The sequence below is a fragment of the Trachurus trachurus genome, assembly GCF_905171665.1.
Source record: "Trachurus trachurus genome assembly, chromosome: 1".
Taxonomy (NCBI): domain Eukaryota; kingdom Metazoa; phylum Chordata; class Actinopteri; order Carangiformes; family Carangidae; genus Trachurus; species Trachurus trachurus.
In genome coordinates, this window is record NC_139891.1 from 10537834 (window position 1) to 10681077 (window position 143244).

A 143244-nucleotide genomic window follows, 5' to 3' on the forward strand; every position below is an offset into this window, starting at 1 on the left:
TATCATTCTCGTGATGGATTACGGTAGATCTAACACACCGTGTAACCTCTGTGTGCAGTGTTGATCATGCTGAGGAGGAGGAGGTGGAGGAGGAGGAGGTCCCCTGCTCCTCTGAAGCACCCTGTGCCCCAGATGGAGGCAGAGGAAGAGGAAAGAGACGAGCCTCAGCACAGAGAGGTTGCAGAGGGAGAGGAAGGAGTCACACTCCAGCAAGAGGCCGCAGCAGTCACTCCAGTTCAGAGACTGATGGAGCTGGCTGGAAAACAGAAGAGGAGCCTGATAGTCTGCCACATCCCCCACCGCATTTCATCCCTAAAAGAAATCCGGGTGTGCAGCCACCTCTGGCATGTGACAGTCCATCTCCATCTGACCTGTTTAGGTTGTACTTTGACCGGGCTGCCATCAAAACACTGTGTGCCAACACAAATAAAAATGCGGCAAAAAATATTGCTGCCGGCAAGAAGTTTAAATGGACTGAGCTCACACAACCAGAGCTGTATCAGTACATTGGGCTGACCCTGTACATGGGGATTGTGAAGCTACCAAAGCTCAGGGATTTTTGGCGGACCACCTCAATTTTCAATGTGCCCTATCCTCAGAGAGTCATGTCCAGAGACCGGTTTCTCGCAATCACTTGGAACATTCATATGAGTGACCCTGCCGAAGATGTCTCCAATGACAGGAGAAAAGGCACAGATGAGTATGACTGCCTACACAGAGTACGCCCCCTGTATGACAGTTTACGTGTAGCCTGCAAAGCTGTGTACCACCCCCAGCAAAACCTCTCCGTGGATGAGCGCATGGTAGCCACCAAAGCCCGGATTGCCCTGAAGCAATACATCAAGAACAAACCCACAAGATGGGGGATCAAACTTTTTGTGTTGTCTGACAACACAGGCTACACTGTGGATTTTAACATCTACACAGGGAGGTCCACTCTGCAGAATGGGAAGGGGCTGTCATTCGACGCTGTGATGTTACTCATCAACAAGAGCTTCCTGGGATCTGGTTATATCACATTTATTGTGATAATTTCTACACCAGCCCAGCACTCTTCCACCACCTTCACCTTCACCACAATGCTCTGTGTGATTGTAGACAGGAACTGTCACCAGTCCTACCACAGCTCCACAGGTGCTATTGAGCAGTAGGCTAATGCTGGAATTGCACCTTTGTAAATAATGTATAACGTATGTAGTGTATAAACGATTGTATTTCAATATATATATTATATATAAAAAAAAGATCATTCATCTGTTCTTATGTTGCCTTTTTGCATATTGTTTATTTCTCTATATATTTTTGCCTGATTGTATAGATAATTTGATATAAAAATGTGTTCATCTGTTCTGAAATGTGTTCATCTGTTCTGAAGTTTCAGCACAGGAAAAAAACGATTTTAATTTTTTTTTATTTGCACTTTTTATAGATGAATGTGGTTCTTATACAAAGATCTTTTATATGCTGAAAAGTATCTGGCACACATAGAGATTTGAATCCAGTATTGTAAATTATTTATTTAGATTTTTATCCTGTCTTTTTGCCAATTGTCCACAATGTGCATTTTATTTTCGTTTTTATAATATTGTATAAAAAGGAGTGTATCTCAAAAAGTTGGTTATGTACACACTCAAAATAAATTTTCTATGGTTTGAAATGATTTTGTTCAACTTTTTTACATTTACAATTTTGAGGGATAGAACTATGATATTTCTGTATTTTGAAAAAAATGGGGAAAAAAAAAAACGATTTTCCTTTTCTTATGGTCTATTTCACTTTTTTAGCAATGATAATAAAATGTATGGACCTAAATACATAAATATTATTAAAATTTGGGATGTAAGGGTTGTGATGATGTATTGCAAATTAAAATACTCCATAAAATGGCACTACAGCATATGAAAATGTAAAGATATGCTCTGGCGGCTATGTTCTATGGTAGGTCTTAAAGGGTTAATGTGTGTCTGAGCAAGAGAAGAGCCGAGAAAGAGGTGTGGAGCTGCTGCTGAGAGAGAGACGGGTCAGACTTTTCAGATTGAAAAATGGGACATTTTTAGCTCTTTAAGACTGTGTGCAGGCGGGTGTGTTTAGTTTGGATGTGTGAAAGAAAGTATTTGATAATGTTAATTTTTGACTAATTAACATATGGAATACAGTTGCTGTTGGTCCTCATGCATTCCTTTAATATTTATAAATGTGTGGAAAATTTTGTGTAAATTCATGATCTTATTGTTTTAAATAGTTGGAAATAAAAAACTGTGTTATATAAACATTATTTGGTGGAGGGTGTGATCCAGACGACCTTTCAGTGGACTGTTTGTTTTCAGCATGTGTGGTCTCACTGGGAACTGACTGTGGCTGTGGGGGGAGATCTCTCCCAGTCTTTACGTATGTGCCGTGTGCTGGGACAGACAGCAGTGCAATATTAACCAAAACACTAAAATGCTATCCACCGTCAGATATCTCAAGATGTCTGTATAAATACTGAGCTGATCATGTGAGTGTGGGAAATGCTGTAATAGTTGGTAAAGTGGAAAAATGCCTCTCTTTTTTTTGCTGTTAAATGTTGCTTCAACCGAGACAGGGACCTCAGATGACCTCATTTGTTTCCAGTTCCCTTCCACTTCATTTAGTACCAAGTTTGATAGACTGGAGTTAACAAAAAAATAGAAAAGGATTACCACTGCTCCTGTGTCAAGTGGACATGAGGTCTCGGGGGTTTAAAGCCACCATGTGTAGACTTTGAAAATGTCTTTCCCCAAGTCAAATCTTTATTTCTAATCTGTATGTAGAACTCACCAAGTCTTAATTTCAATTGGAAAATCCAATGTAGTCATTTTGGCACTAATCAGTCAATCAAGTAAACTTTATTTGTAGAACACTTTTCATACAAGAAGCAGCCCAAAGTACTTTACATGATAATAAATAGAAAGGACACTTACACACATTTACATACAGACACATGCATTCACAAAAAATGAAAACATTGAGAAAATCTTACACTCAAGAATTTGCACAGTGGGCAAAAACACTGAGACTAAAACCACTAGAAAGTGGATAGAACATGAGTAAATTGAATAGAATAAAATAAAAATAGATTAAATAAAAAAAGATAGATAGATATATATGAATAATATAGGAATGAACATGGAGATACTGCATTAAGTTTAGATCTAATAAAACAAAAACTATTTAAAAAAAAAAAAGATATCAAGGTACTTGGAAACCAAACAATTGGTTTGATTCCTCGAGCAGCCCCTTGCTGCATGTCATTCCCTCTCTTTGTCTCCCCATTTCTTCTCTAGCTCAACTGCCATATCAATCAAAGGCAAAAGAAGCCCCCAAAAATACTTCAATATTTTTGAGATGTTGCCTTTCTTATGATTACACAATAGAGAGAGGGATGGGTGGGTCCGGGGAGAACATGCAGCAAAGGGCCACAGGTTGGACTTGAACCCGTGGTTAAAGAGAATTTGCAACTACAGTTTCTATTATGTGATACCTTTCCAAGAGAAACTGAATATGCTTTTGCAAATTTAAACATTTTTACCATTTGACATCTAAATGCACAACTAGAACCCATGACATTGCTCAACCAGTAGTACCACCTCCGCCGTAACACTGTGTCCAAACAGACAAAGCATCACAGCAGTCATGCAATGGTCTTGTGCAGAGCAATGTGGGCGATGGTAACTAAGTATATCACATGTGTTGTAACTTTGTGTGTAATCGATGATTCAGAGGTCGTCACATGATGGAGGCAAACTTCTGCTCAGCGGAGGTATGTGCAACCGAGTGGGTGGGACCGTGCACATGCAAGTGTCACACTGGTGCGACATTCACCAACCCAGTGGTGGATGAAGTTCTCTACACTCGGAGAGGATTACCAGTGGAGGAGGACCGACATTTTTTTTTTTACTACATTGTAGTATATAATATTACAGTATATTTGCCACCACAATTATTTTGAATCATTAAGTGAAATCATCAGCTCCAGTGTTTCCAACATTTATGTGAAGAAGTGATTTCTACCGCAACCAATTACTTTAAGGGGTATTCCCCAGAATTTGCACATTAAGGACAGTTTACCAGTCTTTCAGGTAACTTCTGTGAAAACAATGATGTGGTTTGTTTTTCTGGCAAAGAGATGTTGTCATTTGTGACACCCTCCACATGGTGGTGGCCAGGTGGGGGGGGGGGGGGGGGGGGGGCATATACAGTTTGAAAGATATAATTGTTTGTAAGGCAGGGAGGTACTAATGAAAACTCACATACTAAATTAGTTGCATCATGGGAAATGTAGGATGCAACTGTTTTTCAGTTTCATTCAAACTTGGGACTGAAAGTCAGATTCTAAACATATTAAGGCCGACCACTCATAACACTGAAGCATGAAATGAGACTATTTTGCTTTTTAAGAAAGAAATTGTCACGTTCCATGTGTTCCCCTGTTTAGTTTAGTTCCTGTTTTATTTTGAAGGTTTGTTCTCCTGTGTGTTGGGGTCTTTGTCCTAGTTTAGTTCCTGTTTTATTTTGAAGTCCTTGTCCTGTCTTCCTGTGTGCTCCCTGCTCGTGATTACCTAATGTGTCTCACCTGTGTTAATTGCACCACCTGTGTCTCGTTCCCTCATGTATTTAACCTCAGTGTCTCCCTTTGTCCTTGTTGGTTCGTTGTCATTATCTCCTGCGTTTATGTCCTGTCTTCCTTGCGCCTGTGTTTCCTGTGGATTGTGAGTACAATAAATCCCTTTTTGTCACAAAAACTCAAAAGAGTTGAATTCATTAGTGTCAAAACACATTTTTTCACAGTTAGGCATAATCTTGAAGAGCAGGCATATTGTATCTATAGTTAACAATATCATCATTGTAACACACAACAAAACGGGGGGGGGGGGGGGGACAGGAAGAGAAGTACATATATTTATTTATTTATACCATGGTCTGGGTGAATACTCGATTCTGATTGGCTGCTGGGTGTCCATTAAAAAGTGATAATACTGTTCCGGTCAAATTGCCTAATAACTAATGGACACCACCTTCCCCTTACTCAAAACATGAAATCCGTACAGTAGAACCAACATCCCTACATATTTTCCATTTATACGCATTCTTAAACATTTTACATAGTCATTAGGCCATAATATTATATATTTTTTTAAATAACAAAAAAGAATACACATAAATGTCTTAATGTTATTTTAAATCCCTCCGTTGTGACTGAATTTTATTTAAGAAAAATAGTGATAGTGACTGTAACAAAATGCAATGCTAACCACACATCATTTATTGGCGTGCAGTCTGTAGGTTTTGATTTTGTTTTTCTACTTCAATAAAGGTAGACATTTGTACGAGGTCATTCTGATGTTTTATCTACAGCCCTTCTTATTAGCACCGGCCAGGGGATGTCCATTGCGTCTATTGAGCTTCCAAACAATGTCATGTATTCACTATTCACTATGCTAGAAAGATTAGGCATGTATCATCTGTGAGGTGTTTATGGGTTTAATATTGATGACAAGAGCTTGAATACACATTTAATCTGTTTGCCTTTCATGTTTTTGCATTCAGTCATATTTCTGGAAATGTTTAGTCTAATTTTATCAACAACAACAAAAAAAGGTGGTTAAATGATCATTCTTTCTTTTTTTGAGAGTGCACTATGTAGGCCCACAATAGCTCTCTGGCACAGTGTGTATTATGCAACCACAGTTCACTGTCTCTTGCCAGGCAACCAAATGAGACTGTAATCCACTTTGAACCAGTGTGAGGGATGTCTGATCCTCCTCACAGCCACAGCAGAGACAACACAACGCCATCCCATAATGTACTGTGTAGACTGATTCCTATTAATGATTTGTAGCCGGTACTTAAACACCCATTTTAAAAAACGGCAAAACTGTTATTTTCAACTGATCACACTGCTTCAAAATGGTCTAAATACCAGTATCGAGATGTTACTAAATAACTGATTCTGTTACAACCACCCACAGTAGTTTCACACTCTGACAGAGCAGGCCTCTCTCTGGAAACTGTTTCCAATAGTTTTGGCTTCACATGTCATTTGGCCTCATGGCCTGTAGGTGTCGCGCTGGGGAGCGGATCTTTTTCTGAGGAGGAGGTGTCTTGTGCATCAACTGAGCGCCTCTCTCTTCGTACATCTTCAAAAACCTGCTGGAAACACGCACAGAAACACACACCGGTGGAACCTGCCGCACATAACCGAGCGAAGATGTTCTGCAGACGGGCATGGCAGAGAGTGGGGCCGCTGGCACGGACAGCGTTCAAACCCCTACCCCGAAACGGTGAGTCGGGTTGTTTTTATAGTTAAACCGTTCGTTTCTTCCATTTTAAGTATGTGAATTTATTTTGAGTTTTAAAACCACCGCATGCACGTCTATTTTAGCAGCTTGATTTGAAATGAATGGATTTTATAGAAGCTGTTTCTCTCTTATTATTCAAATGAGGGTAGGACTTTCTGTCCTTAGGCTACTTGCAAAGCCAGTTCTTTCAAATGCATTTTAAAGTGATAGTCTAATGTGTGCAGCAGTGATTCACTTTAATCATTAAATGTTATTGTTGTAAGTGAAAGTGTGTAGTTAATGGTCATATAAACTGTTGCGTAAATGGGGTTTCCATTGTGCAGAGTGGAGCTGCAGCAGAGCAGCAGTCAGTCACACAGGAGGAGGTGTGTCCTGCTGTCGGGAACAGACAGTTCTCACTCTGCTTATGAAAAAGTGCTTCACAAAAAGAAAAAACTAAAACAGTCTTTGTGATTTTAGGTATGTTTAGGCTACAGAAAGTGCAGCTACTTTATTATAGTAGCTCAGACTTTCATATTTATAATTCTTAAAAAAAAAAAAAAAAAAAGTCCACATGTCCATAGGAGAGTCAGAGTAACATGCTGTCCTGGCACTTTTTTTTGTAAGGAGCAAGGCCAAATGGAGATCAGCTCCTCTCTGCACATGTTGGTGAGAGTGAGGCTAATATTAACAACGCCACATGCATTTTATTAAAATTTTGCAGCCTCTCTTACACTCTCTTTACATTAACGTGTATGATTCAAGCCTCATTTTTGGAGAGTTTGCACGTGAGCAGAGGGGGATTTGAGATTCGATCACTTGTATTTTCAGGACGCTTTATCTTTTTCACGCGTTCCTGCCCAGATCATCCCTCACTTTGTGGTCTGAGCACATGGAATTCAGCCTGAGGGCAAACTGCTCTTTCAATTTCCTGTTTTAAAAACTTACAGCCGAGTCCTGACTGATGCTGCAAAATCCAAATAGGATATGGAAAGGCCACAGATGGCCAAGTGTTTTTTTTGTTTTGTTTTTTTCAGCAAAGTAGATCAGGATAACTGTTTGTAACTTTGCAGCCAATGGAGTGAGCGTATGAGGAGGCAGATCTGAACGCTGCAAGCCACTGTCCTCTAATTACACAGCACACAAAGGCATTTAAATGCAGCACGGCAGCCATGACGGTTCCCCTCATGGCTGTCATGTTAAGTCAGCCTACTGTCCTCTGTTGCTCTGTCTCACTAAGCACATGGAACCAGACAGACAGAGAGGCAGGAGAGAGAGAGAGTGCACGTTCAGCCAACGTGAATGTTCACGTGTGTCACCCCATCTTTGTTGTTGCCTGACATGCGTGTCCATTTTTACAGGCTTGAACCTCACTGCAGGGATTAACTGATTACCTGTATAAATAACCTGTACTTGGCCTTGTCCCTGCATGGCGCTGCTGTGTCATGGGTATTAAGAGGAGGAGGGAGAAAGGACTTAGATTGGCTCAGCATCCATGATGGGAAAATGTTCAGCTCTGCTCTGAGTTTTGGTTGTTCGCTCGAGTAGCCAGCTGTTAGCTTAGCTTAGTAGAGAGACTGGAAATATTGGGACTTTTTTCTTCTTCTTGAAGTAAATGAAAGCAAATACATTTCCCCAAAGTTTTCACTGACAGTGGAGACAAGCAGTGCCTGTTTACATACAGCAGTTACCTAGCAACACCATCATTCATATCAAGTAGGGCTGCTGCATAGTTAAAGCAGAAGTGATATATTTGTGTTAATATAAGTCTTAAATAGTTATATCTTCCGACAGCAATCACTTAGAGTGTTTGGACCGAAACACGGGTCTGTCAGTCACTCTGCTCTGCGCCGAGGAGAAAACATTTCTCGTATCCTACAGTTTTTATCCAATGAGGAGAGAGAACGGCATGCAGGGCTGTGTGTGCAGCCAAGGGACGCTGTGAATGTGGTGACGTAGGGACGAGGACTGTTATGGTGCGTTCAAGGCAACTCGTAACTCGTGTTTTTCTGACCTGTGAAGTCGTACCAGTTCGATCTGGTACGAGTTCACGGGTCGGAAGTTACGAGTGGCCGTTATAGTGACTTTCACAGGTAAAACAGGTCGGAAAAACACGAGTGGGTTGCCTGAAACGCTACAAAGTTGTGACTTGAAGCTGTAATTTACGGTTTCAAAAGCCTGCCTGGAACGCAGCATTAGCCAAAACGACCGGATCGCTTACTTCTGCTTTAAGTGTAGTTGAAATCAGAATATTTGCAATGTCCATATCACAGGAGCTTTTTTTTTTGATAAATGTAAAATGTGTCACAACATTGTTGTGCATTGTTAGCACAAGTTTTGTGTTGCTATAGAGACGCCTTGGTCAGCAAATGATATTATCAAGACATTCATACAAGACCCAGCAAAAATTACATCATCAACTTTGTATTTTTAGGTAAAAATTAAAGTCCAATCCAACTGAAATTGCGATACTGCCGTCACTATCGCAATTGCAATTTCTGCCTATGTAATGACAGCTGTCAGTTGAAGTTGTGTTTCTGGCCACCTGGCACATATAGGCTATAGTAACTCACTGTTTTATAGCAGTGTTTGTGGTTTCCGTCCACTCCCAGCTGCTAAATTCTCCATTATGTTGTTCAGCCAGTCACTAACAGTGTGTGTCTGCTGTTTGGTGCTGAGCTGGTGGTGTACAGTAAACGGCTCTTTCTGAGAAACAATACATTTGGGAATCGGATGGCTGAACAATATAAAATCACTGGAGCTATAATAGATCGTTGCACGTTCATCATGGGTGACCTTTAATTACACTGTCACAATAAAGTGCTCATCAAGGTCCTCTGACTCAGTATTGCTTCTTGTGTTCAACCAGGACCAGTTTAAATGCTCTGTGACTGGTTAAAAGTATTGTGAATGCAGCTGTCAGTCAAGTATTTGTGTTCACAAAAGTTGGCAGTGGAGAAGTTGCAAGGTGAGTTGTGATTTACCTGAACACATAGAAGAACTGTGGCAAGTACAAAAAGGGGCGGGGTCTGCCCGTACATTTTGTTCCCTCACCGCTGCAGCTGGCCTGCTCAGCTTACTGAGTTAACCATGTGCACACACACGGAGGGTGTAAGTCATGCTAAGGATATCATATGCGCTGTTCATGTCTGTGCTCTTTCATGTGTGTGTGTGAAAGAGAGGTCTAGGTAGGAAGAGATTAAACTAAGGCAGTGTTTAGGATGCCGGGTGGATTTATTTATGGCGTCCTCTGCATGCACCACTGGCAATCCTTTAAACACCAGTAAATCTTTTTACAGGACGTACAAGCAGCTCTCCAATCCACCACAACAACAATAGCCTATTAAGAAGCCTGTAACAGATGCCCCATTAGTCCTGACCTATGTGTTTAGGACTAGTTCACATGAATTCAAGTCCACTGGATACTGTTGAAAGAGTTTGTTCTGATGCAGATCTAGGATTGTCGAGCAGGAAGTGTTTGTGTGTTTGTCTGTTTGCGTGTATGCTGCCAGGAATTTAATTTAAGGGAGAATTTGGTGTTTAGCTTGGCTACAGCTAAATCTTTCCATCTCCTCTACTACCACTGAGCAGAGCTTCGTTGTGTAACTGGATTAACAGACATGTTGACTATGTCAGAGCGCCCTGATCTTCGAAACGGTGCAATATTATCAAATGAAAATTCAGTTTTCTTAATGGCACTTTTTGATTTAGCATGTATAACCTGTGTTCAATCAGTTCAATTATTTGCAAATGACTAATGAAGCTTTGTATGAATGTATGATGTACCATGCTAACCCTGAGGCTCTGCTCCCCCTTCTCAGTGGTTCCGGTGCGACACATGGCCTTCGGGGTTCCTGGTGGCTCCACAAACATGACATACTTCGTTTTGTGTGGAGGAGGTCTCACTGCTGCAGTCGTCTACGTAAGCATCTATCTTTTTTTTTCTTTTTCTTTTTTACATGATTACATACTTTCTGGAGCTCTAGCAACAACGGTTCGGTGAGCCAATCAGAAGTGAGAAGGCTTTGAGCCTCCCTTCTGATTGGCTGACAGTTTTCTGAGCGATCAAATGAAATTCAGGAAAAACGCTAATCCTGTGAAGATGGATGGTGGGTCTCTGGTGGGTGTGGTTTAGTGTATGGCAGAATAGGTGACTGCCCTGTTGTGACATCACAAAGTTACAGAAGTCCTGACAGCTTGTTTTAATGCTCGGTTTCTGAATACAGGCTAAGCACTTTGATATTTTCATTCACAGAGTTGAGAATGAATTAATTAATTAATTAATGAATTAATGAAAATTTGTTTATTTTGGTCAGGTCATTCAAAATTAAAAGTCCAACAGAAAAAACACCAGTTCAACTAGAAAAGAGCCAAACAGAAAAGGAATAGGCTGAAGCTATCGCTTATTTTCGCCTACCCTTCTTACATGATCAACTTATTCAGATCACATCATTCAAAACATCAAACAGAAATCATATCGTTTTGCACAAAATCCCAAACATAATTCCATAATAGTGTCAGCTACATCAACCACATCTCACTCTCATATTTTTCAAATACCTTATTCTTAAACAAACGTTTGAATTTGAAGACCTGCTATGTATTAAAAAAAGACATCTCACTATAAAATATAGGACCTTTAAGACAATGCATGTCATCCCTTGGTGCTTATTCCAAAAAAATTAAATGGAAACGTGAGCAATGCTCTGTGGTTGAGTGGTTAAGAGCATGTCCCATGTTGGCATTACCCGAGGCAGTGATGGCTGGATCGATGACTGTGCCGATCTTTACTGCATGTCATTCGCAGAGTCTCTTTCCACTATCCTGTCAATTAAAGGCAAAAATATCTTTAAAAAAAAAAGGAAACATGAGAATATGATGTTTGGCCCATTTAACTTGCAAGCATCCTGCTGTAGGTTTATATATTATACTATGAGGGGTTTACTGTTGTAAACATGCAGCCTCAGGACAGACTGCTCAGTGTGGAGCAGACATCGCCACGGCACAGAGAATGTTCTGTGTGCTTTTAGACAAACTCTGCCACATGCAGTCATTGTCTGAACAGACTTGTTCCCTGTTTACTCTCAGACTATTGGCAAATCACAAGTGTGTCTTAGTTGTGCTGGTTCATGATTGCCAGAATGTCAGTGTTGAGTGGTATTTTGCAATACGCTAACCATTTAACACTGTTATCATTTGGTGTGTGAAGGGGTGTGTGAAGGAATGTAACAAGTGTGTATTTTGCCCTCCTTCTCTCAGGCTTACAAGACGGTCAATGGTGACAGTGAGCGCTATGAAGACAGATTGGCCAGTGTGGCTTCCCCAGCAAAGGGTCAGTTGCTCACACACATGCACACACAGATTTAATCTCCAGAGCATGTTACACTACAAGAAACATCAAGCTGTGTGGTTGCATTTCAGACCGTCATGTCTACAGAATGTTGAGACTTTTACAAGATTATGACTATGAGTCTACAACTATATCCCAATGTTAAGCAGGTATATTTTACAATAATTAGTAACGGATCGATTAGTCTCAATACAGAATTTAGTCATGTGGCTATTTTGTTCTAAAGGAAAGTGCTGGGAGCCACCACAATTTAATGTTTTTACCAATTATTTATCTTCATGACTTTGTGGATTCAAGTGGCAGACTGCTGTAGTAGCTCGGATGTGGCAGAAAGTAAATTCTAAATACATTTTCATGAAAAAAAATACTTTATACTATTCATGACACTTAAATCTCTTTTTCCCCGATCACATAGGCTAATGACATTGAATCTGACTGTGTCAAAACACAGATAACCAGATAATGACAGTTTTGCCCCCTGACTTTTTTTCTTTTCTTTTTTTTTTTTTTTGCCTTTGTAGCTGTTTCATCTCAGACAGACGAAACAGAAAAGCTGTATTTCTGGTTTGGTTCTGGTTTTACCACTCAAATATCAAACACGGTTGACTGATCACTCTGAATAGCTTTATCTGCTTGTCTGTTTTGATTTCTGTCTGCAAATTATTTTGTCCATTCAGCTAGTTTGAGCCTGGAGAGGTTGTGGCTCTGAGCCCAGAGCAGCTAACTAGCCTGTAATGGGGATGAGCAGCTACTGGCACTGGTTCAGTTGTGTGCACTTTCAATAGAGTCTGAAGCTCTAGTCCCAACATTATGTCCTAGTCATATTATGTAACTGAGCAAAAAAAAAAAAAGAAGAGTCACAGACACATCTGCAGCACAGCACACTGTACTGTAATAGTGATTCAAGTGATTTTGATCGAGGTTCAGATTTCCTGATGAATTATCTGAGGACTCACTGGGTGTCATTACAGTGCAATTTAGTCTCCTTTAGGTGACAATGAGGTGAGTCGTTGGATTTGTGTGGCTACTTGGTCACTTCAGTGTCCTGTTTGATGTGGTTACTGACAACTTAACTTCCATTTCCATATGAAATAAAAGAAAACATGTGATCATAATGAGTCTGAATGGATGCTAAGCTTCAGTGTAATAAATAAACAGCATTAAAGCCAAAGCTCACTAATGTAAACAAGGTTGTGATCATGACTATTACTGTCAGGTTAAAGGTTTAGTCACATTTCACTATATGTACTATTCTGTAGTTTCTAATTTAAGCCTGCTGTTACACAACATATTTGTGTCAAATTAAATACATCTGAACTACAGTTTATATTGAAAGCCATTCGCTCACTATACTACAGATTACATCACTCTCTAATCCACAGTTGTTTCTCGGCTGCAACACATCCGTCATGTTGATGATAATGATCTGTGATCAGTGCTGCTGTGACCACATTATCATTTCAAAAGCACGACTCTGGTGGGACTCGAACCCACAACCTTTGAATCTCTTCCCCAGAGCTTAGCTAGAAGTCCAATGCGCTATCCATTGCGCCACAGAGCCATGTGGTGGACAGCTGTCTGAGGCAGCACATGGACTCTCACAGGCACTGACGGCTCAGATTCACTGCTACACTGACTTTTCTTGTCTCACTGTTGCAGTTAAACAGTGATTGCACTGTTTAATCCATGAACACAGAAAACATATCAATCATTGTTTTGTTTTTTGAGGGTTTTCTCTGTCTGTATAAACCAAAAGTGAATTTTCCTTTAGCAGGAGACCAACCAGCTGGTGGCAACAGTGACGCTGTCAGCAGTTATTTCTGTCCCACAGATGACATGTTAGGATTTAGGATTATCCTTCTCTTTACTCATATTATGTTGACAGTTTTAAGAGCAGCAGAATGGCCTCTTAGACCTTTAAGGCTTAAGCTCTTTACCTCCTTGACTTGCAGGTGTACATTACAAGCCCATTTTGTTGGACTTACATTGCCATGATGTTCCCGAGTTTATCTGGGGGTAGCAGAGATAGTTGAGGCATTCAGAAGAACAGTTTGACCTCTTCACTTAGAGCTCATCATGGACGTGTTTGTCTCAATTCCTCATCATTCCTCATTCATTTGTGCCCAAACGCTGTTCTGCATGAAACAGCATGTACTACCAGTCAAAAGTTTGGACACACCTTCTCCATGGTTTTGATGTCTTCAGTTTGAATCTTCTCTCTATTATTTTTATTACTTTCTACATTGTAAACACTGAAGAAGGAACACATATGGAATTATGTAGTAAACAAAAGTGTTAAAGGGATAGTTCAAAATTTTGGCAAATTGGACCGTTGACATAATCCCTATAGTTTTAGGAGTAGGTTTGTTACCTTTAATTGTCCTGCCCCAACAGGAACGCACATCAGCGTTTTGCATGAATTTACCTCTAAAACAACTCGTATTTGATGAGATTGATGAGGGATACCAAGAAATCCCATTAGCCTCTGTAGCATAGCTCTGAGCAGCTCATGGCTCTGCTCCGCCATTCTAAAAAATAGCTTGCACCGGCAATTAAAGATAACAAACCTACTCCTAAAACTATAGGGATTATGGCAATGGGCTAAACTATCCCTTTAAACAAAGCAGAATGTTTATATGTTAGATTTTTCTAAGTAGCCACCTTTTGCTTTGATGACACACTTTTGACCTTCTGTCGTCGGCTTCATGAGGTCGTCACCTTTTCCAACAGCCTTGAAGTAGTTCCCAGAGATGCTGAGCTCTTGTTGGCCGTTGTGCCTTCACTCTGTGGTCCAACTCATCCCAAACCATCTTAATTGGGTTTAGATTAAGTGACAAAGTAACACTTTTGTTTTAATTAACACTTTTGTGTTTACTATAAAATTCCATATGTGCTCCTTCATAGTTTTGATGTCTCCTGTATATGAATATACAATGTATAAAGTAATAAAAACCAAGAAGAAGGTGTGTGTCCAAACTTTTGACTGGTGGTGTATGCTGACTAGGTCCATATCTGTCATGCATTCATGCAGTTCTGTTTATCACCTCTCTCTCTCTTTCTCCACAGTCTCTACAGCAGAGGTGGCACCAGAGGCAGCCGAGCCCGCCCCAGTGGAGGAAGCAGAGCCAGTTGTCGAGGTCAGCACCGAGTTGGTGGCGGCAGAGACGGCAGCAGAGACGGCCGCCGAGCCCGTTGCAGAGCTCGTCGCCGAGGCCGCGTCTGAAGAAGCCTCCGAGGCGGTCGTCACTGAGGTGGCGGTGGTCGCAGAGGAAGCTGCTCCTCCTGCAGCAGAGGAGGAAGCTGCTCCTGTCGCCGCTGCAGAGGAGACGCCAGCAGAGGCCCCAGCAGAGGCAGAGAGTGCTGGTATGGCGGCAGCAGTAGATGAAGTCCCTCCTGCTCCTCCTGCTGAGGCCGAGGCCGAAGCCGAGGCCGAGGCTGCCCCTGCTGCTGCTGCAGAGGCGGCTGCCGCGTAAAGCTGTGATGGTGCAATGTAGCTCCACCAGAAAGGAGGGCGAGGAGTTAGATGTGCTGTGTCCCACCTCTCTGGGCCCAAGAAAAAAGGACTGATGAACCCCTTATTAGTAAAGGAAAGGGAAAACGTTTAATTTTCACTTCCACTTGGTTAGTGAGGACCAGTGAGAGGGGGGTTCATCAGTCCGCTTTTCAAGTGCCTCTCTTCCCCCTTACCTCACCCCCAACCTTCAGAGCCAAACCATAAGATTTGGTATTAGGCTGTCGGAACAGATTTGGTTTGGAAAATGCAGTTTCCACTGAAATGATCTTCACCAGAGCAGAGCTAATCCAAACCATGGTTTGGCTGATGTACAGTTAATAGAGGAGTGTTGCAGTAGATGATACAAGGGGTAGAATAGAGCTGATAACTAATGTTCTCTGTAAAATAATATTTGAAGTGCCCTTAAACACAAGACACAGTCCTGCACCATGTTCCTTTACCCTATCTATCTAAAGATGTCAACAGGATGGATGCAGTCCATTTAAGAAACTCTCCTGTTTCTTTTGTCATCCTTTGCACTTGGTCTTCCTCCGCAAATTGTTACTTCCAGCTATGTCCCATGAATCTTTGCTTAGGTTAGGATTATAATGCAAACACTAGGGAGATCAGCCTACTTGTCACCAAAAACCAGCAAACGTGTTGTTTAAAATCCTATGAAATCTTCTTTTTTTTCTCAGAATGAGTCTGAGTCTGATTTTCTCTCTCCCTCATTGTCTTCATTTTCCATTTTGTTTTTGGCTCACTGCATTCAGATACTTATATTTCCATTATTACCTATAAGTAATCTCTCTGCAGCTACACCAGCCAGCCACCAACCACCGAATAAACTCACCCATGTATCTGCATCATCACAAATTTTTTTTCCAGTCTTTTCTCAGAAAGCCATTTTTGTCAGACACTTCTCTATATATTGTCTTTTTAACTGTGAAACTAAATTTTCAGGGAACACTACGGTAAAGACAATTGATAACTTTTATGTCTGAACATTGAGAGTTGTCATTATGATTAAAAGAGTTACTGGATGAAGATTGAAGTGTTTCAATAAAGACAAAGTTACTCTTTTATGGTTCTTTATTGTATTTTGTGGTGAATGCATGTATAATTCAAGCTATTGAATATTGTTTGCATTTATCTAATTTCTGGGATTCTTCTTTACAAAACTGGATCGTAATCAATATCTAATCTGTGCAGGGATACATAGTAGCATAGTAACTTTTGCTTTGTGAAGACTGTGACACAGGAAATGTTGTAATAATTGTAGATTAGATCTAGAAAACACCCTGTTCTGTAGAAATGCTTCCCCACCTCAAGAATCCCTGTGCCACATTCATGCTCCTGCAAAGCAATCTCAGAATAATACTTTTATATCCAACAAAATGCAATGTACAATGCACCTGCCCTCAGGCCCCAGGCTCTGCTCAGTGAGCTTTAACAACTACACTCTAACACTCTGCACCGTTTCCATTGTTGAATCCTGGATGTGTATCAGCCTTTTATTTACAATGACTGGTGACTAGTGCAGTTTAAAGCTGCCTCGCAGACAGGATAAGCCTAATCCGAGATTACAGTGCTCATTTTTAGGGTGTCCTAGTGATTGGCCAGGGTGACAGGACATCATAGGACACTGTGTTGGCAAACAACACCTTTTACTATTTGGGAACAATCGTTTACCAACACATAAATAACGGTACTCTATTTCCTCAGGTCATTACACACTTTTACTTTTAACTATTTTTTCCACTTCATAGTATTTTGATATATTTATACTTATGGTATTTATTCTTATATTTACACTTTTAATTCTGAGCTGATTCATTCATTCATTCAGTTAGACTTCTGAATGACGATAAAAGTCTAAATGCCATGTAACAAAAAATCTGTGAATGCTGCATGGAGATCCGAATCCCTCCATGGTTACTCCATGTTTGTGAAAAGCCATTCAATGTTCTTAAAAAAACACTTATTCATCCAAAGTGCTCACCAGGTCTACTTTCTGTGTCAGGACACTTTCTAAAAGGAGAAAAGGGGCATGAACTGGGCAGGTAGATCTCCTGTAGAGCCCTTCCTGAGCTTGTCGTGGCTGCGACCCTTGCAGTGGTTAGACATGTGGTCGATGTAAGTATACAGTCATTCATACAAAAAAGAACATCACAAAGAAAATAATGGACTGTTTATCTGACAGAAATTGATTCATGGTGCAGGATGGCTTCCGTTCACATAGATACAACTTTTAATGACAGCACAGGGATTATGAAAATACAACACCATTGCATACATGTTTACATGATATAGTGTTTCTCTCAGCCATTACTTCCTGTCCTCCTTCCCCCCACTTCAGAGTCTATGCCAGATCTGCTCACTGCTGTGAAGATCTTGGCCGGCTCCACGGTCGAGATCGCAGCAGCTTCAGTCGGTGAGACGAGCCTGGTGGAGGCCGTCCGACAAATAGAGGAAGATGGGAACGGTCTGGAGGTGGCAGAAGCAGAAATCCTGGAGGTGGCAGCAGATAAGGAAGCAGCTGTTGTACCGAATGAGGAGGAGCTGAAATCTGAAGAGGTTGCTGCTGCTGTTGAGGAAGTGGCTGATGCAGAAGTTGTAGAAGCTCCATCTGGTGAAGAGGTGGCCGCAGAGGAGGAATCTGCTCCAGCTGAGAAAGTGGAAGAAGAGGAGGAAGCAGCAGCAGCAGCAGCAGCAGCAGCATCTCCTCCAGAGGAAGCTGCAGCTTCAACACCCACAGCGGAGAAGGTGGGAGAGGCTGCGGCTGAGGACCAGGCCCCAGACTCTTTGACAGAGGCCTCACCCGAGGAGAGTGTGGAGGAGGTCACACCTACTGAGGAGGACACCACCGCTGAAGCTGCTCCAGAGGCCGAGAAGTCGCCAGATGAGACGACACCTGCTGAAGCGGAGGAAACCTCAGCAGAGGAGGCAGCAGCTGAACTCGTGTCGACTCACAGTGAAGATTCGGTTATGGAGGCCGGTCAGCTGGCAGCAGCCTCCACCGAATCACAGCTGGAGGTTCTCACAGCTGCTGAACCAGAGTCCACATCAGAGGCCCCATCAGCACACGAGGCGAAGCACTGCCACTCCTGCCACTCGGCCTCCTCAGCTGGAGAGGACGTGGTGCCACCTGCTGCTGCTGCTTTGGAAGAGGAGTCCGTCAGCGAGGGAGAGCAGGATTTAACACACGAGGCCAGGGAGGCGGTGTCACTGATGGAGGGACAAAGTAAGATCACACTGGCTCCCAGACAACAACTTCTATTTTAGCATCAACTGATAATTGTATAGGTCAGGACAATCAGCCACAACAATAAAACAGGTGACTGTTTTTATTCTTGTGGCTGTTTGGCATATATCCATGGCCTGTTGTGAATCATGAGCACTTTGATTTAAAACCAATTTGTATTTTGAATTTGTTTCCAAGGATTAATGGCTTGCCTAAAAAAAAAAAAAAAAACAACAACATTAAAACCAGTGTTAGCACAAACAAGTTTATCAAATTACACCATTGCAGGTGTAATTTTAATGGCTCACAGATTGATTATCCCTCTGTTACCGTACCAACTTAAATAATTAACTAAGGGTTGGATGTGGAGAGCTTTTCTCCTTATGGATAACATGGGACTTTAAATTCCCATATTTGGCATTCATAAGGAGCATATAAGCATTGATAGTTTATAACATTATTAAATAGGTAGTTCTATATACATATATTTTATATTTTAAATGTATGTAACTGTAAGTGTACGTTTTCAAGAGCTGAAAAGAAGTCCAGTTGCTTCCAGTTTTATCACTTAGGTACTGGGACCTGGATAACCGAGAACCTACACAGACAAACAACTGTAATTCACAGTCAAAACAGTGACAATATAGTAAAATATAGTTGTAATTTAAAATATGCCTTCATAGGAAAAATTTATAGTGTATTACATTGTAATTACATGGGGAACTTATAAATGCTAAATAGGGGAACTAGATTTTCATATTCTTTGCTAGGAAGACTTCAGGGTCTCAGCCACTGGATGGCAGCACAGTCAATGTTTGTTACAACAGCCACTTACCTGTGACTGACAGGTGTATGGTGTAGGCTAACTAATGACAGTAATTACTTCAGTGAGGTAATAACACATCGATTCACAAAGATGATCAGCCCTAGTTCTTAATTAGCCTTCAAATAAAGGTGAGAGGGATTTGATAGACCTGAGGATCCCGAAGAGATTAATGAAAGGCAGGTGCAGTGAACACAGCACCATGTTAGACCTAACCAGCCACAGAAACATAAAGTAAATCAACATGTTTTGTTTACATTTAAGTCTCAAATGCATACTATGTTGATAACCACTTAACTACCGAAATCTTAATTCATAAAAATCAGAGTCTGCTCTGTATTTGACTCTGACCAGATGAATCTCTGCCTGTATCCACAGAGCCAATGGTGTCTGTCTGGACTGTAAAAAGCTGTTCATTGATGTAATAGTACAGTTAAGAAGGTAAACAAGATGAGCAGCACAATCATGAACACGGAACTAGAAGTAGTGGAATGGATAATGGATCCAGGATAAGTGTTATTCTCAGATTTCTCACATTAAAATGCACCAAATTTGTTACAGTAAGTGTTTCATAAATGCACAGTTTTATTTGACAAGTGTCCATTTTACTTTGGGTATTTAAATCAAGGATACATATAGCTTGCAAAAATAATCTAGTCTGTTTAATGTATCTAGTGAATATCTGCTGTACAGATGTACTGATGCTGTTTCTCTTTTTTTTGGTGCAGCCACAGAGACGATGGTGGTGGTGACAGCCCAGTCGTGACATGACAGTGTGCCTTCCACAACACTCGCCTCTCTGTCAAGCAAGCTGGGATGACCCATGGAGACAACACAAACAGAACTAGCCCCAGGTTTAACTGATGTGTCCTTTTCTGAGATGGTATCACGGAGTTTCTTGTATGTTTGTTCAATCTGTATTAGCATTTGTGAAATGATTCCTATTGTGTCTCTCGTCCTCTAGGTGCCACTATTGCAAAGCTTTTCATGACCAGCTGAATAGTAGCCTATGTGCTAGAAGTGTTATAGGCAGTGGAAGTGGTTTGTTGATATAAATGGTGTAATAGCCCAGCAATAATTTCAAGTTATACTGGGATTTTTAAGTGGGAGTGCACACAGCTCAAATGATACCATACAGATTTGCATTCCCCCACTTATGTCATTGTACAAATAAAGGATTATAATTTTTCTGAAACACTATTAAGTGTTGCTTCCCTATAAGAAAGCAACACAAAAACACAGACATACTAATGAACTAATTAAAAATATTGCACCAATGATGATAGCTACTGGATATCAACCGATTCCACCAGTGTTCATATTTTGGTGCACATAGCCTATTTATATTTTTATGTTGATGTTGTCCATACTTTACCTCCTGTAGGCTAATGAGGTCGATAAATAGGCCTACAGAACAATCCAAGCCGATTTTAACTTACATAAATTTTACCTTTCACAAGATGATCATATTGAACAATAGCAAGCCTCCATGTCTCTTAAAGTTGCAGATGGATCATTTGGTGTATTTGTAGCTATGTAGCCTGTTACTACATGGGCCTCTCATATATCAACTACATAGTAGCCGACATCAATATATAGCCAATCCGTTTGTTTGTTTGGGTTTAGTGCAACATCACTGTCATAAAAACTTGTTCACATAGACACACTAAATAAAGTCATCTTTAAACATTAACTTAGTTTTGCTGTGATTGAAGTGCTGTTTTCCTTCCTGGCTAATTGACAACTGTGCTCATGTGAATGTTAGTTTACCTTTAGCTTTAAGGAGCTTATTTGAAGGACTTCTGACTTTCAAGAAGAAATAAATAAAGAAAACAGATACTTAGACTAGACAATGACATTTGTAGAAAGTTAAACTCTTTATAAAGTGACATGTTTTGTCTGGTAACTGTTTTTTAATTGCACCTTGTGACGTCAAGGGTGTAATTTGCAAGGGCGGAGTAAACTGACAGTGAACCAGTGAGTTGGTTAGTTCCAGATAAACTGGAGTGAATAATGGTTAGGGGGTTAGGGGGAGAGTCCAAGTGATTTGACAAATTTGAGCATTTTATAAAAATAAATAAAAATAAACATCAGGTAACGCAGTAGTTATTAGTTACTTTTATAATGCAGTAGGCTAATTGAGTTACTAACTAAGTTACTTTTTGGATAAGTAACTATAACTAATTACTCTTTTTCTTTTTTTTAACCAACGTGCCCACATTATAGAGAGACACAGAGAGTAAGTTAGCAGCCACGCAGCAGCGCCTCTATCCATGTCTCATCCCACATGAAGCACCGGGAGCACCGGGGTGGTCACGCTGGTCCGGCCGCAGGCTGCGGGGCTGCTGGTGGGAGCACAGGCGGCTAACGGCGGCAGTTAGCCGGCGGTGCCGTAGTTAGCAGCGGGACTCCTCCGGCTGACAGCTACTGCAGGGCAGAGCCGTCCGGAGGGGAGGAGGAGAGGTTACTGGATGTCACACATACACACACACACTCACTCTCTCTCACACACAGATACACAGACACACGCACAGAGCAAACTCCCTTTAGCCAGCGGGCTAACGTCAGGCTGCTCCAGTAAACTAAGTTGGTGACCAACAAGAAGCAGAAAGAAGGAGCTCCCTCACTCACGGTAAGACAGTCGACCTGATTAGCATTAGCCACATGGTTTATCTGGTTTCAGTCCTGACGGCATGTTTTTATCACTGCGCTAACTCGGCTAGCTAATGTTAGCTAAGTTAATGTCAATATTCAGTTTTCTTCCCGTTCAACCGTACTTTATTTATTTGCGACGTGTTCTCACTGTTACTTTCCCGCGGAGCGGAGCCTGAGCCAGATAATGTTACTGCCAGCTTTTTATACTATCGTCTAATACGTGTTTGTAAATAAAGGACGCGCAGGCTACTAGTTCATTGATAAGGTTAGCTCCGGTGGACAGCAAGTGTTAACATCGCAGTAGCGGGCAGTTTCTGACAGCGGCTGGGCATTGCCGACCTCTCTGTTGTGTTTTATAATCTTTATTTGTAAGTGAGACAAACAGGCGGGGAGCCAGCCGTGTGATGTGTTCACGGTCTTGTAATTGTTACGAACTTTGCTCTCTGGTCTGACCGCGTACAGTGGCACTGTTTCATGTATCCGAGGTTTTTTTTTTTTTTTTTTTTTTTACCACAAGCAAACCAGAACAGTGTCAACAATACTGAAACTAGCGTGTGAGTGCATGGTTTCGTTGGCCTGCCCGTGCCCATGATGTAGTAACAGGTGTATTGTATGTAGCTAAGCCATTGATGCTGGTGGCTACTGTCAGCATGGTAAAACCTTGTTAGTAGCTTTTGCCATTTTCTCATTGCTTGTTGAAAATAGCCTGTATAAAAGTGTAGCCTAACGATGTAGTGCCACTTTTTGATATTTACTGTATGTAATGTAGTTTGTATGGATCAAACTAACCTTAAATGCTGTAGCCACTAAGGCTGTGTTGTCTTGAAAGTGAAGCTTCATACAGTAGAGTTGTTTTGGCACTACTAAATTATTGACTACATTTTTAATAAATAATCTATCACAAAATCAAACACTTTTTAGTGTCTATAGGTCCTCCAATTTTCTTTTAATCTTTATCTTGACCACTTTCCTGTTGATACTATTTTTGAAGTGTTTATTAATGGGCATCATGTAACCACTTAGTGTAGTGCAGTTTTCTTTTCTAAGTTACACATCCTCAGGCTGCTGAAAGTTACAGATTTGTGTGGTGAAGTACTAGTGTTACTTAATGCATGGAGTCCCGAGGCCTGGGCCTCCAGTGGGAGGTGTGGTGGAGTTTCTGTGCTGTATACTGGTAAATGATTCACCAAACCGCATTTTGCCTGGCCGTTACATCCTGACCTGCACTGTGAGCCGACAGATGAGGTTTCTGCTGGCCGGGTGGCTGTGTTGGAGCAGAATCATGAAATTAGAAAGATCAGATACATTGGTGCAATAGAGTGTGCCTTTCCACTCCCAAATCTGATACTTGATATCTTGTGTTGGCTGATAGCACTGATCAGATACCATTGTCACAGAAAAAAAAAACCCAGCTGTAAAGTAAACGCATGATTGTGTGGCATGGCTCATGTTAGATTAAAAAAAAAAAAACAACAGGGACGTTAATGCTGCAGGAACTTATTAATATATTTTCAAACTTTTACCGTTAATCATATAAAAATAATATCACATTGATGTGATGTTTACCATGGAAACATTTCCTTTACTTGTTAATGCATAATGCATTATGGGGTCATCCAAATAATATGTTACCACTGAAATACTAGATGCTCTAATTTGCAAGCATTTCAGAAGAAGAGTAACACAGTTTGAGGACATAACAGTAGCAAGCACATTACAGTGAAATGTGTCCATATGATTGGATATCAAATAAATCTTGCTATGCATTTGCTCGCCGTGTCATCAGTGTGTGTGTGTGTGCGTGTGTGTGTGTTGGTGGAGGGCAGGGCAGGGCACAAGGCAGGGCGTTGTATCTTTACCAGCAGCCCCAGTTACTGGGAACAAAAGCTCTGTTGTTGAAAGATCATGTGACTGTGTGTGTGTGTGTGTGTGTGTGTGTGTTCATGTTCCACCCTTGTCATGTGATCTGTGCTCAGGGCTGGGTCTGAGAAATGCTGAGTCGCTCTCAGAGTCGGTTCCTTCCACTCAGGGAACAGGCAGGCAGGGAGAGGAGATGGATGGTCGGCTGGATGGATGGATGGATGGATGGATAGAAGTCGGATGGATAGAAGTCAGACGGACAGAGAGAGAGAAAAAAGTTTCATGGCTTCCTCTTACCTTGGAAAGGAAACTCGACCCATGCTTGAATTCTCCTCATTTTCTCTGTGTGGATTTTTAAGCAGCAGACATGTAAAGATGCCGGTCTGTGTTATGAGTCACGCCAACTTTTCCGTGACAAGGCAAGTTTGTACTTTCTACCTATTAATTATAATGTGTTCAGTCAGTCGGATGCCTTATAGAGGGAAAGTTGCCCTGTCAGGATGACTATGCTAATGACTCACTATGGGCCGGGAAAATATTATAATCAAGTCCTGCTGTTTGTCACATTGGTAATGAAGTTAAATGTGAACACATTTCTTTCTAAGACATGTAAGTCCATCTCTTATGCAGGATGACTTAAATTGTCGCAATATTACTCCTACTATTCCTAGAGTGCCAGCATGATTAGTGGCCAACTGTAAGGAGTGGGAGGGCACATCGATGGACTGCTTTTCACCCGTGAAATAATGAATATCCTTGTTGGATCAAGACAAGTAAATGCTGCTAGATTCCAAATGAAATAGTTTATTGACATGGTAATAATGGAAGAACTCGACTTATTTACTTTTGAGTTTAGAAGTGGTCTGGCAGCCACGTGTTTGCAGTCGCTCTGCAAGTCTTGTAATACTTGTTTGAATCAAGGCAACCTGTTGGTCCTGAACTGCAAACATATCCAATGTGTTTGCTTTGTGTGCTCAATGTGATCAACCCATCTCAGAAGTCATTCATACTCCATGTGACGGTGGTGACAATGAACGCATGCATTGTGCAGTTGTTGGAGAAACTGCATTTATTCACTCAAACTAAGTTCTCTGTCTGAGATCTACACTGTGATTTAATACCGAGTCATTGTGTGTTGACCGAGGGGAAAATTACATTACAAGGCATCACACACAGGACTTTGCACTTCGGCACACCCTCTGCCTCTGACCGGCGTCCTAATGAGAAGAGTTACATCGGCTGGAGATAGACTACAAAAACCCAGTGTGTCACAATCTCCAGCTTCTCCATGAACTTGCATAATAACGTCTGACAGGTTAGCAATAAAATAACAGCACATAGTGAAACACATACAGGTTTCTGTGCTCAGCTTTACATGGAAACAATCGGTGAAGCATGAAATATGCAAAATGAGTTTGAACGGGAGTTTTTTTTTATTTTTTAAATCTCTCTGTGGTCTCTACAGTTGAACATCAGAAAAGAAACTGCATGAAGTTTCAGCCTGTTCGGTCCTGATTTACAGGGTCTCATGACGTCCTTCCATAAACAGTATGTAAAAGTCTGTAGATGAATGCCTGCTGTATGTATTTGAATAATTGAACAGAGGCTTTCTATCTAAGCTAAGAGCATGCTAGTCTCAGTGACGGAGGGAACACTGGCACAGCACGGTTCATCCATTATACAGCAGTTAGAGCAACTGAGCATGTGCTCATACACACCATGTAAGAGGACGTTGTGTACGGTCAGGCTGCTTCAAGAGATTTGTGCACATTTCAAAATGCCCTGCATGCATGAATTTTAGGTCTTTTGTTTTGAAATCATCATGCTTTTATTTTGAAAAATGTTCAGAAATTGATGTGTCAGTGAGACAGAGTCGTTCTTAATTCTTGTCTTTGTGCATACAGAAGAATTTAAAGAATTTGTGTGTAGGATTATCCTTAAGCAGAGGGTGGGCACCCTGGGCTGTTTAAGTTGATATGTGTTGTGGTGGAAAAGGAGAGTAGCATTCTCTCTATCTTGAAATCTTGTTTATGTCAAAAATTAAGAGCCCGCCTGCTTCAGATGAACTAGTTTAAACAAGTGTTATCTGAGCAGGGAGCACATCTACAAGTGTTTGTAGCTGTGTTGAAACCAGAGAGAGGGCAGAGATGTGGGGACTCAGGAGTGATGAGGCCTTTATAGTCTGTCAGTTCTTGCATGGTTCATATGCAGTTTGCAATGCAAATAGGAGTATCCTATTGTTACCTCTCAAAATTTACACAACAATCAGTCCCTGACTTCAAACATCCAGCTTTTGCAAGCTTAAATGAAAACTGTCTTTCGCCGTTTGATTTTATCAGTTGAAGCTATGGTATATGAGTTTGTTTAAAGAAAACTTTGCCTCTGGCTGGCTAACTTGTATGCTCCTGACGGCTGCAGACATGATATGTTATAGACTGAGGCTGAAGCTCCATATCCTAGGTGAAAAAATGCACCCTAAGAAAGGATTCGAAGAGGAATAAAGAAGTGGCATTGTTTATTTACTATAGCGCAAAGAACGCTATAAGTACAACACGGAACAATGTAAGATCATTTAGGATCCAACATGACCCTGTTTGGCTTAGATAGGATACTTGGACAGACAAGGCAGGTAGATTCCTGCTTTATAATATGTGTATTTTCAAAACAGTATGTTTCATTTTTGATGCCACATGTAAAGGGCTTTTATGGTGTTTTTTGGTAAACTTGATGCTTCTTAGAGTTAGAGTTTTACTGAGATTTTTGGAAACTTCTTCAAAATCAATAACGACAAAACCACTAAGATTACCCCAAACTGATATACAGTGCCTATAGAAAATCATAATACCCCTTTGAAATAGCAAGATTATTGCAGGCTGAAATCAAACCCCAGGTTTATGTAATTAATTCACCCTTATAAGATCAAACGAATTAATAAAACGATGAGAGTTCTGAAAATTAATCAAATTAAAGAAATAGAATAAAAGAGTTGGAAAAGTCGTCCGACCCAGTTCTTTTGGCAACCTGTTTAGGATTGTTGTGATATTGGAAGATGAATGAGCTGCTCATCCCAGCTGTCTAGCAGAGGGACGCAGGTTTTCCTCAAAGGTTTGGGTGTACTAACTCTGCAGCATCCATTTCCCCTTCAATCCTGACAAACTGCCCTGAAACATCCCCACAACACAATGCTGCTACCACCACGCTTCACAGTAGGTATGGTGTGATGTGTTAGAAAAACAAAAAGTTCAATCTTAGTCTCATCTGACCATAAGATATCTTCCATGTGGCAACAGAACGACCCAGGTGTTTTTTTTGAATCACTAAAGCTAAAGACTGATTGTGGCACTTGACTTTTTCAGGAAAGGCTTCTGTCTTTCTTGCCACGCTGCTATAGCCTACAGGCCAGCTTTGTGTGAAGCTTGTGAGCTTGTTGTCACGGGGACAGACTTGTAATACCTTTTACAGTTGCCGTTGGCCTCTTGTATTGGTAGCTTCTCTGATCAATGTCCCAGCTGGCTCAGTCATCCGGTTTGGATGGACGGCCTGATCTAGGAAGAATGCTGGTTTCCACTTATTAATTATACTCTAAAGTAAATAATCAAATTTATTCCAATGTGAATCGATTCTCTTCTTCTTTCCTTTCTTTTTCTTTCTCTTATCTCTTTCTTTCAGAATCACATATAACAACAACAATAACACATAAGACAAAATCGAAATACACAAAGTATTCCCTCTTTTCCCTTACAAATCCACCTGTCAGGTAAGTATAATTTGTGGTGCTCAGAACAGATAGCTAAAGCCTTTGAAGTCTTTTTGTAGCCTTTTGAAAACACTTTTCCAACAATGTCACATTTTTTGCACTAATTGAATCCTCAAAAACAGCTGGTTTTATTCTGAAGTCACCATAATGAGTTGATGTCAGGTGGGGGGCAGTAGCCTGGTGTCTGACGTGAAAGTTGATTGAGAAGGTTTATAATGGTTTATTCTAATGGGCTGTAACCAGGTATTTCTTCTTTTTTTTAATGTTTTAAAATGTTATTTTCAATTTGATGAGGAGGGAGATATTGTGTATAGACATTAGATCGAATACTTTCTCATTTCTGGGGTATAATGTGACAAAAGGTCCAGGTTTTGGCAGGGTAGGATGACTTTCTATACTCTAGGTAGGCACTGTAGTTGTATGAAGCATCAGCCCCTGCAAAAAAAAGTGATCTTGGGAATAGTGCTGGGTAAGGCTGCCTGCTACTATAGTAAGATGCTCGTATTTGTTGGGTGTTTGAGCAGACAAAGACATCTCTGCTGTTGTGTATTTGAGAACAGACACACCACCCTCTATTCTCTTCATATGTGGATCATCTGTACCTCTGCAGTAATACAACCTCACGCTGTGTCATTTCTGATGTTGCAAAGACGAGGGTGCAGGGGCGTTCTGAACTTCAGACACTTGTTTGAGGATTCAAAGAGTCGCACTTGTTGAGCAAAGTCAGAGTAGGAGGAGCAGCAGGTGACAGCGTGGTGCTGTCTGTGTTTATCTGCCTGTCTCTCTTTTATGCCCCAGATCTCCCTTTGTCTGATATCCTGTTGTCACCACGCACAGCACTACACAACAGGAACTGGAGGCCCATGGTTCCTAGCAACTGTTGCCATGGGTCCAGTCAGCCCTGCCTTAGCCGTCCACTGGAGAGAGTGTATGTTTGTGTGTGTGCGTGTTTTTGAGGGAATAACTTGGCTTCCTGTCAGTGCATTTCTTCCTGTAATAGCAGACAGGCACTTCCTGCAGGCCAAAATCAGAGGGGAAGACATGAAAGAGATGCAAGAGATCTTTGGCCCTTAATACGGCCTTGGATTAGAGCTGGGAGGGACAGAGGCTCTGCAGGTTTTGAAGCAGGAGCAGTCTACATTCACAAACTCCTTTTTTCTACTGTGTAGTATATAGACAGTACTTTAAAGGAATAGTTTAGCATTTGGGGGAATACACTTGTTTATTTTCTTGCCAAGATTGGGATGAGAAGGAAGGTTTGGAAGTTGTACACGAGCAAATTTCCCAAAATGTTGATATATTTCTTGAGCCCGACAGCATAATTTTCCTCATGAGAGGATGTAAACGTAATGTCAGCTAGACAGCTAGCAACTCTGATAGTGCTACCTAGGCATTCACTGTTTTGATGATGGTGTGATGTGGACAACAAAGAAAGAATTCATTGTCAGGCAAACGTGTTTCCTACTATGCAAATGACAAGAAACACTCCTGAATCTTGGATCTTAAATGTTGGTTAACAGGAAAATGTGTCATCATCAGTTCACCTCACTCTCACTTTTGGTAAACATTAGGGGTGGGAATCTTTGGATGTCTCACGATTTGATTCGATTCCAATTCTAAGGGTCACAATTCGATAAAAAATCGATTCTCAATTTTTTTTGCGATTTTTAGTTTGCTTTTTGAACACCCAACCTTGTGAAAAAGTTGAATGATGATGATCTACAGACTATTATATCAGGGGCCATATTTCCCCCCCAAAAATGTACATTACACGTTGCAGATTTATTCAGGAGCAATATATTGGAACCATTTTAAACATGTACATAAACATAAACATGTTTAAAAACACATAAACATTAAACATGTTGTAAAAGTCTACTTGCTTACCAGGACATCTATGGATAGACACAGCTTTTCAGAACAACAGCTCTTGTTTATTTTCTGTTAACTTAAGCATTCAAGAGACTCCCACACTGGAGACAATAAATGAGTAAGATTCTCTGCTCTGAGGTGAATTGTACAGCAAGCATGAGCAAATAGATGACACATTATTTCTTAATAGTGTTAACAAAGTGCTTCATACACGTTCTGCAAAACATGCACACAGTAGTGCAGGGTTTTCCCTGTGTTTTTTTGAGACCAAGGTTGCACATCCTGACAGCTGAGATTATAACTCTAGGTATTGTCCCTCCTCTATTAAATATGACAGGAGGCTGTCTGTTCTGTCCTGAAATGTGTGTTTCTCTTCTATAATAGAATTGGGAATGCGCACCGTTACAGCATCAACCCAAAACAATGTGTGGAGCACAGTTGTGGCTCTGCGGTGCACAGCTCAGACCTACTCCTCCCGCTGTGTCCCGGTTCCTCCTCGGGCTGTGTCTCTACTGTTTCACACGGAGCTCTGTATGATGACGCGCCGCCGCATTGATGGGTCATATTTGCTCCATGCCAGACGATGTTGTGTTACTGTTTGTGGGAGATCACGTGGCCACCACGTGACTGAATCCTGGCAACTGACTTTCAGGCATGAATCTGGCGAGCACAGTTAGCGTCATGGCTTGCTGCAGCGCTGCGTACGGAAGTGAGTGCACGTATTCGGACGGAGGAAACGTGAATAAATAATCGATTTTCTGAAGATTATGAATCGATTTAGAATCGTAGAGGATAAGAATCGCGATTCTTACATGAATCGATTTTTTCTCCCACCCCTAGTAAACATACAGCTCTGAAAAAAGGAAAATCCAAATCATATGTATCTGATGAGAGATCTGGAGTTGGTCCCCGGATGCAGCACCGTGGCTGTCCACTGCTCCTCAGGGAAAGAATCTCACTGTACAAGTTGTATATGTGACAAATAAAGTAGCTTTACCTTTACCCTTAAACTGATCATTTTGAAGTGGTCTCTTAATTTTTTCTAGAGATGTTTATTTTTATTTTTTTTAATGGAGTTCTGCTCGTCTCTCCAGGGGCTGCTGCTCGTCACACAAGTGGAGGCCACCGGACGGGAGCTGTGTTAACCCCCCGAGGAGCATGAGTGATGACCTCGGTGGTGTTGGTCGACACTGGTGGGACAGTGGTGGAGTACGTCACAGCGGAAGAGGACCCCCAGCAGGTGAGTTGAACATAGAGTGGTCATTACTACATTTAGTCCTCAGTAGTTACTCTGAAAGTTTTATTATTACATCTTACACAGTTGTGGGCAAAAGCACACTGATAAAAAAATCTGTCCACATAGTTAAATCTACCTATGTGATTGACTTCTACCATGATTTCACACATAGGCATACTCACAGACTTACATCAGTGCCTGTTTTCTCATCTCTAGACTATCAATCAATCAATATCAATATAAACTTTATTATCCCCGCAGGGAAGTTTGTCATGGACAGTCATGTGCCACAAGTTGCTGCATTACATAAATACACAAAACAGATAAAAAACCAGTACATTCGACATTCCTCAGTTCCCGCATACACACAATTCTCACATTCGCACAGATAAAAATAAATAAAAAATACTGATGAGAAACTATTAAAAACTCAAATAAAGTGCAGGAGTGTCTAGTGCAATAAAAGGATTAGAAAAAAGTACAATTTCAAGAGATGAAAAATAGGGATAACAACCCAATTAAGATTTAGCAGGTTTATTTAAGAGGGAAATGGATGTAGGGAGGAAACTGAGTTTGTATCGGTTACTTTTGCATCGGCTTACTCTATACCTTCTCCCACTCCACTACTTTGTTTCTGATGAAGGTTTGCAGTGGACTTTGATTGTGTTGCTCTTTTTTTTGTCTTTGTCTGCCTCCTCCCAGCATGAGGGAGAGTGTGAGGTGGATCTAGAGCTGGAGGGAGAGGTAGAAGGCGAGTGTGAAGCTGAAGAGGCCTATGAAGAGGTGCAGGTCAGAGAGGAGGCCGAAGACTACCCAGCAGTTATAGTGGAGGAGGTGCCCGGTGCCAGCCTGACCGAGGAGCAGAGTTACTCCGCCCAGGTGTTGGTGTACGATGACGGGGCGTACCTGATGCAGGAAGTGGGCGACGAGCAGGAGGTGGAAACAGAAGGTGAGGTATAAAATATGTCTGTATTTATCAGAGACTGGATTTCATGAGTAACTTTTAAAATCTTCACTCTGCTGCTGCACTACATAACAGTCTCTGTTACAAGGTTACACACCCCACTACCCAGAATGCTCAGTAGGTTCGTTACCTTTAATTGTTGGTGCAAGCTATTTTTAGAACGGCGGAGCAGAGCCGCGAGCTGCTCAGAGCTACGCTACGGAGGCTCATGGGATTTCTTGGTTTCCCTCATCAAACTCATCAAATACACAATCCAACAACTCCAAAACACTCTGGTGGACAAGTTGTGAGCGTTTTGGAGTTGTTGGGTTGTATATTTGATGAGATTGATGAGGGAAACCAAGAAATCCCATGAGCCTCCGTAGCGTAGCTCTGAGCAGCTCGCGGCTCTGCTCCGCCATTCTAAAAATAGCTTGCACCGACAATTAAAGGTAAAGAACCTACTGCTATGACTATAGGGATTATGGCAATGGGCCAATTTGCCAAAATGTTGAACTATCCCTTTAATGCATTGGTAGCAGAATAGTTGTATTACATGTTTAAAGATCTGTTTTTGTGTGTGTCTGTGTCTGTGATCTTTATTTCCAGTGTTGATAATATGTTACCTTGGCTTTGTTCACTCTTCTCCTGTATTTCATTTATGCATCTTTTCTTTCTCCGTATCCTCACCACTGACCTCAGACCTGCTTGGGCTTAAAAGCTGAAAAACAATTGCAGTCTATTTTAGCGGTTTGGGGATGCATTCAACATTTAGTGAGTTCAGAGGAATATAAAGCCAATGTATATGTGTTTGATTCCTTTACTCAAACTTAGAAAGTGTTGCTTTTGTTTGTTGTGGTTGAGCTGAAATTGCCACTAGTGATGCAATCTGGTTAGGTTGGCTGTGAGGGCTGCTGCAGACCTCTGTGTCCATGTGCTGCCACCTGGTGGTTGTTTTTGCACACAGACACCTCTTCATAAACAGAGAAGGTGTATTAGTTCAGTAATCAGCTCAGTCATTAATCCCTTCTTAATGGTGAGTAATGTCTGTGCCCCTGCAGTGTTCGTAAGTATAGGACAGTCAGACAGACACTATATCATTTTGAAATGTACACTGTATTCACACTTGCACTAATTAAATCACATTTTGCACACAATATAATTTCAAAGTATCTTCAAGGATGAAGAACGTGTGATAATTATGTTTTTACACCACTACATAGTCTTCACCATTTTGCTTATTGTGTGCTTGGATGTCTGATCTTTTGACAAAAAAGGTCTAACATACAAAATGTGCTGTTTCTAGCATGAGGATAAAGTGATTTCATATGTTGGAGTAAAACTGGAAATGTGATGGTACCAGGCTCCCATCATCAGGCAATGTGACCATTATGACCCACTGAAATACATTACTTTACATCTGTAAAGGCTCATAGGCAGAAAGAGAGTTACATTGAACGACAGAAGAGGTGCAGATAAAGCATCCCATCGCACTGTACTGCATATTCATGGCAAACAAGACTATGTGATACTAAAATGGGGTCATGTTTATAACATTTAGTATTCTGTGTGGGTGGCACACATATATTGCCTTGTGAATTATTAATGTTTTACACTTTCCACATTCAAATTAGGTAGACATTAGTTAGTGTTGACTGGTATTGTTTATGCTTGACCTTTCACTTGTTCCTATTGAACAAGAAGAAATGTGAATTACAGAAGTGACATACACTGTCAGCAAACACACATTGGTAAATTCATTAACTTCTAGGTTAGTATTTTTTATTTTTTTATTTTTTTGCATTAAACCACTGTTACATTATGTTACAAGGTATTAAAATACATGCTGTGAAATAATCCCAAAGGTAATCATAGTTACAGTTAAACACAAAACATTTGTGTTCTGATTGTTTTAACAAGAAGCCATGCACAGTCGTTTTTTGTACAAACAGTGGCTTTGTTGCATTAAACTTAGAAGAATTTGCCCAGTGCTTTTACAACAACAGTGATCCTCCTGGTCCCGGCTTTACTTGACGTACTCACTACGCAAGCGAGGGGAGGGCGAAGGAAGGATTTCCTGTGTCGGCGGCGGAGGGATACATCTCGCTCGCCGTGATGCGTCGCGTTGAAATCGAGATTTCCCATTTAGCGGCGGAGTGATCCGCGCTAGTAGCTTCCCATACAATTCAGTGAGAAGTCAATGTGAATCTGCAGCAAGGGGAAAACATGGCGACTTCACAGCATGGGGGGCACGCAAACCAGCTCGATCTACTCATCAGAGCCGGTAACGTAACTTTATATAGTTATAGCCGTGATACGGGAGCTTACTTTAACGGGCGGCGTGTGTTTTTGACTTGGGCTGCTGAGCCTCAGCCCGCTGAGGAGTGCGCTGAAGTAATGGAGGGCAATCAGGAAGTGATCACCTTGGTAGCAACCTGCATGGCGATGCTACACGGTTTATCAAACCCGGTTTAAGAGGGGAAAAACTTCCGCAGGGCCCGTCAGTCTGCATTGTCGGACACATGTCTGCACGAAGTGTGTTTTGCATGTAGCAGCAGATGTGTCGCACGGCGGCGGGATGTTGAATAACGGTCTGCAGATCGGCTCTGCACAACCAGGAAGTGTAAAGATGTTGTCTTTCCTACGTCTTTGCCACGCTGTCTGAGTCGGAAGGACATGTGGGTTTATTTTTACTAGCACAAACCCGGCACACACCGTCACATATCACCTTTCGCTGCTTTTTGTGATTGACGTGAGTTTTAGTATTTGACCGTAGCGGACTTTAGTTTGTTCCGTTTGTTGGAATAATCTGAATAATAGTCATCTCCCTCAATAACAAGCCTTTAGTCCCAAAATGATAATTGTGTAATATTATATTTCGCGGTTTGAAGCTTTGATGAGCTGATAGGTCACATTCCCCGTGTCAAATGTTGGGATATATCTGTTGGATGTTTTTCCGTGATCGTGTTGTGCTCTGTGTGACTGAAGCGTGGGACGGCCTGGTTCACTCGCTTTCTTCCTTGTACTTGTTCCGAGTGCGGCTTCAGCCCGGGACTATGTTGACCTACAGAAACACACTTTATGTGATTTAATGTATGTGTTAACCGTTTGTGTGAACGTACATTGCGTCGTGAAAAAAACTGCCCCTTTCCCACGTATGTTTAATCGTAACATTTAAAGTATTTTGTCCCGTTTCGATGGCGGAAGCATTGTTTATGTGAGGGGTGGGGTGTGGCTCAGATTGACTTTCTCCGCTGCCCAATAGCGCGCGGGGTGCTTTAAAACGTCAGCAGGAACGAGCCAATCAGAGGCGAGGAGCTCATTGAGTGACAAGGGGATTTGTGAGCTTCTTCGAAGAGAACTGGAGGGAAAGGACGAGGAGTGTAAACACGGAAGTCATCGGGAGGCAGCACTACTTTTTGTCGGACTTGCTGCTATTCTTGGCGCCTTTACATTGTAGTTTATGTTCATAATAGACATTTTCTCAACTAAAACTATTCTGACGCTTTTACCCGCTCATATTATAGTTATTATTTCATTTATTACCAAATGACCTTTGTGAATTTTAATATTGTTAAATAATACATTATAAATCACACTCAACAAGTAATCCAGCCTTGAAATGGCCATAGCTCCTATATGTACTTATTTAGGTCAAGCCCAGCTGCAGCTCTGTGACCTCACAGCTTTTGCTGGTCTTATTACAGCAGGGCTGCCTGGTTGCAGAGGCAGCTCAGCAGGCTATAGGGTCTCTGCTGGGATGGCCACCAGTATGCCCTGTTTGTTTGTAAGGGGGACTGAATGAGTGGGACACTCTAAAGATAGCCCACTCCTCTCTCCTGTGCAGTACCCAATGCCTGGTTGAGATAGCCAAACATGGACAGGGCAAGATGGAACAGGATCTCATGTTTCCCACCAGTGATTGACAACAGCAACAGGTGGCCTGTGTTCCCCCTCAGAGTCGTGCGTAGCACTTCTTTTACAACAGGCTGAATTCCACTTTTGAATCTAGACAGCGTTTGTCTTTTCGCACCTTGTCTCGCCATGTGTGAGGGGTCAACAGGGACTACATGTAGGGCTCGAACTGCGTGCTCGCTGGTATGGGAGAGCAGCTGTAGGTGTCGCTGATTTTACTTCACCTATGAAAACATTTCCCCTGGAAGTCTTAATCATTTTAAACCAATTGTGTATCCCAAAATCAACTGGGGGGGGGTCTCTTGGGGGCACCATATGTGACAAGTTGTTTACAGCATGTTGAGTAGTATGTGAAACAACTGACAAATAATTATTAGTCACTAGTCATTAAACAGTTAGAAAATTTGTTAGGTGCCTTATATGGAAAATTGTTTAGATGAGCATCTTCACATAAATTGTGTTCTTTTAATACAGGTGTAATGAGGGCTTAACTCGGCTCCTAGTAGTAAGATTATTTTCTGAATTGTTCTGTGTGTGTGTTTCAGTGGAGGCTTCTGTCCATGGCACCAGTGTCCACTGCTCTGATAAGACCATCGAGGCAGCAGAGGCTTTACTACGCATGGACTCACCATCCAGCATCAGAGAGGACCGGAGTCCAGGTAATACACACAAGCTAATAAAACAGCAAGCATTTATACAATTTTTCAGAACATTTTACACTCGTAAATAAAATAATCCAGTTTTATTTATCTTCATGGTCAATTTTGATAAAATATTTAGATATGTTTTGCCATGGTTTGAGAAATGTATTGTATTTCCCCTTAAATTAGCTCCAATATATAGAGTTGAGGAGGTTTTCCAGCCTCCAAAAATATGAGTCAGTTTTCTTAAACTGAACTTAACATTGATTAATTATCCTAAACAATAATAATTAGTTCATCAGTTTGATTTTTATTGGTGTAGTACAACTGGTGAACTTTTTCTTTCCAACAGAGAGCTTTAATCCTGAACTACTAACAAAACGTAATAGTGAACAACAGTCACTCTTACCAACTTAACTGTTACCAAAACATTATAATGCTGACAAGATTGTTATTATTCTCTTTTCAACCCTGCAGAAGCTTTTATTCCAGCCTGTGTAGCAACACCTGACTTCCTCCACGCTGCCATGCGTCCCGACATGATCACAGGAACAGAGGTGGAGATATCGACGGAGGACTGCTGCGAGGAGGAAGACGAGGAAATGATCACCCTGCTTGAAGATCCAGAACCAGAACGTGACCACGAGCCTGTCAGGAAAAGGAAAGGTAGACAAACATACTCACAACTGATGTAGTAAGAGAGTCTACATCACTCCAAAACTGTGAAAAAGCCGGTGAAACTTTAAGTTGGTGCAGCCGTTGAGCCGCTCTCAGCACCATGTTGTGAGCAGAAAGGGGATAAAGCTGTGGAAAAAGGGAAAAACTGCGTTATTTTAAGTGAATTTGAATGTTTTTTAAAACCAAGTTGTATAGAAAACATCTGCTTCTTTTTAATCTTTTATGATTAACCGTGCCTCACAAAGCAGACTAGAGACCTCAAACCACAACCACAAGTTAGACTGTTTATTACACTAAGCGACTTTATCTAAGAGCACCACCTAGTGGTCAGTTTTTTACTGTCTTCGATCAACGACAGCAGTGTCGCCTGCACTAAAACAAATAAGTTCTCTGAATCATGTTTGTGTTTGCAGCTGGGCGGAAGCCAAAGACACATCAGTCGGCTCTGTCCAACGGTTCACCAGACCTCGGCATCAAGAAGAAAGCAAGAGAAGGAAAAGGTATCTCACTGTCCTCGTGTAACTGTTAATCACATCCAGCTCTCGTCTTTATTGTGTTTTGAACCATGCGTTACATTTGTTTGATTTCCAGCCGGGAGCACCACTTACCTGTGGGAGTTCCTGCTGGACCTCCTCCAGGACAAGAACACCTGTCCCAGGTACATCAAGTGGACGCAGAGGGAGAAGGGCATCTTCAAACTGGTGGACTCGAAGGCCGTGTCCAAGCTGTGGGGCAAACACAAGAACAAGCCGGACATGAACTACGAGACCATGGGACGGGCGCTCAGGTGAGGAGACAGTGTGTCAGTATTGGTGACTGAGTGAGTGATCAAGTTGGTGATCCAGCACAATCAGGCAGTGTTGCCAACTTCTCGTTAGATTGACTTTGTTTCCAGATTCCTTCAGCCATTTTGTTTATCAAAAAAGTACTTGGACAAACTCTGCTATATATTGGACAAACTTTGTTTCTTTGCCATAGCAGCCAGCAGCCCAGACAGAGGCCCTGCTCGGTGTTAGAGAGCGTGTTGCATTTAACTTTCTCCCAGTCGCTTCACTGGGATTTTCCTTGCAAACAGAAATGCAAACAGCTTTAATAGGGATTACGCTGTAGGAAGATGCTGTGTGTGTGAACACAGAGAGGACGAAGGGAGCAAACAAAGGGTTGAAACCAGCTCATATTGGGCAGATTGGAAACACACACCAGTTGTTTACGTCGGTCCCGCCGGCCGTTCACCCTCTAACTCCGATGACCCTTTCCCCTCAGATATTACTACCAGCGCGGCATCCTCGCCAAAGTAGAGGGCCAGCGGCTGGTTTACCAGTTCAAAGAGATGCCCAAAAACATCGTCATCATCGACGACGACAAGGCGGACATGGCCACCGCTGACGATCTGATGGGCTCGGACACGGCGGTGTCCTACGAGCGCGTGGCTCCGCCGGCGGACATGCTGCTCCACGCCACCGAGCTGTCGTCCCCCAAGAAGCCCAACATCCTGCGGGGCGGGAACAGAGCCAGCGTGGTCCAAGCTCCCATCGCCACCGGGAGCAAGATGGCGGCGGGAGGCGGCGCGGCGGTAATCCCGCGGATAGTGACGGTTTCCGCGGCGCCGGACGAGAGTCGGACCCCGCATTCTCACACCGCCATCATTCCCACCGCCACCGGGCCGAGGTTAGAAACGACCGTCAAAGCTCGTCTCGTACGAGGAGAGCTGACGCAAATGCTGGTATTTCTCCCCCGCTCAGTGTGCTGACCTCTGACTCTGTGACGTCTCACCTCTTCTCCCGTGCAGGACGGTGCGGGTGGCTATGCAGGTGCCTGTAGTCATGACAACATCGTTGGGTCAGAAGATTTCTACAGTTGCAATGCAGCAGGCGGCAGGAACGACGGGGGCCGCCGGCCACACCACCCTCCTCACCAACGCTCCCACCGCCAACTCCAACTCCCAACAGAAGGTTTGTACATGAGGGCAGTTCATTCGCTTCTATGTTTTTTTACACATTTGTCAACGGCATCTACATTTTAGCCAGCTACAGGTCCACGTTTCATTTGATTAATTCTATCTTAATCTCTCTGACCTTATCATTCCTGCTAGTTTTGCATCTCACTTTTTAATATTTTTTGGAAGGTATGAGCCCAAATTGTACTAAATTGCTTTCAAAAACCCAAACTCTGTACAAGTGTATTGGTCATTTTAAAGGGATAGTTCAACATTTTGGCAAATTGGCCTATTGTCATAATCCCTATAGTCATAGGGGTAGGTACATTATCTTTAATTATCGGTGCATGTTGTTTTGAGATCTCCGGGGCAGAGACGTGAGCTGCTGAGCGAACACAATGGAGGTGAATGGCACAGGTCCCCTGTCCCTCATCAAACTCATCGAATACGCATGTCTCTGCCTGGCGAATCTCAAAACAACACGCACCGATAATTAATTAAATTAACCTACCCCTATGACTATAGGGATTATGGTAATAAGCCAATTTGCCAAAATGTTGAACTATCCCTTTAACAAGTTGGTCTTGCATCATCTTCGATTTCAGGTCTTTCTTTGTTAACCTTTATGAACTTGTTTTTCAGGTTGTGATTCAAACCATCCCCACGATGGTCCCTGCCACCGCTGAGAACGGCGACAAGATCACCGTCCAGCTGGCCAAGATCATCACGATTCCAGCCCACCAGTTGGCTCAGTGTCAGCTCCAGACCTCCACAGGCACAAACAAGTCCAGCGTCGGAGCATCGGGCATCAGCCTCCTCGGGAGCCCCCTGACCGTCCGGGCGCTGGCTCCCGTCAGCGTCGCCCCGGGAACGCAAGTGATGAGACTGACCGTCCCGACGCAGGCCCAGCAACAAACCCTGGTGGTGTCGCAGGCGGGAACCATGGGCAGCGCGGCGGGAGCGGTAACGGTATCGACGGCCCAGTCCCGCATCATGAGCGGCGTCATCAATGGCTCCGAGCTGGTGATAGGCTCGCCGGCAACGGTGGAGAAGCTGAAGGCTGTGGGGGTCCAGGTCCAGGCCGTTCAGATGCCGGTGGCGGTCCAGCAGAGCCAGGTCAACCCCAAAACTCTCCAGAACATCAAAACAGAGGCCAGGGACACTGAGGTGGTGGTCGTCAAACTGGACAGGCCCGATGTGACGATAAAGACAGAGGAGCCCGAGTGCTGAGCTGCACACGTTTCCCCACGTACCCATCTCCTCCCTCTCTGAAGAGGAGGGTCAGTTTGTACATGTGTGCAGTCGTTTTTACTCTCGCGATAACCAGCAGCAGTCTGTGAGACTTTAAAGACTCCTGAAGGCCTGTTTTTAAGTCCTCAACCCGTCTTCACATCTTCCCCTGTTGCTGCCTCGGACTTAAACTGAACTAAGCCCGTCTCCTTCACAACCACCAACGAAAACCTCCGAGTGTTGCGTCTGGAGCACAAACTGCACTCTGCGACATATAGGAATACACACAGACTTCAAAGGGAGCTGTCGGGAAAGGTAAAGGGACCAACCTTGATCACTACACTTTATGCCTTCTGAATGCATCGGACTCAAATTGGGGGGGAAAAAAACCTTGAAAATATAAATGTATATTTAAAAAAAAGAAGAAAAAAAAAAACAACAACAACCAAACACTACAAAACAAGGCAAATAATTACCAACCAAAATGTGAACTGTCAAGAAAAGAAAAAAAAGAAGGGTGGGGTGGGGGGAATAAAACTTTTTGTACGTGGCATTTGTTTCCAATTTTGCCTCTGGATGTTAAAACCAGCAACTTATTTTTTTTACTTATATCACTGTGCAGATCAAGTGTAGGTGGTGCTACATGTGAGAGAGAGAGGAGCTGAGAGAAGCTCTGACAAGGATCGATATCAGACAGACAATGGTTGTGTATGTACATATTTATATATATATATATCTCTACTATACAGTTTACGGAGCTAAAGTTAACAGAACAGCCTTAGATTTTAATTTTCTTTTTCATATATTGTCTGAACAGTAAGCTGACATTTGTTTTTTGTTGTGTTTTGATACCTTGTACCAAGCACAGTATTACTGAAACTAGAGCATCTAATATTTGTTTTACCATTAGTTCCTCTGTCTGTCAGGCTGTTAATGCTCATTTAGAGAAAACACATGTTGTAGGTCAGTGACTGGATTGCTTGCAGTGTGTCTTCCAGTTTCTAGCAAAAATCTTCTAGGTTTGACTTTTTACATTTGTTTGACAAAAGGATCTTGGCTGTGCTTCAATTCTTGCATTTTATTTTCCATTTAGTTTTTTTGTTTGCTCTCCTCTTCACGATCCTACAGTCTTTGGCTGCATGGAAATGCAAAGAATGTGATTCAGAGACAGTGCATGCCGCCATGTCTCGAAAAGGAAAATAATCCAGAGATCACATATGTAATTAAGCCCTAACTTTCTTTCTTTTTTTTCCCTTTTTAAAAAAAAATGGAGGCATCAAAAATCACACGTTTATGCAAAATGTCTGTGAAAAAAACATTGAACCACTGTGGATCCAAGGTCACTTTACTTCACCCTTCAAACAGTTTGCCAGAATAGAGTCTGTACCATTTTGGCCCTACATTTCATCATCATCATCATCATCATTATCATTATTATTTTTAACCTAAAAAGAGGGACAATAGAGAGAAAGATGTTTGTGTTCAGACTGAACTGTTTGTATATTCAACATTTGAAGTATATTCTATTTTGTTGTACTCTTGTTTCAAAGTGTATTCAAGTAGATTTTACTGAAATATAAAAAGACGTTTGAAACCCGACAGCTGTTTTCTTTGGTTTTTTCAATTTCACACTGAAGCTGATTCAGATTTCATTTCATTTGACCTGTATAACCAGTACAAACCAGTGTGTATCAGGAATCATTCAAGATAAAAAACCATTATGATGGCCTACATTTATTTTCTCAAATCTGAGTGGCAGTGAGCCCTTTTTTTTTTTAAAACATTGATAACATTTAGTTGATCAGTGTATCTGCAGAACACTGGGTGCAGACAGTTGCTTGACTTTCTCAAATTTTATTGTTGCCCTGATACGTTGACAAAGATAAGTCACTTCCCTGTGTCTGGACACTTGACTGATAGGATTCAGCACTGCAGCAAATGTTTGTGGTTCAGTTATGTTCACAATGAAGCTGGTGCACACAGAGATCAATAAGTAGAATTAAGGAACTATGTCATAGCCTCTCCTTCCTGAGTGACAACACTGAAAAAGAGTTTTTGCACAACATTTCAAATGACATAATTTCTGACCGTTGACCATTAAGTCAAGAGTCCAACTGAGTGTGTGGACCAGACAGAAGTCTTTAAATAAGATGATCAATAACTACTCACAATACAGATTTGAATAAAACCACAAACCAATGCTCATCAGTCAGGTCAGGAAATCCAGATGAAATATTTATGGGAGGATCTTTCTAAAATGTGGTAATCCAGCGTGTGTGTCTTCTGTGTAACGTACTGTGAGTTCAGAGCACATGAAGTTCTCTTCACTCCCTCTGTGTTGAGACATCAACAGCGGTACAGTATGTGGCACTTGGGTTGGGTGTGTGTTGATACTTCAGTACGTATGGACCAGAGAACCTGGCTGTAGAGCCGTCCTCTCCAATTCCTGATGTCTTCTGTCCAGGGCCGTTGCTAGGAATTCTGGGCCCCCTGAAAGAATACTAAAGTGGGCCCCTGATTTTTCCGCTTTTTTTCTTAGACTACGTTTATCATTTTTTAATTTAGTCTACTTTGTTTTGATGCTAATGCAGCATTACTATGAGTATTAGTCAGGGTCTAAGCAGAATAATTCAGTCATACAAAGATTAGACTACTGGGTTTTTTTGTGGGCCCTACTGGGCGCTGGGCCCCTAGAATTATCATCATTATCATTTCTCCCCTATACAACGGCCCTGCTTCTGTCCTGTCTCCAGTTCAGTCGACCTGTGTCCAACCTGTCTCTAATGGGCGTTGACAGTTTGAACTTTCTTACTGTGACAGGTGATGTGGTAATCTCTGTCAGTAACTTGCAGCAGCCGGTTGTGTTGCAGGTTGCACCGTTTCGCTGATAGCGGTGTTTAGACAGCGGTGTGTCGACACTCACAGCTGTTTACAGGCTTTACATTCACATAGTGTTACAATTGAACTTATTACCCTGTTGATTAATGGAGTGAGGAATCTTTAAAGAAACACTTCTGCCAAATTATATAAAAAGGTTTTTTTGTGTCTTGCTTTTTAGTAAAAACACCCTTCACTACAAAGTCCATTACTTTCTTCTCTTTCTTTTTTGGGGGGGAAAGGCGAGCTGCTGTGGAAATCAAAAAGTTCAAGTCTATGAGCAGCACCAAAACCAAAACCCATTCACCTTCATTGCTTTAAATTGAGCAAATAAATCTCTGGCTATGTGATAGCCAGAACAGTTCAGACCAAAACCACCTGCACAGTGAGAAATAAGTGTGAATCTCTTCAACTCCTAACCTAAACCAACTAGAACAACTAATAATAAGAGTAGCATTAATTAAAAAAATTAAAAAAATTACAAGAAATTGGTTAAAAGATGATAATTTAAGTAATTCCAAGTGGAAGGATCTTGTAAACGAGGTATACGTAATGGAAAGAATTAGAAAACAAGTTTATATTTTTGAAGAAAAATGGGAAAAATGGGTGAGGTACATAACAAATTATATCTCTAATGATTTGTAAAATATGTTTCTTATATATATTTTATATTTGTTTTTTATACTTGTAATGAACGCCTCATTGTCTTTACTCAGTCTATATGTGTTTGTTGTTGGTGCATATATTGATGAAAATGTATCCTCTGAAACCTTATGCAATTATTTGAATTAGTAGTTATTTTCTTTCTTTCAGTTTTTTTTTTACTTTATCACATTGTCTGTTTGTTAATAATAATAAGTAGGAGTAGAAGTAACTCCAAAACCAAGAGCAGAAATAGTGCATCAGTGATCAACAGCACACAACTGAGCAGCAGAAACACTTTATTCTCAGTCACTCTGTAGTACATTGGCAGGTTGAAGCACAACATTTACTACATTTTCAATTAAACACAGTTTGATCTTATTATTATTATTATTATTATTATTGTTATTATTATTGTCAACTAATAAAAACAAAAACAGATCAAATCTTATTTATTAGTTTCACTGTGCAAATTGTGTTGAGTGTAGATGAGGGGGGGCAGGACGGGAGCATGGTGTAGAAAACACACACGAGCACAGTGTTATTAGAGTTCGGGGAGGTAGACTGCATCATTGCAACTTGACCGCCATGAGTTACCTGGCTTTTCCTCTTCTCACTTCAGTTCCTTGGCCTCCTGTCCTCGTCCTCGTCCTCACTGTTCCACTCAAGAGGCGGCGGCGTCTTGTCCACACACCTGCTGGTGGAGCGTATAGCCAACCAGAAAGTCAAACTCGTCCCTTCTTTTGCGCCGGTTCTCCGACTTCTTCTCACTCTTTCTCCTTAAAGCTGAAGTCGCAGACCAGAGAGAGGTGGTCAGAGGGATAGCTGAAGGACGGAAGCCTGTTTGGTCCGATCTGCTCCTCCGTGGGCATGTCCAACACGGAGTCCACCCTGAGCGTGTCCTGGCTGTACCAGATGTAGTCCAGGGTCGTGCAACATTCCCCCGTGGGCCGGATCTTCCAGGTGGTGTACTCCGGTTCCGTCAGTCCGTCTTTGCTGAGCTTCTTGTAGGCCGAGTCCAGACAGAGCGGCGATGTGATGAAGTGTCGGTACACCTCCTCGGATGGGATCGCGTTGAAATCTCCGCATATGAGCAGAGGAATGTCGGAGCTGGGGTCGCCGGCGGGACGGCCCGTGTGTTTCTGGACCAGGCTCTGGAGGTGTCGCAGCAGATCCGAGCCCTGGGTGCTGCGGAGCCACTCCCAGCCGGAGCGCGCCTTCAGGTGGGTCACGGCGGCGCACAAGCATCTCCCCGTTCTCCGGCAACGAAGCATTGTTACTATGGCGACCTGTGGTGGCAAGAGAGCAGCATGTTAGAGGTGTGTTTTCGAACTTGTGTGTATATTATGATTTGATGATAGGGGAGACTGGGAGTGGGGACAGTTGCAACACTTTGCATTGCAACTGTCTGCTAATTATTAGTGTCTGCTAATTAGCCATACCATTTAAAGATGGTCACATATGACACATCAATCACAATCTTTGTTTGAATGGAAGAATTCAGATGTTGCAACTGACCCCAAACCTGGGGACGGATCAGGGACGGTTGCAACATATTAAACACATTAAATTTCACTCATCATTAACCTTTGCTTTTTGTCTCAATAAGCATAGTATTGCTAAAATATACATTGTTTTACAATAATACTATAGTATTATTTATTTGGTAGTAATATTGACAGTTGGAGGTTTGTTTTGTGTAGAACACACAGTAGGCCTTGAATCAATGTGCAGATGTTACTGGTGGTATTAAAACTCAATAGCTCAGTGTGAGACAAGAAGAATGGAACAATTTTGCAACACAAAATATTTTAATTAAACATGTATTCTACTTTTAGATGATTTATTCACTATATGGCATCAAATAAATGTAACTGTTTTGTCCCATAGAACAACAATAGTTGCAAAAAGTTATTTTTGGGAATCGTTTTGTTTATCTTTAGCATCAGTCTCTCATGGTCTAATAGGCTGTTCTGTTCATCATGAGAGATAAATTGTGCCTATTTTGAGCTAAAATGTTTAATTTTATACATATATGTTTGCTTATGCACTTTCAGATTTAAAATAAATTCTTGAAATTCAAAAACAAAACTGTTGTGTGGTCTGTTTTGATATGGCTGCTTAGCATGGGGACAGTTGCAAGAAGTTGTTGCAACCGTCCCCATCCATCAGCCATGACAAAACCTCATGTGCTAGCTACACACAGTGACATTCAAACATGCTAATATCATATCATTCAATAGGCAACAAAACAGTGATTCAAACTTGGTAAGTTTGGATTCATTCATACAAACGTTCAGGACAGTATGACAAATATACAGCTCATGAAAAAAGCCACTTTCATATGTCCAAAACAACTGTATTTAGCATGTTTCTGATTGGAGAAATAAGACTTGTCCCCATATCCCCTACTTAAATGTTTGATTTGATTTGATTTGATTTGATTTATTTTAGACATGTTCAAAATAAAATGTATGCATTCATTCATTCATTTTACAGGAAGAGGGTGGAATCTCACCCACCTGATTGGTTGGGATCCTCATGGCGGACAGTCGTATGTTTACGCTGTCCAGGAGCTCGAACCTGGACTGATCGTAGAACAGCGCGCAGCCGTCGGGGCCGTTGTTGCCCTCCACGTCCAAGCAGGGCGACCATGGCTTGGGGCAGAAGTTGCTGCTGTAGCCCAGGCCCGCCAGCACCGGCTGGAAAGTGTCGTAGTAGTGGTCGACCTCCTGCAGGCACAGGATGTGAGGGCGGTAGGTGAGGATCTCCTCTAAGATGAGATACTTCCTGTGGGACCAGCTGAGGGCCTCCACGGGACACTGGACAAAACTGTCAAGTCCCTCACCCAGAGCTGGACAGGAGGAGAAAGGACATCTGGCTTTAGTATGCAGTTTAACACAACAATACCTGTCAGGTTTTTGATCAGGATATGTCCTCTCTACTATTTTGGACATGTTCATGCTGAGAAACAAAACCCTGAAGTATTCATGGATTTTCTTTTTTTTTTTTTTTTTGTTTACATCCACTTAGGAACAGTGAAACAACTTTTAGGTAGGACTTTGGCATTGCTCATTTGCTCCGTTTTGCATTTACCTGGAGTCATTTTCCTAGCGACATGATCAACTTGACACCAGCATTCACTGTGCTGTCAGCTCTGTCCTGCTGTCCACCAACTTCTGAGCTAAATCTGTTTTATGTCACTGTGTTTTATGTTCACTTAGATCAGGCATGGGCAAACTGTTCCACAAAGGTGTGGCTGCAGGTTTTCTTTCCAACCAAGCAGCAGCACACCAGACCTGACTATTTTAATCAACTGATCTCAGTCTTCTGACAGCTGATTGGTCAAACTGTGTGCTCTTGGTTTGTTGGAACAAAAATGTGCAGCCACACAGCCCAAAAAATAAAAAGGTCCTGCCTTAGTAGTAATTTGTGCTGTTTTGTTTAATATGGTGAGTCAAAGGCAAAAAGACAATACAGATATATTCTATTCTATTCTATTCTATTCTATTCTATTCTATTCTATTCTATTCTATTCATCAACTACATATTTGATGGTGAACTACAAAATTTAGTAGAAACATTAATGTAGGATCTTAGTTCCACCAGCTAGCTTAACTAATAGTTAACTTTGACGACTTGTGCTTGGTCGCTAACTGGATATTGAGGTAAAAGTGCAGTCACTTTAATCTGCAAATATTTTTTGTTGTTGAATAGACTGACTAACTGGAAATACACTAGACCAGTAGATGTGAGCTGAACTGCAGAGCTGGGTTATAATCACTTCATCACTACGAGCACCCACTTCCACATTGCATTGAACTTCCTTAAAGATGAATGGAAGCAGAATAAAAGCTGCTATCTCCAGCTGTACTGTTCAAAAAATCACATCCTCTATTAATTTGATTTTTATTAATAATAAGTTCCAAACTGTGTGAGTGTATGGTTCAGTGTGATGTGATAAATAAGGAATATAGTTCACCTTGGGCCAGTATGTTCCACTGCATCACCCTGATGGGGCTGCTGGGGGCACTGTCTCCATTATAAAGATGAAGAAAATTCCTGTGGAAGCGAGGTGGCGTGTCCCTGAGGGCCTCCTCACACTGTCGAAGCAGGTCCACTGGATCAAGGGGACACACAGAGGACCCCCTCTGCTCCTACAGGACAGACAGACAGGACACTGGTTATTTCATTTCTGTGCGGGGACAAGATTCAACACAAACTGCAGCGCAAGTAGAAGAGGAGCTCTCACCTGGAAGAAATCCGGATCCAGGTTTGTGTCTGCAGGCTGGTGGGGGTCCAGGTGGGATGGGGGGAGGGGGAGAGGAGCGGTGCTGTTGAGGGCCTGGGTCACAGAGCTGTACAGCCTGGTGGCTCCTCCACCCATCGGACACACTGAGGAGGAAAAAAAACACATGGCTGTGAGCCGAGAGGCTGAAAACAGAACAGCTGTGACTGGAAACAAGAGGTGAGAGCGAAGCGACACATTAAAGCTGCACACCACAAAAAAGGAAACATGAAGCTACAAGACAATGAAAGGCCACGAAGATGTGAGCGGAAATGCTGAGTCGGCTGATCACACAGGAAACACTCTCTGCTCCCTCTGAAAACTGATATCTTCAAGACAAATGCAGAGTTGTGTGAGCATGTGTCGGTCTGTGGTGCAGAAACTTTACTAGAGAGAGAAGTTCTGACGTCCAACACACATCTGTAAGTCAGTGTCTTCTCCTGACAGTTCCCCCATCAATCAGAATGTCTCCAACATACGACTCATTCAAGCACAATGCCAAGAAATGGCTTGTTAACAAACAAAAATGTGATTGACTGATACAGATTTTTTTTAAAGAGTATATAAGAGCATGATGCAATCGTGGATGTGTGTTATTGTCTTTCAATTGTGTATAGAATGTGTTACCTTTTTTATATGAGGTATTTTATTGTTGCTGTCTTTTTTAAAGGATGCCCTTTAACATCAGGCAGAGGGACTACCGATGAAAACGAGCCTTTTAGCTAACTCGGGTACATTTACATTTGTTTTTACAATGTTTTATTAATGTACATTCATTGTCCCTTTTCAAATAAACTAATAAATAAAATAAATGGAAAGTGACACCTGTCCTACATGTCTTTCTACATCCTGAGTTCATTTACTGAGGATGTTTTCTGACATGCAACTCTGATAATTAAAGGCAGTGAGCTCCTCAGCTGTTCAGTCATCTTTAGCAGCAACCGAGACAAATCCCTGTTTTTTTTTTTTTTGTTTTTTTTTGTCTGCTGGGGTCTCAGGATGATTAAGCCCAAAGCCCAGCTCGCCTTTTGTCCTGAAAGAACATCTGTCTGCTCATGTGTGACCTGATTCATTAATGCAGCTGAGGCCGACGCTCTGCAGCGACTTTGGGTGTATTAATATCTGAGTTTGAACAAAGGAGTGGACTGTAAATGGTTTGCAACACCACAGGCCCCAGTGTGTGTGTCTCCACCACTGTGTAGATGTTAAACCTGCAGCTTTTAGAACAAGTGGGGACAAGGGACATGTCACCTCCTACTGAACAACAACATGAAGGTTTATGGAGCCTAAAAACCAAAATGATTCACTGAAAGATGCTAAAACACCATGTACAGCAGAGGGAAGTGTTGCTGATACAACTATTGATTACAGCAGCCTTATATGATTAAACTGTATGTTTTAATTGGTAAATCAGGCACTGTTTTCATTAGTGTACCACTTTCAGTTTCAGTTTAGAGAGGCTGTGTTGATAAAATGCACCAACACACAGGCACCATCTGTTCCTCTGGTTTCCACCTTCATGAGTGTTTGGCACTCTAGTGGCCTGTCTGTGAGAACTTTGAACTGCAGCAGGTTGTGCTGCTGAGAAACATCACTCATGTTCAATTCAAAATGCTGCAGAAGGTAACGCATAATAATAAGATAACTAATAATGATATAACAGAAATGTTGAAAACAGCAACTTTTCTCATTTACAGCCAGAACGCAGAAGAAACCACAAAGATTTGTATAAATTAGATAACATGCATAATTTCATTTTCTAAAACCAAATATCACCAATCTCTCCACAGAGAATTTGTATTTTTCCAGCTTGTAATACTCAATCTCCACATTTTTTTAGAAAAAATGAAAATGTTGTGCATGCTCATGTGCACAAAACTGAGACTGTGGTGACCTGGTGCTTCTCCTCTGCACAACAACCATATGACAGCAGGAGAGAGACGTCCTGCTGTTTAACCACTGATGTGATCCACATATCAAATAACTCCTGACACATGAAGACAAACCTTAAAAATACTGATATAAAACACATTACCCACCGTCCACCTGTACACTTAAAATAACTGTGAATACATACTGTCCATCTAAACATGATCATGTCTCTTACAAAAAGAGGAATAGCTGCCTCTTACCCATAGTCTCCATCACTGTCCACTGTATGCTTCAGTAAAATGTCCTCGCTGTCTCTCCGTGACGCTACTGTCACCCTGACGGATAGATACTCTATGCTGCTGTCAGCAGATTAAAGCCTCGCAGCTTAGCTCAAAGTGTTTTCACTTCAACAAGAGAAGGTGGCACGTGCTGTCTCTGAGCAGACGCAGAAATCTGACTCCTGTCTGCTCGCCGCCGCCTTTAAAACCTCAGGGAGGAGGTCGAGAGACAGACAGACAGAGAGGGAGAGAGAGAGAGATTAGGAAGTAGAGACGTCATCAGGCCATATGGAGTATTACAGGTCATGTGCTGGTGAGGGAGAGAGAGGGATACACTGCTGCTCTCTCACAGCCACCCACACACACACACACACACACACACGCCAGCTGAGTGTGAGGCAGATATATCACTGATAGATTCATTACAAAGACTCATGAGGAGACTGACTCCAAATATAGAGCAACAACACCAGTTATATGTAAAAGACAATCAGAGAGATAAAAACGTACGTCTGTTGACTGTCTTGCAATAACTTCCTCCGTTTGCGTGGTGTAACAGCAGCCGCACGGCCTGATTACAGTATATTTTAAATGTTGCGTCAGTGCTGGGTGTGATTTTCCACAACACATTGGACTTTTACAAACTTGCATGTTAGGTTTATGATATTTTAAAGGGTTGGATCGACGTTGTTTACTGAACTGTAAAACTACAGCATGAAGCAGCAATTTGAGACCACACCTCCCCCAGACTGAAAGAGCACAACAGTTGTTGAAATGGATTATAATGACATTTTGAAAACTGTGACGATTTGATTCCAACAGTTAAAGGTTTAGTGTTTTTAATGAAATATCTCAACATCGGGATGTTATTGGATCGATTCATTTGAATCATTTTTGGAGTTTGAAGGGGTAAATACTATATCTAGCAGTATACATGAAAAGAATGTCATGGGGAATGCATATGTAAATGTGGGAAACTAGGTAAGGTGTGGGGTGTATGAAATGTGGGAACGCATGTAAATGTATGTAATATGATCAAGGATACACTCCTGTGGTCCTTTTTGATTGTTTGTACTCTCGAGGCTGTATGTATGGAAGGTGGAAACTATTTTCCTGAAAAGGATAAATAAATCTACACAAGAAAGCACAGATATGGATTGAAAAATAAACATTTTAGTAGGCTATATCTTTATATGATTCAAGTTTGACCTGTGGCCCTTTGACTTTCTGACTTTCCTGTCTTACTCACTCTATTGTCAGATCAAAGCCCAAAATAAGTCTTTTCTGATCATTTCCCCTCTGACTTCATTTGGGGAGGTCCTAGGCCGCAGGCTGAGTGAGAGGTTATGATTGTAAACCACTGTTATGTAGAGATCTGTCAAGTGCAAGTTTCCCTCTGAGGTTATTGTCCTCACACTGTCGTCGTTAATGGCAGCTATCATGGAGAGCAGGTTCATGTGTGAGCTGTCTTCATCGACATTTTTTTTTGAAAACTGTGATTCTCTATGAATATAAATAAACATCACAAATGTCTGCCATTATGTGTGATCAGAAGAGTTGTGATGTGGAGTCATGTCGTTGTCTCTGCCTGGCTGGCTCCTTCAGTGCAGCTCGTGCCAAGATGATTTTATATTCCAGAGAATTTCAGCAGCACGAGCAGAAAGGAGAAGCTGTGTCGATCTGTGGGTGACTCATGGCATCTGTATGCGCACAGACTCTTAACCACAGATCACACACCACAATGCCAAAGTGTGTGATTTCTACGGCATGACAGGAAAGCAAATCATCTGCCACAAAAACCTCACGCAACTGACGTCCAAACAGGCTGAACAAGACCTCACTGGAAGTGTGTGTGTGTATGTATATATATTATACATGTATGTGTGTGTAAATGAGAGACTGAGTGAGTTGTGTCACTGTATCTTTTAGTGGCATATTGACATTTCAACATTGAAGGGCAGCTGCCTTACATTACAATATGTGGGTGGGTTTTTATACGCGCGTGTGTAGGGGAGGTTGGGCATTAGGTGTGGGAATCTTTTACTATCTCACGATTCGATTTGATTCTGATTTTTGGGGCTACGATTCGATTCAAAACCGATTTTCAATTCAAAACGATTTGATTCATAATGATTTCTGCTTCAGTCCATTGTGCAAAGGATCCTCATGATCTACTCCTGTCTGCTTTGCAAGACAGAATGACTAAAATGTCTTTTTCACATTTATTGAGTTTTAAACATTTATCCATGCTTAGATGGAATTGTTGAAACTGTTGTATAAAAGCTATATCACATATTGGTTAAGTGACCAAATTAAAAGTGATGCCTTTTAAATTTCTAAGGAAATGGGGGCCGACAGCCAGCAGATTTGTTTCATTTTTTTATTTTTCAAAATCGATTTTGGGACATTTTATATCGATTCTGAATCTTATTAAATGAGAATTGCGATTCTTATGTGAATCGATTTTTTGGCACACTCCTATTCTATTGGGCAGCAGTTGATTTCAACAGTCTCATCATGTTGACTGTTTGTGATCTCTGTGACTGAACTGAACCACTGCTGTGTATAATGTGTGTGTAACTGAAACCTCAAAACATTTCAGAAGTTTCTGAAATCTCTTTCTGGACCGACGTGCTGGCTGGACACTGCCATCCCTACGTCCACGGCACGCTAACAGCACAAATAAATACAGTAATAAGTAGTTTGTTTACATACTGTATATATTACGAGTATACTTCCACTACTATCCATTAAAGCTTGTTTGGAACTACAGGGAGCCCCTATTAAAAAACACACCACCGTCAAAATGATGGCATCTATGTGTGTTTGTACATGTTGGCGCGTCAGACATTGAACATCATGTATCTAGTTTGTGGTGTTAGATTGCTCCTTACTCTCTGACCTTAACACAGGCTGACTCCTCCGGGCTGTCTCGACGTGATCTACAGCATTGAGGAGCCACTCTGTCCACAACAGTTTGTTTACAGACATGTGACCCGCTTCTGTTCATTCTGATAATACACTGTGTTACTTATTACGCAAACATCACGGCCCTTTCAGAGAACAGTAGTTACAATCGACACAGACGCTCAGTAGACGACAAGGTCCTGGAGATCTACAGTTCTTCATGTCAGAAGCTGTAGTAGACCTTTACATTTTAAATCGTTGTGTCACCTCTGATATATGATCTGACATCATAACATATCCACTTGGTTCCCCACTTACAGCCACTGGGAACTTAAGTGTTTGAAGGCTGTGATAAGACTAATTTCACTTTTGTATTACAAATGAAAGGTTGTGATTAAATGGGCTTTCTTTTCCTGGCACCTGAAAATGTCGATGAACAGCATTAGCCCACACTCTACGATTCTTTAGTAGCGGTGTGTGCTAAATGTGAATGGGACCTGTGGGCAGGATAAGCAGAATTGGGTAAGTCACTATCCAGAGACCTGCATAGTTTACCTTTGCAGAAAGATAAAACAGACTGAACTTTGGAGTATTCCTGAAAGACTTGTTATGACAACAAACAATGGGACTTTTCAGAATAAAAGACAGTTCTGATCTCAGTAATGTGGAAAGTTACAAGTTCTCATAGTAAGAGCTAAGAGCTACACAGTTCTGTGTTTTGGCACTGAGCGCTTGCAGATATAAATAATGACTGGAAAGATGAGCTTTAGGCAGACCCAGTCTGACAGGGATCAGTAGAGACGATCCGAAAAACATTCCTTAATATGATATAGTATGACCATAGCAACAGACACACAGGAGTCCAAATCTAACTTTACTTCATGTTTGAGGATCTGACATCTTACCTTCTTTACTGGAATAAACTGATGATTTCCGTTCAGCTCCACTTGTGTAGCAGCTACCTTGTTTGTCAGCCGTCCTTCTTTGCCTTTATGTAGTCCTAACGGCGCGTGAGACAGAAGCAGGGAATGTTCCTCTGTGTGCATGTGTCTGCATGTTTTTGTTCAGAGTAAAGTGGGTGGTTGTTTGACCCTCTAACTGCAGGGCAAGGTCACAGCCGAGAGAAACCTGGTCCCTTCTGCCACCTGCTGGTAGGAGCAACACATAACAGGAAATAAGTATATTTAGTCACCAAACTTCATGCAACAAGACTGAGAGGAAAACAGGATACATACATTTGAATTGAAGTTTCTTTGGGATTTTTCGTTTAAATTTTCCATTCAAATGTTTCTATTTTATTTCAGCATGTTTGCACCTGCTGTGAAGTTGCACTTAAAAAAGTACTTTCCATTTACAGCAAGGGTACAATGCCATCTATGTTTATAATATAGTACAAAGGAATAAGAGGATTATAGCATTTGACTGAAGGAGCGTAATAATAACTGCATAAGAAAGGATGGTGAGGTGAAAGAAATGTCATTTCTGTTACTGTTAATGAATCAGCCTGGAAGAGACTGTTTTATTATTGATTAGTTTTTAATTAGGCTACAACAATCACGAATTCAGTCACAGCTAGAAAATGAGAAATAGCAGTAAGTACAGCAGGTTTAAAAATGGCACAACAAAAACACTGAGGTACATCTGTTATTGCACTTCTTGTGTCTTATGTTACCGTAGATGAGTCCCTTGCTCTCACTATGTTACAGCTTTCTGTACAGTATATACTGTAATTGTTGCTGTACATGCCAAACACAATACTATGAGAAATACAATGAAAAACAGAAGTACTTTAACACTTTTACTTTTGTACAGTACTTATGTTTTGGATAAGTTACTGTAAGTTAAATGAACACTTTGAAAGTGGTTAGCAATGCGAACAGGTGGAGCATGTCAAGATAGAAACAACACAAATATTCTATGTAGGCGTCCAATCAGGTGTGGGTGTGTGGACAAGGTTTCTGAATGGTCAGACCTCACTCAAAGCTGATGCACGTGCTATTTCAAATGATTAATGCCTCTCTTGTGTACAGAGGTCAAAACTACAATTACTGAATACATATTTACAAATTAATTGGTGAATAATCAAGCAGACATTCCTCTCAGCAGACATGTTGACTTGCCATGGAAAGAAAAGCACAGGTGTTGCTAAAAGCATTAACAATGGCTCTCTTCTATTCAAGTGTCCTCCTGACAATGAGTCATGACAGTGAGTCAAGCATGAATCCTAAAACTGAGGCAGTTCAATGGGATTTGGGCCTCATAAGCTACACCTCACATTTTGCTCTTGTGATATGTCAAATGAAGGGAAAAGACCTAGTGATGTGAAAAATGAAATATAAAATGCAAAAAATGCCTAATGTCTAAGTGGCTGAATAGTCAAGTCACACAGCACATAACTACACTATCCGTGTCAGTGAAGGCAACATGCCCCGAAACAAATATTGTTGCCAATTTAAAATATTGTGTTTACAGCTAAACTTGACTGGGATGTGACCAAATAAACACAACACACACAGTGGTGTCCCAGCGTAGATATTTGGCTGGTCATGGCAGGAACAGCACAGGTGTTACTAATGATGTTAACGAGGGCCTGACCGTAGCCATGGAGGCAATGCACAAATTAATCCGATTATCACAGCCACCTGTGTCAGTGCCTATATCAGCAATCAATATAAAATCTAATCAACAACATATTACATTGGTGTGCATAAGACATCCCAAAACAGAACAGACACTAGATTTAAATAAAATATGGATGGAAAGGGGTCAAACTGCTTACTGCTGCTTTATACACAATGGGTTCGTGAAAGGTTCTGAAGATCTCAAAAGAGAATATGGTTTAAAGAAACAACTTGCAAATCTGGGGGAGAAGATGTAGACTAATATCTTAACGTTTTTAAGACTATTTAATTTTGAACAGCCTGCATATTAAATGTAAATGTGAAAAAGAGGGAGATCTGGATTTGCTTGTGGATGAATGGGAAAGCATGTTCTTGTTTTACATATTGTAAAGAGCAATAGATAAGAGAATATATTTTGGTTCAATTGTGCAAGTGGTGTGCTGAAATTATTTTGTATGTTTCTCCCTAAAATAAAAAAAAATCTAATCAACAGGGTGAATTTTAATTTGAGTATTTTCATGTGTTTTGTGAGCCTGAAATAAAATGATGTCCTTCTTGTTTGTCTCTGCTTTATTTAGTTTCTTTTTGTTGCCTGCGGATAATCTGGATCTACACAGCTCCACTACGCTTGGTCTGTAGTAGTTTTATCTCCAAGTCGTTTGCTGAAGTCTAACATTTGTTGGTGTAGGAGTACGTTGACGTTTCCCAGCTGCTGTCTCCTGGTCTTCAAGTGGTCCAACAGAGTACTCAGAGACATTAAGAGGACACGATCGCTGCTCTGACAGTCCTCCGTTACCAGGAAATCTTCTCTCCATGCCTCCTGCAAACTGTCAAACAAAGCCTTTATGTCCAGGTTGAGCTGCTCCACCTCCTGCCAGCACCTGTCTTTGTTCCTCCTGGCCGTGCCGACATCTCCTGTCATCTGTCTGTTACAGAGATGCAGCCTGCTGTTCTCCATTCTCACCTGCTCCAGTTTCACGCTGCTGTTATAAATGCTTATTTCTACGGCTCTCAGCTCCGAGGCCTGTTTTTTAATCGCATCCATGTAACTTGCTCGTGCTCCGTCCAGCTCGGCCTTCATCTGCTCTTTGGGCCGCAGCAGAGAGCTGGTTTTCCCCCTCAGCCCCTGGATGGACCGCTCCAGCACCGACTTCTTCCGGCTCAGCTCGGAGGTGAGCACTTTCAGTCTCCGGTGCCGAATTTGCTCCTCGCTCCATCGGGCCTCCAGCTCCCTCAGCACCTCCTCTTCCTCTGCCAACTCCCTCTGCTTCTCCTCGTTGCTCGTTGTGATGCCCTCGGCCTCTGCAGTGTGTTCCTGTATCTCCTGGTGGTACTTGATCTCCGTCTGTCTGTACTCCATCTCACACTGGTTTGTGTGGCTCATCAGTAACTCTGCATCTGTGCTTTGAGGTTGGCGCTGGTGGAAGGCGGCCTGCTCCCGGCGAAGCTCCTCGTGTCTCCTCCTGTTGTTGCTGATGTCGGAGGTCATTTTAGCCATGTGTTGCTCCTGCCTCCTCTTCTTCTCCTCCAGGATCCTCTTCAGCTCGTCCCTCTCCTCCTCAAGGTGGTTGATGTTCTTCTTCTCTGTGTCCATGTTATCGCACAGCTCCTCCTGATTCCTCTGGAAAACACGCTGGTTGACGGTGTCGACTTCCAGGAGTTCTCTGACCTGCCTGTCCATCTCCTTGATCTCCTTCCTGTGCTTCACTATGGACGCGATCCGTTCCTCCAGCTGCATCTTGGAGCGGTCCAGCTGCTGAGAGACGTAGGAATACTCTGCTCTGACTTCGCTCTCCTCTTCGTGGTGCTGCTTGAAAATCTCATAAATTTGAGCCAAGGCGTCCTGACTAAGCAACCTCGATGCTCGACCCTCCTCTATCTTACCGTCGACTGTGGCGATTTCCTCTTTGAGATTCTGAATAGCGAGCCTAAATGCTTCTCCCAACTCACAAAGCTCCTGCTTCAGCGCTTCTCTCTGTTCCCTCAGTTCTTGATGTTTCTGGGTCTCTCCTTCCAGCTGTTTCTCAAACTGGCAACGGGATTCTCTCAGTCTTTCTGAACTGCTCTTTAGCTTGGCCATATCAGCCATGAGCTCTCCCAGGTGGTATTGGGTTTTTTGTCTCTCATCATGAACCCTCTCCAGCTCTGCTCTGCTCATCCTGGTAGTTTGCTTCCACTCCATAATTTTCTCATCTGTGTGATCCACTTCTCTGGACACGTTGTCTTTTTTCACCTTGAAAGCTGCTCTCTCCAGTTCCATGTTTTGCTCCAGGGTTATTTTATCCTGGTTGACAGCTGCGATTTGGGACTTCAGCTCCTCTATCAGCTCCCGTGTGTGATCCAGCCGTATTTGCAGTTCATATTTTAGGGTGATCTGCTCATTCAGAGGAGCCATGACCTCTTCGTGCTCACGCTTCACTTGTTCTCGCTGCGGGTACAGTGCTTCATTTTGTCTGCAGAGGGCCTCCTGCCTCTTCACGGTGTCCTCTTGCAGCTGGAGGACAGTGTTCAGGTCTTTGTGCAGCTGCTCTATCTCCGCAGCATTGGATGCACGCGCTGCTGCGACGTCAGCCATGATCTCCTGGCTCATCCGTTCACGGGTGTTGTTGATTTGGTGTCTGAGCTTACTGTTTTCTATGGTTTCCACTTCTAAATGTTCGTGGGCTGCACGTCGGTCGGCCTCCAGGTCGGTAATAGCGGCCGTCATCTCTGCCAGGTGGAGGCTGGCTTCAGGTGCGAAGGGCGCTCCCTCCTCTTTCAGCTGCTTGTCCAGCTCCTTTAAATGCTCCAGAGCCACCATGACGGCCGGGAAGTCGGGGACCAGGCAAGAAGCCATTTTTAAAAAATCCAAATGTAAATTGTTGTATGTCTGTGTAAATCTAAATGCTCGAGGGCGAGCCAACTGCTGTCAAAGTTCAGTTAGTTTACACATCCGATAACTTGTGGTTGCAGTCGCCATGGCAACAGTTTGCCCACCACAAAGAGGAGGAGGAAGAAGAGAAGACAGCGCTACGGCGAGTCAGCGAGGCCATAATGTTTTTAGCCGAGGCTAGCTAACCGCTAACCGCGGAACCAAGCGACCATTACTACAGAGAACCGAGTCAAACGGAAGTTTAGATGGACAGAGGCCAAGCGGTGAGCTCGGTGGTTGAGGCATGAACCAACATGTAGTCCTACTGTGAGTTTCTCCTGTCCTACGTCCTGAAACATATCACGACTTAACTGTTGAGCGTTAACGGTTAATTTGGTGCTTACCTGAAAGGTGTAGCCATTCTTCACGAGACGTGTAGGGTCTCCGTCGGTTACACAACATAAGTTATGCATGTGACAAGTCAGATGTGCCTGTTATGACAGCTAAAGCCAAACTGGGCGGCAGCAGGGCAGGGGCAGGGGGCACTGTAAGTAAAGGGAGCACACGAGCATTGCATCGGTGTTGCCAGTTCTGAGTATTTCACGTATCGAGTGTCTCAGCTATGTACGGCAGATGCCTTATATAGAAAGTCGGTTGTGGGCTGAGCGGATCAGAAGAAAGTAATTATATGCACTGATTCAGTGGCCTCTAACTAGTGTAATTACAGGGGTGGCAAAAACCCATTCAGAATTGATATACAAAGCATTGACGGCATTTGAGAGAGCTGGGAAGATGTTGCTGGGATGTGTTAGTTTTTATGTCGGCCCCAGCACACTTGGGAATTTTGGGCAATGAAAGAGCAGACAAGCTTGCTAAAGAAGCAATAAAGAAAGGAGTAGTAGAGGTAAGAATAAAACTATCAAAGTCAGAGGGTCGACGCATTGTGTGGGAGAAGATAATGTGTTTGGCAGCAGAAGTGGGATATGGAAACAAAAGGAGGGCGTTTAGCAGTTCAAAAAAAGTAAAGTCATATAGAAGCAGGGGGAATGATAGAAGAGAGCAAAGTACAAGATCAAGGTTAAATTTGGGTACTGTAATTTAAATGGAACATTACTGGAAAGCGTAATAGCTACAGGGTCATGTGATGTATGAAAACAACTAAATCATTTTAGGGTTTTTACTTCTTGAGTGGAGTGAAAACTATGTTGGGTTTGGTGGCAATATATATATATATATATTATAATAATAAATATATATATATTTTTAATTTATTTATTATATTTTTTCCAAACATTGTGTGAGAGTTGTCTGTGTAGGTCTTTACAGTCTATGGCATGGATGTATTAGGTCTATGGTAGGTCTATGATTAATAGGATCTGGCAACCCATAACTGTCGCGGTTTGTTGTCGTCAGTCCACAAAGAAATACGTAGAGCATAGAAATAGAGTTGTTAGAAGCTACATAACCAGTTCACTGGCAGTTTTCTCTCTCCTTGAGCACTGAAACTATTTGTTATACCGCCAGTAGTATGTTGTAGTTTCATTCTAATGTGTTTATAACAACGAGTTACATGTTTGAGTCTTGTGATTTTCCACACAGAAGGCTCTCACCATTAGTTTGGTAACCGCACTAAAACAAAGGGTGGGATCAATACGTGTTTTCCAGGGGGAGTCCGATCTATCCGTCGTAACTCTTGCAACAGTGCTGCAGCCATATCAGTCTGGCTGCTGTGTAGCTGCTGCAGCCTGCAGAGAGCAGACTCAGGCCACGGGAACATGGATCTCATCAGTAAACCAAGAAGCAAGTCCATCGTATGGATGTACTTTGGCCTGAAAGCCGATGAAAAAGGACAACCTCTGAACTCTGGCGAGGCAATTTGTCGTTTATGCCGAAAGATTGTGCTTGCAAAAGGAGGAAATACCACGAATTTAAGAAGTCACCTGAAACGTCGACATCGTGCGGATTTTTTCGATTCCACTTCCTCCACGACCTCTGCAGCTTTGTTCGAGTCGCCAGGTAAATGTTAGCACAATTGTTTTTGCACAATTGATGTAAAGTGCATTTAATATCAGAGCCACCACTGCAGTTGCACTCACTACATGCACCTACCCCCTTGTAACTAACAATAACGTCATTATTGAAGCGGAGCCTACATAAAAAGTTGCACGTGAACGGGGAGACGCTTGCATGTTCGCTCATTGCCATTGTATATCACAGCTGTAGACCACAGAACACGTGATAAAGTGTATATTGTTGTTGTTGTTACATGGTTACATAGTTGTGTATTTGTAACGCTCCACCTATAATGCAACGTTTAATCACGACGACGCACAACAAAGACTATGTAATCAAGATAGGTCGTTACACCCGAGTGAGCGTCGTTTTCGTACATGGGTCAGAAAGTTTCTGGTTAAAACTGAGAACATTTCTTTAACCAGGAGGTTATCTAATGCCAGACTCTTTTACGTGTCGCGTAATTCCCATGTTGCATTTAGGGCTACAGGTAAATTATACACTTTACAAAGCGAGTGGTGAGGTTTCGCATTCAAAGTTATCAATTGTTTTAACCAACTAAACATTCTGAGACGCATGCGCGAGGAGAGGTCGCCAGGCCTGCGCGCCAAAAGTGCCCCAAGAGTTTTACGACAGTCTCTAACTCTTTGCTGCCATGTTATCAACCAAACTGAACTCATGCTGTCATTTTGGTATATTTAGAATATAATTTATTTCGGAAGTTTTGCCGTTGTTGTCCCACTGATATAATATGTAGTGAATAATGATCATTAACCATTGTGAGCCGCAAACCTTTCAACCCCCCCTTTTTTAAAATCACACCCAGTGTAAGGTGGCCATGACTGGACCATATAACTGTACTGCACCCAAACTTACACAGTTAATATCTGTCTGCTTTGTGACATGGCCAAAAATTGATACCATATCATTTACGTAGTAATTTTGTGACCAGCCAATAGAATATGTAAGTTGAAATCATTAAGAAGCCACTGCATGCTTTAAATAACAGTATTGGGGGCATTAACTACATTCATTTCTACTACAATATTTTTTTTTCTCCTTTGAAATACTATGACCTGGGCAAATGAGAATATGCACCGGCTTTTACTACAATAGTTTCTGTCCTGTAGGCCTACTAGGCCAGCAGGGGGTTGGACTTTTGTAAATGTGATGCTAATGAGCAGGTATTGTTATCTGCCTAGTAGGTGAGAATCTTTTCAGAAACTTTCAGGCTGCATGTGTTAGACATCGTTGAAAAGCTTTGAAACTACACTTTCAGAACCTGTAAATAACTGAAAATGCCTCTCATCTCGGGAGACTTTCCATGGCTGGTCAGATATAGCCTACCTCTTTATCGCTACTGATAGGTGAAGGGCTAACAGCCAGAGGGATTCTCAGGATAATTTTATGTGTTAGATTCTGTTATGACAACTAGGGATTCACTGATCTGATATTAAGATCAGATGTCTGCCCCTAAATTGATCAAATAACTAGATCGGGTATTGGATAATGGGGCTGACCCATGATGCCGATGTATTCACTTCACAATTCTATGTTTGTCACGCATGCTACATCACGTGTGAGCAGCACATGCAGCATGCTGGTAGGCAACAACCTTTTTCAAAGTTAGGAAAGTAATGTTAAAGTCAAACCTGATTCCTTCACTGTCTTCCACGTGGCAAGGTATAGTCTATAGCCAATTAATTAATGGTATCACGAAGAGGAATAAGAAGAGTATGAGCTAAATACCACTGACATTTTTTAACATGCGGTGGTATCAGACTTAGGAAGAACTATCACCCGATGATGTCTGCATCCTGAGACACTCATGTGCAGTGGATGGCAGCACTCTAAAGGGCAAATGGACAACGTCTGATTTGATAGGTGTATTTTGACTGTAGGGGTGAAACAGGAAAACAGGAATCCGAAGCCAGAATAATTTGTAATCAGAAAAGACAAGAGAGAATTGAGATAGTATTTTTGGCGATGAGACAAATCAATACGAGAAGGATGTTTAAGAAGCCAGACAGTAAATCCATCACAAGACGTTTCATTACATACCATAGCCAAGTCCCATCCAACGCTGCCCTCTACTTGCAGCCCAAGATGGAGTTTTCCTATAGGAGTCAAATATCTGGGCTCAAAGTTGGCTCTAAAGAAGCAGGGACATCTGTGATCTCCACCTATCACTGCATTTGAATCACACTTTTTCACCAACTGTGTGATGCAGGACTGAAGGGGAGGGAGGCTATTACCATCAGTGAGCACTGGTAGGATGGGTTTGTTCACTTATGGCCATCTTGATGTAGATTTGCCCATTTTCACTTGTAAAGATATTCCTTCCTACCAGGTCTGAATGCTCCCTCCAAAGGCAGAAAAGTGAGATCTTTCCAGGGATCTGTTTAGCTGATCCAGCAGGTCTGCTACCAGACAAGTGGGCGCCTCTATCAATAGACCACACACATTTTGCGCTGCTGCTGCAATCGATTCAGTATTTGAGTAAATGCACTGTGAGATATTCAGGTTATGTCTGCAGAACACAGTGCGAATATCAGATGCAATAAGTCTTTCTTGTTGTGAAATGAAAATGAAACAAATCAAAAAGTCAAAGCTTCTGTCTTTGCTTTGAATGACTGATACGCTCTGTATTTACTCGAATTTAATAAATGGTATCTATTGATGTATAGAAGCAATCGCATTCTAACGCAGGTCGCCTCTATTTTAATCCATGATTGACCTGTGCTTGCAAAAGATGATGGTCACTAACAACAGCAAACCACATTGGACTAATTATTGTTTTATTTTGCAGGTTTGGATCTGACCCATGATGAACTCTTTGAGGATATTCCATTCCTCCAGAACCCTTCCAGTCAGAACTACGTCCCAGACGCCGTGTTGCCGCCTGGGGAGCCGTGGCTCCATGGCGGTCCCTCCCGAGCGGTGCTCTCCCTGCCCTCCTGTCTGTGCCTGTGCAAAGACGTTGGGAGCGGAATGTCCGGTCCTGGATCTTCTATCGACGAGCAGATGGGAGACATGAATGTGTACGCCAGGTGCCACCTTCAGCAAGGTGTCATGTTTGGGCCCTTTGTGGGAGACATGTGCAGGGGACAGATGCCGACTAACCTCAAATATGCCTGGGCTGTGAGTAGACCGGTTCAACATAAAGAAGGAGTTTAATATTGTGTTGTGCTACAGTGACAAATTTAATTTCAATTTACTCATTTAAAATGCATTTTGTTAAAACAGAAGAAATTAAGTGATATAAAATTCCTCTCTTCTCCAGATTAGGGATGATGCCTCTTTTCTCTACATTGATGCTTTTGATGAAAACAAATCAAACTGGATGAGGTGGGTAGTTTGTGCTGATTAAAGTTAAAGGGATAGTAGCATTTTTTTAAAGTGGGGTTTTATCAGGGGTGCAAACTTGTCACCTTTCGGCGAAATTCGCCGTTTTGGATCCCAAATTGGTCATTTATGTGATTCGTGTAAATCCGCAATAAAAAAGAATTTGGGGGGGGGGGGGGTCCGGCGAGGCGAGGCATGGCGAGCCGAGCCGAGCCAATGCACCTGTCTCTTTAAGGCGCATGCACCTTATCTGGATGACAACGAGTGGTGGCAGCGCTCCTCTTCTGTCCAGCAATACACACCTGAAGCTTCGCTTTTAATACAGACTAACTAACGCGACTTTTTGAGCATGGCGAGTGAAAGAGTCGGAGCTAGAAGATGCGCCAGCAGCGCTGTATAGGTCTGCTCTGCTGTATGGGACCGCGTGTGTGTGATGATCGCGATCGCGGCCAATTAGCGATTAGCGCGTTTAGCATTAATTAGCTCCAGTATCTCCTTCTTCTCTGGAGGAGGGTCTGGCGAGCGAGACTACGGCCCAATTCCAATCCGACCCCTCACGGACTCACTGACTTAGAGGCGCGTTCACGGGAAGTCCGTGAGTGTGTGAGGGCTGTTCCGTTGTCAGATCATCAAGTTAGTGAGTCAGTGAATGAGCCCTTACTGCCCCCTTACCGTAAGTCAGCACCGATGCTGACTTTGGGTAGGGGAATTACCCACAGTTCATAGCGTTGTGAAGTCAAACCATAACACATGGGGTGCCGTCGGAACGCAAGTGTTAAAAAAAAGTAAATTAACATAAGTAGTCAGAGAAAGCTCCGCCAGTCTCTTTATTGTTAATGGACAGGAGCCAAAAAAAAGGAATAAATAAAAAGAGAAGAAGAAGTTTACTGTCAGTGTTAACGTGCAGTTTGTGATTATTGATGATAATTTGATCAGATCTGATCCAGGAATATTTTGTTTTGAGTCCGCCTCCCTCGCACACCTTGTGCGTATTGAAATTACAGTAAATTTATCGGTCCAAGGGCGGAGTTAAAAACATTTTGTTGTCAAGGCAACATGTCGTGAGAGTGGGTAAGTGCTGTTCCATTCATGTTTACAGCATCTGGACCCTCACAGACTCTCACACTCTGTCACTTACAGCTGACGTCACTTTAGTCAGTGAGGGTTCAGGGCCTGAGTCTTTAGGGGGCGGATTGGAATTGGGGGTAGCTCCAGTGCGACCTGTGCAGCAGCAGCAGCAGCAGCAGGAGGAGGAGGAGGAGGAGGAGGAGGAGGAGGAGGTTGACTGACTGTGGCAGGACACCTCTGCCTCTGTTTCACTTTATGTTGCTGGTAAATAATGTGGTTGTAAAAGTAGTAGGCTAAAGTTAAATTATTTTGTATGCACTAATTAAAGGGGCAGAGCTTTACATTTTAGCTTTTATATTTTATAAGATATATTTTTTCTAAGAACCACAATTAATAAATATAGGTTATATATTTCAGTGAATATCTAATTGTTCTTAGCATTTGTTAGATAACTTTATTTGCCCAATAAATTAAAACATGTTGGAACTATCAATGTCTCCTCTCTTGCCACCAGATCACCTACTATTAACCTCAGACTGTCACAATGATGTATCAGATGTCAGACTGCCTCATTCTTTCAGTTTTAACCTGAATATACAAGACATGATTGATTTTCCCAACGATCAAAGTATACAAAACCGAACCGAAAACCATGACCACAAAACCGTGAACCGAACCGTTTGCTTGAACATCTTTTAAATACTGCCGCTTAATGTTTTATGTAGCCTATGGCATTTTTAAGCTTCATGTGTGTTATTGGACAGAAAGAGCAGCGCTACCTCGGAGCATAGCCTACAGAAAACACATTTACATCAATAAATAAATGTTTCACAATGAACCAATCAGTCTGTATTACATTTTATTTAGTTTGAAGGCAAGGTTTGCAAGGTTCATCTGATGGACATCAAGGGACAGAGGCCCCGTCCAGACGAATACGCGGCTTCACCGAATCCGATCTTTTTCTTAATTGTTTTGAAAAAAATCTCCGTAAACACGGCATCGTTTTCAAAAATATCTGCGTCCACATGATCACCTGAAAACGACCTAAAACGCTGTAGTACCTACATACTGCAGGCGTGTGTGTGGAGTGTGTGTCGCTGTAGCGCTGCCTGCCACACATAAACACTTAAGACAGAGAAGAAGACGGGAAGTCCCCGCTGTAATTCAATAGAAGAAGTCCCCCGCTGTATTCAAACTCAAACATGGATTAAATGTTGACAGGGCGTCGTGTCAGAGTAAATATGATGATCAGTGATGATTAAACAGACGTGATTCAGCCGCAGCGTCTGAGCGACGCGACGTTAGTCGGCCGTTGTTGTTACGTGCATAGACTGTCAGTGTGCAGCAGCTGCTGCAGCGGTGTGTGTGTGTGTGTGTGTGTGTGTCTCAGGTTACAGGTAGAGCGGCGGGGGGCATGACATCATCGTTTCTGAAAAAGTCCGTATTGGCCGTCCAGACGAAAACGCTGGGGCGGCGTTTTCAAATTTTCCCACTCTGGGACCCGTTTTCAAAAAATACCGTTTTCACCCCCTGAAAACGCCGGATCCGTGTGGACGCGAGGCCAATCCGATAAAGTATTTATCCGGATTCGAAAAAAACGGATTCGTCTGGACGGGGCCAGATTCTCCAAGTTTTGCACAGCTTTTACTCATGCTAAACCTGCATAGGCTGAAGACCCCCTTCACATATTTCAAAACCAAACACAGAGAGACAGATTGTGCAGGTTTAACAGGAGCAAAAGCTGTGCAAACCTGAGTAAATCTGGACCCTAGTCTCATGCTAAAATTGACTGTAAATTCACCTTTAAAGTTGTTTTTTTTTAAAAATTCCCCGGGGGAGCATGCCCCCGGACCTCCCTAAGGGGTCGGTATCTTGTCACCTTTTTTACCCCTGATGAGTTTGCACCCCTGTTTATGATCTACAAATAGCCCCTAAGTACTTTAATTGCAGTAGAAGACTCTCTGCACTCCTCCCATTAGCAACGCCAGCCCATAGCCCTGCCTAGAGATTTACAACATACAGTGTTGTGAACAGACCCAAAGAAACGGCCTATTTTCGCAGCCTAAAAGAGGTTTTACCTGGGAAAAAAAACACTGTTCCATTGTTCGCTATAATATAATTTTTTCCAGCCCTTCAGTATTCTACTGCAATTAAAGTACTTAGGGGCTATTTGTAGATCATACAACCCCACTTTAAAAAAATGCTACTATCCCTTTAATGTATTTAATTAATTGTATCTAAGATTTTGTACCTGAGTTTTTCTTGGTTGGTCTGTATGTTCTTAATGTTCTCTGTGTTTTAGGTATGTAACATATACAAGCAGAGAGGAGGAACACAATTTGATCGTCTTCCAGTTCTACCGTCACATCTACTACAGGGTTTCCCAGCCCATTCCAGAGGGAGCAGAGCTCAGGGTCTGGATCGGCAAGGACTATGCCACCCTGCTGGGCCTGGGGATGGGTGAGTTTTGCCCCCATAGGGTTACTGTCATGTGTTAGATTATACAGACCAGTTAAACCATACTGGTTGTAGTGACCTTTCTCTTTCCAAACCCAAATCAAAGAAAGAGTCGCGGTAGCTGATCATGATGAATTGACGCGTGCTTAAGTGCAATGAAATCAGTGTTCCACTGCTAAACAAAGATTTATTTCTGTTAACTAAACGAAATCCAGATTCTTTGCAAAACAAACAACGTCTACCTCCAACATCATACCAGTTTGATATATATATATCATATATATCAATATATATCAATATATTGATGATGCCACATGATGATGTGGAATGTGATTTGTTTGATGTCTGATTTGTTGAGTTGTGTCAAACATGTAATACCTTCTAGTAACCTGTTCTTTTGTTTTTGGTGGGGCGATACAGGAGACAAATGTGAAGTTGGAGACAAGGAGACAGCTCTGCGCCTGCTGCAGGATATCCAGCTCGTCACCCTCCCAGAGCCCAGCAGCACCTCCCTGTGGTCAGATCATAGCCAGTCACAGAGCCCCATGCCTGTCATCAGCGACGTGACCACGATGACAAACCCAGACACAGCCAACGACACAAGTGGGATTTCTATCCCGACATTCGCCAACACCTCTGGGGTCTCCTTCCCGTCCCCGAGCTCTCATGTGATGGAAAAGTATGACTTTATGCCCGGGACCGAGAAGCTGCTGAGTAACCAGAACGCCCCGCAGAACAGCCCGTGGTACTTCTTTGGGTTTGAGCCGGACCCAACGGGTCGGCCTCTGGACCGGAGCATTGTGGTGTGTAAGCTGTGTGTGGAGCACGTGGGCTGTACTGGAGGAGTCGTGGACCTCCAGACCCACCTGACCAACAAGCACCACATCAGACCACGTGATAGTAACAAGGAGCGGAGTGTAACAATAGGTAAGAGTCATAGGAGTTATTGTCTACTGCCTGTTTACACTGCATGATCCGAAACAGTATCAAAGTCACTAAAGTTGCCATATGAATGTTGTAAAAAGGAAATGTAGACACGACTTTGAGGGTGTAAGGGAACTAAAACAAATTAAGGAAGTAAAAATACAATAAGTTAAGGAATAAAAGATGATAGAAAAAAAATTAGACGATGACGTCACATAAAAGCAAGTCTGTAAAAGTGGGTTTTGAGCCTTATGTCCTTCGGCAGGCGATTGACCTTTAGATTTAAACCTCCACTTTGGAGCGACCACAGGAGGCCCATCTGAGGATCTAAGGCTGCAGGCTGGCTCATAGGCTGTCAGAGCTTTAAGTCATGAGTAACATCTTCAAATCTATTCTGAAACTCACTTGAAGCTAGTTTAGGGAAGCTGAGTTGTTTTTTTTGTTGTTGTTTTTTTAACCAGTAAAGCGAGACAGTGCTTTATGGTTTATTCCGGAAAGAAGAGTCGCACTAGTCAAGCCCGGAGAGAATGAGAGCATGGATAACTTTTTCAAGGTCCAGAGCAGAGCAGAGCAGAGCCGCAAGCTACACTTTCTTTGGTGAATGTGCAAGTCACAACTTGTCCACGAGAGCGTTTTAGAGGTGTTGGATTGTGTATTTGATGAGTTTGATGAAGGAAACCAAGAAATCCCATGAGCCTCCGTAGTGTAGCTCTGAGCAGCTCGTGGCTCTGCTCCGCCGTTCTAAAAATAGCTTGCACCGAAAATTGAAGGTAACGAACCTACTAAAAATGTTGAACTATTCCTTTAATGTGTAGCTGAGCAGTGAAGAGAAGTAACTGCAGAATATAACTGCTATGTTCCTAAAAGTAGGTTTGATATTGATGGGTTCATCACATTTTATTCTATTTTAAAAAAGAAAAAAGATTTCCTACATGACGATTTGTTCTTTTTTTCTCCATCAGCTCATCGCACTCAGGCAATGACCTTCCACAGCGGCCTGGTCAGCACCTTCCCCCTGGTTGTGTCTCCTCAAGTGTCCGTCGCCATCACCAACTTCCTCATCATGGATCTCCAGCCTCCAGCTCTGGTAGAAGGAGAGGGCTTCAGACAGCTGATCCACACCATCCTGCCGGCCTGCAAGGACCTGCCGTCACCGTGTCAGCTGGAGAGCCTCATGAAAGACCACCACATCAAAGGCAAGGCCAACCTGGCTCAGTTGCTGAGAAGGAGAACAGGAAGCGGAGAGACGGTGGACGTTTCCAACTACACCGCTCCCATCGAGGTTGAGCCCCGGAGACGCGGGCGACCTTCCAACCACCAGAGGCAAGTTCCTCACTTTGTCACTTTAAGTGTGGATATTTGGTCCCACAACTGGCAGGGCCACTCCGAGAAGTACCTCACCCTCTGGGTACACTACATAGACTCTAGTTTTAGATTTCAGAACATAGCCTTGGCAACACAAAAACTGACAGAGAGCGGGGTGAAAGACTACACCCTTCAGGCAGTGGAGGCTCAGGTGAAAGCGATGGCACGGGGATGGGGCATCTCCCAGCCCAACCTGGTCCTGCTGGGAGGGGACGGGAGGACCAAGATGAAGCCGTGCCCGGCGAAGGGGGAGAAAAGCGGAGAGGTCGCAGGAGGCGCCCCTCACCCGAACTCTACCACGTTTCTGGAGAAGGATGACGCCGTGTCGCCCGATGAACCGCGCGGCTCTGAGCACGTCCACTTCAGCGAGGGGCTGCCGTCCGTCCCGTGTTTCTACAGCGCCGTGCAGGACTGTGTCGAGGAAGTGATGTCCCACCCCGTTATCTCTAAGACCCTCGGCCAGTTCCAGGGGATCCTCTCCACCCTGTTCCAACCACCCACTCAGAACCGAGGCTCATATCAGCATCACGTCCAGAGTCTGACGAAACAAGAGCAGGCCGACCTGAAGTCGTGGGCTCACAGCTGGCCACAGTGGAATAAGCTGTACCAGCTGCTGAGCACTGTGATAAAACACAAAAGCCTCCTCAGTGATTTATTTAAAGAGATTAAAGCGGATGGCTTTTCTAAAGACGACAGCTCTTCAGAAACCAGTTCATCCGGCAGCTCCTCCACCTTGCATTCCCAGTGGAAGATCCTGGAGGACCTGTGTCTGGTCCTCAAACCCCTGGACGTGGCCTGTCGAACCCTGGCCAAGGAGGCCTTCCCCCGCCTGTCCCTCATCAAACCCATCCTCACCGGCCTGCTCTCCCGCCACCTCATGTCCCGACCTGGAGACTCATCATCCATCTTAAAGGAGGTGAAGAGGATGATGAGGCGCAACTTGGCAAACCGTTACAACAACCCCGTTGTCAACAGGGTGCTGTGTGTGGCGTGCTCCCTCGACCCACAGTTCCATGGGCTGGGCTTCATGGAGGACAAGGTGAGTCGTGGCAGCATGTTTATTAGTATGGTTTTGTCAATGACATGGGTTTGACTGGATAACCATGTGATGTGATTGATTTGTTTTGGTACAAATTGTTTTAAACACTTTGAATTTGACACTATCAGGTTGAAATTTAAAGTTATTATGCATCATGTGTCAGTGTGGACTTGATACTAGCGCAGCGTGATACCTGGGTTGTTGGGATAAGAACATGCCCCTTTGTTCCTTTACATAGAATATCCTGCTTTACATTTAACAAAGAAGCTGTTGTACTATATTTATGATGGGTTTTTTTCTTCTTTTTTTTTTCTTTTTTTGTTTGTGTGTTATTTCCCTTTCTCATATTATCTCAGGCAGCACAAATGTCATCTCAGCACATGTATTTGTGTAAATGATGTGCGACAAGAAAAAAAGAAGCCAACACAAAAGCTGAATCCAAACCAAAGCAGCAATAAAGAACCACGCTGCCCTTGGCATTTTTCAGTACTCGCATCACGTCCACTCCTTCATTTGGGTTTGAATGTGGTTTATCAGGCAGACACCAGGACTCATTGTTGAGGCTGCTTGTTTGATCTAAAAGCTTCAGCCTCACCGATTGCACATTCACATTTGTGTGCCTTTTTTTTTAGGAGCAGACGGTCACCTTTGATTGGCTGAGGAAAGAGGCCATCAGGATCGTGAAAGAGGACAGATTGAGGGGCCAAGACAAGAAGCAGAGGAAAAGAAGCCCCTCCCCTGGGTCACCAGAATCAGAGAGTGAGATCCTGCGGAGAAGCAAACGCATCAAAGAATCCCGCCAAATCAACTTCAGAGAACTCGAAGACGAAAACAATGACAGCGACGAGGGAGAGGGAGAGGCAGAGGCAGATGCAGGCGCAGACGCAGACGAGTACGAGCCAGAGTCCGAGTCAGAGCCCGGCTCTCAGGCTCCCGCCAGCCTGTCGGGAATGGAGTTCCTGCTGGGAGACCTGTTCAGCTCGACCCCGCGGCGCAGGAGCAGGCAGAGCTCCGTGGAGGATTCCCTAGACATGGAGCTGTCCGTCTTCAGAGCCGACAAGGGGGCCTCACTGGGAGTGGAGCCTCTGCAGTGGTGGAGAACGAAGGCGGGCCAGTTCCCGCTCTTGGCCACAGTGGCGAGGGCTTACCTGGCCGCACCTGCCGTGGCAGGGAGCGCCGCACAGGACTTTGTGCAGGAAGGGGCGGGGGCCATGTACAGGAGGAGAGCAAGCATCCCACCGGAGAGCCTGGACATGATGCTGTTCCTACACTATAACCATGTGCCCACCACTGACACAGCGCTGAAGAATGATGACAAGAACGGCGGGATTGAAAAGGTCACATAAACACACATGTGCGTACACACACACACACACACACACACACACACACACACACACACACACACACACACACACACATACTTACACATACCTACACACACACACAGAGCAACACATCTTTTTTTTCACCAGCTCTTTAGGCGGTGCTGACAGCTACATGTTTAGCACTCGTTCATAGGTAAGAGCTGTTTATAACCAGAAACCAAAGGACCAAACAAAGGTAGCACACTTGAGAGGAGAGCGGCGGCACATCTTCAGCCAGGATGCATCAAAATGTTAAAGAGATGTTAAAGGGAACATTTTTGGCAAATTCGCCTATTGCCATAATCCAGTACAGGTACAGGTCCCCTGTCCCTCAAAATTGATCACATACACAATCCAACAACTCCAAAACACTCTCTCGTACAAGTTGTGACCTGCACATTCACCAAGATATGAAATACGCATGTATAATGTAACATTAAGACACATGAAGCAAAAACTCTTGTAATGTTACATTATTATCTCATAGCGTGGTGAATGTGCAGGTCACACCTTCTCCACAAGAGCGTTTGTAGTTGTTGGATTGTGTATTTGATGAGTTTTGAGGGACAGGGGACCTGTACCGTTGACCTCCATTGTGTTAGCTGAGCAACTCACGGTTCTGCCCCGCAGATCTCAAAACAACATGCACCGATAATTAAAGGTAATGAACCTACCTCTATAACTATAGGGATTATGGCAATAGGCCAATTTGTCAAAATGTTGAACTATCCCTTTAAATGCAGTTCTGAGGATTGGAGATTGGAATTTAACATCCCTCACCTATTTCTATAGCCGTGGTTATAGATATAAGTATTGGTTTTCACAAAGTCTGCTGCTTCAGTGTTTTTAGATCTTTTGTCAGGTAGTAACTGGCGTATAATTACAAGCATTTCATGAGTGTTAAAGGCTTTTACTGACAATTACATCAAGTTTACCAAGATGTCTTGGATGGTTAAATTGTGAGTGAGCCCACTCCTCACTCATGAATGGTGTAAGGGTGCTTTACTGTTGGCACGACACAGGGCTGATGGTAGTGCTAACCTTTTCTTCTCCGGATGCCCCAAACAGTGGGAAAGGGGGTTGATCAGAGAAAAAGACCACTGTACCCCAGTCCACTGCAGTCCAGTCCCTTGGACCTTCTGCAGAATCTCAGTCTGTCCTGGAGAGAAGTGGCTTCTCTGCTGCTCTTCTTGACACCCCGGTCATCCACCAAAGATCCTCGCCTCACTGTGTGTGTGTCATGGCAAAAAAACTGAGGCAGCAGACTGTGTTCTTTTTTTTTTCTTTTTTTTTTGAGGGGGTGGGAGGGGTGGGAGGGGTGGGTGGGTTATGCATAGTCACTAAAACTGGTTTGATGATTTCTTTTTTATTCCCTGATTTACTGGACACGAGAAGGAAGACAAACATTGAACCTAGTTTGTGTAGTTTGAGCTATTCCTCTACGGTTTTAGATTCACCTTTGTTCCTTGTACTTTGTAGTACACTGTGCCTTACCTTGTTTTAATACTGTACTACTAGGTAGAATATAGAAAGTAAGTTCTTCTTTTCTTTTTTTACCCTTATTGCCACTTTTTAAGAAACATAAAACTGTGACTGCGAATGTTGGTGGCAGTACTGTGTAAAAACTTTTACCATGTAACGTCACTTTTTGGATCATGATGATTTTGTTATTGATCGGGAGATTACAATAGATTAACTCCAAAGACTGAATATCAGCTCACTTCATGCTGCTTCTCCTTCATGTTACAGAAGGCTTCAAACAAACAGTAACTCACAAGTGATGACTGAGAGAGGAGCCCAGAAAAACACCGGTTGCTTTTATATAAAATGCTCTGTCATATTTGTTGTAGAGAAACATGATTTTGCGCCTTGTTACTGTAACTCTGCTGTATTTCAGACGGTCATTTGTTTAATGTGTAGTAGTGAAACCTTAAACTAATACAAAGTATGATGCAGTTTCTAACACTATATTATATACGTTTAACATGTCCTTATTGTTTTAGACTCTGGTCTTGAGTCTTTCTTGCAGAGTACTGGGTTTTTGTATTACTGTCATGTAATACACCTACAATACTTTTAAAATAAAAAACATATATACCACAGTTCACTGACCAATTTTAATCCTTCAGTAATGTACTGTGTAAACAAAAACACATTTTGGATTGTACAAAACATTTAAAAACTTGTCTGCTCTCTCATGAACATCTGACAGGATTTGAGTCCACTGGGATATAAAAAAAAATGTAATCCACGAATGAGAAAAAAAACAGGAACTGCTTCACAATCTGAATTATAAAACTTGTAGAGAGACTCCCTTTGCTTCGTTCTCTAAAACTTGGATTCGGTCAGTTTGGAGCCATTGGTGGCTTCAGTCTGGCTGTGGTCTCCTTTGTGGTGGGCCAGTCTCCTGCAGTACATGAAGATGTAGACAGGATGGATAAACACCAGCAGAGTGAGGAGAGTCAGAGCGATGTCCACCTGAAAAACATATCGCAGTGTCACTCCTTACCTGTCAACAGTCTCACTGCTGCAGCACTTTCATATTACATGCCAACACTGTTTGGATTTATTTCAAAAATGAAACATAGATGCACATTCAAAGAGCATATGGGTTTAAAGTGTTCTTAAAATGAAATCTGGCCTTAAAAATCCAGTTTATCTGGCTGGTTTTGATATTTTTCCACTTTCCACTTCTTTTGTAAGAGTACCTCCTAAAAGCCTTTAGCAGCACTTACATATAAGGGGTCTCCACCCAGAGGTCCTTTGACGAGGGCGAAGCAGGGGTACTGCAGCAGAGAGAAGATGGCAGAGATGGACATCAGCAGGCCGTACAGCTTCCCAAAGTGACAGGCTGGAAAACTGAGAGAGAGACATCCACAGGTAAGATGTAAGCTTTTTACCTCTTCTCATGAAATGATTGAGACAATGTGATTTATTCTATATATCTTCTCAAACCTGGTAACTGGGACTCAGTATGTAGTCATTGCAGCTGGTCAAAGGTGATTACTGATGTGTATAGGTAGGAATAAAAAGAGGAATGTGTCTGAAAACAATCATTCCAACTTAATGGGTTTGTGGGCAACAGTGAATTCAGGACCATTAAATTGTAATTTAGTTTAACAATCCAACTTTATAAATTCTTATAAATAAATTCTAAAAACTTTGAAAACATATGAAAAACAGATGAACTCAGCAACAGAGGCTGATATATTCTGACACTCACTGTATCCTACACTTTCCATGGTGTGTAAAAAAAACTGTTCCTTTAGTATGCAGCCAGCACCAGGCAGGTGAACTGGTCATTTCTAAATCTCAAGGTAGAAACACTGCATCTAACAGATCTTACAGATGTACAAAGATACCGGAAGTGCTGTAGCTACAAACACTGCAAAATGAATCATACATGAACTTGAAGCATCATGGCGACATATTGCGTGTCAAGAAAAGCTGCTCACGCGATACTGATGAACGCTGCATTTCCACCGTAGAGGAAGGAGCGATTGAGGACTTGGATGACAAAGGTGAGATACTGCAGAGGGAGGATATGGATGGAGGCGCACACAGAGAAGAGCACACACTGCAGGCTGGTCAGGAGCAGAGAGAGAGAGGAGGAACGAAGGTCTGCCTCCCGCTCTGTTTCTCCTGCAGAGGGAAAATGGTAAACAGGGAATAAGTAAATCTGTTGTGTTGCAAACACACACACACGTTATTGAGACATCACCTGGGGCCAGAGGCTTTCCCTTGTGTCTGTCCATGATGAGTCCATTCCAGGGAGCACACAGCACGCCACACAGCTGGGTGATGGCAAAAGCATTGGTGTACTGACTGACTGTGGGAAGTTGGGAACAGCCATGGAGAGAGTTGTGTGACAAGGAGGAGAGAAGAAAACACAAGATGAAAACCTTAAATCACAGCTGGTTATACGTAGGATAAAGAGTCTCTGTGATCAGTTACCCAGGTTGGGGTCGTTTTCGGCCAGGCGGTTGAGCATGGAGTTGAGTGTGCCGATGAAGAAGTAGTGCCTCAGCTGCATAATGGACAGCCACAGCAGGTGCCACAGGAAGAACCAGGACAACACACAGCTCCGGAAACTCGCCACTAAACACATGAAAATTCACGTGTAAGACTCTGTTCTGTGACATTTATCCATATAATTTTGTCACTTTTCAAACAAGAACTGTCTTTCATCAATCAGCACTCTTCACAGTGATTCCTCCAATCAGATTGATCTGTTAGCAGAAGAACTAGAATTACTGCTTTGTGGTTTTATGACTGAAATCACCCCCCCATGATTACACAACAGCACACTCAGCACTGAAACAAATGTTTGAACTGCAAGGGTGATGTTTTCGAGGCAAATGCAGAGACTGCTTGCAGAAAAACTGCCAGACGGAATTGCGCATCAGCGGTTTTGCATGAACTTACCTCATAAACAACTTTTTCTCATAACCTGCCATTATTATCTCATAGCGTGGTGAATGTGCAGGTCACAATTTGTCTACCAGAGCGTTTTGGAGTTGTTGGATTGTGTATTTGATGAGTTTGATGAGGGAAACCAAGAAATCCCATTAGCCTCTGTAGTGTAGCTCTGAGCAGCTCACGGCTCTGCTCCGCCGTTCTTAAAATAGCTTGCACCGATAATTAAAGGTAACAAACCCACTCCTAAAACTATAGAGATTATGATAATGGGCCAATTTGCCAAAATGTTGAACTATCCCTTTAACCTTTGACCTTTGACCACCAAATTCTAATAGCAGAATTCTTTTGGCCTGCCTGTGGAGGGTCAATAAACAAGACCAATGAAACATCATGCGCAATGATTTTATGCTACAGAGACCTCAAAAGACTAATTCACTAATTATTACAAAGAATTCTGGTATCAGTAAATTTCCACCACAAGTCTAAGTGAAAGTTTGTGCCAAATTCCCTTGAGGTGTTTTTCAGTCATCATGTTCAAATGGCCAGAATTTAAAGTCACTGTAACCTTGACCTTTAACCTACACCAAATTGTGATTGAAGTTCACACCTAAGTCCAAGTAGACATTTGTGCCCTGATATCATCCAGCAGGGCCTTTTGAATGGTGCCTAAAACTCACTCTTTAAGTACTTTATTCCATGTTCCTGTATTTTTACTGTTTTTGTATATTATTATATATTTATTTATCTGTTAAGCACCTTGTAACCTTGTTTTGAAAGGTGATCTACAGATAAAATGATTATTATTACATGGCCATGTGAAAATTAGCTATTTTTGGTGGCGATAGTGAGTATTAGTACCTTTTGCTGAGTCTGGTCCGTCGTCAGGTGCTGCTGAGTTGTCCTTCCCATTGGCCTCCTGTGACTCTGTCATCACACCTTCCCTCATCTCCTCAAACCGCTCCACATTGTATGTGTTGCCTTTTCCACATTTCACCCTTAACATCAGAGAAAGTGAATGTAAACGTCAGGTCTCTTCAATGAGGATGACTTACACAAGCACTGGAAAAGTAGCTGCTGTATTATTCTCACCCGTAGGTGTAGTGTTGCGGCAGAGGGTACGGGATGTGTTTTCTGGGCATCAGGAGGATGGTCCTCACCACGTGAATGATGCTGCAACAGGACAAGAAAAGGAAGGACGAGCGGAGACTGATTCCTTGTTCATACAGAATCTGAAAAGCAGGAGAAAAAGAGTTTTGATTCAAGCTTAGGTTAAAGGTTTAATGTAAAACAAATTCCACGTTTTTTGCTGCTAAGTAAAAAAAAAAAAAAAAACAGTAGCTGCGCATGTATACAGTAAATATGCATTAAATATCATTGTATCATTGCTGTTTGACAGCCAAGGATTTTCCAATATAGAACGTGGAGATTAACGCTGCTTCACCTTGATGATGAAAAACACTGCAGCAGAAGAGTCAAAGGCACCATTGTAGAGGGTGATGATGGTGGAGCGGTGAGCAGGGAACAGGTTGCCCACCTTCAGAACACAGAGAGATCAGTATTAAAATGTATGTATGTGGGTAAGTGATCATAATGTACGGGGGACAAGAGGGAGCATTCACCTGCATGTTGGTTAGAAGCAGCAGAATTCCTCCAACAGCGATGGAGGACAAGGCAGGAAAAAGCAGATCTCCAAACGCTAGAGGACAGTGGAAGACAGCTCAGACTCTATCTATCTATCTATCTATCTATCTATCTATCTATCTATCTATCTATCTATCTATCTATCTATCTATCTATCTATCTATCTATCTATCTATCTATCTATCTATCTATCTATCTATTACTCTCCAGCATAAATGATGTATTAAAGCTCAGTGAAACAGGTTGAAATGGCTACTTGATATTGTTATTTGAGGTGTGCTTTTTTGTGTGTGATTGTGTGCAATTACCTGGACTGGAGAAGGCCACAAGAATTGTTCCAGTAGTGTACAAACATCTGGAGATAAGACGTAGTAGTAGTTATCCTAGTTATCCTATGATAACTCAATAATCCCCTGTTACAGATATTGGTGGATATCTCAGGTGGGCTCTATAACCTGATAACCTCTTTTCACGTGACCTAAAGATGTGCATCTACGTGTAAATAAGTAACCTCAGTTGTCACAAGTTTTTTTTTTTTTTTTTTTTTTGCTGGAGAATGAAAGATGACATGGACTCACATTCCCAGCAGCCTGGTCACCATGGTGCCAAACCGATCAAATAGGAAGCCATTGGTCAGATTCAAGAAGTTGTTGAGGAAGGAGGCGATGGTGAAGACCAGAGAGAACTTCTCATCCTGTCTGCTGCAGTCTGCCCCAGAGGATCATGGGAAAACAGAGGAGAGGGATCTGTTACTACTACTTGTTACAGTTCTGGAAAATCCCATGGAGTTGCAGATACATCAGGACCAACGGGACCAACAGATCCAAAACTTATTTCGTCACTTCTACTGCTGGTTCTTTGAATATAGTCTCATGTAACGCCTTGTTTTTGTGTAAATGACTGTGCAGCCATTTGCCCCTCACGCATCAAGATTACCTTGACCTGACTGTGACCTTGGTAAAGTTATTAGTTAATTGTGACTGAACTACTCGCTACATTTCACTCAGTGTCTCCTCAGTCATCAGTCTGTCAGTTGTTTGTCCTCAGTTTGTTGCAGCAACTGTCCCCACCTCCAGTATTATAAAGGAGATGTAACAACAGTGTTGTGAAATACACCAAGGGTAGGAAAGTCCAGATATAGATAGAGAGAACATATGTTCTTGTAAAAATCATATCTTGTAACATGCTTTTGGTGGTATAAGGTCATTTAAAGCTAGATAATTCAAAAGTAAATGATTTTTTAACAACAAATCAGAGAATTATCACAAAATGCATGTGACCAGAGCTATTCAGTCTCTTTTAGCTCATTTGATTTTGGCAAAGAGACCAAATTAGCAGCAGGTTTGTGGAGAAAGTCAAGTCCATTACAGAGCTAAAACCAAAAATGAGTGTTACAGTTTCATCAGGTCAGCTATACTGTTGACCCCATGTGGCAAGAAAAAATAAATAAATGTAGCTTTAATTGACAGTAGGGGGGATGGTTGTAACGTGTGTCAGCCCAATCAGGAACAAGTTATTAATCTCATTTCAAAGGAGGTTAAATCGAAAGCAACTGAACTTAGTTATTTGTCTAGGAAGACGTTTCACCTCTCATCCAAGAGGCTTCATCAGTTCATGTACGCAGCTGACCAGGCTGGGACTGGTCCAACTATCTGGTGTGGAGACTCACTATTTAACCTCTTGTGTGGGCGTTTCACAAGGGTGATGATGTCACTGGTTCCCTTTTGTGCTCCAAGTGCCAACGACAGTAGTTGGAGTGACAGTCGTTGGTGGGAAGTTGGTTTCGACTTCGTTAGTGCCCTATTGTGTTCTAACGACAGTCGTTGGAGTCACTTGCCACTTGTGAACAGTAGTTGTTCTTTGAGGCTAGATTGTTGAGTCTCCTGGGAAGGGATGAAAGGGCAGCATTGTAAATTGGGGATAGGTGGTGTCTCAGACCTCCTCCCCTGTTGAGGGTTGGTTTTTCTACTTTTACAAAAAAGGCTTCTTTAACTCCTCTTTCAAACCATCTGTCCTCTCTGTCTAGGATTTGGACATTGCTGTCCTCAAAGGAGTGGGCTTTCTCCTTGAGATGTAAATGAACAGCAGAGTCCAGTCCTGAGGAGTTTGCTCTCCTGTGTTGGGCCATGCGTTTATGCAGTGGTTGTTTTGTTTCTCCAATGTAGAGGTCTTTGCATTCCTCGTTGCATTGGACTGCATACACCAGATTGCTTTTGTGGGTGTGTGGTGTTCTGTCCTTGGGATGTACCAGTCTCTGTCTGAGTGTGTTGCTGGGTTTGAAATACACAGGGATACGGTGTTTGTTAAAGATCCTCCTGAGTTTTTCTGATACTCCAGACACATATGGAATGACTATGTTTTTTCTCTTGTTTTGTCTTTCTTTCTCAACCACTTTGCTGGTTTTCTTTCTGGAAGCAGCTGCAGTTTTCACAAAGGTCCAGTTAGGGTAACCACAAGTTGTGAGGGCGCCTCTCAGGTGCTTGTGTTCTGCCCCTTGGGCCTGTGAGCTGGTGGGCACGTTATCAGCTCTGTGTTGCAAAGTTCTGATAACACCAAGCTTATGTTCCAGAGGGTGGTGAGAGTCGAAAAGTAGATATTGGTCTGTATGTGTGGGTTTTCTGTATACCCCAATGTGGAGGCTCCTGTCCTTTTTCATATGGACGTCACAATCTAAGAAAGGCAGACTATTGTCCTTGACATCCTCTCTGGTGAACTTGATGTTTTTGTCCACTGAGTTAATGTGTTCGGTAAAAGCTTGCACTTCTTTGGTTTTGATTTTAACCCATGTGTCGTCCACATACCTGAACCAGTGGCTCGGTGTTGTTCCTTCAAAGGAGTTTAAAGCCTTGTTCTCTACCTCCTCCATGTACAGATTTGCCACAATAGGGGATACTGGTGAACCCATGGCACAGCCGTGTTTTTGTCTGTAAAATTTGCCGTTGAACTGGAAGTATGTGGTGTTCAGGCATAAATCCAGAAGCTGGCAAATATGTTCGGGTTTGAGTTTTGTTCGGTTTTGCAGGGAGTTGTCTTGTGTGAGTCTTTCCCTTACTGTGGCCGAAGCCTCCATAGTTGGAATACAGGTACAAAGAGAAGTCACATCGTAGGATACCATCGTGTCATCTGGTTCCATTTGTATGTCCCGGACTTTACCCACAAAGTCTATAGAGTTTTGGATGTGGTGTGGGGTGTTCCCCACCAAAGGAGCCAAGATATTGGCTACGTGTTTGGCTATGTTGTAAGTGACCGAGTTTATGCTGCTGACGATGGGCCTGAGCGGGGACCCTTCTTTATGGATTTTGGAAAAAAAAAAAATCCATAAAGAAGGGTCCCCGCTCAGGCCCATCGTCAGCAGCATAAACTCGGTCACTTACAACATAGCCAAACACGTAGCCAATATCTTGGCTCCTTTGGTGGGGAACACCCCACACCACATCCAAAACTCTATAGACTTTGTGGGTAAAGTCCGGGACATACAAATGGAACCAGATGACACGATGGTATCCTACGATGTGACTTCTCTTTTTACCTGTATTCCAACTATGGAGGCTTCGGCCACAGTAAGGGAAAGACTCACACAAGACAACTCCCTGCAAAACCGAACAAAACTCAAACCCGAACATATTTGCCAGCTTCTGGATTTATGCCTGAACACCACATACTTCCAGTTCAACGGCAAATTTTACAGACAAAAACACGGCTGTGCCATGGGTTCACCAGTATCCCCTATTGTGGCAAATCTGTACATGGAGGAGGTAGAGAACAAGGCTTTAAACTCCTTTGAAGGAACAACACCGAGCCACTGGTTCAGGTATGTGGACGACACATGGGTTAAAATCAAAACCAAAGAAGTGCAAGCTTTTACCGAACACATTAACTCAGTGGACAAAAACATCAAGTTCACCAGAGAGGATGTCAAGGACAATAGTCTGCCTTTCTTAGATTGTGACGTCCATATGAAAAAGGACAGGAGCCTCCACATTGGGGTATACAGAAAACCCACACATACAGACCAATATCTACTTTTCGACTCTCACCACCCTCTGGAACATAAGCTTGGTGTTATCAGAACTTTGCAACACAGAGCTGATAACGTGCCCACCAGCTCACAGGCCCAAGGGGCAGAACACAAGCACCTGAGAGGCGCCCTCACAACTTGTGGTTACCCTAACTGGACCTTTGTGAAAACTGCAGCTGCTTCCAGAAAGAAAACCAGCAAAGTGGTTGAGAAAGAAAGACAAAACAAGAGAAAAAACATAGTCATTCCATATGTGTCTGGAGTATCAGAAAAACTCAGGAGGATCTTTAACAAACACCGTATCCCTGTGTATTTCAAACCCAGCAACACACTCAGACAGAGACTGGTACATCCCAAGGACAGAACACCACACACCCACAAAAGCAATCTGGTGTATGCAGTCCAATGCAACGAGGAATGCAAAGACCTCTACATTGGAGAAACAAAACAACCACTGCATAAACGCATGGCCCAACACAGGAGAGCAAACTCCTCAGGACTGGACTCTGCTGTTCATTTACATCTCAAGGAGAAAGCCCACTCCTTTGAGGACAGCAATGTCCAAATCCTAGACAGAGAGGACAGATGGTTTGAAAGAGGAGTTAAAGAAGCCATTTTTGTAAAAGTAGAAAAACCAACCCTCAACAGGGGAGGAGGTCTGAGACACCACCTATCCCCAATTTACAATGCTGCCCTTTCATCCCTTCCCAGGAGACTCAACAATCTAGCCTCAAAGAACAACTACTGTTCACAAGTGGCAAGTGACTCCAACGACTGTCGTTAGAACACAATAGGGCACTAACGAAGTCGAAACCAACTTCCCACCAACGACTGTCACTCCAACTACTGTCGTTGGCACTTGGAGCACAAAAGGGAACCAGTGACATCATCACCCTTGTGAAACGCCCACACAAGAGGTTAAATAGTGAGTCTCCACACCAGATAGTTGGACCAGTCCCAGCCTGGTCAGCTGCGTACATGAACTGATGAAGCCTCTTGGATGAGAGGTGAAACGTCTTCCTAGACAAATAACTAAGTTCAGTTGCTTTCGATTTAACCTCCTTTGAAATACTATGACCTGGACAAATGAGAATATGCACCGGGTTATTAATCTCAGTTTAGTCCTATTTCCATGTGTGAGGAAGTCTCTGGTAGCACCCCCTTTTTTTCCTTTATTTATTTTGTGATAGCATCGCCTGCTTTGCGGTTAAACTCATCAAACTTAAAGCAGCTGTCTGTGTAAATATCTTTCATACAAGTTGTTAGTGCAATACATGCCGTTCTCTCTCCTCATTGGATAAAAACTGTAGGATACGAGAAAAGTTTTCTCCTCGGCTCAGAGCAGAGCAGAGTGACTGACAGACCCGTGTTTCGGTCCAAACACTCTATGTAAGTGATTGCTGTCGGAAGATATAACTATTTAAGACTTAACACAAATATATCGCTTACTTCTGCTTTAAGTAATTTAAGTGTTGAATAAAAAGCAAGTCAATATCAATTCTTGTCATAATCCTTAATAATGTTAGATTTCACCCCAGGGTGGGTGAATTGTAACATGTTACTCCTTGTGTTTGAGACTAAACAATGCATTTTCTGTTTGTGTTGCAAAGCTAACAGCTGTGCCATTTCATAGCAGACACATGTAACTAGTTTGTATCACATTTTGAACGCACTGGCTTAAAAGAGCTCCAAGATACAGACAGAAGTGTCAAAGATGTTGCAACCATCCCTGATCTCCCCTATTTGTACTTTTTTTTCAGTCTCAAACACTCAAACACTCTTGAACAGGAAGCATCACCTCTGACACTTTAACAGCGGAGGGTCTCACCTGTGATGGTCGCATTGCTGTTGGTATCTGGGACAGTGTCACACAGTTGGCTGAAGTATCCGTCCTCCTTCAGCACAAACACCAGAGAGGCATAACCAAACACCGCGCCGGCAAAACACAGGCACTCCAATATCCCCGAGGCCAGAGTCAGCCTGTAGAGCATCTTAGTGCCAACCCCCTGACCCTGCATGGCTTCACTCTGCCTCGGCCCAGGTCGAACGTCAAACCTTTTTTCTCACAATATGAATGTGGAAAAAAAACTGTAGCCTCTCTCCCTCAGTTGTTTTCCTCCTGATCTCTTATGAAGCAGGTTCTTGGAGGTTTCTGAAGTTCCAGCTCATCAGCCCACGGTCAGTTCCTGACAATTTTCAGTTCCTACAATTCAGAACAGAAGCACAACAACAGGTGTGACAGAGATCATCATTTATTTGTTATCTTTCAGCCCAGACAGTTAATGATTGATTCAAACATCCTTAGGCTACTATATTCTGCTTTAAATGTAATAGTTAAAAAAAATAATACTTACACTCCATACAGGGTGGATTCCCTCTTACAACCTTACATGCATGTTGCCTGGCTCATATTAAACTTCACACTCCACCACCATGTGCACATATGAGATAGTGCTGCAGTTATCTCAGGCGGCGCTAACTGCAGCCTAATCCAGATTAGTTCACTTAATCTATGTGGACCGGCACATGGCACTCCTGGTGGCCACATAGTTGCCACTTCTGTGCCATAAAACGTCACCATGATACAATCTGACAGCATTCAGCCCCAAACACACACTTCACATTTGTTTTTGTTTTTTATAATAATAGCTGCTAAACTACAGTAGGCTATGAGGAAACCCTGAATGAACTCACCCCAGTCCTTCAACGCAACACGCTCCGCTCCCCCAGCACCAGCTGTCCCATCCACATATGAAATTATATCCTAATGTAATGTAATGGTATTTGGTATATGGCAGGGACTTTGCACCTTGCACCGAGCTGTGCTCGGGTTGGTCTGACCGGCACTCACCCACCCATCTGTTTATAGATCCAGACATAAACGCATTGCAGATGGCTCTCTATTAGCCTACATGAAAGCTATTCATTCATTTCGTTGTGAATTATAAAGGCTAATCTGTGGGATTTCCTCTTATTCATCCTGTGAATAAGCATGTTTAACTGAACCCAGTCTGTCCCTGGGACTGGAACCAAATTGCACCAGAACAATAAACTCTCTAATGAGATAATGATTATTATTTATTTATTTTCCATGCCTCTGGCTCAGTGTCTCTGTAATGACGATTAGAAACCGCAGGCATTATGGCGGGGTTTGGATTGCTCCTTCTTTAAAATTAGAATGTTTTTAATTGACACATGCATGTAAAAATAATAAATTAATTAATTTAATTAAATAAAGTGTGAAACCTTCTGAATAAAAAAACAACAACACCTATTTTATATAGCATATCCCACAAAAATGTGTTAAAAAATAATTGATTTGAAGGTTTTAGGCTTCTTTTAATTTTACACAGTGAAAAAAAAAGAAAGATAGTTTCACACGGAGCAAAGGCACATCTAAAATCATTTCATCAGTGAGTATTTTGAGCTTCCTCATAATCATCTAACTGACTGGCTGTTCTAGGTTTCTTGTTTGTTCAAAGATCACCCACATTATCTCCATATACACCTCTGTTTTCATGGGAAAAGTCAACAGCAGCAGCAACCTAGTTGGAATTTTCATTGTGTTGCAGGTTTAATTATCCTACACTGGGTAACCAAACTTCTTCAGAAACTTTTACAAATGTATTTAAGACTGAAATCTTTCTTCTTCTTTTTTTCTTTTAAGTATAGGGAACCCTTGCCTGGCCCTCCAGATTGTGCACATCCTGTTTGCTTTAATTATATGTGACATGTGTTCACAACTTGACTGGAGTCGACCAACAAATTGAACTAATTGGACATAGGTTAGGAAGGCAAATACCTGCATGTCTGGATAATACCCACAGCTGTGTCTGAGATCACTCACTCCTACATGTTCTGGGTCTTAGACAACTATATATTAGAGTCAGTTTCATTTCTGTGAAAGCACATTGCATGGTGGTATTTGTTGTTTGCTTAGTGACCATGCTACTTTACCTGATGCATTGAGGGTTACTTTGGGTCCACTGTAGTTTATTCATGTATTCACTTACTTACCATCTAGTGGACTAGGCCTATGTGCCAAGTCCAGAGAGCCCTCTGCATTCTCCTCACACAAGCATGATGAAACAATGGCAGAGATACGATGGCCCAGAGAGCTCAACACACTGCAACTTGATGAACAAGTTCCAGCCAGGTTCATCACTTTGTAGTGGCACCCGTTGTCAAACTGATGATGATGATTCTTTTTCTGGATTTGCTGTGTGTTTGTTTCTATGCCTGTGTTTCCTTGAGGTGCAGTGCAGTGAGCTCTCATGGCCACTGCAGAGATCCTCCACAAAGGTAGAAAACCATTCCTAAAGTTTTGAGCTGCAGAAGGGCAGTTGGTCAGAATTGAGGCATGAATGCAACCTGCAGTCTATTATGAACATGGAGGTCTCTCTTGCTCAACTGCAGTGTGTACTACTGCACCACTTGCAGCTGCAGATCTGACAATTAAACTGCCTGGCACCTAAATGCAGCGGCTCACGGTGCCTCAGGTGGCTCTGTCTGATGAAGATCACACTGTCCTCTCCCTGGTGTGTGTGAGCCTGTGGCGTTCCCACAGTATTCAGATGTGTCACCACCTGCAGTGTGCGATGTGTCCCATGTAAGGACAGCTCGTCACCCAAAGCAATTGCCTGGGTTGCATGTGCTGTTGCAATGGGTCTGATGCCAGGTGATCCTAACAAACATAGCATTAGCATACAGTACAGTAAACGCCCCATCAATCCCTATAGGGCATGAAACTGCAGGGATGTGTGCACACAGAAACCACAGAAACTGAGCAGAGATGGTGTATTGAGAAAGACAGTTAAAAAGCCCAAATGAAAATCCAAACAGGGAGCACCGTACTCCAAATGAACTTTAGTACTAGTACTGAAGTGGTACCGCTGTGTAGGTGTAAAGTAACAGCATGGGATGCTGTCAGTCATTCACTGAATGTTTAACTGGAGAAAAGAACACAACTAACAAAAGAGCTAGCTACAGGAGAAATGGTTTCATCTAAAATCCAAAAGATAGATAGATAGATAGATAGATAGATAGATAGATAGATAGATAGATAGATAGATAGATAGATAGATAGATAGATATACAGGTCATATTATCATATAGCCTATCATACGATCACTTAATTGCCATTGGATGGCATGGTTCCCAATAAACACAAGTGATGTGAATATATGTTGAGAGAGACCGCAGTGCTTCGTAGAATAATTAAAATGATTATTAAAAACATTATCATAAGAAATTCAGTTGTAACTCAAATCATCCAACCCAATTTCAGCAGAAATGTTCTGGTTGTTCTTCAGGAACTTCTTCATGCTTGATACAAGCTGGGTCAAACTCAAGGTTTCCAGTCAGATCAGTTCTTTGCATTAAACGAAGACTCTGTGATAAGTAGATGACACTTTGGCACTTTGTTCCTGTGATATCTAATCTCTTTAGGATGTATGTCCTGTATCTCTGATCATAGATTAGAGCCTCTCCCCCCTCTTGCTCCTCTGCAATTTCTTCTTCATTCCTCTGTTGATCTTAGTGATGTTTATGGATGACAGACATAGCAAAATCAAACCAACCAACCAAACAAACATCCAAGCAATCAAGTGTGAACCTCCCTGATTGTGAGAATTGTTGTTTGAAATTCTTTATTCTGAAATAATCCCTTGGGATGAACCATTTTCAAAGGGAGTCCACAAAACAAGTACAGAATGAATACATTTACACATCATCTAATAAACATAAAACAAAACAAATAATTTCAATATGACAACGTAATCATTTAATTATAAAACTGTTTATAGCGATTAGTTAAAAACATGAGCAGATATTCTCACACATGCAGTAGGCCTATTAAATAACAGAAAGGAGGTAAACATTTTGGTGTTTTTAATGTTCATGAACTAGCTGAACTAGAGTTGCCTTGGATCCTGTTTTGTTGTAGATTGTTCCACTGGATGGAGCTTTGAACATATAATAATAATAGGTTAATTGCATTTTTGCCAGTTGATTAAAACCTTTGGAGCCAAATGAAAATATTGTGTAGTGGGTGCAGTGAGTAACTTATGTGTATTTGCAGTCTGGGAGATGGGAAATGGCCCATTTTGAAATTGTAAAAGCAGTGAAATTGATTCTTGTGTCGACTCCTGTTATTTGGACACACAAAATACAAAATATAATGGGTAGCCTATCGGACTGATGAACAATAAAGAGCCAATATAATAATTTTAATTGTACAGATGTGAGCATTTTAGGTTTGTAAAATAATTTCAACAAATTTCTGAAAGGGAGGTCATTGGCCCAGAAGCCTTCATAATATTATTTTATGTAGCCTAGTTGAATCTATTTTGTTCATTACTTCAGCTCGGAGTAGAGCTGCTGCTCCTCCACATCCAAAAGAGCCAGCTGCGAATGCCTCCTAGACGCCTCATAGGGAGATGTTCCAGGCATGTCCCACAGGGAGGAGGCCCCGGGGAAGAACCAGGACATGCTGGGTGGACTACACTCCCCCCAAAAAGTTCAGAAATGTTTTTTTTTTCAGTCAATCATTTCTCCCTTTATTATTAAATTGGATTTTATATAATTGGAAAGCCTGATTGGTCACCTATACAATGAGATAGGCTACAACTAGTGCATCCCTGGAATGAGCAACACAGCCAAAGGTGAAAATGTGCCAAAATCCCCAAAACGGACCCCCCACCCCACAATAATTTTTTGTTTACGGTTTAGGTTTTCTGTAGCCTAGTGTTGTAGAAACTAGAAACATAGGTATAATGTTAAATTGCATTATCATTTCATTATAGATAGCTACTACGTATAAGGTTGTTTAAAACCATGACACCGTTTTAAACAGTCTTCGTCGTCATTCGAGTATGAGTTTTTGAGTTTACGAGGTGCACTTGAATGAACCACGATGCCCCGTTTTGGTACTACAGCTACTGTCCTACACGCGAGCAGCAGCGTCGCTATAGAAACAATATTGGGGTGTTTCTTTCGGTTACATTTCCTGCTTTTGACTCGTCTAGTCAGTTTCGGGCCCATTATGTTTTTCGGTTCGGAGCCTGAGGGCATTTGCATTTGCTCCTGTATAACATTTACCTGCTTCGGTGGTTGACACCTCACAGAACTGTGGAGGACGCTCAGCAGCGGCACTACATGGGAGAGCGGATGTAGAAATCAACCCAGACTGTCTGTTTCTACCGTTCGTCTTTTTCGGGAATGGGACCGGTAACCACACATACACCAGGAGGTGAAGCGGCTACTCGTGTGCAGAGCCCCGGACGCTGGGGCTTTCCCCCGAGGAGCACTGGATGGATCATCCCGCTGGAGTACCGCCGTGAGACGGCCCAGCTTGTTAAAATAGCGTTGCCAGTGGTAAGCATGACATTTAAGTAGCCTACTCGTTGTGGACAACAAAATACAGACCACGTGAATAGGTCACATGAGAGACCCAACAAAAAGCTGAAGTTGAGCAGTTTGCACATCAAACTCACGACAGATTGGACACAGGAGTCGGGACAAGTCATTCCATAAAATACCCCCATTCCCCAGCTAGACATTGTAACAGGAACCAGGCAGAGCAGCTATTCAGATCAATCTTCTTCTCTTTCAGTCATTAGAGAGGGCAAAACACAATGACTTATATCATCTTGGGGAACTGCAAGAAATATGTTTATATCATTCAATTTATAAACAAAACTGGGTTAGGAAAAGAAAAGAAAAGAAAACAAGAAAAACGGATCAACCCTCCAGCACAGTTGATAATGGTTTGTCAACTGCCCATAAAAACGAGGAAAAAAGTAGAAGTTCACAAATCTAGCATAAGAAAGCTATTAAACTAAAGCAAATAACTTTTTTTGTGTGTCACACAACATCAGATTGTTTGTTTCCTACTAATAATATATGTATTGGAGGAGCCTAAACACTTCAATGTAACTTATCTGTTCAAACCTTGGTATGTGTTGGAGCTTTACGGCAGTCCTTTTTCTGATTATTCCAGTAAATTAAATGGATAATACTAAAGGTATTTGAGCACATTTAGGCTATATTCCTAATGAATCAATGAGCACAACATGTAATTAGGAATGATTCCTTATAGCATGTTCTCCATCGATATGCATCACTGAATGCAGTGAGAGATATTTGAGATTTCGAATAGCCTACAGTATACTTATTTGTTTTACTTTAAAGGCTTTACAAAGGGTGGATTGGGGAGTTTCTTTAAAGCAGAAGTAAGTGATCCGGTCATTTTGGCTAACTTCTTGTCAGCCGATGGAGTTAGCAGCCCCCGCCCTTGTCATGGATCTATTGGTCCTCGTTGCTACGTCACCACATTCACGCGCATCCCTTGGCTGCACACACAGCCCTTCATGCCGTTCTCTCTCCTCATTGGATAAAGCTTGTAGGATACAAGGAAAGTTTTCTCCTCGGCTTGCAGCAGAGCAGAGTGACTGACAGACCCGTATTTCGGACCAAACACTCTATGTAAGTGATTGCTGTCAGAAGATATAACTATTTAAGACTTATATTAAAGCAGAAGTGAGTGATCCGGTCGTTTTCGCTAATGCTGCGTTCCAGGCAGGCTTTTGAAATCATAAATTACAGCTTCAAGTCACAACTTACGACTTTGTAGCGTTCCAGGCAACCCACTCGTGTTTTTCCGACCTGTTTTACCGGTGAAAGTCACTATAACGGCCACTCGTAACGTCCGACCCGTGAAATCGTACCAGTACGTCTTTTTGTACAGTCTATGTACCAGATCGAACTGGTACGACTTCACAGGTCGGAAAAAAACGAGTTTCATTGAACACACCATAACAGTCCTCGTCCCTACGTCGCCACATTCACGGCGTCCCTTGGCTGCACACACAGCCCTGCATGCCGTTCTCTCTCCTCATTGGATAATAACTGTAGGATACGATAAATGTTTTCTCCTCGACTCAGAGCAGAGCAGAGTGACTGACAGACCCGTGTTTCGGTCCAAACACTCTATGTAAGTGATTGCTGTCGGAAGATATAACTATTTAAGACTTATATTAACACAAATATATCACTTACTTCTGCTTTAAAGGGATAGTTCGGGTTTTTTGATATGAATCTATATGGCATCCCCATCATCAGTTACGTGCTGTGACGGTGACTTTCCCCGGACTGTGTCCCGTGAGCGGAGTTCCGGCCTGGTTTCGGTGCTGACGAATGTAGTCCGGCTAGTTGGCTGGGGTCACGAAAATAAAGCGTTTTTCTTCTCAAAACAATATGCGTTCAAAAGAGTGATACATTTGCATCACAAAACCGTTGTCCACGAAAAAGTCTGACCTCGCAATCGCTTGGCGCTACCCGAACTATCCCTTTAACACATTCCGCTTACTTCTGCTTTAACTTTACTTACTTAGTACTGGGTCAATACCAATATGTTTTTTGATTGCTGTGTTTTGTTTTTGTTCTCCAGGTCATTTCCCAATCGCTGGGCTTAATGGTCAGCACCATCAGTATGGTGTTCTGTGGTCACCTGGGGAAAACAGAACTAGCAGGAGTGTCATTAGCAGCTGTGGTGAGGAGACTTGCATTGTTTTTGCCCTCTGTTAGCCTGCCCTTGATTTTAAATTAAAATTGATTGGTAATCATGTTCTTTTCCAACTACAGGTGGTTAATATCTCTGGTATATCCATTGGCACTGGTTTGTCATCGACTTGTGATACGCTCATATCTCAGGTAGTGTCAACAACAGCTCAGCTCTGAGCTTATGTATCACGTTTGTTTTCTTGACCCAGTCATTCCCATGCCTGCGCGGTTGTGATGTATTTTCTTATTCAACTTCTTCATCCATCTACCGGTGTCACGCAGACGTATGGGAGCGGTAACCTGAAGCGTGTGGGAGTGATTCTCCAGAGAGGGATCCTGATTCTGCTGCTGGCCTGTTTCCCCTGCTGGGCCGTCCTCATCAACACTGAACCTCTGCTGCTCGCTGTCAAACAGAGCCCAGAGGTCGCCAGGTGAGTTCTGAGAGAACCTCTTGTATTTTATTGTTTTTTTAATCTTATTTTATTTATTTATTTTTAAATTTTGTATTCCACTTATTTGAATTGATTACTTTGACTGTTGCACTTTATTTGAGTAGTATATGATTATACTCCTATGCACTTGACCCCTGTGTGCCACACAAAGAGCTCTGCAAAATATGCCCTGAGTAACTGTGTGAATGTGATGTCATGTGTTAGGAAAACTGAATTGGCCTCTGGGGATAAATAAAGTATTCTGAATCTGAATTTGAGTGCAGTGAGTACAAGGTAGAGTCTGTACTATGAATGTTGTTTGAGAGGACACGGTGCATTATCATGCTGCGAGTGGCCATTAGAGGGCAGCAAAGTGAGGCCTTAAACTGACACATGGAGAAAGGAAACACAACAGCACGCGGACGGGCAGGACATTGTAACAACAGTATTCAGTCACTGACTGAATCTGTCCTGACCTTCAACATCACATCCTGGTTCACTTTCATCTCAGAAAAAAACAAAACAAAAATCCAAGCTCTCCTGGATCAAGTAAAATAACAGGCAAAACGCAAACCCCACTATCAGAACTCCATACACAAAGAGCTAAGACCATCACAGAAGATCCCTGCAAGAAAAACATTTACAAAAACTCATTCATTCCCACAGCCATAAACATTCTAAACAAAAACAGAACAACTCAAATGCACCACACCACTGATCACTTTAAAGGGATAGTTCAACATTTTGGCAAATTGGCCCATTGCCATAATCCCTATAGTTCACTCACCAAATACACAATCCAACAACTCCAAAACGCTCTCGTGGACAAGTTGTGACCTGCACATTCACCACGCTATGAGATAATAACGGAACGTTACAAGACAGAGTTGTTTTCGAGGTAAATACAGAGACTGCTTGCTGAAAAACTGCCCTCGATGGGAATGCGCATCAGCGGTTTAGCATGAATTTACCCTGAAAACAACTTTGTCTTATAACGTCCGTTATTTTCTCATATCGCGGTGAATGTGCAGGTCACAACTTGTCCACGAGAGTGTTTTGGATTTGTAGGATTGTGAATTTGATGAGTTTGATGAGGGAAACCAAGAAATCCCATTAGCCTCCGTAGTGTAGCTCTGAGCAGCTCGCCGCTCTGCTCTGCCGTTCTAACAATAGCTTGCACCGACAATTAAAGGTAACAAACCTACTCCTAAAATAGGGATTATGGCAATGGGCCAATTTGCCCAAATGTTGAACTATCCCTTTAAATGACTTGTCACAGGGTGAATGGAGGCTGTCTTCCACCTAGTGTCTCTTGGCCCAAAACCAACCTTGCAAGATCAGCACCACCGACCCAGTGCTGAGTTATTGAGCCTGAGTTTGCTGCTAAGTGAAAGCCAGTCTGAGGTTGTTGACATTTTCACATGTCACATATCAGTCATATCTAATTGGATTATTCAGTTTCACACATTTTTACATGTATATTTCTCTTTTTTTCCTTTCAGTGTGTCTCAGTTGTATGTGAAAATCTTGATGCCTGCTCTGCCGGTGAGTTTGAGCCTGTCTGTTTTCTTTTCCCCCACAGCCTTGTGTACTCAGTCATCTGTCCATTGACAGGGTTGGCTGGGTGATTTGAATAACATCTTTGTTGAAATTTCAGGTATGTTCTTGTCAGTTTAACTTGGGTCTGTTTTTCTTCTTCAGGCTGCTTTCATGTATCAGCTGCAAGGGAAGTATCTTCAAAACCAGGTATAGTCTGTTATGACAAGCCAGATGAATTTACTAATGACATACACATAGTAATTAAAACCAATACTGAGACTGACTAAATTGTGTTTGTGGATTACAGGGAATTATGTGGCCACAGGTTATAACTGGATTGATTGGAAATGTGCTGAACGTAATGATCAACTACATCTTCCTGTATCCTCTGGAGTGGGGAGTCGCGTGAGTGTTTGCGCCATCCTAACTTGCAGATCCTATCTGAACTTGAACATGAAGAATAATCTATAGTATAAGCAGCTGTCAGCAAAATGTGAATATCAAATGTTTGATTCCACTTGTCCTTTTTTTCCTGTTTTTGTTTGTTCCCCGTCACACTACTGCAGTGGGTCTGCAGCAGCCAACGCCATCTCACAGTACCTGCTGGCTGTGTTGTTATATGTTTACATCCGTTGGAGGGGTCTGCACAAGGCCACATGGGGAGGTCAGTTGTCTTCTCACTCTTATCTGAACCCAGGAACAGGAGTTTGCTGAGTTCATTTCAGCCTTGACTGCACTGATATTATTTTCCGTTAATGTATCTTTTTGACGTCAGTCTGCTATAGCCTTGCTTTGTTGCTAGGTTGCAGGTTACAGATCCTTTACTACTTCAAATTTTGCCTAATTTCTGCCTTGTTCTTCCATGTAAATACAGAATATCACCAGTTTACTGGTTGATACTGTATTTACAAGAATTGAGATGCGGTGGTCATCCCTTTTTTGTAATGAAGCTGTTATGTTACTAGAAGAAGTAATGCTGCGCTATTCAGAAACTATTAACGATTTTGAGAAAAGGAAAAAAAAAACAGAACAATTAAAAACCTGGATAAATATTGTATGTATAGTTGCTAAGGACTGAATAAATGAAAAAAATAAGAGTAAAAATCAGTAATTAATCCAAAAATACTTACATTTGTGCAACTCTTTGGAGTCATCTTGCTGGTGAGCGAGGTGTATGATTGGGAAATCTGTCACATCCCTTCATTTCAAGTGAGCTTCCGGATAATCTTCAATTCATGGGCTATGTGGCCCTTGCCCTTGGCCCTAGCCCTTGACCGGAAGTAGAATTGGGATACCCCTACCCCCTGACGTGAATGTGCAAAATCAAGGGGAAGGGCTAAAACAAGGGCAAAGTGGTAGAATTGTGATTGGTCCTTATTCTTTCCACTTCTTTCCTCCTGTTTCATTATTGCAGCATAATGCATTATCCTTTATAACGGTTCCAGTGTTGATAAATGTAGTTGCACTCTTTGACTACCAATCCTTGACCCACAGGTTGGTCACTGGACTGTCTACAGGAGTGGGGTCCCTTTGTCAAGCTGGCCATCCCCAGTATGCTCATGATTTGTTTATCATGGTGGATATTTGAAATAGGAGGATTCCTGGCTGGAGTGATAAGTGAGGTTGAGCTGGGCGCTCAGACCATAACGTACCAGCTATGCATTACAGCATTTATGGTAATACCTCTAATGTCTCTTCACATTTCCTTGTCCACCTTTAAATATGCTTTAACTTATCTTAAAACTTTTAAACAAATATAGTTTATTTTGTCTGTTTTGAACATTTTGAAGATAAATGTCACCCTCAATAATGTTTTCACTGTTTTTTCATTTTCCTATCTCAGTTCCCACTAGGATTCTCCACTGCTGCCAGTGTGCGGGTTGGGAATGCTCTTGGTGCAGGAAACACGAAACAGGCTAAGCTATCTTGCAAAGTCTCCATCCTCTGTGCATGTAAGAGCCGATGTACACAGTACACGTAGCTTATATCATTTTACTCACAGAGAAAGTCAAGAATGACAGTATATTAAATGCTTTTACTTAAAGCAGTTATCATTCGTAGGTGAAGTATGAATTAAATGTATTGAACATTAGAACAATATCATATATTGACATATGTAGCCCACGCAATTCTTAAAGCAGAAGTGAGTGATCCGGTCGTTTTCGCTAATCCTGCGTTCCAGGCAGGCTTTTGAAATCATAAATTACAGCTTCAAGTCACAACTTACGACTTTGTAGCGTTCCAGGCAACCCACTCTTGTTTTTCCGACCTGTTTTACCGGTGAAAGTCACTATAACGGCCACTCGTAACTTCCGACCGGTGAACTCGTACCAGATCGAACTGGTACGACTTCACGGTCGGAAAAATACGAGTTTCCTTGAACGCACCATAACAGTCCTCGTCCCTACGTCACCACATTCACGGCGTCCCTTGGCTGCACACACAGCCCTGCATGCCGTTCTCTCTCCTCATTGGATAAAAACTGTAGGATACGATAAATGTTTTCTCCTCGGCTCAGAGCAGAGCAGAGGGACTGAGAGACCCGTGTTTCAGACCAAACACTCTATGTAAGTGATTGCTGTCGGAAGATATAACTATTTAAGACTTATATTAACACAAATATATCACTCACTTCTGCTTTAAGTTTATGTATGTAATTATGTGTGATGAAAAAATACATATCCATCCCAAATACTGTTAATAAATGTTGAAATTATAGATTCCTTCCTTATAATAATACATTATATTTCATAGGTGCCTTTCTGTCACTCTAGGACATCTTACATTGAATAAAAGAAAGTGCAAAATAAACAATTGTCGTGGAAAATATTGGTCCTGCCGGTGGCGAGTCAAAGAACAAGACAGGAGAGGTAGCATGCACCCAAGTTTATTCTCCATTCTCCACAGAGAAGGGGAGAAGGGAACAGAACACAGAACTACATGGCAGGTAGCAGTTCAGAGTAGTGCCCCAAGAACAGAGGTTGCAGTCCCTTCTTATACCCCACTTTATGACTCTGGTTAGACATTACTACAAGCACTTCTAGCCTTCCCAGACAATAAAACAATCCAACAAATGTGTTACTCAACAAATGTCTACCCCCGTTGTTGGTTTCTCTATAGGTATTTACAACCTAGATCAGTTGCCCCCAGGTTTATTATGGTCAATACACAAATTCTCCACTAATGGAGTGAACAGGATTGCTACATGGTCTTACTACAACTACTTCAAAGACTATGTTACCACTTATTACAAGGAGAATACCCATCATAGCAATTTTCCACCACACAATAAAAACCACAAGTACACAAGATTAAAAACAGGTTAAAGTTGGACAGTGCAATTGAATCAGTCAAAGGGAAAAGGCAATCTCAAACAGGTGGGGTTTGTTGTTGACAAAAATGAATAAAGTTACAGGGCTTCAGTTTAAAGCTCTTCCTCTTTTTTTTTTTTTTTTTTTTACCCTGTTTTGAGGTTGTTGGTTCACATGCACATTGTAACATCTGCATGGGTTTTCCCTATTAGTATCTATGTGACACTGTGTGTGGGGAGTTTGAAGGAATCAGACAAAAAGAGAGGTTCAACAGAAAGTAGAGTTTTTTTATTCAAAAAAAAATTGCAGCTCCAATGCTTAAAGTAACTAATGTTTGAAGTAATAATGTGACTTTTGTTAAATGAACATTTGGCCTCTTATTGTTCACTATTTTGGAATCGAAATAAAGAATCGTTAGCAACCGAAACCGGAATCAGATTCATAAAAATCCTAACGAACTGACGAGTCTAATCTTGGGTGGAACGGTGCAGAAAAGTAACCGGACTGGCTAACATTGGTGCACAGCTCTAAAAAGTCGTATCATTTGTCTCTATTAATACATTTTTCTCTTTCTTTTCATCTCTCCTGTCCACCACAGTCATCATTGCATGCTTTGTGGGAGCTGGTATGAGCATCGCCAGAAATGTAATTGGATACATTTTCACCTCAGAGCTGTGAGTAAACTCCGCCACAGTAACCTTCACAAGTTATTTTGCATGCACGTGTATCGGTGTGCCTTGTTAGTGTCCGTGTGCCGCAGCAGGCTTGGTTTCATAATGCCGTACGCACTGTTGGACATTAACTCGTGTTCATCATCTTCATGCCGAGTCACACTCACTGCTCTGTCATTGTTTTATTAGCCCCAGTTATGTTTAACAGGTCTTTCAGTTCTTCATTGGTAAAGCAGAATTTGACACTGTGATCCAGGTGCTCATCCAGTAGCACGTAATCTGCCAAATAGATCTGTTCTCTTAAATTATTTAATTGAATACATACACATGTTTTCTAAATCTATGTGGAAGCCCTGCTGAGCAGAGAGAAGCTGTGTTGTTAATGTCATTCATTATTTGGATGTGAATCATTTTTATTGCTCTAAAAAAAGGTTGAAGCCATCTCCTCCGTCTTTTAAAGGAATAGTTCACCAAAAAAGGAAAAATTGAAATGAAATCATTAGTGACTCGCCCTCATGCTGATGAATAGTCTGGAGTAGTTTTTTATTCCTCAAAGTGCATCTGGAGACCCGGGAGGCCGGTTCGTAGTCCAACGAAAACTTTATATGAGAGTCAATAACGCCCCACACAAAAAGGTCCATAAAACTGCACAAAAACCTTGTCATCTTCCTCCTTGCTGCTCGTCCACTGCAATCCAATTTTCCTGAAGGGATATAGTCCAGAGTTTACCTGTAACAATGCCATTGAGGCAAGTCTGGTCATGTCCATGTGCGTCGGGTGAATGCGATAGCGTGAGAGCGCGCACCAGGCAAATTAAATACAGGACTGTTTAGGCTGTAAAAATGTCCTAAATGACTTTGTTTCAAGTAAACTCTGGACTATATCCCTTCAGGACACTTGGATTGCAGTGTAAGAGCAGTGTGAAGGAATATGAAATGGTTTTTGTGTAGTTTTATGGACGTTCTTGTGTCATATAAAGTTTTCGTTGGACTACGAACCGGCCTCCCGGGTCTCCAGATGCACTTTGAGGAATGAAAAACTACTCCAGAGTATTCATCAGCATGAGAGTGAATTTCATTTTTTGGTGAACTATTCCTTTAATGATACCTTTAATCTGTGTATATTTTACAAAAATCTACATCTGCATCTTTTTGCAGGGAAATTATTAAGAGGGTTGCCGATGTCATGCTCTTATTCGGCTTCATGCATGTTTGTGACGCCACTGCAGTGAGTAACAATACACAGTTAATGTTTCGTGCAATTTTAATTTAGACACATTGGCACATAGAGTTTGAATGTGGTTTGGTTAAATATCCACAGGGTGTGGCTGCAGGAGTTCTCCGAGGAGCAGGAAAGCAGCTGTTTGGTGCCCTGTGCAACCTGGTAGGACTCTACTTAATTGGCCTCCCCATTGGTGTGTCCCTGATGTTTGCAGGGAAGAAGGGGATTGTGGGTAAGACTAAACTTCCACTTCCATGTCTTGTCACTTCCCACTAACATTCAGGACAGCGAGTTCAACTCTTCTCTGATTTTTGTGTAGGACTGTGGATAGGACTTATCATCTGTACGTCACTGCAGGCGTCAGTTTTCATCACGTTCCTGTACAATCTTGACTGGAAAAAGACGTCTGAAGAGGTGGGTACAGTAGTTACAGTTTCCACAGAAAATCATCATATACCTTTGAAATACTTGTTCTGGCTGAAATTAAAATGAATAAACAAAAATGTGACAGTTCTGAAGAACATTTAGAAATAAATTAGGATTGTTGCCATGTTGAAATATGAATGACCTGCCAACTTGCAGCTCCTCAAGAATTTGGGCGTTCAACCTCTGTTGATTTCTAATCAATTAAAATCAATTCACATCGGTTCACTGATGAAACTGATGTTTCTCTGGCCCGCTCATGCTCACACTTTTCGCTCTCCTTTACTTCGTCTTCAGTCCACATATAAATGAATGCTACTGTATATGAAAAACAGACGCGCGGACACCAAGAAAATGAAACACTGTAACTCCTGTGATAGTGACCTCAGCTGGCCATGGTAGTCCAGGTCAGCCCCATGTGTCAATCAATTAATGTTATTATTGATGACATAGACGAGCATTGCCAGGAAATGTTGTGTTTTCCGAAATGTCGTTGTGCTTTGCCCCTGAGGGCCACCATATTAAGGGGATATTTCGGCGTAAATTTAAGCCATGGTCCAATGCACCGTAACACCAAGTTAGACCCCCCCTCGAGAGATGAAGTCTGCTAACCGCTAGCTTCTGTAGTTGAAGCAACTTTAGCAATGACCACACCATAACAAACAGCGCAGTATACGGATCCACTAGCCACCGATCAAAAAGCCACTTATAGCCACAAATAATGCTCAGAACAGCACCAAACGTCATCAACAGTACAAACAGGGTCCCAGCACATAATACGAGGCATCAAACATCTGTTAGCTTAGCCTGGTTTATATTAAAAAGAGACGAAAACAACTCACCCACTCTCCTCCAGTTATACGCTATGCAGCAACTTTCCGTGTCCATCATAGGGTCCAGGCACTGACAACACACGTCCGAGGCCGAATCATGGTTTCAGTGGCCACCGACAGGCATTGACCACCAGACTGACCACTTGATTCCCCCAGGTCCAGCACATATCCTCCACCAGCTCTCTCCCTCTGTCACTTTTAGCCTCCATTTCCAGCACATAGCCTCCACCGCAGCTGCCCCTCTTTGACTTTACTCCTCCATTTCCTTCAGCTTGTCTTCAGTAAACTCGGTCTCAAACTGATAGTGGCGCCCGCGAAATGAAACCAGTCGTTGTTGTTCTCAAACTCCATAAACCCAGCCGTGTTGTCCCTGCTGTGATGTCTCCTTCACTAAATTACAGACAGTCTCTTCCGGGGGCAACGAACGGCGTCCTGATCGCGCGTGTGACGTCGCGTCTAATCCCACGCTTGTTTACGTGATTCTCTCCGTTCATTTCCCTGTGAACACTCAATAATAACTTTTATAAACTGATAGGCAAGATACATAGGAACTTTAGCTGCATTATTGAGCTGCGGGACTCTACTTCACTCGGTAATCACCTCCATGCCAGCTGACTACCTGTGCAAGCAAACATCACAGATAGGATATGAGGGAATCAAGTGGTCAGTCTGGTGGTCACTGCCTGTCGGGGGGCGCTAAAACCAGATGATTGTTCTGCCAGTCGGCCTCAGACGTGCCTGGACTCTATGTTGGACACGGAAAGTTGCTGCATAGCGAATAACTGGAAGGGCTGGTGGATCCGTATACTGTGCTGTTTGTTATGGTGCGGTCATTGCCTATTAGAGAAGCTAGTGGTCAGCAGACTTCATCTCTCGAGGGGGGGTCTAACTCGGTGTTACGGTGCGTTGGACCATGGGTTAAACTTACGCCGGAATATCCCTTCAATGTCACCTCGGCTCTCACATCCAGTTTGCACTGAATACCTGATTGGTAGTGCCGTATTCCCATATTGATAATGGCCTTAATGGTACTCATTGTTCAGTAGAACCATGCACTACAAGTCTTGGAGTCTTCAAGAATTATTATTGGTTTTATTAAGATCATAAAAACAAGTTGATGTAATGTTGGGCAGTTAGCCTGTTGGGTCTGTATGTGTATTGATTGGTTTCACTGGTTTGTAATGGACACTCTAATGTGCTGATCTCGTAACCAAGTTAATTTTTAATGTATACATATTGTCCATGGATGTATGGATCTAAGTAGACACTGTAGTCATTTAAGCCAGGATGCCACCGTGCAATGTTCAAATTCAACCTGGGGCTATAGTTTCCTAATATTTTTGGTCTAAAAGAAGAATTCTGAAGATTTTCGTTTTAATTGCCCACAAGACTTTCTATTACAGCTCTGTTTACAAATACAAACCCTCTTTGTATGTTTGAATAGCCACCTGATACTGTCTGTGGAAAAAATGTGTGGCTTTGAGGAATGTAAACAGCCTAAATAGTGAAGATTGGTCTGCTCCATTATATGCTGCCGTGGCGATGCAGGGACAGACAGAACTACTGCATAACATGAGCAATTAAAACAAAAATCTTCAGAATCCTTCTTTTAGACCTAAAATATTAGGAAACTATAGCCCCAGGTTGAATTTGCCCGGAATTGTCCTTTAAGGTGTGTTATGAGCTGAAACACACTATTAGCAACTTACTGTCCTTACTGTCCCCAAACAGGCCATTGTCAGAGCAGGAGTCCAGATCACTAAAGAAGACTCAGATCCGAGTCGGACCCTGGACAGCTCTATGAATGAGGAGGGTGACACGGACCTGGAGCTGCTCCTTCCAGGACACAGTGAATGCACCACGGTGGGAGACGTTCTCTCAGTAAAACAGCTGGTTGTACGGCGAGGCCTGACACTGCTCATCATGGTTGTTATCCTCATCACTGGGATTGTAAGCAGCATATTGCTGGTGAAACTGTTCAAATGACTCCTATCCTGGGAGCTCAGAAGTGTCATGATTGATTATTGAAGTGCGGCCTGGGACGATACCACTGGGGTGCTTTCAGACAGACACGGTTCTGGTTCTGGTTCCGTTCTACCTTGGTGCTTCCTGGTGAAGCGTTCACACCAGTTTAAGTGGAACCAAAAATGGCGTACGTTACTCTGCATTACTCAAATGTTTTGCTTTTTTTGCCGTCTCTGTAGTTCTTCTTCAGTTTTTTAAAAGTTTATTATTAATTTATTTATTATTTGTTGTGGCGTTTGAGTGAACCAAGCCTTGGCCATAGATGAGAACTACTTTACTTTATTAAGTCCCAAAGGGAAATTCATACAACTTGTTTTATCTTTTACTGCTTTCTAGCTTTTTAAAAAAAAAATTGTAGATGCCCAAATTGCCACCAAACATGTAGTTTCTTCAGCAGACCACTGCAGATTATTTCTCTCCAGGTTTTCAGTCGCTGCCTTCTCCTCCTGCCTGCTCGTCTTCACAGCCTAGGATAAGACACGCCCACTGATGATGTAACGGATCCGGGGGAAGAACCAACTATTTCTTGGTTCCCTTAAGAACCGACTTTTCAGGTTCCAAACCTGTTATTTTTTCGGTCTAAACACACCGGCCGGGAACCAGAACCGGCTCGGAGTCCTGTCGGTGTGAAACTCCTATGGGAGTCTCCGCTCCACAGCTCTGGAAGGCGCTTGGACTCTGTGGACTGTTGGTCTGTCTTTCTCCAGCTCTCAGCAGCCCCCTCAAGTATCCACTTTCCGTCACAGTGAAAAATGTTGGAGAGCCAAAGAGACATTGTGATGAGTCAAAGAACCAAGAAGAACTAGATTTTATTTTCATCTGTTTTTTATTGTACATTATCTGTTACTTTAAAGATCCTGCACTGATGCAATACACTTTTATTACATCAACCTCTTGTCTAGTGTTGTGTTATTTTTTCCTCTTCAAAATCGGGCGTTCTGAAAGAAGTCTAGATGGCTTCAGGACACAAAGACTAGGATGACCTGGGTGACTGAGAACCTACATGTTAACCTTGCCATGTTTACACAACGGCACACGAGGAAAAAGCTGCTTCAGTCTGACAGTGATTAACCTAGAGGCGAAGCTTTAAGTCAGCCGTGTTTCTCATGATAAACCTGGTCTAATTTACTCATCTTGGCTAATTTTCTTAGAATATATTTGCCCTAATCACCATCATCATAACACACCTTAATGTGTTAGTGTGATGGCCCTGGGCCTAAGGCCATTTGACCTGTTGGATGGGATCTGTTTCAGGTACGATCTGATTTTCCTGACTGGCAGCTGTCAGAGCTGGGAGACTCCAAGATGACTACCCCCCCCCCCCCCCCCCCCCCCCCTCATGCTTATGGCTTCAGTTCTTGTCTGTATAGCATTGGCTTTCATTTTTCCTTCACCCAACACACACACACTGACTTCTACAGGTTAGTTTGATCTCTTCCAATGGTATCCATGTGGATCTCTCTTCTTGGTTTTGCTCCAGAACAAGCTATAACAGTTAGACTAGCCTACTATTTAGAGATCCTTGTTCATGTTTATCCTGTGCAGTGTGTCACATACACAAACTGCCACACTTTTAAGATTAAGCAGCACTGACAGGTCTGAATACTTCACTCGGTTGCCGGGTGAACTGAACCCCAGCATGTGCACCTAAATGCAACCTCAGGTCTACCCAATGGGAGTGACGTGTGAGGAGGGGGCGCGCGAGGTGGGCACGGTCCAACTGCACGGCACGTGCTTTAACCCCTCCTCTCTGATGGGCCTGCTATGAAGCTCGTGTGTCCTGAGAGGCCGGTCTGTCTGTAGAGAGCTCAGTCATGGACGGTCCCGGTAAAACACCCGTTAAATACACCGAGGGAGTGAAGGAGGATTTAAACGCTGCTCCTGCTCAGGGCTCCGCGGAGGGCGGGGGCTCCTGCCCGGGGAGGCTGCGGCGCTGCATCCCGCCGGAGTACCGGCAGGAGCTCAAGCAACTTTTCAAACTAGCGGGACCAGTGGTAAATACTCTGTGTGTTTCTATGCAGTGTGTGTGTGTGTGTGTGTGTGTGTGTGTGTGTGTGTGTGTGTGTGTGTGTGTGTGTGTGTGTGTGTGTGTGTGTGTGTGTGTGTTGTAGTTTTTACTCAACCCTGTTACATATTTTATTTTTGTCTTTAAGTAGGCCTACATATTTTGGCCTTTTTCCCTTTAATTGATATGGTAGTTGTGAGAGACAGGGGGAATGATGCAGTAAAGGGCCACTAGATTCAGGATTCGAACAGGGGGACTGTAGCATCTGCATAAGGCGCCTGCTCAACCAAACTGGCCTATGTACTCGGGGTTCCAGCTAAACAGGTCTGGACAGGACCCGACCTGGGTCCAGTGTGACAGGGTTGAGGTTTCTGCCTCTGTAGGCGACACTCAACAGGAATTCAAGGCCCCTAGTTAAAATAAGAGTCTCAAGACTTAAGACTATGTAGTAACCCAGGGGTCTCCTCTGTGGGACCCCTCCTTCATGAGACTCAGGGCGGTGGAGTGTTACATGGTTGTTCTTCTCTAAAGTCTCAGTTTTCCGATGCAGAGCCTTTGAAACTCAGCCAAAGTAACAGTGGGGGTTTTTTGGTCACTTCTCCTACCAGAGACCTATTGTTCAGGTTTGGCTGGGCGGCCATGGAGGAAAAAACACAGCATAGTGTTGTATAACATCCCCAGATCAGCGCCTGGACACAACCCTGTCTCTTGAGTGTCTTCATCTCATGACATTAGTCTCTGCTCTGACATGAACCGTCAGCTGTGAGACCTCAGGCTCACAGGTGCACCTTTCTAAATCATGTCCAGTCAGCAGGTGGCCTTCAGTCATGGTGCAGAAACAACATAAGAGCTAAACTTCAAGTGGTACAGCAAAGTAACTGAATAGGTATTCACGTCCAATAATATCCCAGTCTGTCAATTCCTAAAATTTCAAGTTGTCACTTCACTGTCATTATAGATTAGGGAGGGCAAACATACTAACACATTTAACCCCTAACCCTGACATGTGATGTAATTGTGGTATGTTGTAATGTTAAAAAACAACTCTTAAAGGGATAGTTCAACATTTTTGGCAAATTCGCCTATTGCCATAATCCCTATAGTCATAGCAGTAGGTTCAATACCTTTAACTATCGGTGCATGTTGTTTTGAGATATGCGGGGCAGAGACGTGAGCTGCTCAGCGAACACAATGGAGGTGAATGTTACAGGTCCCCTGTCCCTCATCAAATATCCACAATCCAACAACTCCAAAAAGCTCTCAAGGACAAGTTGTGACCTGCACATTCACAATAGGCAATAGGCAAATTTGCCAAAATGTTGAACTATCCCTTTTAAGTCTTTTACCATTTCATGAAATGTTATGTCATCTCATGTGTATGTTCATTATTGTATGAGTGAATCTAACATATTTATAAACAAGAAAACAAAACTTAAGTCATTTGTGTTTGTGTTTGTGTTTGTATTCCAGGTGATTTCCCAGTTGATGATATTCATGATCAGTTTCGTCAGCACGGTGTTCTGCGGTCACCTGGGAAAAACCGAACTTGCAGGAGTGTCATTATCAATAGCGGTGAGAAGAGCTTGAGTCTTTTCTGTGTATCCTAGTGTTCCAGCCTGCCAATAGTGTGTGTGTGTGTGTGTGTGTGTGTGTGTGTGTGTGTGTGTGTGTGTGTGTGTGTGTGTGTAATGTTTCCCTGAATTTTGTGCTGTCATTTGCAGGTGGTCAACGTCACTGGTATATCTATTGGAACTGGCTTGTCGTTAACCTGTGATACCCTCATCTCTCAGGTAGTGTCCTCACCAGAGGTTCCTTCACTGTTGATCTAACCAAGACCAACACAGCCAGTGCTGCTGGGTTCCCAGATAATCCTGGGCTCCCCTTACAAACAACCCAACAATGAGATTTTGTATCATGTTAGCTTTCTTTGACCAGTCATACCCTTGGTTATTGCTGTGATTCGGTGTCTTATTCAAGTATCTATCTACCGGTGTCACGCAGACGTATGGGAGCGGTAACCTGAAGCGTGTGGGAGTGATTCTCCAGAGAGGGATCCTGATTCTGCTGCTGGCCTGTTTCCCCTGCTGGGCCGTCCTCATCAACACTGAACCTCTGCTGCTCGCTGTCAAACAGAGCCCAGAGGTCGCCAGGTCAGTCATTGCTTAATCCCTAAAACAACAGAGGCTTAAAAAGAATAGAATGAGTCCTGTAGATTTACGATAATGAATTTACTCACATGTACTGTATCTAACTTGCATACGGGGGCTCAGCAAAAACAATCTGTGAAGACGACACTGACATATCACTCTTCATATGACATACCTGTCAGGAAATAGATGCTTATTTACACAAATGGCAGCTATGGAGCAACATTAGCTTTCATCTTGGCCACCTCATAAATGTAAATGTAATATTTATGGCTGTCACAATTATTACATAATCGCCTGATCGCAATTATTTGAGCTTATCGCAATTATTTTGCATAATTGTAAAGATCGTTTGAGGTTTGAATGGTCCTTCTTCCTCTCTCCTTTCCCCCCTCCTTCCTCCCGTTGTTCCATCCTTCCTTCTTTCCTTCCTTTCTCCTGTCCTTCTTTCCACCATCCTTTCCCCTTCTTTCCGTCCTTCCTCCCTTCTTTACCTTCATCCTTCCTTCTTCTCCCTTTCTTGACCCGAGGAAAACAGGTGGGTTAATGACATCATCACGTTGACCCCTTTCTTCTGCTATGGTTTATTTGCACGTTAGTGGAGCCACAAACAGTTTATCTTGAGGAGTTTAATTCCTAATATTCAATAAACACATTTCAATCAGCATGTATTTACATTAACACCATGGATTCAGTTGCAAAGTCTAAATGCAAACAGAAATGCAGTTTTTATTTATATGTTCCAATATTTAATGCCAATAAATGGCTCTTCTTCTTCATAAGGTGTATATGTGTTATTAATTTATGTTCAGACTTACTACTACGATACTATTTAGTGGCATGAAATGATCCGGAAAAGACAAATCATTAATGTCAGTTAATTGTATGGCGATTAATAGATCAATAAATCATAAAATTCCATGATTGTGACAGCCTTAGTACAGTAACATTCAGTCTTCTTCAAGCTACTGGGCAGATGGTGAACAGCTGCTTTTTCTTAGAGCAGTGAATTCACCAAAACAGTGGTGACGGACAGAGAGATTTACATGAGCAGTAGTGCTGAATTGTTTATCCATCAATCCTGGTTTGTGTGAACATTTGAACATGATTAACTATTTCACCCTATATAATGGGATAAATGACAGACAGTTAGTATTACTGATCAAATTTGAATTGTAACCATAACTGAGGCCAATTACTGTTGTTCATTTCTACTTAACTTTGTCTATATATTTCATTATTATTATTTGTTCCATGCATGGACATTTTCAATGCCTGGAAAGAAGCAGGATAAAGAAAACTTAAGATGAGGAAACATTTATGAACTGTATTATAAATACAGATTATCAGATAGGAGCAAATTAAACTACAGTAAGTGGTTCACCAAAACCAATCTTGATTGTTTTACTTTTCATATATTTATACTTTTGGGAGATGCTTTTATCCAAAGAGACTTAGGTTTCATTTAGTTGGATTCATGCTCTGATTAAGGCTCAGTTGTTCTCCACACAGGCAGCTTGCCTCTAATGACAGCAGTACTGGTCGGTTGGTGAGTCCAGCTCTTAGGTTCAGGGTGAACTGTCTTCACTTTTGGGTCAAAGTTGGTGCGTACTTTGATAAAGACCTTCACTAGACCTTGTACGGTGTCTGTCTGTCTTTAAATGTGAGGACTACGGATGGAAATTAGCTCCTAGCTAAATCTAGTATATTTACATGACGTGATGTGCACATCACTAATTGTTCATTAATGTGCATTGTCCTCATCAAATAAACAATAACTGAAATGAAATGAAGAAAGCTAATGACTCATAATGTCATTCATGTCCATTTTATCAACAACCGTATGGCCCCATGTCACAATATTACATGTGAACATAATTTGTTCTGTTTGTCTTTCTGCATCAAGACTCTCCCAGCTGTACGTGAAGATCGTCATGCCTGCTCTGCCGGTGAGTCTGGTTCATTGATGATACAAATCTCCAACAGGGTTTCGTTTTTTATAAATGTTGGCAGCATGTGTAGCCGCCAATGTCACTATCTCAGTCACTCCACCACTCTCTTCCAGACAGAAATCTCTCTAAACCATGGTATTTATTTCAATTAAATGAAAGAACCAGTTCTCCCTCAGGGTGAACAGATAAATCAGCCCCTGATTTAATCAACTGATTTGAGCCTTTCTCAGACGTGGTGTTTTTGTTGGCTGATGAGAACCAATGTGAATACTTAAAGCAGAAGTGAGTGATCCGGTCGTTTTCGCTAATGCTGCGTTCCAGGCAGGCTTTTGAAATCGTAAATTACAGCTTCAAGTCACAACTTACGACTTTGTAGCGTTCCAGGCAACCCACTCGTGTTTTTCCGACCTGTTTTACCGGTGAAAGTCACTATAACGGCCACTCGTAACTTCCGACCGGTGAACTCGTACCAGATCGAACTGGTACCACTTCACGGTCGGAAAAATACGAGTTTCCTTGAACGCACCATAACAGTCCTCGTCGCTACGTCACCACATTCACGGCGTTCCTTGGCTGCACACACAGCCCTGCATGCCGTTCTCTCTCCTCATTGGATAAAAACTGTAGGATACGATAAATGTTTTCTCTTCGGCTCATAGCAGAGCAGAGGGACTGAGAGACCCGTGTTTCAGTCCAAACACTCTATGTAAGTGATTGCTGTCGGAAGATATAACTATTTAAGACTTATATTAACACAAATATATCACTCACTTCTGCTTTAACTTTGCAGGTAAACAGCACACTGGCTGGGTTTGGTTAGTGTTGTGTTTATTCACCTTTTCTATGTCACATTGTAGGACTGATGGGGGCTTTTTATGCATTCTGTTTACATTCAACTTTGTGATTAAATGAAGGTCAAATATTTTCAGTGATGATATATATGAAAATCATCTAAAATATTTTAATGACAACTTTGCCTTAAAGCATTTAAAAACATTTATATTTAACATTTTTCACCGAAAATATTTTGCAAATGATGTATTGGTTGATTTGTTGCAATCCCCTCATAGCCCACAGGAGGGCCACTGTGCACAGGTGATGGAAACTGATCTATAGTAGCCATCATGTATTTGCGTTGCTGTCAAGATAACTAATAACGATAGATTAAGAAGACACTGGGTTCAGACATGTCGCTTTAGCTGTGTCATCTGATCACGGTTCTAATTTGTCAGATACTTTAAGACCAAATATGTAGAGGGCTATTACAATATAATAAGCCTTAGCTGTGCATGTGTACATAGTGTCTTATAGTCAGTGTTTTTATGCTTGGATTTACTCTTTACCTACATCAGTTAACACTGTTACAATTTCATGTCTGACTTCTACAGGCAGCCTTCATGTACCAGCTGCAGGGGAGGTATCTTCAAAATCAGGTGATGCCTCGCCATATGTTCTCAAACAGAAACTTCATTCTGTCATTAAAATGAATGACACTGAACCAAGGCTGTGCTGTGCTTTACAGGGAATCATATGGCCTCAGGTCATAACTGGAGTGATTGGAAATGTGCTCAATGCGATCATCAACTACGTCTTCCTCTATCGCTTGGAACTGGGTGTTGCGTAAGTTTTGCCACATCATGAATATTAACTAATTAATGCTCTCGGCTCTCTCTACCTTCAGGTCTTAGTGAGTGAAGGAAGGACAAACAGCTTTAACGATGAAGCGTAACAACATTTAGCTCCTTTTTTCAAAATGAAGACAAAAGAGAACTGGAAAACAACAACAAATACAAACATGTTAATAACAATAAATCCTATATTTACACAGACAGTAAAACATTTGATAGATGATGGTGTTTTGTCATTCTATCTGTCTGTGTATGGTGAGTAATCTGAATATAGTTTCCTTGCTCTAAAATCTGCTGTTTTTTGCTTTAAGTGGCTCTGCAGCAGCCAATGCCATCTCTCAGTATGTGCTGGCTGTAGTTCTGTATGTTTACATCTGCTGGAGGGGTCTGCACAAGGCCACATGGGCAGGTAAGGTGTTTTTTAGTCTTTTTATGTGGTTGACTGTATCAATTCTGTTATTCTCTCTAGTAATTTTGTCTGTCACCACAGCGGTTATCCATTGTAATCGTTCATATGTAATGATTAACAAAGTTAGTAACACTGTAACTGCGTGATGCAGTGTCGAGCAGAGGTGACGGAGTTGCACATAGTTTTAAGCTTGTCAGAAGCCTGTTATATCAGACTGGCTATTAATTTACCGGTAATACAGTTATTATGGTCTTTTTCTGACGTGAGGGGAAAGGTTGCATAATTAGTTATGCATTAGTTAAACTCTCACCTGGCTCTCTATTAAACTTAAGATTTTTGTTATTTCTAAAATACACCCACAAGTATTTGAAATATTTACCATGTTTTAAAGAGGAACTATGCAGGATTTGTAGCTCAACTATGCCTCATTTTTACCTTAATTAACTCATTGAGTGCCATTGACGTATATATACGTCAATCAAAATCCAACGCTTGAGTGCCATTGACGTATATATACGTCAAATGCAGTTTTCTGCTGCTGGTAAATGGGGACGCTGTTGCGCACACTGTGAGTAATTTTGGGGCTTCTGGGATGTGTAGAACGAAGAAGACTGTAGATCAGAGCAAGAAGTCAAGAGGAAGGAGAAGACGAGTGCGATCGGTACAGAGATAAAAAAGTTGGGAAAAGTTTCTATTTCTAGAGGAAAACGACGGGCAGAGCCTGGAACAAGTGTAACGTGGAGCTGGAGGAAAGCTTAGCTACGGATGCTATTAGCATAGCATTAGCATCCAGCATGAAGTGATCAGAGGAGGCAGGAAAGGTAAACTCATCTAGATGATCAGCACCGAAATGCCGAAGCGAAAGCGGATCGCGGAGTCAGTTTCACCAGCTGCTGTAAACCGACGTGACGACGAACCGAGAGATCAGCGCGGTGCGTCGCTGCCGCGGCCGCGTCCAGCACAGAGGCTGGAGACGCCACGACGTCTCCCTCCTTCAGAGACGATGCAGCAGGAGGAGAAGGAGGGGAGGGGCAGAGAGGGGGTGAGGGGAGGGGGAGAGGAGGGGGGAGGAGAGGAGAGGGTGAAGGGGCAGCAACTGCAGGAGGAGTAGGAGAGCAGGCATCACTCTGCAGAGTAAGACTCCTACTTGTTGTATTTTAGTTTTTTTTTTTTTTGTACAATGAAAAAACATGTGAAATGAAATTTTCAGATGTCTTACATGTTTTTGAAGCCAAAATTAAAACGGATAAATCACTGTTTTTCTTGAGAGACTCTCTTTCACAAAAATGCATTTTTCTCAGCTTTCTAGAAAAAAAGTGGTCTTTTTGGTGCAACCAGGCTCTATTCAACTTAAGATAAATCAAGAATGGAACAAGGTACAAACAAATGGTTTTTCCCTAGTTAAATAGAGAGTCTCCTCTTTCCTTTGAGCTATTTTGTGTTTTCAGAGTCATAATACAAAATATTCTCTTGGTCTTAAAATATTACTCAAAATGCCCCGAAACGCTGGCACATGGCACTGACCATTTTATAAAAGGGCTGGCACTCAATGAGTTAAACAGCTTTGGAGTAATTGTGATGGTTTAATAAATGGCTTAACTTGTTACGAGGGAGAATGGAGGCTCTCTGCCTTCCACGTGCGTGTGACTTTATTGCATCTCTGGGCTGAAAAACAACTTTCCAAGATCAGCACCGCCTCCCTGGTGTCGCAGCTCTTGTCTCTGCAGCACCACGACACAAACGCGCCCCGTAACCCATAATCTCTTGTTTATGACGGATGAAACTACACAAATATACATGTTGCAACATCGTTTAATGATAAATAACATTATCTACCGCTCTATTGATTGATTTCTCGCCGGCTTTGTTGTAAGAAAATGCACATGGCCGAGAGGAGGGTTAGCAACACAGAGGAAAAGCAACCAGACTAACAAAGTTCCTCTTTAAATCACAGCACACAACCATGCAACTTTGAACATGAATTGAAAAATTAAATCATGAAATAAATGGAAAGGTTTCTTCATATCCCACATACTCTCTTAATGTCTGGACCCCTGTTCCGTAGGTTGGTCACGCGACTGTCTGCAGGAGTGGGGACCCTTCGTCCAGCTGGCCATTCCCAGTATGCTCATGCTTTGTCTGGAGTGGTGGATGTTCGAGGTGGGAGGATTCCTGGCTGGTTTGATCAGTGAGGCTGAGCTGGGAGCTCAGTCCATCACATACCAGCTGGCTGTTGTAGCTTACATGGTAATTACAAGATTCTCTGCAGGAGCGTTGCTTCAGTGAAATTATGGTTCAGAAAACCTTAAATACACTTTGTGTTATTGTCCGGTTTTCCCACAGTTCCCTCTAGGATTCTCTGCTGCTGCCAGTGTTCGGGTCGGAAATGCTCTTGGTGCTGGAAACATAGAGCAAGCCAAGCTGTCGAGCAAAGTGCCAATCATCTGTGCATGTAAGAGCCAAGACAGGAAGTTATGGAAGTAAAGAAATGCCTTTTCCTCTTTGGTCGAGTTGTTTTATATGAAGCTCTAAAGTATAATGTCAATTGTTTAAAGCAGAAGTAAGCGATCCGGTCGTTTTGGCTAACTTCTTGTCAGCCGATGGAGTTAGCAGTCCCCGCCCTCGTCCCTACGTCACCACATGCACACGCACCCCTTGGCTGCACACACAGAGAGGACCGCCCCTTTATGCCGTTCTCTCTCCTCATTGGATAAAGGAAAGTTTTCTCCTCGGCTTACAGCAGAGCAGAGTGACTGACAGACCCGTGTTTCAGACCAAACACTATAAAAGTGATTGCTGTCGGAAGATATAACTATTTAAGACTTACTTGGAACTCCGCTTACTTCTGCTTTAATATTTATACAAATAATTTGTATAAATTAATCTATTGTTTCTGAAGACGTTTTTATTTCATAATAGATTTTTTTTCAAAGTACCTAAAAATCTGTTTTTATTTCATAAGCTCCCAATGATATGTTGATGTCTTTATAGGTGAAAAGATTTCGATTTTAGGTTCTGGACTCTGCAGTTAGTACAGAGAAGCTAATATGGCAGAAATGTTTGTTTTTGACAGGATGAGAGGATTTTTATGCAATTTGTGAAGGTGAGAGGAGGCAGTCGTTGAAGTTTGTTTTATGTGGGAGTTACAGTAAAGGACATCACAGCTGAGATTTTTTGCAGTGGTTCTGGAGGCCAGGGCAACTGAACTCCCTCATACTGTCCACTATCAGTGTTGTGTCAGACTGTCAACAACAATGTGGACCAGTGGCAGACAGAATTACAGATGTGTGTGTGCATGCCTTACATGTGGGCAATGGTAGATGCCAGCTACAGCACACATCAGCAGGGGCCACAGGCTCAGGCCTTTGGGGAAGCATCAGCTTCTGTAGATCAACTGTGTTTATTTACAGTGTCAACTTCTTGCTGGTTGATTCAGAATAACCGTAGTATGGTTTTAATGTCTGTTTTAATTAATTTATGTTTATGCTTGTGTGTGTTTGTGCCCTTTATGGGATAGTCAGCAGTGAAGAGATGAACAGGAAACACAGGGTATGACGTGCTTCAAAGTCCAAAGCTGAATAGAACCCAGTTATTTGATATTGAACACTCCCCAATTTCATGGCCATCAACAAATGATATTTTTTCACTGTGCAATGTTTTCAATACATATTTTGCATTTTGTCTCTTTTTCTTGTTGCAGTCATAGTTGCGTGTTTTGTTGGAGCGATTCTCAGCCTGACCAGAAACGTGGTTGGATACATTTTTACCTCAGAGCAGTGAGTAAAAGCTTTTTGCCCAGTGACCTTTCACTGTCTGGAACTGACTAAATTGTTCAGTTATTGTGTCTATTTGTTGCAGAGCCGTTTCACATTGTTGTCTAAACGGTCATTAATTAACTAATGTCATCTCATCATCTTCATACTGACTCAAACCTGAACTCCCTATTGGCACTGCCACAGCCCAGCAAACAAACCTACATGCTCAATTAATGATTACACATGGAAACTTCTCTCAGTTTTTAGGGAAATGCAACAGGCCATAATCATTTATCCATGATGGTGGTCAAGAAATTATAATTTCCCATAAAGGTTATTGTGTTATTATGTCATCTTATATTACATATGTCTTGTTGAAATTGAGATATAACGGAGAGATGTTGTTAATATGTAATGTTGGGGTAGGTTCATCATATTTTTCCACACAGAGATACAGTGGGATCCAAACATCTGAGACCTCCCTCAAAATATCTATTTTCACATGACCCAGAAAAAAATCAGGAAGTTTGACAATCATTGATGAAATGAGGCTTGTTCACATAACTCAACATTCAACATCCTTACATGTTATAAATACATGTAAGGCTGTGCCTCAGGTTTCTAGCACATCGTTGCTTATGTCATAGCAATGTGATTGTGGGGGAAAGTGATATGAAAATCAACTCAAAAAGTGTCTGAAGTCAGACTGTTATTCTAATAATAATAATAATAATAATAATAATAGTTTAGATTTATATAGCGCCTTTCAAGACACCCAAGGACGCCAGAGAGCTGTCCTAGCTGCAAATCATAGTTAGACTGAATGTTTCTAAGGGGGCGTGGCATGCAGCTCTAAAACACACGGCAGAAAACAGGACGAATTACAGAACAATCAGACTGACCCCAAATCACCACATCATCAGAAGGTCAACAGGACGAGCTTAGCTTCCCCGAAAAACGAAAAAAAAAACGAAAAAACAACTTCGTTACAGACGCAGAATTTGGTAAATTAAGAGCATGACTCCAATCAGCAGAAGTACAGTCATAACCAGGTCATACAGTAACCATGTTGGTCTCAGAGGACAAGAAGTGGTTTCTCTGCTCAGGACGGGAACAAGGCCTTCCCTCTGTGAGCAAAGAAACACCAGCAGTTCAGTGGATGACTGGGAAAAGTCCTGTTTACTGATGAAGTCAATGTATATGTTTATCAGGAGACCCTGGAGGAATAATAGGGGTCATAAGGTTTTGGACAAACTCATGGAGTCTATTCCAGCTGCATTCTGTCTTTAAAGTAAAAGGTGGACATGTCCAATACTAGGCTTCTGACATGAATGTACATTTTTCAGAGATTCAAGTTCTCACTCAGATTGCTCAGTCGGTCTCTGACTTGTTGACCTGATTGTAATCAGAGATCACATGTACTGACTCTTCTCATCTTTGTTTTTTAGGGACATTTTACAGAGGGTCTCTGACGTCATGTTTATATTTGGTTTTATGCATGTTGTTGATGCCATTGCGGTAAGAACAATTTCAATGACAATTTCATGTATTTGACATTGAATATTGACATTTAAATATTGACGGAGCTGTGTGTTTGTGGACAGGGTGTGACCGGAGGAGTTCTCAGAGGAGTAGGGAAACAGTTGGTTGGGGCTCTGTGCAACCTGGTGGGATACTACTTCATTGGCTTCCCCATCGGAGTGTCCCTGATGTTTGCAGCAAAGATGGGGATCGTAGGTATGAAAAGAACAATAGTACGGTGAAATATAATGTATCATTTTCTCCTGATGATCAAGGAACATCCAGAAAAGCCATTAAAACTTCTTTCATCTCTGATGTAGGACTATGGACGGGACTCACAGTTTGTGTGCTAATGCAGTCGATTTTCTTCCTTGGATTTCTGTGGAAACTCAATTGGAAGAAAGCTGCAGCAGAGGTTCGTACCCACATCCCTGAACCAATCAAAAATAATGCTCCAATCCTATTAGAGATCCAAACAAACTGTTAATGACAAATGTTAATGTCTGTGATCAGGCCCTGGTGAGAGCAGGAGTCCAGGTCAAAGAAGAAAAAGAGATGGACGGGATTGAAAACACAGGTAAACACCAGTGCACTGACTTGTGTGGTGGTTTTGTGTTGATGCTGAAGTTCTCCCTGTAACTTTCAGACCCGAGTCCCAAGCAGATCCAGGTCGCTACTACCGAATCCAGTTGTGAGAGTGCTGATGGGAATCACACATACGCAGAGGTGTGTGACCAGAGTAAATCCACTAACGCTACCACAGTGGGAGAAGTTCTCTCAGTGACACAACTGGTTTTGCGGCGTGGGCTGACACTGTTGGTCATGGTCGTCATCCTCATCGCCGGAGTCTTGGTCAGCGACCTCCTTATCATGCTACTGCAGTGAGTGTTTGACAATGCGGAGCTGGCAGTCAGACCGACGGCTGTCAGGTACGACGGCATAACGTTCCACTAAACAATCTTTTTATGTTGACACTGAATGATCCTGTAAGTGTGATAGGGTTACTCGCACTGTTTATCCCACTGAGGGTCAACGGTTCAGTCGGCAGCTTTTTACAGCCTCTCATACAGCATGTAACGAGGCAGGCAGCCACTCCAATGCCGCCAAACTGAACTGATGAGAGTTGAACGTGTAGCGAGCTGGAGGGGTTAGCAGACCAAATCAGGGCTGAAAACCAAATGAACAATAGGTTGTTCTTGTTCTACTTCTATTAAATATAAGATCAGGCAGGTGTTTGTTGTAAAGACAGCCATAATGAAAACTGATGCAATACTTTATGCCACTGTTTTTTTTTATAGTGACTTTTTTTGTTGTTTCTCACTTGCTCCCCCTGGTGGGAAAAAAAGGACCTGCCAGACAGCGTTCAAACATTGTGTCTGAAATCCCATAAGAAACACTGAGAGTAAAGTGCTGTATTTGTTTATATTTGATAGAGAGCATGCCAAAGTGTAGTAACTCAGGTAGGGTTAAAGGGGCATTCCAAAATTGTTTAGCTTTGGAGTGACTGTTGATTTTTTACAGTCTTTGAGGTCAGTTTAATACAAAACAAATGTTATTGTATTTTTCAATAGGAATACATAAATAGCAACAAAACATGTTCACAGCTGCAAGACTTTGTAAGATTACACATGTATGACACTAATGATCTGTATATTGTCAGTAAAGGTTTGTTGTTGCTAGACCAAAACGTTACAGTAATAAATGTACTGTATATATATTTTCTTAGTCAACCCGTGTGTTATATTTAATATTGTTTATCTTTTCCAGAATCAGTCTGTGGTTTGTAGTATGCACATTAAATGCTTTGTACATTTCTGAGAGCTTATAGCCAAATACCAAAGACAGTTATCAAAGGACAATTTAGCAATACCAAAGACATTATGTAACCAGCACACTGACAGTTTTCTCATGTCAGCTCATTTCTTTTTTTTCCCCAATTTGAATAAATAATTAAAAGATGAATATGAGTGTGTTAAAAGTTGAATCATTTGTGTTGAAAGGTGAATTGCTTGTTTGTTAAAAATGAATAACAGCCTGGTAAAACCATTACATTCCAGACATGGCTGCTGGGCGTTGTGTTTTCAAAAGCTTTGTAGTTCAGTTGAGTATTTGCTAAATGTGTCCTAATGTTACATAATTAAGCATTATTATTTCATAGCGTGGTGAATGTGCAGGTCACAACTTGTCGACAAGAGCATTTTGGAGTTGTTGGATTGTGTATTTATTGGATGAGTTTGATGAGGGACAGGGGACCTGTAGTACCATTCACCTCCATTGTGTTTGCTGAGCAGCTCACGTCTCTGCCCCGCTGATCTCAAAACAACATGCACTGATAATTTAAGGTAATGAACCTACTGCTATGACTATAGGAATTATGGCAATCTGGCAAATTTGCCAAAATGTTGAACTATCCCTTTAAATATTGTGGTTTTGATCAAGACCTGGTTTAATGTGGTCTAGGAGTAAATGAGGCATAAGATACCCTTTTCTTTCTTCTTATTATTACAAAGTCTCTTTACCATTGCTGGAAAAGCGTTAGATTAAAAAAGATTTTTTATTTTTTAAATACCAACTGTATAGTCGCAGAGATGTAATAAACAGAGGAGTGGGCGCTCAGGAGTCCAAGTTAACTTTCCCGTCAACTGCCGGATCGGAAAGGACCTTAAGCGTCGTGGGGAAAACGGAGTTAGATTTTCTATACATCACCACGAAGGAAATACGTTAACATCGTGTGCGACTTTTGTTTACCTTGTTGCGCTCGATGGTGTGTTTATCCGGGATTGTGTAGCCTGTAGAAGGAAGTTTATGGAAACGATCTGGTTATGTAAGATAGTCTAACTAATCATGATCTACTCTGATTCAGTAGCCTATTTGATTCCTGTCATCTCTAAAAAGACTCCCCCAGCAGCCACTGTGCATCCGAGGCATTTCCCTCCTCTCCACCTCCTCCCTGCTCCTTCTTAAGTATTTAAACACATGGTGGTGTTAATGCTGCAGCCAATAAGTTGTCGTTTTTATCTTCCTCTCAGCCTTAATTGCATTGGGGCAGACACGGTACGGTGCGAGAGCAAGGCCCCTCCTCATCTTTGACCGCGCGCGACACGACAACAAGTGAGAAGTTTGTGCACTGTATGTTTACAGAGACAGTAGTTAGAGATATACTGAAACTGATCGATAACTGTAGTGCACTGAGGACCTGAGTCTGACATGTCCTTTGCAATGGTTACCTCCCAAGAGCACAGCGTTTTCTGGTTGGTCCTTTTTTTTATGTAGAGGACCATTTTCATTGGATTTCATTAGATTTGACACCATACTGGTGAAGTCATAGTTTACTGTAGGCAAACTACCTGCTGTCACCACAGCTTCTCCCAAAATAGCTATAACAAACATTCAGAGCAGCAGATCGTGGAATAGACCGCAGATGTCAAGGTAAGTCAAGTACTACTCACAAAAAGGATATTGGGCTTTCAGATGAAATTTCAGACTGCTCCTAAAATGCACAATAACCTTTACAGGTGAACTTAATTTCACCTTCTCCAAACCTTTGTATGCACATGTTCAGTCTAAGTGTTTCAGTTTTTATAACATAACATGCTGTTCTCTGTTGTCATTTTGGTGCTTTCAGTGGCACTGGCAGCTGTACACACTGTGCCTACATGTTCTGATGACACTGCCTCTTTTCTTTTTCTTTTTTCTTTTGGCTGTATTGACTCACACTAGATTAAAGAGTAGAGCAGGAGATGAAGTTTGATACTTTGATGCCCCGTGTTGACCCTGCAGATGTGGAGCACTGATAAACATAACAACATGATGCAGCTGAGGCCGTTCTGCGAGAGTGAGCTTTTAATAATAGGCAGAAATATTATTTCATTTCATTGTCTCTTGTTTTTTTTATTGTTCATTGTAGTGACCGTTATCATTATCTTTAGTATTAGGCAGCTGCTCTTATGATACAGGGGACCTGTACCATTCACCTCCATTGTGTTCGCTGAGCAGCTCGTGTCTCTGCCCCGCAGATCTCAAAACAACATGTACCGACAATTTAAGGTAATGAACCTACCTCTAGGAATTATGGCAATAGGCAAATTTGTGGTTTTGATCAGGACCTGCAGGTTACCTAGTTTAAAGGAGCATTATCGCAAATACAGCAGTAATAGCATAAAATAAGATGAAATATGCAAAAGATGGGTCGGGGGGAGCCATAACTAAATTTACAAAAAAAAATCGCCAACAGTGTAGTGTCCGTGGGGCAAATGCAGAATTTGTCTTTGTTATGATCCAAGCCGGCCCGGCGCTTGCTGCGTTCAATTGCACTCGGAACTCGCAAATCCGACCTCCGAACTGGAAAAATGAGTACAAAAAAACAGTAAATAATAATGTAGCAGTGTCAGGCTGCTTACAGTCACTGAATCGCTCGGTAGAACACTTTGTCTCCACGTCCCTGTGTCTTTCTTCAGCTGTCCTCTCAGCGTTATTAAGGAGGAGGAAGTTGCAATTGCTGTTGTTGTCGTTGTTGTGGTTGTTGTGGTTGTGCGCGACGTAGAGCTGCCGCTTCCACTAGCGAGTTTTCTTTTTCCCGCGATTGCACGTTCATTCAGCCTGGTGAGGGAGGAGGAGGAGGAGGAGGAGGAGGAGGAGGGGGGAGGGGGAGGGGGGGGGGACTAAACGAGGCTGCTCTCTCTCTCTCTGACAGCTGCCCACTTGTTTATATCTGATAAGCTCTGCCTGGCTCCATCTAGTGGCCGAATTAAGAATTTGGATTTGCGATAATGCTCCTTTAAGGTCTAGAAGGAGAAAATGAGGCATAATCTACCTTTTTCTTTGTATTTTCTTTTTATTATCATTATTACAAAGTCTCTTTACCATTGCTGGAAAAGCGTTAGTCTATTTTTTTATACAGTCGCACCAATAGAGTTAAAGGTGTTACAATTGAAGCTCATGCTGCGTTCGATTGCACTCGGAACTCGGAAAGATCCAACCTCCGACTCGGAAAAATGCAATAGAACGGCCCTTGAAGTCGGAACTCCGACTCGGGAACTCGGGTGGGATCCAAGCAGCCCGAGTCGGTCGGAATTACGTCACAGCAATATGGCGTCGCACACCGCGAGATGTATTTATTTATTTAGGCTATTTATTTTCCAACCTAGACATTTAAGCAAGGGAGAAGTTATGGAAAAGGGAATATACCCTCGTTCCATGCGTACTGCAGCAAGAGTTGAATCTGCACAGCTCGCTGTGACACATGCAGGATTCCCCTCACTGGTGCGTTCAAGACTGTGTGTTGCAGAAGTGGCGTTTCTCTTTCTCTCTCCCCCCCAAGTAGCTAATGTTCTTCTCCAGCAGTACTTTTTGATGCTCGAAAGACATCAGCTTACTGTGGCCGGCCATGTTTTCCGAGGTTGCGCAATGAAACGCATTTACCTCGGAAGTCGGAATTCCCGACCGGGATCTTTCCGAGTTCCGAGTGCAATCGAACGCAGCATCAACTTCTGCGTTCAAAAAACTGCAATCCTCTCGGCTGCCACTGGGGGCTGGTGCCAGAAAGCAGCAAATCTCCATAGACCCCCATGTTAAAATCGCAGATTTTACATCCTCAATAAACATGATCAAAGCCTGGTGCCATCACGTTTTTTGGTCTCAACCGATAGTTTCTACCCCCCGCACACACTTTTTTTTAAAACTCTACTCTACTATTATTAGGTTTAAAATTCTGGCCAATTAGGTCGCGGAAACGTTGAGTGACAGGTCTGGAGCGGTCCGTGGACAGCTGCTTCGAGTGGGCGGGCTCTCGGCCGGTAAATCCAACATGGCGCTGTTCAGGCCGCCATATTTGAGTCACAAAAACGACTCCCCAAAACCAATGGGTGACGCCACGCCACGAATGCTACGTCCATATTTTCTACAGTCTATGATAGACATACATAAGTCTATGGGTTGCCAGGTATGCCTATAGGAGCGGCCATGGATCTATACATCCATGGGAGTGGCTAGTAGCTAAAGCTAACCGTATTTAACGAGCAGCAGCTCTGGTGTTGACAGTGGACGAAAAACACATCTGTATCATTTCACACTAACTCAGCTGCAGACTAACCCAACAAACCCGCAGCATCACGCCTGCACTGGAAACGTTACAGTAGCCCAGCCTTTCTCAAAGTGGGTGCCGCGGCACACTGGGGTGCCGTCTGACTGCGTCAAGGGTGCCGAGAAAAAAATACCTCTTCTGACATTTCATAGAATACATTCTCTTTATATATAGGCTAGTGACAAACTGTCAAAAAGGGCTTTAGTTTTTGAGATACCCCTACCGGAGGTAGAACAAAACCTAACAATGTTTTTCCTCATCTTCAAGGTCTCCCATATATGAAATGGATTCTTAGGTTAAAATATTTTACTGCAAACATTGTTAAATTGATACATATTGTCATACACCCCAAACTTAAAAAAGAACAAAAATACAGCCTGGCCGTCTGGGAGTTAAGACACATAAACTCATGTAGATTAATAACACAAGCTCTGACAGCTTTGAAACTTGACATAATTGTGGCCAGGAAGTTCCTTTACCTATTAGAAAAAACTGGATGTGAATATCTTGATGTGTGTAACATATAGAGACCTATAAACACTTGCCTTAAAGAGGAACTAAACCCCCAAACCACTTTTTTCTGCTGAAAACAAATATATTTGGGTATAAGGTAGTGTTGTCAGTTGATTCTGGTCCAACTTTTGACATTTTAGTCAAAATATTTCAACTTGGTGTATTTTGTAGTAAAAATGTAGAGTGACTGCCCTCTATGGGTTGAAACACGGCTATTACAATCGAATTTTTCTATTGGCTGAGATGGAGGCAGATGACGTTTTGGAGGCAGCTTTCGTCATCGGCCACCAGCTCCCCGACCAATCAGCACCGGCTGCTGCCTGCCTCTAACGGTTGCTAGGCAGTTTAGCTGCTCTGCTGCGGCTAACGGCTGCTAACAGCTGCCTGAACGGGAATCGTTATTGCGGCCGCCGCTGGCGCTAACGAGCCGTTAACGAGCTAACGAGCCGTCGGATCAGCTGTAGATGCACTGTGTCAGGGCTCCTAGTAGTGTCAGCGCTACTAGTGCTGTTAGTAGGTCGTTAGTAGCTCGTTAGCGCTAGCAGAAGTGTCGATGTGTGTTTATTACTTTTTTTTCTCTTTTGTGTGATTTCGCGGGTGTGAATGGGGCGCAGGGGGGAGGGGGGATCGGAGAGTGCTCCTGGAGTCCCGCCCATAATCAAGGCATTTTTTGAATTTCAAGCTTAGAGCACGTCATCCAAAACTGAGGGGTTTAGTTCCCCTTTAAATAAGCGGACATACAAAAAAAGAATATCTATGCAGAATATTCTCATTTACTTTGTAGTTGCTCAGCCAGGGATTGTCATAGAAACACATATGATGGCTTGTTTGAAAGATGGAGTTGTGCAGAATCCAGTGATACCAAATATGGGAATATAGCATGCATAGTCAGCATAATACATCACCAAATGTATGAGGTGTCCCAAATGAAAGAAAGTGAAACATCAGCATAATCAAGTCTCCACAGCCCATTATCAATGGTGACAAGAATGTTGACCAGTTCAGTCTTACTACAACCTAAGTAAGTAACTTTGGGTAAGTGCTACTCTTTTTTATAATACATTAAATAATAGCATATTTCATGATGACACTTTATATAGTTCATATGGAAACAAATATCCAGTAGAATCAGTTTAAATTGAAATAGAACACCTTAAATATATACTGTATACACCCACTTGAATTTATTTTTGGTCAAGTCATTACTGCATAATGGAAAATAATAGTGTTAGTGTTGTGTATTTCCCTAATAACGCACAGGACGCAGTGACTCTTACTGCACATGGCACCTTTACTCAGCTCGTGCAAAACCGGAACTTCACATACATATCCCAGCATTCCTTGGTACACTGACAACAACGGCACAACGGTCACACAGAATACAAAACTCAAAATCTGATACATCACAGTAGTGAGTTGTGATAAGTACCCCCCCCCCCCCCCCTTTTTAAATGAAAGTACACTTTTGTTACACCATGACTTAAAATATCAGTGCCTTGTATTACCATACAAACTCATACAAATGTCTCTAAGTTAATTTAACAAACTCCCTTGTCTTGCTTTAAGACAGGCATAATTATGTAACAAAGCTATACTGAATTGAAAACAGTAGTTACATTATTATTATATTGACCAACTTAGTCCAAGTGTCAACCTGCTTGTAAAGAACAATCAATCTGCACATTAACGGTCATAGCGCTCAGGCAGCTTCCTTTCTCTGGCTGAGTGGCGCAGCATTGGAGATGCTGCTGGCACCTCTGCACTGTCCATATGCAGAAGATCAGCACCGGCTGACATGTTGTCTTGGAGCACACTTGGCTGGGTGGACGTGTCAGTATTAGAGGTTGTACAGTCAGTATCCAAAATGAGTCCATCAGTTGTGACACGGGATCTCAACTGATCCCCATGTCTCCTGTATGTTATGTCTGTGTCTGTCTCTTGCACTTTGTAGGACACTGGTCCTGTTTGGTGCTCTATCACTCCAGGAATCCACTTCTCTCCCCCCCCTGCCGTATTTTGCAAAGAGAAAGATCTGCTCACTGCCCGCTGGTCATGATAGAACTTCTGCATGTACTGCTTTTTGCGAACTGTGACTGCAGTGTCAGGATGCATCAGGTCCAGGCGAGTTTGCATATGTCTGTTTAGGACCAAGTCCGCAGGCGACTGACCAGTGGTGCAGTTTGGGGTACAGCAATACTGCATCAGAAACACAGAGATCTTGTCCTCAATGTCGAGTGTAGTCTGAGAAAGCTTCTTAATTCCACTCTTAAATGTCTGCACATATCGCTCTGTGAGACCATTAGAAGCAGGATGGCCTGGGGCGCTTGTAAAGTGCAGAATTCCATTCTGATGCATGAAGTTCTTGAACTCTGCAGACGTGAACTGTGTTCTGTTGTCAGTTACAACATGCTCCGGATGACCGTATGCTGCAGTCTCCTTACGCCTGATTTCCACCGGGGCCGTCAGCGCCGCGGAACGTCAGCGTCGCGGTCACCGCTGCCGATAGCTGCCACTCTAATCAATATTAATATGTCCACCGGAAGCGCCGCGACACGTCTCAGCAGCGTCCCAGCCGCGGCTCTCCGCGCCGCAGCGCTATCAATCCGTAGCACTTCTATTTTTGACGCTCCCGTTGCTAAATCGCGTCAAGCTAAACAGAGCCGATCGCACCAGACAGGAAGTCAGACACTGTATCAAAGTAAAACACTTCCGCCCCCTTTCAAAATAAAACACAACATCCACGTCATCTAACTTCACAACAACATTACGTCGGAGAATAAAAGTCAGCTGTGTTGGACTAGGTGCAGAAGCACTGCGAAGGAGGCTCAACATTGCCAGGCTTTGTGTTCATCTTCCAGCTCAACAAAACCTCAAGTCGGTTTGTTAAGTCCAGCTCTCATCTTTATGGTCTGTGCGTGTTCATATCAAAGGGGGCATTTGGCGTCATATGATTCAACTTCTGCACGAAATTGATCCACAACGGGCTGATTTCAGCCAAGAGGAGTGCAATTGTTTTAATGGAGAGAGTATGAGCGATATTAAAAAAAAAGCACGATAGCAGCCTGAAGCAACAGTGTTGCTGCAAATACGACGAGAGGAGGCTGCTTTTAATTTTTCTGACAGCTCTTGCGCTATTATATGAAGCTTTATCCATTTAAACTAAATAAACTAGAGCAACATCAACTGTCATTTTAAATTGTGTTTTATATTGTTAGGTATTCCACTGATCGCAATTATAACGCGAGTGTGTGTTTTATTGGAAGCGAGGCTGAATAGGTTACAGTGGGGTTTTTTTTAGGTGCTGCACTACAAGCAAATCTCATAGGCTATTGCCTCTGTACAAAGACAACAAAGACCTTTTTAAATGTGAAAACAGCGGAGACTTATTCAAGATTTGCGTTTGGGCAACACTGATAACAGGCAAAACACTGGAATTAATTTATTCATGGCCACATTAAGTGAAATTATTAACTTTACTGATTATCCATCTGATTGTCTGTCCTGCTGCGAGCGCACAACTTCTTTCAGTGGTGACCATATACTGTATAAAGGTGGTGACTGCTGTATATGAAAGTAAAATATAGACTATAGTCTAATATATAATGAGCTCCTGACGCTCAGCTCAACGGGTGAGGAGAACATCTGTAGGCGGAGACGCTCAGAGAGAAAGTAAACAGCAGCGGATCAGCTGATCTCTCCCTCCGTACAAACGCTCCGTTCTGATCCAGCTCCACTGGACTTTCAAAGTAAAGGTGACGCAGCTGTAAATAAATTAAAATAGTGAAACATCAAAAGCTGTCGCCACTTTGTTAATATCAACCGCTCTACACTGTATCAAGAGCAACGATCTCGCGTACGTTCCGTATTCTCGCGTGAATACGGCTGGCTCGCAAGGCAGCGCTGCGCTGCCGTAACACGTCCGGTGGGGATTGACGCTGGGCAGAGGACGGAGCAAAACCGCGACGCTGACGTTCCGCGGCGCTGACGGCCCCGGTGGAAATCAGGCGTTAGTCTTGTGATGAGGTGCTGGGCATTCTGAATACTTCTAGCCACTTGGAGTAGGCATCTACGACAATCATGAAGGTGTGACCTACAGTAAGAAGGGGCCTGCAAAGTCCACGTGTAATCTTTTCCAGCTCTGGCCTGGAAACTCCCAAGGATGTAAAGGCACCTGCCGAGGCATCCGTTGTTTCATCTGGCAAGATTCACAGGCTTTGCAGACCTGCTCTACATCTGTGTCAATCTTAGGCCACCATACATATTTGCGTGCCAGAGCTTTTCACAACTCCTTGATGACCAGAATGCAACTCTTTCAACACAACTTTTCTGAGCTTCTCAGACAAAACCACCCTGGTGCACCAGAGTACACATCCACGTTCAGCTGACAGTTCATATCTGCGTGTGTGGAAGGGTTTCAGACTATTGTCCACATCATCAGGCCAACCATTCGTAATGTATTTCAGAACCTTGGCTAGCACACTGTCTGTGCTTGTGGCACGTGCAACTTGATCAGCATCCACTGGCACTTGCATCAAATGTTCAGTTCATAGAACATGAATGTTCTGTGCTATGGCTTCAGTCCCTACATCGCTTGTGTCAGGTAAAGGAACCCTTGACAGTCCGTGTGCATTGCTGTGTTTTTCTGAAGCACAGTACTCAATGCAATAGTCATAAGCAGAGAGGATGATTGCCCATCTTTGAATCCAGGCAGCAGCCATGGTGGGCAGGCTTTTGTGTTCTCCAAAAAGAGTCAGCAAAAGCTTATGATCAGTGACAAGCTTGAATTTCCTTCCCCATAAATATTGATGGAACTTTTTGACTCCAAAAATCAATGCCAGTCCTTCTATTTCAATCTGAGAATATTTGTTCTCAGCAGGGGATAGCGTCCGTGACGCATAAGCAATGGGATGGGTTTCTCCTGTTGGCCTCTCATGCTGAATGACAGCTCCTATACATAAGCTGAGGAGTCAGAAGCCAGAGTGAGGGGTAGGTTAGAATCATAGTGCAGGAAAATCTTGTCACTTGTTAGCAACTTCTTGCACTCCTCAAAAGCCTGCTCTGGTTTCTTCCACACCCATGCCACGTCATACTTTAACAGTCTATGGAGTGGAGCTAGTACAGTGCTTTGGTTATTCATAAATCGTCATATTAATTCACTAACCCCAAAAATGCTCTCAGTTCTTTCACACAGGATGGTGCTGGTGCGTCCTTGATTGCTTTTATCTTGTCTGAAGATGGATGAATGCCCTGGCTGTTCAAAACATGTCCTAAGTATTCAATCTGCATTTACCAAACTCGCATTTGGTTTTCTTGACTCTCAAGCCGCTCTCTTGGAGTCTCTGTAGCACCTTTTGCAGCTTTTTCAGATGATCTTGTTCAGTTTTTCCTGTAATTAACAAATCATCCCAATAGACAACAACATCCAGATCTTTCATTAGATTTTCCATAATCCTTTGGAAAATGGAAGGTGCTGAACCAACACCAAAAGCCAGTCTATTATACACAAATAACCCTCGATGTGTATTGATGGTCAGTAGTTTCTTTGTCTCATCCTCTAGAAGGACCTGCTGATATGGTGAGGCAAGATTGATCTTTGAAAACACAGTCCCGCCATCAGCTCCTCAATTCGGGGCAAGGAATAGGTCTCTGTGGTGGCAGCCTGATTTACTGTTAATTTATAATCGGCACACAGACGAATTATGTTGTCTCTTTTCACTACAGGCACCACTGGCGCAGCCCACTCACCGTACCAGCCTTCTCGAGTCGATCTAATTCAGCATCCACTCTTGACTTCATAGCAAATGGCAATGGGCGGCTCTTACAAAATTTAGGGTCAACATCAGAATTATTTTCCATTATGCAGTAATGACTTGACTAAAAATAAATTCAAGTGGGCCTATTTTTGAGGTGTTCTATTTCAATTTAAACTGATTCTACTGGATATTTGTTTCCATATGAACTATATAAAGTGTCATCATGATATATGCTATTATTTAATGTATTATAAAAAAGAGTAGCACTTACCCAAAGTTACTTGCTTAGGTTGCAGTAAGATTGAACTGGTCAACATTCTTGTCACCATTGATAATGGGCTGTGGAGACTTGATTATGTTAATGTTTCACTTTCTTTCATTTGGGACACCTCATACATTTGGTGATGTATTATGCTGACTATGCATGCTATATTCCCATATTTGGTATCACTGGATTCTGCACAACTCCATCTTTCAAACAAGCCATCATATGTGTTTCTATGACAATCCCTGGCTGAGCAACTACAAAGTAAATGAGAATATTCTGCATAGATATTCTTTTTTTGCATGTCCGCTTATTTAAGGCAAGTGTTTATAGGTCTCTATATGTTACACACATCAAGATATTCACATCCAGTTTTTTCTAATAGGTAAAGGAACTTCCTGGCCACAATTATGTCAAGTTTCAAAGCTGTCAGAGCTTGTGTTATTAATCTACATGAGTTTATGTGTCTTAAAGGGATAGTTCAACATTTTTGAAAATTGGCCCATCGCCATGATCCCCCTAGTAATAGCAGTAGGTTCGTTACCTTTAATTGTTGGTCCAAGCTGCTTTTAGATCGGGGGAGAAGAATACCGAGCGGCGCAGCTACACTACGGAGGCTAATGGAATTTCTTGGTTTTGCTCATCAAACTCAGCAAATACACAACCAAAAAACTCAAAAACGCTGTGGTGGACAAGTTGTGACCTGCACATTCACCACGCTATGAGATAATAGCGGAAAGTTGCGAGATGGAGTTGTTTTAGAGGCAAAGTCGGACTTTACACTCTAGACGGCTGCTCGGCGGAGTGATTTCAAAAGCGCCTGTTTACTGCAGATACGTCCGTATACTACGGCACTGGCTGAGGTGCGCACACTGTGTCCCTCCGACCAGTGGTTCACTGAAGAAAGTAGTTCCGAGTATTTGCTTCACTTCTCTTAACTTTCCGCTATTATCTCATAGCGTGGTAAATGTGCAGGTCACAACTTGTCCACCACAGCGTTTTTGAGTTTTTTGGTTGTGTATTTGCTGAGTTTGATGAGCAAAACCAAGAAATTCCATTAGCCTCCGTAGTGTAGCTGCGCCGCTCGGTATTCTTCTCCCCCGATCTAAAAGCAGCTTGGACCAACAATTAAAGGTAACGAACCTACTGCTATTACTAGGGGGATCATGGCGATGGGCCAATTTTCAAAAATGTTGAACTATCCCTTTAACTCCCAGACGGCCAGGCTGTATTTTTGTTCTTTTTTAAGTTTGGAGTGTATGACAATATGTATCAATTTAACAATGTTTGCAGTAAAATATTTTAACCTAAGAATCCATTTCATATATGGGAGACCTTGGAGATGAGGAAAAACATTGTTAGGTTTTGTTCTACCTCCGGTAGGGGTATCTCAAAAACTAAAGCCCTCTCAATTTTTGGGGGGCATTGTCACTGGACTAATATGCAAAGGGGCCGTGTCCACCGTCTACTTTCCATTCAGATCCTATGGAGCTCGGAAAAAAGCTGTCCGAGTTTCCTTTTTTTGTCGCGGCGCTCAGAGCGCTCAGAGTTGAAATATATATTTATATTTATACAACAGTTAGTTCCGACCGGTCCCAACCGAGCAATTTGATTGGACAACGAGACGTTCCATAGTGCTGATATACAGTATAACAGCACTGTGACTTTTTACAGACAGTATCACTCCGCTGTTCAGCTGGACAGAAGCTAAGTCAGAGCCAGGCTCCCCATGGGAGCTGCCCCATCTCTCTGCTTCTGCTGCTGCTGCTGCTGCTGCTGCTGCTACAGTTATAAACGGACGTGAACATTAAAACCTGGACCTGACCTGGTCCGTCTAATTGGAGATAAATCTCTACTAAACCCGGCTGGGAAAAAAATCGCCGCGGGGGCAACTACGTTTTGACGGTGATGTGTTTTGATATTAGCATTAGCTGTTGTTAGCCACGTAGCTCAGCTACTTAGCTTCAACTGTGTTTATATTGATTACATAGCAGATAAACAAATGTAATACGGTGTCGTTAACGTCTCTGTGTCTTCACGCTGGTCCTGTTGCTGCGGTGCTAATCAGACACGGGCTCAGAACCAGAACCAGCACTGGAAGCAGCTCGGTGGAGAAGCTTGTAGCTAGTAGCAAGCTAGTATGAAATGTTTATGTGTTGCCTGGCAACAGCCTTGTCTCCCTTCTTTTTACAGTCTATGCTCCCTTCCAGTTGCGGAACTATTTCTGTTGGCGGAGCCAAATAAATGATTAAATAAACAAACAAATCATAATCTCTTGTAGTTTATTACTGTTCTAAAATGCGCTCGTAGCACTGTTGTATAAAAGCAATATCACACTCGAGGTCGTGCTGTTGTACTGTATATCAGCACGGTGTGATTATCTGCGGCACGAGGCCGCACCGAATCACAGCCGTGCTGATATACAGTACAACAGCACTCCCTCTCGTGTGATATTGCTTAAATATACCAGCTGCGGTATGGCTATCAGGACGACCAGGAGATTTCCCGGTCGGCCGCCCAGCCAACATGCTCCAGCGAACCAGCGAGCAGGTTGCCCTGCGTGGTTACGCGGTCTTTTTGACCAGCCTCAATGAGGGTAATGTAAGTCAATCATGTTCTCATGATAATCTTCAAGGTTTCCTTGAATTAATTGATATTAACAGTCCAACCATTATTTATACCACTTCTTGTCTTTTTACATCTCACTCATGGTTGCGATAGTGACGCAGATTCTCATCAATCCAGACTACTAAATGATTTTTGTTTAGCCTCCTGTCTTTATCTAATTCTTTTTGTTCAGATATAACTGAATTTTCATGACCAAACATATAAAATAACCAGCAATTTTGTTCGTTCTTAAATTGTAGAATGGCGCAAAGCCTCATGGGAAATGGGAAACGCGCTAGAGAAAAGTCACTGTGAAAGTTATCATTAAACTAGCGGCTACGGCTAAAAATAGAACGACTCACGGAAGCTAAACAGCAAAGCTTATCAGTCCTGCCCGTGTGTCACGTTATTTACAAGTTATATTAATTTAACAAGACAACACAGTCCGTGCTAAGTGGGCCGGTACGTCGGTACCTGGTCGGTAAGTCGGTACCGTTACTTCTGGATTTTAACCACTTGAGAGTCGGAACCTATGGGCACCGAAGCATGTTGGTGAGTAGGACAAGACCCGAAACCGTGGCGTTTGCAGCGCGCTGTCAGTAAAATCCATTCGCAGAGCAGAGTAGGGAGGGGGAAATACCTGACTGGATGTAATGTTATGGTCAGCAGCGTTAATGCTTGAGTGGCACTAATTGCAGCTCTTTCACCCCATTCAGCATTTCTGTAGCCTACTTTTAATACAAATCCATGATCTAACTGGTGCCCACTTCTGAAGGAAATAGCTAAATATATAGCTACCCATATTTCTTATTTTTCTTATTCTAACCCTGCCCCACTCCACCCCTGATATACAGTAAGTTACTGAGTATATCAAGCGGCGCTGGCGGCTCGGTTCGGCAGCGTTCAGAGAGAGAGAGACACGACCGTTGGTCACGGGCACTCAGAGCAGTAGGGTCCGTGTCCACCGGACGCTATGAAAAAAATGCGTTGTACCAGGCTCATGTCTCACATTGATGGTGAGTCACAGCCTCCTCTCTCCTCTTCCACCGGTGGAAACTCTCTGATTGTGCGTAACGGAGTCAGAACGGAGCGGAGACCGCCGGTGGATATTCATGTGAACGCGCATAGACCTTTCTCTCTTCCTCTCACATTGCGGATTATTGTTTGCGTGTGTGTGTGTGCATATGTAGGCTACAGAGGCATGCCTATGCATTAATACTATACTGTCCCGTCTAAATAAACAGGACATTTACATTTAGGCTATGCAGTGTCATTTTGAATTATATTTTACACAGGGGTGCCGTGAGATTTTATGCACTTTTGAAAGGTGCCCTGACTGAAAAAAGTTTGAGAAACGCTGCAGTAGCCTACCCGAGTTAGCACTATACCATTTTCTCCACAGGACTATCACGATCTGGCCCCTGTGCTCCGCCTCACGTGACATCAACGTAATGCTCTTGGCGATATCATTTCATGTCGACGTTGCCAATGTAACCAGATGTAAATATATATTTTGGACCCGTCAGAATCTATAAAACAATTATTTCTATACTATCATTTTTTTCAGTAAAATTAATACTTTTACTTTGCACCCCTATAGACGTTCTGTGGATTTATTATTTGTTTTTAAAAATGATCGTTTTTAGGCGGTGCTGCCAGTATCATAAGTGATGTCGGTGTGCCTGCCACATCTGCAGTGTCAACGCTGAGCATCTCCTCTTTAATCTAGTCTGATAATGTTAGTGATACAGCCAAAAAAGAAAACACCAGCTGTGGTATATCTTTTATTTGTATTAGCTCATCTGTGATGTGATGATGGCTCAGTGCTGTGATTTAGACATCGCCTGCTACTACCCACTGCTCTCATCCACTGCTCTTGTTTTGTGTCTTGTTAGGCCACAGCATTTCCACTGCAGGCGTGCCAACACAAACTTGACCAATACAAATATTTTCCCAGTGTGTGCTCACTCACACACACACAGGCTCAGAGAGAGAGAGAGAGAGAGCTTTCCTCTGCACAGGAAATGTGCAAGGCACCTTTTATGTTGATATAACAAATAGGATTAATTTCTGTTTCAGTACTGAAAGCTGAATGCCTTTGGAGCGTGTCTTTTGAAATTTGGCCCCAGGACCTGTTTAATACAGAAATACATACAATACAACAACAGAGGCAACATTACAACCAGCAGTGAAATCAAACAGTGCAACTGAAACATGTTTTTCAGGCTCCTGATTGAGTTGCTGACCTTTGTGCTTGTCCACTCTTGGTAAATACAGTGTCAGTATTTGATCTATCCAGTGCTCCATAGTGGCCGATCACCATGGCTCTGGACATCCCCGGCGTGATTGCAGTGGTGTTTTTCTACATCATTATTCTGGCAACAGGGGTTTGGGCCGCCCGGAAGTCCCGAAGGGCGGAGCGTAACAGCCATGGAAGCAGGATCGAGGTGATGTTCCTCGGAGCAAGAAATATCAACATGCTGGTCGGGACTTTTACCATGACCGGTGAGTAAAACTCATCTCAGCTGAGCTCACGACATGAATGAAAGATCATATTTTTTTGATAATAAGTTGATCCCTTCATTTTTTGATACAAAAAAAGTTATTATTTTGTTCATTATTGTTTATACAGGGTCGGCAGGGTGGTGCAGTGGTTAGCACTGCAAGACGGCCCTCTTCACAAGAAGGTTCTGGGTTCGATCCCCAGGCCTGGGGCGTTTCTGTGTGGAGTTTGCATGTTCTCCCCTGTACCTGTGTGGGCTCTCTCCAGGTTCTACTGCTTCCTGCTAGAGTGTGTGTGAATGTCCAGTCGGGTGTGTGAGGTTGTCTCTACAGACAGGGTGACTCTCCGCCGTCATCCTGTGTGAGCTGGGTCTGGCTCCAGCTTCTGTGGGTCGTTGTGTTCCCCATATCCACACGCCTCACATTTGGGCTACAGCACACTCACACTTGCAACTCTCCATGTCCTGCTGGAATTTTATGTTCTTTCTACCTTCCACTGTTTTATTTTGTGTGTGCATGTTTGTGTGATTTTGCTGCAGCTACGTGGGTCGGGGGTGGTTTTATCCTGGGTCTAGCTGAGGCAGTGTACACTCCCAAGCTGGGCTTGGTATGGGCTCTTATGCCTATACAGTACTCAGTGTCTTTCATAATAGGTAAGACACACTGTCTACGATAAGGACACATCAGACATCATTATCCACTTTGTTTTTGCATTTAAAAAATTGTTGTAATGCAAGATACCGCTAAATAAATAAAAAACCTATTCTGATATCTGATAAATAATAAGGGTTAAAGGGATAGTTCAACATTTTGGCAAATTGGCCCATTGCCATAATCCCTATAGTCATAGCAGTAGGTTCGTTACCTTTATATGTCGGTGCAATCTATTTTTAGAACGGCGGAGCAGAGCCGCGAGCTGCTCAGAGCTACACTACGGAGGCTCATGGGATTTCTTAGTTTCCCTCATCAAACTCATACACAATCCAACAACTCCAAAACACTGGTGGACAAGTTGTGACCTGCACATTCACCACACTATGAGATAATAACGGAACGTTACGAGACGGAGTTGTTTTCGAGGTAAATTCATGCAAAATCGCTGATGCTGTTGCCTTCAGGGACAGTTTTTCGTCAAGCAGTCTCTGCAGTTACCTCTAAAACGGTCTCGTAATGTTCCGTTATTATCTCATAGCGTGGTGAATGTGCAGGTCACAACTTGTCCACAAGAGCGTTTTGGAGTTGTTGGATTGTGTATTTGAAACCAAGAAATCCCATTAGCCTCCATAGCGTAGCTCTGAGCAGCTCGCGGCTGCGCTCTGCGGTTCTAAAAACAGCTTGCACCGACAAATAAAGGTAACGAACCTACTGCTATGACTAAATAGTGATTATGGAAAAAGGCCAATTTGCCAAAATGTTGAACTATCCCTGTAACATCTTTTCCATAAGGTGGTCTCTTCTTTGTCAAGCCAATGAGGGACAAGAAGTACATCACCATGATGGACCCATTCCAGATAAAGTATGGCAGTGTGCTGAGTGGTGCTCTGGTGCTGCCTGCCCTGCTGATGGAGGTGCTGTGGGTGTCCTGCACTATGCTTGGCTTAGGTAAACACACCTGAGTATCAGGTAAAAAACATTTTTACATTTTATTTAATTGGTTGCAGTCGAAGCATTTAAACGTGCGCTTCTGTGTTTGTGGTTTTGCCTGACAGGAACAACTATGAGCGTGATACTGGACTTACCCTTCGCTTATTCGGTCTGGGTCTCGTCAGCAGTGGCCATCATCTACACTTTGTTAGGAGGCCTTTATTCCGTGGCCTACACTGACGTCATCCAGCTCTGTCTAGTTTTCGTCAGTTTGGTGAGTTAAAGCATCTTGTTCAGCACTGCACATTATTTGTAAGATACAGTAGCACCTATAACTAACAATATTAGACCCACATACGTAGTTAGTTGTAGTGGCACAGAGAAGGTCAAGGTCTGACATTTTCTTTCTATGACAAGCAACAGGGTAAAACTGTTCTTGGAATAAAAGCTGTGAGCATTTTTCTCAGTTTTAACAAGTCTGCGCAACAAATCCTAATTTTTTTTTGAGGCTCTGATGCACTGAAGAAAAATTCCTCCAGAGGTTTCCTAAGTGGTTCGGAGTTGCTGTAGTGGGTGGCACTGAGCAAAAGGACGTTCTGGCTTTGTTTGATGACGAGCAGTTAACCAAACGATATGTTTAGACGGAGTGGGTATCATCCTTGTCACGGATTTAATAAGGGACGTCTTTGATATCTCGCCACAACAATGATGGAACAATGTAACGCTGAATCAATGATTTGGAAAGATTAGGAAATGTATTTTTGATTAATTCCCAATGTAGGCCTATATATTTTGTATTATTTTGTAGATTATTGTCAAAATATGGTTGAATATACACTCTCATTGGCCATTTAAATATTCACTGAGATATTTCTAAGGCATTTCTATATGGTCATTCCTATGGACTTGGAAGTGAAGTGTCATCTGAAATTTCCCGGCACATAGTACTGTTGTAACTCCGCTCTGAGACTGACACTTAAAGTAGCGCTATCGCGAAATTCCAATACTTTGTTCGACCACTAGATGGGGCCAGTGGTGCAGCGTATCAGATATAAACATCCTCGTCCTCTTTACATAGCGTGCCGTTCAGGAGGTGGGGCTAAGTGCCGGGCCGGCTTGTCTCATAACAAAATGGAATTCTGCATTTGCTCAGGCACTACACCGCTATATTTTGTGTACAGATAATTATAGCTCCCCTGGACCTATTTATTACATATTTCAGTTTTTTTTATTATTGCTATTACTGCTGTATTTGCGATAGTGCTGCTTTAAGATTCAACCCTACACTTCGACACTTGATAACAAACTTTAAGGTGCAGCTTTCAGCATTTTTTAAAGTAAACTCTTAGCAGTGTTTTTAGGAGTAATGCTGCGTTCACATGGAATCCGGCAGATGGTAAACAGCCATTGCCCTGAATGGAACGGTAAAACAAACAAACGGTACAACGTCACCATGTTGCTATTGTTACGTCAACATACTCGTACTCATACATCACGTTTGGTTGAGGATACCATCGCGGCAGACAGCAAAAGTTAAAATATTTGAACTTGGGACGGCATTGCCGTTTGCCGTTGCCGTCCACTGCATTTTTTGCCGGCTTCCCCCAAGTTTTACCGCCGTTCTCTCGTCCACCAGAATGACATCCGGCATGTGAACGCAGCATAACTCTAAGAAACTTGATAAAAACGGCCCCTGATTTCAATATCTCTTTTCAGGTGGTGTGTATCCCCTTCCTTCTGTACAAGCCCTTCTTTCCAAGCATTGCCCAGACTGCTTTCAACCACACATTTCAAGAGCCCTGGATCGGCACACTGGAGTCGGACAAAGTCTGGAAGTGGATCGATGACTTTCTAGTGCTGGTGGGCTTAATATTCATAATCTATCTTCCATGACTTGCCCTGAACATTTATAGATATGTGAATTTATTTTTTCCTGCATCAAAGGCATGATGGAGAGACAGACCTGCTGGGAATGCTTTTACACACATCTAACTAGTCACTGTCAGTGATTTGCACTGACCTGATTTCCTCCATTTCGAGTAAATGTGAATTATTGTGCATAATGAGGTAGAGAATTAGAGAAGTCTGCTGGACAAGATGTCTTGGCCAGTCGTACGCAAAACATCCATCCATCCTGTAGCTATATCCTTTATCTGTATGGGATTGTGAGTTAATCCCAGCTGACACTGGGTGAGTGTTGGACAGGTCACCAGTCGGTCACAGAGCTCACACAGAGACAATAAAACGTTTGCAGAATATGTGGGTTTTGTTTTTGGATGTGTATACATGCATTGTAAATACTTCACATACACAAATATATTGCCATGCAAGCAGAGCTGCATGTTTCCTCATCCTCATCAAGCATCCTCCTCCTCCTCCTCCTCCTCCTCTCCCTCCACTCTTTTTGTCCAGGGTCTTGGCAGCGTTGCATTTCAGAGCTTCCACCAGAGGACGCTCTCTGCCTCCTCATCGCAAACAGCCCAGGTTACCTGCTACGCTGCAGCGCTTGTCATCAGCATACTGGGAATACCCCCCATCTTGGTCGGGGCTGTCGCCGCCTCCACAGGCGAGTATTAGTTCAGAGATGACAGACCTTTACTGCAAACACACTGTGACCTATGGCAATATGTACATTACCAAGTGACTAAGTGGGTTTTTTCTACAGCTACACAAACGTGGCTAACTCACACAGTAGTGGTCCTACACACCTGGGCTTTCATTGGAACAGATGGAGCCTAATCTTACTTTCTAAAATTATGTTATTTTGAACAGGCAAAACAAATGCTATTAGTTTGATGTTAACAGAGAGCATTCCTCATTGTTTCAGTACAATATTTTGGGGTATGAATACTGAAAAAAAATTCTGATGGAGTAAGAAGTTGTTAATTTTATAAATTAGTGAGATTGAATTTGCGATCATACAAAGATAGTATGATGTCGTACACACAATGTAGATTTTTTTTCCTCCACGTTCTCTGAAAGCTGCACGAGTCAATGTTTGTATATGAACAATAGAATAATTGTGTTGTAACTTGCACAAAGAGAGGAACCACAGAGAAACATCACTGGGCTTTGTAGTTCATTCAGTTCAGTGTTTGCTCTCATTAGCCCCATTACTGACCACAAAACACAGCTGTTTTCAGTGAAAACACTCATTGTGCACAACCTGCCCAGCAACTCAGGTCAGCAGAGTTAAGATTTACAGCTAGCCTGTGTGCACTGGGCTATTTTCAGTAATTTAAGGTTTAGGATATTTCCCATCACCATGTCTCTGGCAGATGTGTAAATAGGCAACTATTTACTGATATGTCTCTTTTATCCACATCAAGATATCATTTCCTCCGTTATTGTTTTGATTGAGAGATTGTTCAGCAGCAGGAAACAACATGTTGTTTGTTCACACCTTTAAAGGTAGGGGAGGAGATCTCTTTTTCTGGAGCATTTTTACCGCATTGTTTGAAATCCTCTTCACACCCGGAATGCAACCAGTTGATTAATGCTTTTTCATTAAAATGAAAAATGTCAGTCATCTGTGGAACGGACAATCCTATAAAAACACCATCCAATCGTTTTGAATGTCACAAACAAATTAATTGGATCGAGTTTTTTACGATACGGAAAAGACAAGGCCAGAGCCAGAGCTTATGCTAACTTGCTAAATTCAACGAGACACTTGCAGCAACATTATGGCAGAAAAGAACAAGCATTGTGTCTTCCTGTGCTCTGGTGCTGGGCTTCAAAGAGAAGTCTGAAGAAAGGGGCTTGGACTTTTGAATTGTGTATTTTCACAATGTGACCTGTCCACCTCTAAAGGCAAAATCAATGCATGCAGTAGCATGCTACTTTAAAAAATACACAAATTTGACTAATGTTAAATAGATTTTCTTCCATGATTCTATTACTTGTTAAAGTGCAAGGTGCTACTGAGCTGTTTTAGATTGCAAAACCTTTTAAAGGGGAACTATGCAGGCCCGGTCACTTTTCCACTGTTTTGCTAACCCTCCTCACGGCCATGTGCATTTGTTTTCAATGAAGCCGGTGAGAAATCAGTCCATATTTCATATCTGATGGTACGATGCGTATATTTGTGTAGTCTTATTTGTCATAAACAAGAGATTACAGGTTATGCGGTGTGTTTTTGTCGTGGTGCTGCAGAGACTAGAGCTGGGACACTGGGTTGGTGGCTCTGATCTTGCAAGGTTGGTTTTCAGCCAAGAGATGCAAGGTGGAAGGCAGAGATCCTCCATTCTCCCTGTAACAAGTTACAAGTCATTTATTTAACCAGCAGCCGTTTAATTAAGGTAGAAATCGTCCATAGTTCCTCTTTAAAGGGACAGTTCAATATTTTGGGAAATTGGCATATTGCCATAATCCCTATAGTCTTAGGGGTAGGTTCATTACCTTTAATTGTCGGTGCAAGCTGTTTTTAGATCGGAGAGGCGAGCTGCTCAGCTAACGCAACGGAGGCGCACGGTACTTTTGCCTTTCCCTCACCGAACTCATCGAATGCACAATCCAACAACTCCAAAACACTCTCATGGACAAGGTGTGACCTGCAAATTTGCTACGCTATGAAATAATCATGTATATTTTATGTAACATTACGACACATGAAGCAAATAGTTGGCACTCCTTGCGTTTTTTAAATCACTCCACCCAGCAGCCATATCTGGAATGTAGTTCCGACTCTGCGTTTGCCTCAATTACAACTCGGTCTCATAATGTTACATAATTGTTTCACAGCGTGGTGAATGTGCTGGTCACAACTTGGAGTTGTTTAATTGTGTATTTGATGAGTTTGTTGTAGGAAAGGTGAAAGTACCGTGCGTCTCCGTTGCATTAGCTGAGTAGTTCGCGTCTCTGCCCCGCCGATCTAAAAAGGTAATGAACCTACCCCTAACACTATTGGGATTATGGCAATAGGCCAATTTGCCAAAATGTTGACCTATCCCTTTAACTACAGAATAGGGCCAAGGTTTCTGTTCTATAGATATAATATTCTGGTGAGGAAAGTGTCAGAAACGTGGCTGTTCTCTCTCTCTCTCTTGTCAGACTGGAACATGACGCTGTATGGCCTTCCATCTCCATATCTACGTGGTGAGCAAAGTCTGATCCTTCCCCTGACCCTGAAATACCTCACTCCGTCTTACATCTCAGTCATTGGGATTGGAGGTGTGGCTGCTGCTGTCATGTCATCCACAGACTCCTCCCTCTTATCCTCAACATCTGTTTTCACGTCAAACATCTACAAGAACATCTTACGTAAACAGGTAAGGAGTATGTGTGTGTCTTTCTGTTCATTGTGTGCTAAGAAAGGACAAATTCTGGAGAAAATATGAATGAATCATGAACACATTTCCCTCATGTTTGCCTCCATGTCCCCAGGCTTCAGAGTATGAAATACGATGGGTGATAAGGGTCACAGTGGTGGTGGTGGGTGTGGTGGGGACATCCATCACATTCTTCACAAAAAGCACGCTGGTCCTCTGGATTCTTGGAGCAGATGTTTCCTACACACTCATGTTCCCCCACCTGTTCTCTCTGCTCTTTGTGAGTGTGACAAACGGTTACGGTGCCGTGATGGGTTTCGTCATCGGGGTGACCGTCAGGATTTTGTTGGGCGAGAATGCTGTAGGTCTTCCTGTTGTCCTTCAACTCCCCGGTTGCACATTTGAAAACGGCATCTACGTCCAAAAGTCCCCGGTCAGAACGGTCTCCATGCTCTGCACCCTCGTAAGCATCATAGGTTTTTCCTCGCTGACTCTGTTCCTGTTCAACCATGGCCTGCTGCCTGAAAGGTGGGATATTTTCAAAGTAAAATGCACTAATACTGTCTCACCAGTGGATGCTCCCACACAAAACCTCAGTGAAGAAGATGAAAACAGAAATGGACTTGCCTTACAGCCAATGTTGCAGACAGGATCGTAACCTTTTTTTATTATGATTTCATGACAGTAATCAGAGCAACACAGCACAATCCTATTTTTATCACCTAAGAGATATCTCTAAAATATGACCAGATCTTTATCCTGGATTTTTTTTAAAACTTTGATTCTGTTGCATTTCTGCCATTGTAACACACTTTGTAACTAAAATTAATCAATAAAAGAAAATAAAGAAGCCCATGGTTCAGCTAGCGTTCGAGGGAGATGTTCTGAGAGAAAAGACACTATTAAACATGTGTCTAATCAACTCTGTCGCCTATCCGATTATGTTCACTATAGAGGAATACATCATCAACTTCAAATGAGTGTGACATTGTGTGTGTGACAGTGTTCAGTTCAAGTCTGAACACCAACGCTCATTCTACCTGTCCTGTTCCACCAGTTTGATGCATTCTTGGTTTGCATACAGTAGCACCTATAGCACTTGCCTTTCCAAGTTTGTTCCACCACATGGTGAAAATTTCTGGCCCCAACTGTAATGTATGTCATTATTGCTCTCCATTCATATGAAAAGAGAGCCTTATAATGACTTAGTTTTATTCTAACAATTCAAAAACCTACTGTTTGGATTATTGTTTCTAGTAGAAATAAATAGATGGTTCCTCCTGTGTACTATACAGTTAGCAACACTGGAGTTATGTAATAATTTGTTTTCCCATGTGAGCAATTAGTTAACATGAGTTAACTGAACATTAGTGTAACGGAAGCCTTGAGGGGCAGATTGTTTTCAGAAGGTCTTCAACAGGGCCAGACAGGAGGTAATAATCAATATTTTATCTTATAGATGGTGACTTAATGTCATGTCCAGAGTTAACCTGAGTAAGCGGTTGTCACCATATACTCCGGTCACGGATAGTGTTGTATGGTGCCTAAAAAGGCAGCTGAGCTAAAATATGGGCCAATCTATTTCAGAACGAGACTCTGTAGACCTGCATCATAAATTAAACCAAGAATCCCTGACACACACGTCTCTTTGTAATAAGACTGGTGTCATAAGGATACCAGCACCAACCATGTTACCAAGAGGCTGGGTTCACAAAGCGTTCAGCCGGTGACCCTTCGATGGGGGCAGACGGTATTTAAAGCCGGTACTTAAGGCAGCTGTTATCCATTTGAGAAATAGGTTAAAACATAGTCCTGTGCATAGATAACATTTGACCCACTTACTCTAGTGTTATGTAATAGTCAAAGTCACAAAAGCACTGTATCCTAAACATAATCCAAGAAATGTCCCTTCCGCTTCAAATAAACGTCAACACACTAAAAGATGCTGGGTTATTTTAATAACCCATCTGCCGGGGTGAGTTCAGCTTTAACATTAGGTTTAGTTTAGTGAGCTAGCACCCTCAAACTGCAGGCTGCATGCACTTGATGCTGTTATGACTAAGTCATTTTATACATTCATTTTTTGGGGTCTAAAAAAAAAATACCGGTAACAGAGTTGGATAGTCATAACGATTAGCCTGTGTATACCCATGCTGCCTTGCACACGATTTTATTTGCTCTGCAAATCGATCTCCATTGAGATGAGGTCTGGTGTTAACCAGGCTAGATAGTGATAGTGATAACCCAGAACTTGGGTCCTTGTTTTTTTTTTCTTAACAATATAGTCAACGTTCAGTCAAATCTGTCAATTTTAGGTAAAGAACATAACCCAAAAGACCTTCTCTCTGCTACCCCATCATCTTTAGCTGACTCACTTCTTGGTCAGGACCTGTACCTACTTGTCTTTCTATTTTTTCCCACAAACTTTCCGTCTTCAGTCCATGATTCCAAACAACAAACACAGTAAATGCTGTTTCTGTTTCAGTTTTTAAAACATGTTCTTGTTCCTCAGTCCTGGTAATGTGCCTCAGCCTGACTCAGCACTAATCAACTCCCCACCCATCTCTTTGCTCCAGTCAGCCTCTCTTTATTCTTGGCCAGGGCTGTGGCACTGTATCACACTACATGTTGCCAGTGCTGTCCGTCTTCCACTTTTACTCCCCCCATGTGTGTGTGTTTGCCTGATCTAACTTGACCGCCTGTTGACAGCTGCTAAAAGACTCAGTCCTTGTAAAAGCCTTTCTGTGTACCGGTGTCCACATTGGAGTCAAACTTCAGCGTGAGCTCTGTGGCTCCTGATGAGTTAAACGAGCTGTAGTAACCTGTATCCTGTCTTGGACCTGAGCTCGTCCTTTCATGTTGAATAATTGAATTGGTGTAGAGTATCTCATCACATGTTTGGTTTACAGGAGCTAGTTCTCTTTTCTAGAAACAACCACCATTGTAAAGATGATTAAAGTTATGAATTTAAGCGTAAGCTTGACATATGAAGCACCAGGAAAGCTGCAAGTCTGTTGAGGCAGACAATCATTGAAGCTAAAAACTCAGCTGGTGCTTGTCTCAACAAGATAGGACAGAGACTGAATTCAACAAAGTAGTCCGTTAGGCAGAGTCATAACTGTAGCCCAAGGTTAAATACTCACATAGCCTGATTGCACACAGCAGATTAGACTAAATACTAGTGTCTTTTGGTGATGGTATTTCATATAATTACAGTTTTTTGGCCATGTAAAAATCCTCATTAAATAGAATTTAGCTACAATATGTATAAGGTCTTGCCACATGTGTTTTCTCATGCCTCGGTTTGTCTT

General features: G+C 42.5%; 8 protein-coding genes across 16 annotated transcripts; 5 read left to right on the forward strand and 3 right to left on the reverse strand.

The window, feature by feature from the left end:
• The first annotated feature begins 21596 nt into the window (after positions 1–21596).
• Positions 21597–40409, forward strand: elf2b (E74-like factor 2b (ets domain transcription factor)). 3 transcript variants are annotated; one of them, XM_083976855.1, is made up of 10 exons: positions 21597–21841; positions 30448–30593; positions 31293–31539; positions 35994–36107; positions 36567–36755; positions 37181–37267; positions 37359–37554; positions 38031–38435; positions 38557–38719; positions 39346–40409. In XM_083976855.1, exons 2-10 carry the CDS (start codon positions 30519–30521, stop codon positions 39931–39933), a joined length of 2064 nt encoding a protein of 687 aa, XP_083832981.1. In that variant the 5' UTR covers positions 21597–21841; positions 30448–30518; the 3' UTR covers positions 39934–40409. The 3 variants fall into 3 exon arrangements, with proteins under 3 accessions (XP_083832981.1, XP_083832982.1, XP_083832983.1); XM_083976856.1 differs by lacking the exon at positions 21597–21841 and adding an exon at positions 23902–24143; XM_083976857.1 differs by lacking the exons at positions 21597–21841; positions 30448–30593; positions 31293–31539 and adding an exon at positions 33642–33817.
• Positions 40410–43747: 3338 nt separating this feature from the next.
• LOC310999271 (nocturnin-like) lies at positions 43748–58826 on the reverse strand. 3 transcript variants are annotated; one of them, XM_083989605.1, is made up of 6 exons: positions 58674–58826; positions 53703–53945; positions 47705–47847; positions 47435–47609; positions 45975–46306; positions 43748–44741 (listed from the first exon to the last, which is right to left on the reverse strand). In XM_083989605.1, exons 3-6 carry the CDS (start codon positions 47837–47839, stop codon positions 44220–44222), a joined length of 1164 nt encoding a protein of 387 aa, XP_083845731.1. In that variant the 5' UTR covers positions 47840–47847; positions 53703–53945; positions 58674–58826; the 3' UTR covers positions 43748–44219. The 3 variants fall into 3 exon arrangements, with proteins under 3 accessions (XP_083845731.1, XP_083845732.1, XP_083845730.1); XM_083989606.1 differs by having other exon boundaries at positions 53703–53942; positions 58674–58761; XM_083989604.1 differs by lacking the exons at positions 53703–53945; positions 58674–58826 and adding an exon at positions 49873–50086.
• ccdc175 (coiled-coil domain containing 175) lies at positions 56041–58254 on the reverse strand (the record flags this gene model as incomplete). Its single annotated transcript, XM_083982498.1, has 1 exon — positions 56041–58254. One exon carries the CDS (start codon positions 58252–58254, stop codon positions 56041–56043), a length of 2214 nt encoding a protein of 737 aa, XP_083838624.1.
• Positions 58827–60034: 1208 nt separating the features above from the next.
• On the forward strand, positions 60035–73094 carry LOC310988094 (uncharacterized protein). Its single transcript, XM_083974609.1, has 7 exons — positions 60035–60285; positions 63092–63423; positions 63566–63630; positions 66998–67155; positions 67573–68079; positions 69039–70480; positions 71113–73094. The coding sequence occupies exons 1-7, from the start codon at positions 60045–60047 to the stop codon at positions 71824–71826; spliced, it is 3459 nt and encodes a 1152-aa protein (XP_083830735.1). The 5' UTR covers positions 60035–60044; the 3' UTR covers positions 71827–73094.
• A 955-nt stretch (positions 73095–74049) lies between these two features.
• Positions 74050–84302, reverse strand: slc43a3a (solute carrier family 43 member 3a). Its single transcript, XM_083969482.1, has 13 exons — positions 84280–84302; positions 83754–84111; positions 78486–78615; positions 78216–78262; positions 77886–77962; positions 77708–77800; positions 77356–77495; positions 77125–77261; positions 75802–75945; positions 75569–75676; positions 75303–75489; positions 74583–74706; positions 74050–74325 (listed from the first exon to the last, which is right to left on the reverse strand). The coding sequence occupies exons 2-13, from the start codon at positions 83941–83943 to the stop codon at positions 74176–74178; spliced, it is 1527 nt and encodes a 508-aa protein (XP_083825608.1). The 5' UTR covers positions 83944–84111; positions 84280–84302; the 3' UTR covers positions 74050–74175.
• A 4841-nt stretch (positions 84303–89143) lies between these two features.
• LOC310994009 (multidrug and toxin extrusion protein 1-like) lies at positions 89144–103708 on the forward strand (the record flags this gene model as incomplete). The annotated part of the gene is made up of 16 exons (XM_083982509.1): positions 89144–89299; positions 91374–91475; positions 91568–91636; positions 91769–91917; positions 93420–93462; positions 93619–93663; positions 93764–93861; positions 94023–94120; positions 94951–95132; positions 95300–95408; positions 97366–97441; positions 98596–98665; positions 98759–98891; positions 98979–99073; positions 101647–101865; positions 103604–103708. 16 exons carry the CDS (start codon positions 89144–89146, stop codon positions 103706–103708), a joined length of 1749 nt encoding a protein of 582 aa, XP_083838635.1.
• A 22-nt stretch (positions 103709–103730) lies between these two features.
• On the forward strand, positions 103731–117286 carry LOC310990177 (multidrug and toxin extrusion protein 1-like). The gene is made up of 16 exons (XM_083977449.1): positions 103731–103934; positions 105416–105517; positions 105667–105735; positions 105947–106095; positions 107999–108041; positions 109433–109477; positions 109567–109664; positions 109984–110081; positions 112147–112328; positions 112425–112533; positions 113782–113857; positions 115285–115354; positions 115441–115573; positions 115678–115772; positions 115871–115934; positions 116004–117286. The coding sequence occupies exons 1-16, from the start codon at positions 103755–103757 to the stop codon at positions 116240–116242; spliced, it is 1752 nt and encodes a 583-aa protein (XP_083833575.1). The 5' UTR covers positions 103731–103754; the 3' UTR covers positions 116243–117286.
• A 1305-nt stretch (positions 117287–118591) lies between these two features.
• Positions 118592–140876, forward strand: LOC310994096 (high affinity choline transporter 1-like). Of its 5 annotated transcripts, none has more exons than XM_083982647.1 (9): positions 118592–118786; positions 132887–133082; positions 133619–133732; positions 134526–134681; positions 134789–134937; positions 136380–136523; positions 137076–137229; positions 139716–139933; positions 140049–140876. In XM_083982647.1, exons 2-9 carry the CDS (start codon positions 132899–132901, stop codon positions 140589–140591), a joined length of 1662 nt encoding a protein of 553 aa, XP_083838773.1. In that variant the 5' UTR covers positions 118592–118786; positions 132887–132898; the 3' UTR covers positions 140592–140876. The 5 variants fall into 5 exon arrangements, with proteins under 5 accessions (XP_083838773.1, XP_083838770.1, XP_083838771.1 ...); XM_083982644.1 differs by having other exon boundaries at positions 118593–118786; positions 132877–133082; positions 140049–140875; XM_083982645.1 differs by lacking the exon at positions 118592–118786 and adding an exon at positions 119383–119404 and having other exon boundaries at positions 132877–133082.
• The last annotated feature ends 2368 nt before the right edge of the window (positions 140877–143244 follow it).

Bases quoted from the DNA above. Each gene is read 5' to 3' on its own strand.
- elf2b (XM_083976855.1), top strand. From the start codon at position 30,519: ATGACCTCGGTGGTGTTGGTCGACACTGGTGGGACAGTGGTGGAGTAC. The intron at 36,108-36,566 runs GTAATACACACA...TCAACCCTGCAG, and splicing joins CAGAGAGGACCGGAGTCCAG to AAGCTTTTATTCCAGCCTGT. The intron at 37,555-38,030 runs GTGAGGAGACAG...CTTTCCCCTCAG, and splicing joins ACCATGGGACGGGCGCTCAG to ATATTACTACCAGCGCGGCA.
- LOC310999271 (XM_083989604.1), bottom strand. The intron at 47,610-47,704 runs GTGAGAGCTCCT...TCTGTCCTGTAG, and splicing joins TGGATCCGGATTTCTTCCAG to GAGCAGAGGGGGTCCTCTGT. The intron at 44,742-45,974 runs GTGGGTGAGATT...TTGCCACCACAG, and splicing joins TGAGGATCCCAACCAATCAG to GTCGCCATAGTAACAATGCT.
- LOC310988094 (XM_083974609.1), top strand. From the start codon at position 60,045: ATGGATCTCATCAGTAAACCAAGAAGCAAGTCCATCGTATGGATGTAC. The intron at 60,286-63,091 runs GTAAATGTTAGC...TTTATTTTGCAG, and splicing joins AGCTTTGTTCGAGTCGCCAG to GTTTGGATCTGACCCATGAT. The intron at 63,424-63,565 runs GTGAGTAGACCG...TCTCTTCTCCAG, and splicing joins ACCTCAAATATGCCTGGGCT to ATTAGGGATGATGCCTCTTT.
- slc43a3a (XM_083969482.1), bottom strand. From the start codon at position 83,943: ATGCAGGGTCAGGGGGTTGGCACTAAGATGCTCTACAGGCTGACTCTG. The intron at 78,616-83,753 runs GTGAGACCCTCC...CCTCTGGGGCAG, and splicing joins CAGCAATGCGACCATCACAG to ACTGCAGCAGACAGGATGAG. The intron at 75,677-75,801 runs GTAACTGATCAC...AACTTCCCACAG, and splicing joins CGAAAACGACCCCAACCTGG to TCAGTCAGTACACCAATGCT.
- LOC310990177 (XM_083977449.1), top strand. From the start codon at position 103,755: ATGGACGGTCCCGGTAAAACACCCGTTAAATACACCGAGGGAGTGAAG. The intron at 115,574-115,677 runs GTATGAAAAGAA...TCTCTGATGTAG, and splicing joins AGCAAAGATGGGGATCGTAG to GACTATGGACGGGACTCACA. The intron at 115,773-115,870 runs GTTCGTACCCAC...GTCTGTGATCAG, and splicing joins GGAAGAAAGCTGCAGCAGAG to GCCCTGGTGAGAGCAGGAGT.
- LOC310994096 (XM_083982647.1), top strand. From the start codon at position 132,899: ATGGCTCTGGACATCCCCGGCGTGATTGCAGTGGTGTTTTTCTACATC. The intron at 133,083-133,618 runs GTGAGTAAAACT...ATTTTGCTGCAG, and splicing joins CGGGACTTTTACCATGACCG to CTACGTGGGTCGGGGGTGGT. The intron at 134,682-134,788 runs GTAAACACACCT...TTTGCCTGACAG, and splicing joins CTGCACTATGCTTGGCTTAG to GAACAACTATGAGCGTGATA.